This window comes from Lissotriton vulgaris, chromosome 11, assembly GCF_964263255.1.
Source record: "Lissotriton vulgaris chromosome 11, aLisVul1.2, whole genome shotgun sequence".
Taxonomy (NCBI): Eukaryota; Metazoa; Chordata; class Amphibia; order Caudata; family Salamandridae; genus Lissotriton; species Lissotriton vulgaris.
Genome location: NC_141699.1, coordinates 632,872,269 through 633,016,447, shown reverse-complemented (window position 1 = coordinate 633,016,447; position 144,179 = coordinate 632,872,269).

The following is a 144,179-nucleotide window of genomic DNA, read 5'->3' as shown; positions in this document are numbered from 1 at the left end:
GAGATATCAGAAGTTATGAAGTAGCTTACTATCTGTATTCGTGACTTCCAGCCACGTAGGAGAGGGAATGGTAAAGGAATCTGAATCAGTCAAAGCACTGTGTCCTTCTTGAAAGTGGGATGGAGGTACATAGACTGACTATCCTTAACAACAATCCATCTGGAATATCAGAGTCAAACATATAGAGTGCAGGAGAAGAGGTTAGATGAGCTTCCTACCTTGAGAATTTAACACTACTTTTAATAAGTGAGATGGTGCATTTCAGCCTCAAAGACAGCAATTTCCTCGAATGGAACATTGCTAGCACCAGGATCTAAAGCAGGTTTTAGTAGAGTTCGAGTCAGTCAGTCTTTTATTAAATATCATGACCAACATAATGTGATCCATATTACTTCTTTCTTAACAGAAATTATATTCAGGCACAGGCTCCAACTATAAAGTAGTGAGGACATTCCGATGCTATGAACATCTTTTTAATGCCTAAAAGAATGATTGGGCGTTTTACTTACCACATAAATTGATAAAATGATGCAGTATGCCACAAGACTTCCTTTTTTTTTTTTGCTTCAGTCTTGGCAATTCAGAGAAACTCTGCTGTGAAACACTGCCACTGCTGGTCATTCAGTATAATCTGCAGATGGAAAAGTCCACTGTTAGTACATTTAATATAAGCAATACAAAAAGTTTAGATTTGTATAACGGGTAACCAGATCTATACTATGGAGTCAGTTTTATAGTGAAAATCAACAGCTGAATAAAAAAAATCAAATCTCAATTTGTGTTTATAACCTCCCATACTTCTCTGCATTCCCTTGCCTCATTTGCTAACACTCTCTAAACAATTGTAGCATGTACATTAGGACCTAGATCTTTTTGCCAGCCAAGAGGCAGCACACCCTTCTCACTTCCTTTGTTTTAGGATATGGTACACCAGTAGCAATGAAGCCAGCTGATAAGTTGAGAGATTAAGGGTTATGGTACAGTTAACGGGAATAATAGAAACTATGAATAGCATCATTTCCATCTTCTCTTTAGCCAAATCCTACCAGTTTAGCAACAGTGAATTTGAGTCTTTTATGCTCAAACTTCCGTTCATACAAATGTATAAGTCTAAATAAAGTCCTAATTTCTTTCATCTTACCACCTCATCTTTCAGTTGGGCAACCTGTCTATCCTGTAACTCATACAATTACCTAGATAAATGTATCCTACTCCTTGTTAGGCAACCGAGCGGCTCTCATGTCAGACAACATCTTGATTGACCTTAATGATGTCAGCTGCTACGCAACAGAGTGGCCCTCTAGTCAGAAAGCATCTTGCTTTAGCTTTAGGATGTCAGACTGCTAGGCAACAGAATGGCATCGCATGTCAGACAACTTCTTGCTTTAGCTTTATGATGTCAGACACCCCTGGACCAATTGTCCTTGTGAAAGCTTACCACACAGGAGGAAGAGATATCAGAAGTTATGAAGTAGCTTACTATCTGTATTCGTGACTTCCAGCCACGTAGGAGAGGGAATGGTAAAGGAATCTGAATCAGTCAAAGCACTGTGTCCTTCTTGAAAGTGGGATGGAGGTACATAGACTGACTATCCTTAACAACAATCCATCTGGAATATCAGAGTCAAACATATAGAGTGCAGGAGAAGAGGTTAGATGAGCTTCCTACCTTGAGAATTTAACACTACTTTTAATAAGTGAGATGGTGCATTTCAGCCTCAAAGACAGCAATTTCCTCGAATGGAACATTGCTAGCACCAGGATCTAAAGCAGGTTTTAGTAGAGTTCGAGTCAGTCAGTCTTTTATTAAATATCATGACCAACATAATGTGATCCATATTACTTCTTTCTTAACAGAAATTATATTCAGGCACAGGCTCCAACTATAAAGTAGTGAGGACATTCCGATGCTATGAACATCTTTTTAATGCCTAAAAGAATGATTGGGCATTTTACTTACCACATAAATTGATAAAATGATGCAGTATGCCACAAGACTTCCTTTTTTTTTTTTTGCTTCAGTCTTGGCAATTCAGAGAAACTCTGCTGTGAAACACTGCCACTGCTGGTCATTCAGTATAATCTGCAGATGGAAAAGTCCACTGTTAGTACATTTAATATAAGCAATACAAAAAGTTTAGATTTGTATAACGGGTAACCAGATCTATACTATGGAGTCAGTTTTATAGTGAAAATCAACAGCTGAATAAAAAAAATCAAATCTCAATTTGTGTTTATAACCTCCCATACTTCTCTGCATTCCCTTGCCTCATTTGCTAACACTCTCTAAACAATTGTAGCATGTACATTAGGACCTAGATCTTTTTGCCAGCCAAGAGGCAGCACACCCTTCTCACTTCCTTTGTTTTAGGATATGGTACACCAGTAGCAATGAAGCCAGCTGATAAGTTGAGAGATTAAGGGTTATGCTACAGTTAACGGGAATAATAGAAACTATGAATAGCATCATTTCCATCTTCTCTTTAGCCAAATCCTACCAGTTCAGCAACAGTGAAGTTGAGTCTTTTATGCTCAAACTTTCGTTCATACAAATGTATAAGTCTAAATAAAGTCCTAATTTCTTTCATCTTACCACCTCATCTTTCAGTCGGGCAACCTGTCTATCCTGCAACTCATACAATTACCTAGATAAATGTATCCTACTCCTTGTTAGGCAACCGAGCGGCTCTCATGTCAGACAACATCTTGATTAACCTTAATGATGTCAGCTGCTACGCAACAGAGTGGCCCTCTAGTCAGAAAGCATCTTGCTTTAGCTTTATGATGTCAGACTGCTAGGCAACAGAATGGCATCTCATGTCAGACAACTTCTTGCTTTAGCTTTATGATGTCAGACACCTCTGGACCAATTGTCCTTGTGGAAGCTGACCACACAGGAGGATGAGATATCAGAAGTTATGCAGTAGCTTACTATCTGTATTCATGACTTCCAGCCACGTAGGAGAGGGAATGGTAAAGGAATCTGAACCAGTCAAAGCACTGTGTCCTTCTTGAAAGTGGGATGGAGGTACATAGACGGACTATCCTTAACAACAATCCATCTTGAGTATCAGAGTCAAACATATAGAGTGCAGGAGAAGAGGTTAGATGAGCTTCCTACCGTGAGAATTTAACACTACTTTTCATAAGTGAGATGGTGCATTTCAGCCTCAAAGACAGCAATTTACTCGAATGGAACATTGCTAGCACCAGGATCTAAAGCAGGTTTTAGTAGAGTTCGAGTCAGTCAGTCTTTTAATAAATATCATGACCAACATAATGTGATCCATATTACTTCTTTCTTAACAGAAATTATATTCAGGCACAGGCTCCCACTATAAAGTAGTGAGGACATTCCGAAGCTATGAACATCTTTTTAATGCCTAAAAGAATGATTGGGCGTTTTACTTACCACATAAATTGATAAAATGATGCAGTATGCCACAAGACTTCCTTTTTTTTTTGTTTGCTTCAGTCTTGGCAATTCAGAGAAACTCTGCTGTGAAACACTGCCACTGCTGGTCATTCAGTATAATCTGCAGATGGAAAAGTCCACTGTTAGTACATTTAATATAAGCAATACAAAAAGTTTAGATTTGTATAACGGGTAACCAGATCTATACTATGGAGTCAGTTTTATAGTGAAAATCAACAGCTGAATAAAAAAAATCAAATCTCAATTTGTGTTTATAACCTCCCATACTTCTCTGCATTCCCTTGCCTCATTTGCTAACACTCTCTAAACAATTGTAGCATGTACATTAGGACCTAGATCTTTTTGCCAGCCAAGAGGCAGCACACCCTTCTCACTTCCTTTGTTTTAGGATATGGTACACCAGTAGCAATGAAGCCAGCTGATAAGTTGAGAGATTAAGGGTTATGGTACAGTTAACGGGAATAATAGAAACTATGAATAGCATCATTTCCATCTTCTCTTTAGCCAAATCCTACCAGTTTAGCAACAGTGAATTTGAGTCTTTTATGCTCAAACTTCCGTTCATACAAATGTATAAGTCTAAATAAAGTCCTAATTTCTTTCATCTTACCACCTCATCTTTCAGTTGGGCAACCTGTCTATCCTGTAACTCATACAATTACCTAGATAAATGTATCCTACTCCTTGTTAGGCAACCGAGCGGCTCTCATGTCAGACAACATCTTGATTGACCTTAATGATGTCAGCTGCTACGCAACAGAGTGGCCCTCTAGTCAGAAAGCATCTTGCTTTAGCTTTAGGATGTCAGACTGCTAGGCAACAGAATGGCATCGCATGTCAGACAACTTCTTGCTTTAGCTTTATGATGTCAGACACCCCTGGACCAATTGTCCTTGTGAAAGCTTACCACACAGGAGGAAGAGATATCAGAAGTTATGAAGTAGCTTACTATCTGTATTCGTGACTTCCAGCCACGTAGGAGAGGGAATGGTAAAGGAATCTGAATCAGTCAAAGCACTGTGTCCTTCTTGAAAGTGGGATGGAGGTACATAGACTGACTATCCTTAACAACAATCCATCTGGAATATCAGAGTCAAACATATAGAGTGCAGGAGAAGAGGTTAGATGAGCTTCCTACCTTGAGAATTTAACACTACTTTTAATAAGTGAGATGGTGCATTTCAGCCTCAAAGACAGCAATTTCCTCGAATGGAACATTGCTAGCACCAGGATCTAAAGCAGGTTTTAGTAGAGTTCGAGTCAGTCAGTCTTTTATTAAATATCATGACCAACATAATGTGATCCATATTACTTCTTTCTTAACAGAAATTATATTCAGGCACAGGCTCCAACTATAAAGTAGTGAGGACATTCCGATGCTATGAACATCTTTTTAATGCCTAAAAGAATGATTGGGCGTTTTACTTACCACATAAATTGATAAAATGATGCAGTATGCCACAAGACTTCCTTTTTTTTTTTTTTGCTTCAGTCTTGGCAATTCAGAGAAACTCTGCTGTGAAACACTGCCACTGCTGGTCATTCAGTATAATCTGCAGATGGAAAAGTCCACTGTTAGTACATTTAATATAAGCAATACAAAAAGTTTAGATTTGTATAACGGGTAACCAGATCTATACTATGGAGTCAGTTTAATAGTGAAAATCAACAGCTGAATAAAAAAAATCAAATCTCAATTTGTGTTTATAACCTCCCATACTTCTCTGCATTCCCTTGCCTCATTTGCTAACACTCTCTAAACAATTGTAGCATGTACATTAGGACCTAGATCTTTTTGCCAGCCAAGAGGCAGCACACCCTTCTCACTTCCTTTGTTTTAGGATATGGTACACCAGTAGCAATGAAGCCAGCTGATAAGTTGAGAGATTAAGGGTTATGGTACAGTTAACGGGAATAATAGAAACTATGAATAGCATCATTTCCATCTTCTCTTTAGCCAAATCCTACCAGTTTAGCAACAGTGAATTTGAGTCTTTTATGCTCAAACTTCCGTTCATACAAATGTATAAGTCTAAATAAAGTCCTAATTTCTTTCATCTTACCACCTCATCTTTCAGTTGGGCAACCTGTCTATCCTGTAACTCATACAATTACCTAGATAAATGTATCCTACTCCTTGTTAGGCAACCGAGCGGCTCTCATGTCAGACAACATCTTGATTGACCTTAATGATGTCAGCTGCTACGCAACAGAGTGGCCCTCTAGTCAGAAAGCATCTTGCTTTAGCTTTAGGATGTCAGACTGCTAGGCAACAGAATGGCATCGCATGTCAGACAACTTCTTGCTTTAGCTTTATGATGTCAGACACCCCTGGACCAATTGTCCTTGTGAAAGCTTACCACACAGGAGGAAGAGATATCAGAAGTTATGAAGTAGCTTACTATCTGTATTCGTGACTTCCAGCCACGTAGGAGAGGGAATGGTAAAGGAATCTGAATCAGTCAAAGCACTGTGTCCTTCTTGAAAGTGGGATGGAGGTACATAGACTGACTATCCTTAACAACAATCCATCTGGAATATCAGAGTCAAACATATAGAGTGCAGGAGAAGAGGTTAGATGAGCTTCCTACCTTGAGAATTTAACACTACTTTTAATAAGTGAGATGGTGCATTTCAGCCTCAAAGACAGCAATTTCCTCGAATGGAACATTGCTAGCACCAGGATCTAAAGCAGGTTTTAGTAGAGTTCGAGTCAGTCAGTCTTTTATTAAATATCATGACCAACATAATGTGATCCATATTACTTCTTTCTTAACAGAAATTATATTCAGGCACAGGCTCCAACTATAAAGTAGTGAGGACATTCCGATGCTATGAACATCTTTTTAATGCCTAAAAGAATGATTGGGCGTTTTACTTACCACATAAATTGATAAAATGATGCAGTATGCCACAAGACTTCCTTTTTTTTTTTTTTGCTTCAGTCTTGGCAATTCAGAGAAACTCTGCTGTGAAACACTGCCACTGCTGGTCATTCAGTATAATCTGCAGATGGAAAAGTCCACTGTTAGTACATTTAATATAAGCAATACAAAAAGTTTAGATTTGTATAACTGGTAACCAGATCTATACTATGGAGTCAGTTTAATAGTGAAAATCAACAGCTGAATAAAAAAAATCAAATCTCAATTTGTGTTTATAACCTCCCATACTTCTCTGCATTCCCTTGCCTCATTTGCTAACACTCTCTAAACAATTGTAGCATGTACATTAGGACCTAGATCTTTTTGCCAGCCAAGAGGCAGCACACCCTTCTCACTTCCTTTGTTTTAGGATATGGTACACCAGTAGCAATGAAGCCAGCTGATAAGTTGAGAGATTAAGGGTTATGGTACAGTTAATGGGAATAATAGAAACTATGAATAGCATCATTTCCATCTTCTCTTTAGCCAAATCCTACCAGTTTAGCAACAGTGAATTTGAGTCTTTTATGCTCAAACTTCCGTTCATACAAATGTATAAGTCTAAATAAAGTCCTAATTTCTTTCATCTTACCACCTCATCTTTCAGTTGGGCAACCTGTCTATCCTGTAACTCATACAATTACCTAGATAAATGTATCCTACTCCTTGTTAGGCAACCGAGCGGCTCTCATGTCAGACAACATCTTGATTGACCTTAATGATGTCAGCTGCTACGCAACAGAGTGGCCCTCTAGTCAGAAAGCATCTTGCTTTAGCTTTATGATGTCAGACTGCTAGGCAACAGAATGGCATCTCATGTCAGACAACTTCTTGCTTTAGCTTAATGATGTCAGACACCTCTGACCAATTGTCCTTGTGGAAGCTGACCACACAGGAGGATGAGATATCAGAAGTTATGCAGTAGCTTACTATCTGTATTCATGACTTCCAGCCACGTAGGAGAGGGAATGGTAAAGGAATCTGAACCAGTCAAAGCACTGTGTCCTTCTTGAAAGTGGGATGGAGGTACATAGACGGACTATCCTTAACAACAATCCATCTTGAGTATCAGAGTCAAACATATAGAGTGCAGGAGAAGAGGTTAGATGAGCTTCCTACCGTGAGAATTTAACACTACTTTTCATAAGTGAGATGGTGCATTTCAGCCTCAAAGACAGCAATTTCCTCAAATGGAACATTGCTAGCACCAGGATCTAAAGCAGGTTTTAGTAGAGTTCGAGTCAGTCAGTCTTTTAATAAATATCATGACCAACATAATGTGATCCATATTACTTCTTTCTTAACAGAAATTATATTCAGGCACAGGCTCCCACTATAAAGTAGTGAGGACATTCCGATGCTATGAACATCTTTTTAATGCCTAAAAGAATGATTGGGCGTTTTACTTACCACATAAATTGATAAAATGATGCAGTATGCCACAAGACTTCCTTTTTTTTTGTTTGCTTCAGTCTTGGCAATTCAGAGAAACTCTGCTGTGAAACACTGCCACTGCTGGTCATTCAGTATAATCTGCAGATGGAAAAGTCCACTGTTAGTACATTTAATATAAGCAATACAAAAAGTTTAGATTTGTATAACGGGTAACCAGATCTATACTATGGAGTCAGTTTTATAGTGAAAATCAACAGCTGAATAAAAAAAATCAAATCTCAATTTGTGTTTATAACCTCCCATACTTCTCTGCATTCCCTTGCCTCATTTGCTAACACTCTCTAAACAATTGTAGCATGTACATTAGGACCTAGATCTTTTTGCCAGCCAAGAGGCAGCACACCCTTCTCACTTCCTTTGTTTTAGGATATGGTACACCAGTAGCAATGAAGCCAGCTGATAAGTTGAGAGATTAAGGGTTATGCTACAGTTAACGGGAATAATAGAAACTATGAATAGCATCAATTCCATCTTCTCTTTAGCCAAATCCTACCAGTTCAGCAACAGTGAAGTTGAGTCTTTTATGCTCAAACGTCCGTTCATACAAATGTATAAGTCTAAATAAAGTCCTAATTTCTTTCATCTTACCACCTCATCTTTCAGTCGGGCAACCTGTCTATCCTGCAACTCATACAATTACCTAGATAAATGTATCCTACTCCTTGTTAGGCAACCGAGCGGCTCTCATGTCAGACAACATCTTGATTAACCTTAATGATGTCAGCTGCTACGCAACAGAGTGGCCCTCTAGTCAGAAAGCATCTTGCTTTAGCTTTATGATGTCAGACTGCTAGGCAACAGAATGGCATCTCATGTCAGACAACTTCTTACTTTAGCTTTATGATGTCAGACACCCCTGGACCAATTGTCCTTGTGGAAGCTGACCACACAGGAGGATGAGATATCAGAAGTTATGCAGTAGCTTACTATTTGTATTCATGACTTCCAGCCACGTAGGAGAGGGAATGGTAAAGGAATCTGAACCAGTCAAAGCACTGTGTCCTTCTTGAAAGTGGGATGGAGGTACATAGACGGACTATCCTTAACAACAATCCATCTTGAGTATCAGAGTCAAACATATAGAGTGCAGGAGAAGAGGTTAGATGAGCTTCCTACCGTGAGAATTTAACACTACTTTTCATAAGTGAGATGGTGCATTTCAGCCTCAAAGACAGCAATTTCCTCGAATGGAACATTGCTAGCACCAGGATCTAAAGCAGGTTTTAGTAGAGTTCGAGTCAGTCAGTCTTTTAATAAATATCATGACCAACATAATGTGATCCATATTACTTCTTTCTTAACAGAAATTATATTCAGGCACAGGCTCCCACTATAAAGTAGTGAGGACATTCCGATGCTATGAACATCTTTTTAATGCCTAAAAGAATGATTGGGCGTTTTACTTACCACATAAATTGATAAAATGATGCAGTATGCCACAAGACTTCCTTTTTTTTTGTTTGCTTCAGTCTTGGCAATTCAGAGAAACTCTGCTGTGAAACACTGCCACTGCTGGTCATTCAGTATAATCTGCAGATGGAAAAGTCCACTGTTAGTACATTTAATATAAGCAATACAAAAAGTTTAGATTTTTATAAAGGGTAACCAGATTTATACTATGGAGTCAGTTTTATAGTGAAAATCAACAGCTCAATAAAAAAATCAAATCTCAATTTGTGTTTATAACCTCCCATACTTCTCTGCATTCCCTTGCCTCATTTGCTAACACTCTCTAAACAATTGTAGCATGTACATTAGGACCTAGATCTTTTTGCCAGCCAAGAGGCAGCACACCCTTCTCACTTCCTTTGTTTTAGGATATGGTACACCAGTAGCAATGAAGCCAGCTGATAAGTTGAGAGATTAAGGGTTATGCTACAGTTAACGGGAATAATAGAAACTATGAATAGCATCATTTCCATCTTCTCTTTAGCCAAATCCTACCAGTTCAGCAACAGTGAAGTTGAGTCTTTTATGCTCAAACTTCCGTTCATACAAATGTATAAGTCTAAATAAAGTCCTAATTTCTTTCATCTTACCACCTCATCTTTCAGTCGGGCAACCTGTCTATCCTGCAACTCATACAATTACCTAGATAAATGTATCCTACTCCTTGTTAGGCAACCGAGCGGCTCTCATGTCAGACAACATCTTGATTAACCTTAATGATGTCAGCTGCTACGCAACAGAGTGGCCCTCTAGTCAGAAAGCATCTTGCTTTAGCTTTATGATGTCAGACTGCTAGGCAACAGAATGGCATCTCATGTCAGACAACTTCTTGCTTTAGCTTTATGATGTCAGACACCTCTGGACCAATTGTCCTTGTGGAAGCTGACCACACAGGAGGATGAGATATCAGAAGTTATGCAGTAGCTTACTATCTGTATTCATGACTTCCAGCCACGTAGGAGAGGGAATGGTAAAGGAATCTGAACCAGTCAAAGCACTGTGTCCTTCTTGAAAGTGGGATGGAGGTACATAGACGGACTATCCTTAACAACAATCCATCTTGAGTATCAGAGTCAAACATATAGAGTGCAGGAGAAGAGGTTAGATGAGCTTCCTACCGTGAGAATTTAACACTGCTTTTCATAAGTGAGATGGTGCATTTCAGCCTCAAACACAGCAATTTCCTCAAATGGAACATTGCTAGCACCAGGATCTAAAGCAGGTTTTAGTAGAGTTCGAGTCAGTCAGTCTTTTAATAAATATCATGACCAACATAATGTGATCCATATTACTTCTTTCTTAACAGAAATTATATTCAGGCACAGGCTCCCACTATAAAGTAGTGAGGACATTCCGATGCTATGAACATCTTTTTAATGCCTAAAAGAATGATTGGGCGTTTTACTTACCACATAAATTGATAAAATGATGCAGTATGCCACAAGACTTCCTTTTTTTTTTTGTTTGCTTCAGTCTTGGCAATTCGGAGAAACTCTGCTGTGAAACACTGCCACTGCTGGTCATTCAGTATAATCTGCAGATGGAAAAGTCCACTGTTAGTACATTTAATATAAGCAATACAAAAAGTTTAGATTTGTATAACGGGTAACCAGATCTATACTATGGAGTCAGTTTTATAGTGAAAATCAACAGCTGAATAAAAAAAATCAAATCTCAATTTGTGTTTATAACCTCCCATACTTCTCTGCATTCCCTTGCCTCATTTGCTAACACTCTCTAAACAATTGTAGCATGTACATTAGGACCTAGATCTTTTTGCCAGCCAAGAGGCAGCACACCCTTCTCACTTCCTTTGTTTTAGGATATGGTACACCAGTAGCAATGAAGCCAGCTGATAAGTTGAGAGATTAAGGGTTATGCTACAGTTAACGGGAATAATAGAAACTATGAATAGCATCATTTCCATCTTCTCTTTAGCCAAATCCTACCAGTTCAGCAACAGTGAAGTTGAGTCTTTTATGCTCAAACTTCCGTTCATACAAATGTATAAGTCTAAATAAAGTCCTAATTTCTTTCATCTTACCACCTCATCTTTCAGTCGGGCAACCTGTCTATCCTGCAACTCATACAATTACCTAGATAAATGTATCCTACTCCTTGTTAGGCAACCGAGCGGCTCTCATGTCAGACAACATCTTGATTAACCTTAATGATGTCAGCTGCTAGGCAACAGAGTGGCCCTCTAGTCAGAAAGCATCTTGCTTTAGCTTTATGATGTCAGACTGCTAGGCAACAGAATGGCATCTCATGTCAGACAACTTCTTGCTTTAGCTTTATGATGTCAGACACCTCTGGACCAATTGTCCTTGTGGAAGCTGACCACACAGGAGGATGAGATATCAGAAGTTATGCAGTAGCTTACTATCTGTATTCATGACTTCCAGCCACGTAGGAGAGGGAATGGTAAAGGAATCTGAACCAGTCAAAGCACTGTGTCCTTCTTGAAAGTGGGATGGAGGTACATAGACAGACTATCCTTAACAACAATCCATCTTGAGTATCAGAGTCAAACATATAGAGTGCAGGAGAAGAGGTTAGATGAGCTTCCTACCGTGAGAATTTAACACTACTTTTCATAAGTGAGATGGTGCATTTCAGCCTCAAAGACAGCAATTTCCTCGAATGGAACATTGCTAGCACCAGGATCTAAAGCAGGTTTTAGTAGAGTTCGAGTCAGTCAGTCTTTTAATAAATATCATGACCAACATAATGTGATCCATATTACTTCTTTCTTAACAGAAATTATATTCAGGCACAGGCTCCCACTATAAAGTAGTGAGGACATTCCGATGCTATGAACATCTTTTTAATGCCTAAAAGAATGATTGGGCGTTTTACTTACCACATAAATTGATAAAATGATGCAGTATGCCACAAGACTTCCTTTTTTTTTGTTTGCTTCAGTCTTGGCAATTCAGAGAAACTCTGCTGTGAAACACTGCCACTGCTGGTCATTCAGTATAATCTGCAGATGGAAAAGTCCACTGTTAGTACATTTAATATAAGCAATACAAAAAGTTTAGATTTGTATAACGGGTAACCAGATCTATACTATGGAGTCAGTTTTATAGTGAAAATCAACAGCTGAATAAAAAAAATCAAATCTCAATTTGTGTTTATAACCTCCCATACTTCTCTGCATTCCCTTGCCTCATTTGCTAACACTCTCTAAACAATTGTAGCATGTACATTAGGACCTAGATCTTTTTGCCAGCCAAGAGGCAGCACACCCTTCTCACTTCCTTTGTTTTAGGATATGGTACACCAGTAGCAATGAAGCCAGCTGATAAGTTGAGAGATTAAGGGTTATGCTACAGTTAACGGGAATAATAGAAACTATGAATAGCATCATTTCCATCTTCTCTTTAGCCAAATCCTACCAGTTCAGCAACAGTGAAGTTGAGTCTTTTATGCTCAAACTTCCGTTCATACAAATGTATAAGTCTAAATAAAGTCCTAATTTCTTTCATCTTACCACCTCATCTTTCAGTCGGGCAACCTGTCTATCCTGCAACTCATACAATTACCTAGATAAATGTATCCTACTCCTTGTTAGGCAACCGAGCGGCTCTCATGTCAGACAACATCTTGATTAACCTTAATGATGTCAGCTGCTAGGCAACAGAGTGGCCCTCTAGTCAGAAAGCATCTTGCTTTAGCTTTATGATGTCAGACTGCTAGGCAACAGAATGGCATCTCATGTCAGACAACTTCTTGCTTTAGCTTTATGATGTCAGACACCTCTGGACCAATTGTCCTTGTGGAAGCTGACCACACAGGAGGATGAGATATCAGAAGTTATGCAGTAGCTTACTATCTGTATTCATGACTTCCAGCCACGTAGGAGAGGGAATGGTAAAGGAATCTGAACCAGTCAAAGCACTGTGTCCTTCTTGAAAGTGGGATGGAGGTACATAGACAGACTATCCTTAACAACAATCCATCTTGAGTATCAGAGTCAAACATATAGAGTGCAGGAGAAGAGGTTAGATGAGCTTCCTACCGTGAGAATTTAACACTACTTTTCATAAGTGAGATGGTGCATTTCAGCCTCAAAGACAGCAATTTCCTCGAATGGAACATTGCTAGCACCAGGATCTAAAGCAGGTTTTAGTAGAGTTCGAGTCAGTCAGTCTTTTAATAAATATCATGACCAACATAATGTGATCCATATTACTTCTTTCTTAACAGAAATTATATTCAGGCACAGGCTCCCACTATAAAGTAGTGAGGACATTCCGATGCTATGAACATCTTTTTAATGCCTAAAAGAATGATTGGGCGTTTTACTTACCACATAAATTGATAAAATGATGCAGTATGCCACAAGACTTCCTTTTTTTTTGTTTGCTTCAGTCTTGGCAATTCAGAGAAACTCTGCTGTGAAACACTGCCACTGCTGGTCATTCAGTATAATCTGCAGATGGAAAAGTCCACTGTTAGTACATTTAATATAAGCAATACAAAAAGTTTAGATTTGTATAACGGGTAACCAGATCTATACTATGGAGTCAGTTTTATAGTGAAAATCAACAGCTGAATAAAAAAAATCAAATCTCAATTTGTGTTTATAACCTCCCATACTTCTCTGCATTCCCTTGCCTCATTTGCTAACACTCTCTAAACAATTGTAGCATGTACATTAGGACCTAGATCTTTTTGCCAGCCAAGAGGCAGCACACCCTTCTCACTTCCTTTGTTTTAGGATATGGTACACCAGTAGCAATGAAGCCAGCTGATAAGTTGAGAGATTAAGGGTTATGCTACAGTTAACGGGAATAATAGAAACTATGAATAGCATCAATTCCATCTTCTCTTTAGCCAAATCCTACCAGTTCAGCAACAGTGAAGTTGAGTCTTTTATGCTCAAACGTCCGTTCATACAAATGTATAAGTCTAAATAAAGTCCTAATTTCTTTCATCCTACTCCTTGTTAGGCAACCGAGCGGCTCTCATGTCAGACAACATCTTGATTAACCTTAATGATGTCAGCTGCTACGCAACAGAGTGGCCCTCTAGTCAGAAAGCATCTTGCTTTAGCTTTATGATGTCAGACTGCTAGGCAACAGAATGGCATCTCATGTCAGACAACTTCTTACTTTAGCTTTATGATGTCAGACACCCCTGGACCAATTGTCCTTGTGGAAGCTGACCACACAGGAGGATGAGATATCAGAAGTTATGCAGTAGCTTACTATTTGTATTCATGACTTCCAGCCACGTAGGAGAGGGAATGGTAAAGGAATCTGAACCAGTCAAAGCACTGTGTCCTTCTTGAAAGTGGGATGGAGGTACATAGACGGACTATCCTTAACAACAATCCATCTTGAGTGTCAGAGTCAAACATATAGAGTGCAGGAGAAGAGGTTAGATGAGCTTCCTACCGTGAGAATTTAACACTACTTTTCATAAGTGAGATGGTGCATTTCAGCCTCAAAGACAGCAATTTCCTCGAATGGAACATTGCTAGCACCAGGATCTAAAGCAGGTTTTAGTAGAGTTCGAGTCAGTCAGTCTTTTAATAAATATCATGACCAACATAATGTGATCCATATTACTTCTTTCTTAACAGAAATTATATTCAGGCACAGGCTCCCACTATAAAGTAGTGAGGACATTCAGATGCTATGAACATCTTTTTAATGCCTAAAAGAATGATTGGGCGTTTTACTTACCACATAAATTGATAAAATGATGCAGTATGCCACAAGACTTCCTTTTTTTTTGTTTGCTTCAGTCTTGGCAATTCAGAGAAACTCTGCTGTGAAACACTGCCACTGCTGGTCATTCAGTATAATCTGCAGATGGAAAAGTCCACTGTTAGTACATTTAATATAAGCAATACAAAAAGTTTAGATTTTTATAACTGGTAACCAGATCTATACTATGGAGTCAGTTTTATAGTGAAAATCAACAGCTGAATAAAAAAAATCAAATCTCAATTTGTGTTTATAACCTCCCATACTTCTCTGCATTCCCTTGCCTCATTTGCTAACACTCTCTAAACAATTGTAGCATGTACATTAGGACCTAGATCTTTTTGCCAGCCAAGAGGCAGCACACCCTTCTCACTTCCTTTGTTTTAGGATATGGTACACCAGTAGCAATGAAGCCAGCTGATAAGTTGAGAGATTAAGGGTTATGCTACAGTTAACGGGAATAATAGAAACTATGAATAGCATCATTTCCATCTTCTCTTTAGCCAAATCCTACCAGTTCAGCAACAGTGAAGTTGAGTCTTTTATGCTCAAACTTCCGTTCATACAAATGTATAAGTCTAAATAAAGTCCTAATTTCTTTCATCTTACCACCTCATCTTTCAGTCGGGCAACCTGTCTATCCTGCAACTCATACAATTACCTAGATAAATGTATCCTACTCCTTGTTAGGCAACCAAGCGGCTCTCATGTCAGACAACATCTTGATTAACCTTAATGATGTCAGCTGCTACGCAACAGAGTGGCCCTCTAGTCAGAAAGCATCTTGCTTTAGCTTTATGATGTCAGACTGCTAGGCAACAGAATGGCATCTCATGTCAGACAACTTCTTGCTTTAGCTTAATGATGTCAGACACCTCTGACCAATTGTCCTTGTGGAAGCTGACCACACAGGAGGATGAGATATCAGAAGTTATGCAGTAGCTTACTATCTGTATTCATGACTTCCAGCCACGTAGGAGAGGGAATGGTAAAGGAATCTGAACCAGTCAAAGCACTGTGTCCTTCTTGAAAGTGGGATGGAGGTACATAGACGGACTATCCTTAACAACAATCCATCTTGAGTATCAGAGTCAAACATATAGAGTGCAGGAGAAGAGGTTAGATGAGCTTCCTACCGTGAGAATTTAACACTACTTTTCATAAGTGAGATGGTGCATTTCAGCCTCAAAGACAGCAATTTCCTCAAATGGAACATTGCTAGCACCAGGATCTAAAGCAGGTTTTAGTAGAGTTCGAGTCAGTCAGTCTTTTAATAAATATCATGACCAACATAATGTGATCCATATTACTTCTTTCTTAACAGAAATTATATTCAGGCACAGGCTCCCACTATAAAGTAGTGAGGACATTCCGATGCTATGAACATCTTTTTAATGCCTAAAAGAATGATTGGGCGTTTTACTTACCACATAAATTGATAAAATGATGCAGTATGCCACAAGACTTCATTTTTTTTTGTTTGCTTCAGTCTTGGCAATTCAGAGAAACTCTGCTGTGAAACACTGCCACTGCTGGTCATTCAGTATAATCTGCAGATGGAAAAGTCCACTGTTAGTACATTTAATATAAGCAATACAAAAAGTTTAGATTTGTATAACGGGTAACCAGATCTATACTATGGAGTCAGTTTTATAGTGAAAATCAACAGCTGAATAAAAAAAATCAAATCTCAATTTGTGTTTATAACCTCCCATACTTCTCTGCATTCCCTTGCCTCATTTGCTAACACTCTCTAAACAATTGTAGCATGTACATTAGGACCTAGATCTTTTTGCCAGCCAAGAGGCAGCACACCCTTCTCACTTCCTTTGTTTTAGGATATGGTACACCAGTAGCAATGAAGCCAGCTGATAAGTTGAGAGATTAAGGGTTATGCTACAGTTAACGGGAATAATAGAAACTATGAATAGCATCAATTCCATCTTCTCTTTAGCCAAATCCTACCAGTTCAGCAACAGTGAAGTTGAGTCTTTTATGCTCAAACGTCCGTTCATACAAATGTATAAGTCTAAATAAAGTCCTAATTTCTTTCATCTTACCACCTCATCTTTCAGTCGGGCAACCTGTCTATCCTGCAACTCATACAATTACCTAGATAAATGTATCCTACTCCTTGTTAGGCAACCGAGCGGCTCTCATGTCAGACAACATCTTGATTAACCTTAATGATGTCAGCTGCTACGCAACAGAGTGGCCCTCTAGTCAGAAAGCATCTTGCTTTAGCTTTATGATGTCAGACTGCTAGGCAACAGAATGGCATCTCATGTCAGACAACTTCTTACTTTAGCTTTATGATGTCAGACACCCCTGGACCAATTGTCCTTGTGGAAGCTGACCACACAGGAGGATGAGATATCAGAAGTTATGCAGTAGCTTACTATTTGTATTCATGACTTCCAGCCACATAGGAGAGGGAATGGTAAAGGAATCTGAACCAGTCAAAGCACTGTGTCCTTCTTGAAAGTGGGATGGAGGTACATAGACGGACTATCCTTAACAACAATCCATCTTGAGTATCAGAGTCAAACATATAGAGTGCAGGAGAAGAGGTTAGATGAGCTTCCTACCGTGAGAATTTAACACTACTTTTCATAAGTGAGATGGTGCATTTCAGCCTCAAAGACAGCAATTTCCTCAAATGGAACATTGCTAGCACCAGGATCTAAAGCAGGTTTTAGTAGAGTTCGAGTCAGTCAGTCTTTTAATAAATATCATGACCAACATAATGTGATCCATATTACTTCTTTCTTAACAGAAATTATATTCAGGCACAGGCTCCCACTATAAAGTAGTGAGGACATTCCGATGCTATGAACATCTTTTTAATGCCTAAAAGAATGATTGGGCGTTTTACTTACCACATAAATTGATAAAATGATGCAGTATGCCACAAGACTTCCTTTTTTTTTTTGTTTGCTTCAGTCTTGGCAATTCGGAGAAACTCTGCTGTGAAACACTGCCACTGCTGGTCATTCAGTATAATCTGCAGATGGAAAAGTCCACTGTTAGTACATTTAATATAAGCAATACAAAAAGTTTAGATTTGTATAACGGGTAACCAGATCTATACTATGGAGTCAGTTTTATAGTGAAAATCAACAGCTGAATAAAAAAAATCAAATCTCAATTTGTGTTTATAACCTCCCATACTTCTCTGCATTCCCTTGCCTCATTTGCTAACACTCTCTAAACAATTGTAGCATGTACATTAGGACCTAGATCTTTTTGCCAGCCAAGAGGCAGCACACCCTTCTCACTTCCTTTGTTTTAGGATATGGTACACCAGTAGCAATGAAGCCAGCTGATAAGTTGAGAGATTAAGGGTTATGCTACAGTTAACGGGAATAATAGAAACTATGAATAGCATCATTTCCATCTTCTCTTTAGCCAAATCCTACCAGTTCAGCAACAGTGAAGTTGAGTCTTTTATGCTCAAACTTCCGTTCATACAAATGTATAAGTCTAAATAAAGTCCTAATTTCTTTCATCTTACCACCTCATCTTTCAGTCGGGCAACCTGTCTATCCTGCAACTCATACAATTACCTAGATAAATGTATCCTACTCCTTGTTAGGCAACCGAGCGGCTCTCATGTCAGACAACATCTTGATTAACCTTAATGATGTCAGCTGCTAGGCAACAGAGTGGCCCTCTAGTCAGAAAGCATCTTGCTTTAGCTTTATGATGTCAGACTGCTAGGCAACAGAATGGCATCTCATGTCAGACAACTTCTTGCTTTAGCTTTATGATGTCAGACACCTCTGGACCAATTGTCCTTGTGGAAGCTGACCACACAGGAGGATGAGATATCAGAAGTTATGCAGTAGCTTACTATCTGTATTCATGACTTCCAGCCACGTAGGAGAGGGAATGGTAAAGGAATCTGAACCAGTCAAAGCACTGTGTCCTTCTTGAAAGTGGGATGGAGGTACATAGACAGACTATCCTTAACAACAATCCATCTTGAGTATCAGAGTCAAACATATAGAGTGCAGGAGAAGAGGTTAGATGAGCTTCCTACCGTGAGAATTTAACACTACTTTTCATAAGTGAGATGGTGCATTTCAGCCTCAAAGACAGCAATTTCCTCGAATGGAACATTGCTAGCACCAGGATCTAAAGCAGGTTTTAGTAGAGTTCGAGTCAGTCAGTCTTTTAATAAATATCATGACCAACATAATGTGATCCATATTACTTCTTTCTTAACAGAAATTATATTCAGGCACAGGCTCCCACTATAAAGTAGTGAGGACATTCCGATGCTATGAACATCTTTTTAATGCCTAAAAGAATGATTGGGCGTTTTACTTACCACATAAATTGATAAAATGATGCAGTATGCCACAAGACTTCCTTTTTTTTTGTTTGCTTCAGTCTTGGCAATTCAGAGAAACTCTGCTGTGAAACACTGCCACTGCTGGTCATTCAGTATAATCTGCAGATGGAAAAGTCCACTGTTAGTACATTTAATATAAGCAATACAAAAAGTTTAGATTTGTATAACGGGTAACCAGATCTATACTATGGAGTCAGTTTTATAGTGAAAATCAACAGCTGAATAAAAAAAATCAAATCTCAATTTGTGTTTATAACCTCCCATACTTCTCTGCATTCCCTTGCCTCATTTGCTAACACTCTCTAAACAATTGTAGCATGTACATTAGGACCTAGATCTTTTTGCCAGCCAAGAGGCAGCACACCCTTCTCACTTCCTTTGTTTTAGGATATGGTACACCAGTAGCAATGAAGCCAGCTGATAAGTTGAGAGATTAAGGGTTATGCTACAGTTAACGGGAATAATAGAAACTATGAATAGCATCATTTCCATCTTCTCTTTAGCCAAATCCTACCAGTTCAGCAACAGTGAAGTTGAGTCTTTTATGCTCAAACTTCCGTTCATACAAATGTATAAGTCTAAATAAAGTCCTAATTTCTTTCATCTTACCACCTCATCTTTCAGTCGGGCAACCTGTCTATCCTGCAACTCATACAATTACCTAGATAAATGTATCCTACTCCTTGTTAGGCAACCGAGCGGCTCTCATGTCAGACAACATCTTGATTAACCTTAATGATGTCAGCTGCTAGGCAACAGAGTGGCCCTCTAGTCAGAAAGCATCTTGCTTTAGCTTTATGATGTCAGACTGCTAGGCAACAGAATGGCATCTCATGTCAGACAACTTCTTGCTTTAGCTTTATGATGTCAGACACCTCTGGACCAATTGTCCTTGTGGAAGCTGACCACACAGGAGGATGAGATATCAGAAGTTATGCAGTAGCTTACTATCTGTATTCATGACTTCCAGCCACGTAGGAGAGGGAATGGTAAAGGAATCTGAACCAGTCAAAGCACTGTGTCCTTCTTGAAAGTGGGATGGAGGTACATAGACAGACTATCCTTAACAACAATCCATCTTGAGTATCAGAGTCAAACATATAGAGTGCAGGAGAAGAGGTTAGATGAGCTTCCTACCGTGAGAATTTAACACTACTTTTCATAAGTGAGATGGTGCATTTCAGCCTCAAAGACAGCAATTTCCTCGAATGGAACATTGCTAGCACCAGGATCTAAAGCAGGTTTTAGTAGAGTTCGAGTCAGTCAGTCTTTTAATAAATATCATGACCAACATAATGTGATCCATATTACTTCTTTCTTAACAGAAATTATATTCAGGCACAGGCTCCCACTATAAAGTAGTGAGGACATTCCGATGCTATGAACATCTTTTTAATGCCTAAAAGAATGATTGGGCGTTTTACTTACCACATAAATTGATAAAATGATGCAGTATGCCACAAGACTTCCTTTTTTTTTGTTTGCTTCAGTCTTGGCAATTCAGAGAAACTCTGCTGTGAAACACTGCCACTGCTGGTCATTCAGTATAATCTGCAGATGGAAAAGTCCACTGTTAGTACATTTAATATAAGCAATACAAAAAGTTTAGATTTGTATAACGGGTAACCAGATCTATACTATGGAGTCAGTTTTATAGTGAAAATCAACAGCTGAATAAAAAAAATCAAATCTCAATTTGTGTTTATAACCTCCCATACTTCTCTGCATTCCCTTGCCTCATTTGCTAACACTCTCTAAACAATTGTAGCATGTACATTAGGACCTAGATCTTTTTGCCAGCCAAGAGGCAGCACACCCTTCTCACTTCCTTTGTTTTAGGATATGGTACACCAGTAGCAATGAAGCCAGCTGATAAGTTGAGAGATTAAGGGTTATGCTACAGTTAACGGGAATAATAGAAACTATGAATAGCATCAATTCCATCTTCTCTTTAGCCAAATCCTACCAGTTCAGCAACAGTGAAGTTGAGTCTTTTATGCTCAAACGTCCGTTCATACAAATGTATAAGTCTAAATAAAGTCCTAATTTCTTTCATCCTACTCCTTGTTAGGCAACCGAGCGGCTCTCATGTCAGACAACATCTTGATTAACCTTAATGATGTCAGCTGCTACGCAACAGAGTGGCCCTCTAGTCAGAAAGCATCTTGCTTTAGCTTTATGATGTCAGACTGCTAGGCAACAGAATGGCATCTCATGTCAGACAACTTCTTACTTTAGCTTTATGATGTCAGACACCCCTGGACCAATTGTCCTTGTGGAAGCTGACCACACAGGAGGATGAGATATCAGAAGTTATGCAGTAGCTTACTATTTGTATTCATGACTTCCAGCCACGTAGGAGAGGGAATGGTAAAGGAATCTGAACCAGTCAAAGCACTGTGTCCTTCTTGAAAGTGGGATGGAGGTACATAGACGGACTATCCTTAACAACAATCCATCTTGAGTATCAGAGTCAAACATATAGAGTGCAGGAGAAGAGGTTAGATGAGCTTCCTACCGTGAGAATTTAACACTACTTTTCATAAGTGAGATGGTGCATTTCAGCCTCAAAGACAGCAATTTCCTCGAATGGAACATTGCTAGCACCAGGATCTAAAGCAGGTTTTAGTAGAGTTCGAGTCAGTCAGTCTTTTAATAAATATCATGACCAACATAATGTGATCCATATTACTTCTTTCTTAACAGAAATTATATTCAGGCACAGGCTCCCACTATAAAGTAGTGAGGACATTCAGATGCTATGAACATCTTTTTAATGCCTAAAAGAATGATTGGGCGTTTTACTTACCACATAAATTGATAAAATGATGCAGTATGCCACAAGACTTCCTTTTTTTTTGTTTGCTTCAGTCTTGGCAATTCAGAGAAACTCTGCTGTGAAACACTGCCACTGCTGGTCATTCAGTATAATCTGCAGATGGAAAAGTCCACTGTTAGTACATTTAATATAAGCAATACAAAAAGTTTAGATTTTTATAACTGGTAACCAGATCTATACTATGGAGTCAGTTTTATAGTGAAAATCAACAGCTGAATAAAAAAAATCAAATCTCAATTTGTGTTTATAACCTCCCATACTTCTCTGCATTCCCTTGCCTCATTTGCTAACACTCTCTAAACAATTGTAGCATGTACATTAGGACCTAGATCTTTTTGCCAGCCAAGAGGCAGCACACCCTTCTCACTTCCTTTGTTTTAGGATATGGTACACCAGTAGCAATGAAGCCAGCTGATAAGTTGAGAGATTAAGGGTTATGCTACAGTTAACGGGAATAATAGAAACTATGAATAGCATCATTTCCATCTTCTCTTTAGCCAAATCCTACCAGTTCAGCAACAGTGAAGTTGAGTCTTTTATGCTCAAACTTCCGTTCATACAAATGTATAAGTCTAAATAAAGTCCTAATTTCTTTCATCTTACCACCTCATCTTTCAGTCGGGCAACCTGTCTATCCTGCAACTCATACAATTACCTAGATAAATGTATCCTACTCCTTGTTAGGCAACCGAGCGGCTCTCATGTCAGACAACATCTTGATTAACCTTAATGATGTCAGCTGCTACGCAACAGAGTGGCCCTCTAGTCAGAAAGCATCTTGCTTTAGCTTTATGATGTCAGACTGCTAGGCAACAGAATGGCATCTCATGTCAGACAACTTCTTGCTTTAGCTTAATGATGTCAGACACCTCTGACCAATTGTCCTTGTGGAAGCTGACCACACAGGAGGATGAGATATCAGAAGTTATGCAGTAGCTTACTATCTGTATTCATGACTTCCAGCCACGTAGGAGAGGGAATGGTAAAGGAATCTGAACCAGTCAAAGCACTGTGTCCTTCTTGAAAGTGGGATGGAGGTACATAGACGGACTATCCTTAACAACAATCCATCTTGAGTATCAGAGTCAAACATATAGAGTGCAGGAGAAGAGGTTAGATGAGCTTCCTACCGTGAGAATTTAACACTACTTTTCATAAGTGAGATGGTGCATTTCAGCCTCAAAGACAGCAATTTCCTCAAATGGAACATTGCTAGCACCAGGATCTAAAGCAGGTTTTAGTAGAGTTCGAGTCAGTCAGTCTTTTAATAAATATCATGACCAACATAATGTGATCCATATTACTTCTTTCTTAACAGAAATTATATTCAGGCACAGGCTCCCACTATAAAGTAGTGAGGACATTCCGATGCTATGAACATCTTTTTAATGCCTAAAAGAATGATTGGGCGTTTTACTTACCACATAAATTGATAAAATGATGCAGTATGCCACAAGACTTCCTTTTTTTTTGTTTGCTTCAGTCTTGGCAATTCAGAGAAACTCTGCTGTGAAACACTGCCACTGCTGGTCATTCAGTATAATCTGCAGATGGAAAAGTCCACTGTTAGTACATTTAATATAAGCAATACAAAAAGTTTAGATTTGTATAACGGGTAACCAGATCTATACTATGGAGTCAGTTTTATAGTGAAAATCAACAGCTGAATAAAAAAAATCAAATCTCAATTTGTGTTTATAACCTCCCATACTTCTCTGCATTCCCTTGCCTCATTTGCTAACACTCTCTAAACAATTGTAGCATGTACATTAGGACCTAGATCTTTTTGCCAGCCAAGAGGCAGCACACCCTTCTCACTTCCTTTGTTTTAGGATATGGTACACCAGTAGCAATGAAGCCAGCTGATAAGTTGAGAGATTAAGGGTTATGCTACAGTTAACGGGAATAATAGAAACTATGAATAGCATCAATTCCATCTTCTCTTTAGCCAAATCCTACCAGTTCAGCAACAGTGAAGTTGAGTCTTTTATGCTCAAACGTCCGTTCATACAAATGTATAAGTCTAAATAAAGTCCTAATTTCTTTCATCTTACCACCTCATCTTTCAGTCGGGCAACCTGTCTATCCTGCAACTCATACAATTACCTAGATAAATGTATCCTACTCCTTGTTAGGCAACCGAGCGGCTCTCATGTCAGACAACATCTTGATTAACCTTAATGATGTCAGCTGCTACGCAACAGAGTGGCCCTCTAGTCAGAAAGCATCTTGCTTTAGCTTTATGATGTCAGACTGCTAGGCAACAGAATGGCATCTCATGTCAGACAACTTCTTACTTTAGCTTTATGATGTCAGACACCCCTGGACCAATTGTCCTTGTGGAAGCTGACCACACAGGAGGATGAGATATCAGAAGTTATGCAGTAGCTTACTATTTGTATTCATGACTTCCAGCCACGTAGGAGAGGGAATGGTAAAGGAATCTGAACCAGTCAAAGCACTGTGTCCTTCTTGAAAGTGGGATGGAGGTACATAGACGGACTATCCTTAACAACAATCCATCTTGAGTATCAGAGTCAAACATATAGAGTGCAGGAGAAGAGGTTAGATGAGCTTCCTACCGTGAGAATTTAACACTACTTTTCATAAGTGAGATGGTGCATTTCAGCCTCAAAGACAGCAATTTCCTCGAATGGAACATTGCTAGCACCAGGATCTAAAGCAGGTTTTAGTAGAGTTCGAGTCAGTCAGTCTTTTAATAAATATCATGACCAACATAATGTGATCCATATTACTTCTTTCTTAACAGAAATTATATTCAGGCACAGGCTCCCACTATAAAGTAGTGAGGACATTCCGATGCTATGAACATCTTTTTAATGCCTAAAAGAATGATTGGGCGTTTTACTTACCACATAAATTGATAAAATGATGCAGTATGCCACAAGACTTCCTTTTTTTTTGTTTGCTTCAGTCTTGGCAATTCAGAGAAACTCTGCTGTGAAACACTGCCACTGCTGGTCATTCAGTATAATCTGCAGATGGAAAAGTCCACTGTTAGTACATTTAATATAAGCAATACAAAAAGTTTAGATTTTTATAAAGGGTAACCAGATTTATACTATGGAGTCAGTTTTATAGTGAAAATCAACAGCTCAATAAAAAAATCAAATCTCAATTTGTGTTTATAACCTCCCATACTTCTCTGCATTCCCTTGCCTCATTTGCTAACACTCTCTAAACAATTGTAGCATGTACATTAGGACCTAGATCTTTTTGCCAGCCAAGAGGCAGCACACCCTTCTCACTTCCTTTGTTTTAGGATATGGTACACCAGTAGCAATGAAGCCAGCTGATAAGTTGAGAGATTAAGGGTTATGCTACAGTTAACGGGAATAATAGAAACTATGAATAGCATCATTTCCATCTTCTCTTTAGCCAAATCCTACCAGTTCAGCAACAGTGAAGTTGAGTCTTTTATGCTCAAACTTCCGTTCATACAAATGTATAAGTCTAAATAAAGTCCTAATTTCTTTCATCTTACCACCTCATCTTTCAGTCGGGCAACCTGTCTATCCTGCAACTCATACAATTACCTAGATAAATGTATCCTACTCCTTGTTAGGCAACCGAGCGGCTCTCATGTCAGACAACATCTTGATTAACCTTAATGATGTCAGCTGCTACGCAACAGAGTGGCCCTCTAGTCAGAAAGCATCTTGCTTTAGCTTTATGATGTCAGACTGCTAGGCAACAGAATGGCATCTCATGTCAGACAACTTCTTGCTTTAGCTTTATGATGTCAGACACCTCTGGACCAATTGTCCTTGTGGAAGCGGACCACACAGGAGGATGAGATATCAGAAGTTATGCAGTAGCTTACTATCTGTATTCATGACTTCCAGCCACGTAGGAGAGGGAATGGTAAAGGAATCTGAACCAGTCAAAGCACTGTGTCCTTCTTGAAAGTGGGATGGAGGTACATAGACGGACTATCCTTAACAACAATCCATCTTGAGTATCAGAGTCAAACATATAGAGTGCAGGAGAAGAGGTTAGATGAGCTTCCTACCGTGAGAATTTAACACTGCTTTTCATAAGTGAGATGGTGCATTTCAGCCTCAAACACAGCAATTTCCTCAAATGGAACATTGCTAGCACCAGGATCTAAAGCAGGTTTTAGTAGAGTTCGAGTCAGTCAGTCTTTTAATAAATATCATGACCAACATAATGTGATCCATATTACTTCTTTCTTAACAGAAATTATATTCAGGCACAGGCTCCCACTATAAAGTAGTGAGGACATTCCGATGCTATGAACATCTTTTTAATGCCTAAAAGAATGATTGGGCGTTTTACTTACCACATAAATTGATAAAATGATGCAGTATGCCACAAGACTTCCTTTTTTTTTTTGTTTGCTTCAGTCTTGGCAATTCGGAGAAACTCTGCTGTGAAACACTGCCACTGCTGGTCATTCAGTATAATCTGCAGATGGAAAAGTCCACTGTTAGTACATTTAATATAAGCAATACAAAAAGTTTAGATTTGTATAACGGGTAACCAGATCTATACTATGGAGTCAGTTTTATAGTGAAAATCAACAGCTGAATAAAAAAAATCAAATCTCAATTTGTGTTTATAACCTCCCATACTTCTCTGCATTCCCTTGCCTCATTTGCTAACACTCTCTAAACAATTGTAGCATGTACATTAGGACCTAGATCTTTTTGCCAGCCAAGAGGCAGCACACCCTTCTCACTTCCTTTGTTTTAGGATATGGTACACCAGTAGCAATGAAGCCAGCTGATAAGTTGAGAGATTAAGGGTTATGCTACAGTTAACGGGAATAATAGAAACTATGAATAGCATCAATTCCATCTTCTCTTTAGCCAAATCCTACCAGTTCAGCAACAGTGAAGTTGAGTCTTTTATGCTCAAACGTCCGTTCATACAAATGTATAAGTCTAAATAAAGTCCTAATTTCTTTCATCTTACCACCTCATCTTTCAGTCGGGCAACCTGTCTATCCTGCAACTCATACAATTACCTAGATAAATGTATCCTACTCCTTGTTAGGCAACCGAGCGGCTCTCATGTCAGACAACATCTTGATTAACCTTAATGATGTCAGCTGCTACGCAACAGAGTGGCCCTCTAGTCAGAAAGCATCTTGCTTTAGCTTTATGATGTCAGACTGCTAGGCAACAGAATGGCATCTCATGTCAGACAACTTCTTACTTTAGCTTTATGATGTCAGACACCCCTGGACCAATTGTCCTTGTGGAAGCTGACCACACAGGAGGATGAGATATCAGAAGTTATGCAGTAGCTTACTATTTGTATTCATGACTTCCAGCCACGTAGGAGAGGGAATGGTAAAGGAATCTGAACCAGTCAAAGCACTGTGTCCTTCTTGAAAGTGGGATGGAGGTACATAGACGGACTATCCTTAACAACAATCCATCTTGAGTATCAGAGTCAAACATATAGAGTGCAGGAGAAGAGGTTAGATGAGCTTCCTACCGTGAGAATTTAACACTACTTTTCATAAGTGAGATGGTGCATTTCAGCCTCAAAGACAGCAATTTCCTCGAATGGAACATTGCTAGCACCAGGATCTAAAGCAGGTTTTAGTAGAGTTCGAGTCAGTCAGTCTTTTAATAAATATCATGACCAACATAATGTGATCCATATTACTTCTTTCTTAACAGAAATTATATTCAGGCACAGGCTCCCACTATAAAGTAGTGAGGACATTCCGATGCTATGAACATCTTTTTAATGCCTAAAAGAATGATTGGGCGTTTTACTTACCACATAAATTGATAAAATGATGCAGTATGCCACAAGACTTCCTTTTTTTTTGTTTGCTTCAGTCTTGGCAATTCAGAGAAACTCTGCTGTGAAACACTGCCACTGCTGGTCATTCAGTATAATCTGCAGATGGAAAAGTCCACTGTTAGTACATTTAATATAAGCAATACAAAAAGTTTAGATTTTTATAAAGGGTAACCAGATTTATACTATGGAGTCAGTTTTATAGTGAAAATCAACAGCTCAATAAAAAAATCAAATCTCAATTTGTGTTTATAACCTCCCATACTTCTCTGCATTCCCTTGCCTCATTTGCTAACACTCTCTAAACAATTGTAGCATGTACATTAGGACCTAGATCTTTTTGCCAGCCAAGAGGCAGCACACCCTTCTCACTTCCTTTGTTTTAGGATATGGTACACCAGTAGCAATGAAGCCAGCTGATAAGTTGAGAGATTAAGGGTTATGCTACAGTTAACGGGAATAATAGAAACTATGAATAGCATCATTTCCATCTTCTCTTTAGCCAAATCCTACCAGTTCAGCAACAGTGAAGTTGAGTCTTTTATGCTCAAACTTCCGTTCATACAAATGTATAAGTCTAAATAAAGTCCTAATTTCTTTCATCTTACCACCTCATCTTTCAGTCGGGCAACCTGTCTATCCTGCAACTCATACAATTACCTAGATAAATGTATCCTACTCCTTGTTAGGCAACCGAGCGGCTCTCATGTCAGACAACATCTTGATTAACCTTAATGATGTCAGCTGCTACGCAACAGAGTGGCCCTCTAGTCAGAAAGCATCTTGCTTTAGCTTTATGATGTCAGACTGCTAGGCAACAGAATGGCATCTCATGTCAGACAACTTCTTGCTTTAGCTTTATGATGTCAGACACCTCTGGACCAATTGTCCTTGTGGAAGCGGACCACACAGGAGGATGAGATATCAGAAGTTATGCAGTAGCTTACTATCTGTATTCATGACTTCCAGCCACGTAGGAGAGGGAATGGTAAAGGAATCTGAACCAGTCAAAGCACTGTGTCCTTCTTGAAAGTGGGATGGAGGTACATAGACGGACTATCCTTAACAACAATCCATCTTGAGTATCAGAGTCAAACATATAGAGTGCAGGAGAAGAGGTTAGATGAGCTTCCTACCGTGAGAATTTAACACTGCTTTTCATAAGTGAGATGGTGCATTTCAGCCTCAAACACAGCAATTTCCTCAAATGGAACATTGCTAGCACCAGGATCTAAAGCAGGTTTTAGTAGAGTTCGAGTCAGTCAGTCTTTTAATAAATATCATGACCAACATAATGTGATCCATATTACTTCTTTCTTAACAGAAATTATATTCAGGCACAGGCTCCCACTATAAAGTAGTGAGGACATTCCGATGCTATGAACATCTTTTTAATGCCTAAAAGAATGATTGGGCGTTTTACTTACCACATAAATTGATAAAATGATGCAGTATGCCACAAGACTTCCTTTTTTTTTTTGTTTGCTTCAGTCTTGGCAATTCGGAGAAACTCTGCTGTGAAACACTGCCACTGCTGGTCATTCAGTATAATCTGCAGATGGAAAAGTCCACTGTTAGTACATTTAATATAAGCAATACAAAAAGTTTAGATTTGTATAACGGGTAACCAGATCTATACTATGGAGTCAGTTTTATAGTGAAAATCAACAGCTGAATAAAAAAAATCAAATCTCAATTTGTGTTTATAACCTCCCATACTTCTCTGCATTCCCTTGCCTCATTTGCTAACACTCTCTAAACAATTGTAGCATGTACATTAGGACCTAGATCTTTTTGCCAGCCAAGAGGCAGCACACCCTTCTCACTTCCTTTGTTTTAGGATATGGTACACCAGTAGCAATGAAGCCAGCTGATAAGTTGAGAGATTAAGGGTTATGCTACAGTTAACGGGAATAATAGAAACTATGAATAGCATCATTTCCATCTTCTCTTTAGCCAAATCCTACCAGTTCAGCAACAGTGAAGTTGAGTCTTTTATGCTCAAACTTCCGTTCATACAAATGTATAAGTCTAAATAAAGTCCTAATTTCTTTCATCTTACCACCTCATCTTTCAGTCGGGCAACCTGTCTATCCTGCAACTCATACAATTACCTAGATAAATGTATCCTACTCCTTGTTAGGCAACCGAGCGGCTCTCATGTCAGACAACATCTTGATTAACCTTAATGATGTCAGCTGCTACGCAACAGAGTGGCCCTCTAGTCAGAAAGCATCTTGCTTTAGCTTTATGATGTCAGACTGCTAGGCAACAGAATGGCATCTCATGTCAGACAACTTCTTGCTTTAGCTTTATGATGTCAGACACCTCTGGACCAATTGTCCTTGTGGAAGCTGACCACACAGGAGGATGAGATATCAGAAGTTATGCAGTAGCTTACTATCTGTATTCATGACTTCCAGCCACGTAGGAGAGGGAATGGTAAAGGAATCTGAACCAGTCAAAGCACTGTGTCCTTCTTGAAAGTGGGATGGAGGTACATAGACGGACTATCCTTAACAACAATCCATCTTGAGTATCAGAGTCAAACATATAGAGTGCAGGAGAAGAGGTTAGATGAGCTTCCTACCGTGAGAATTTAAGACTGCTTTTCATAAGTGAGATGGTGCATTTCAGCCTCAAACACAGCAATTTCCTCAAATGGAACATTGCTAGCACCAGGATCTAAAGCAGGTTTTAGTAGAGTTCGAGTCAGTCAGTCTTTTAATAAATATCATGACCAACATAATGTGATCCATATTACTTCTTTCTTAACAGAAATTATATTCAGGCACAGGCTCCCACTATAAAGTAGTGAGGACATTCCGATGCTATGAACATCTTTTTAATGCCTAAAAGAATGATTGGGCGTTTTACTTACCACATAAATTGATAAAATGATGCAGTATGCCACAAGACTTCCTTTTTTTTTTTGTTTGCTTCAGTCTTGGCAATTCGGAGAAACTCTGCTGTGAAACACTGCCACTGCTGGTCATTCAGTATAATCTGCAGATGGAAAAGTCCACTGTTAGTACATTTAATATAAGCAATACAAAAAGTTTAGATTTGTATAACGGGTAACCAGATCTATACTATGGAGTCAGTTTTATAGTGAAAATCAACAGCTGAATAAAAAAAATCAAATCTCAATTTGTGTTTATAACCTCCCATACTTCTCTGCATTCCCTTGCCTCATTTGCTAACACTCTCTAAACAATTGTAGCATGTACATTAGGACCTAGATCTTTTTGCCAGCCAAGAGGCAGCACACCCTTCTCACTTCCTTTGTTTTAGGATATGGTACACCAGTAGCAATGAAGCCAGCTGATAAGTTGAGAGATTAAGGGTTATGCTACAGTTAACGGGAATAATAGAAACTATGAATAGCATAATTTCCATCTTCTCTTTAGCCAAATCCTACCAGTTCAGCAACAGTGAAGTTGAGTCTTTTATGCTCAAACTTCCGTTCATACAAATGTATAAGTCTAAATAAAGTCCTAATTTCTTTCATCTTACCACCTCATCTTTCAGTCGGGCAACCTGTCTATCCTGCAACTCATACAATTACCTAGATAAATGTATCCTACTCCTTGTTAGGCAACCGAGCGGCTCTCATGTCAGACAACATCTTGATTAACCTTAATGATGTCAGCTGCTAGGCAACAGAGTGGCCCTCTAGTCAGAAAGCATCTTGCTTTAGCTTTATGATGTCAGACTGCTAGGCAACAGAATGGCATCTCATGTCAGACAACTTCTTGCTTTAGCTTTATGATGTCAGACACCTCTGGACCAATTGTCCTTGTGGAAGCTGACCACACAGGAGGATGAGATATCAGAAGTTATGCAGTAGCTTACTATCTGTATTCATGACTTCCAGCCACGTAGGAGAGGGAATGGTAAAGGAATCTGAACCAGTCAAAGCACTGTGTCCTTCTTGAAAGTGGGATGGAGGTACATAGACAGACTATCCTTAACAACAATCCATCTTGAGTATCAGAGTCAAACATATAGAGTGCAGGAGAAGAGGTTAGATGAGCTTCCTACCGTGAGAATTTAACACTACTTTTCATAAGTGAGATGGTGCATTTCAGCCTCAAAGACAGCAATTTCCTCGAATGGAACATTGCTAGCACCAGGATCTAAAGCAGGTTTTAGTAGAGTTCGAGTCAGTCAGTCTTTTAATAAATATCATGACCAACATAATGTGATCCATATTACTTCTTTCTTAACAGAAATTATATTCAGGCACAGGCTCCCACTATAAAGTAGTGAGGACATTCCGATGCTATGAACATCTTTTTAATGCCTAAAAGAATGATTGGGCGTTTTACTTACCACATAAATTGATAAAATGATGCAGTATGCCACAAGACTTCCTTTTTTTTTGTTTGCTTCAGTCTTGGCAATTCAGAGAAACTCTGCTGTGAAACACTGCCACTGCTGGTCATTCAGTATAATCTGCAGATGGAAAAGTCCACTGTTAGTACATTTAATATAAGCAATACAAAAAGTTTAGATTTGTATAACGGGTAACCAGATCTATACTATGGAGTCAGTTTTATAGTGAAAATCAACAGCTGAATAAAAAAAATCAAATCTCAATTTGTGTTTATAACCTCCCATACTTCTCTGCATTCCCTTGCCTCATTTGCTAACACTCTCTAAACAATTGTAGCATGTACATTAGGACCTAGATCTTTTTGCCAGCCAAGAGGCAGCACACCCTTCTCACTTCCTTTGTTTTAGGATATGGTACACCAGTAGCAATGAAGCCAGCTGATAAGTTGAGAGATTAAGGGTTATGCTACAGTTAACGGGAATAATAGAAACTATGAATAGCATCATTTCCATCTTCTCTTTAGCCAAATCCTACCAGTTCAGCAACAGTGAAGTTGAGTCTTTTATGCTCAAACTTCCGTTCATACAAATGTATAAGTCTAAATAAAGTCCTAATTTCTTTCATCTTACCACCTCATCTTTCAGTCGGGCAACCTGTCTATCCTGCAACTCATACAATTACCTAGATAAATGTATCCTACTCCTTGTTAGGCAACCGAGCGGCTCTCATGTCAGACAACATCTTGATTAACCTTAATGATGTCAGCTGCTAGGCAACAGAGTGGCCCTCTAGTCAGAAAGCATCTTGCTTTAGCTTTATGATGTCAGACTGCTAGGCAACAGAATGGCATCTCATGTCAGACAACTTCTTGCTTTAGCTTTATGATGTCAGACACCTCTGGACCAATTGTCCTTGTGGAAGCTGACCACACAGGAGGATGAGATATCAGAAGTTATGCAGTAGCTTACTATCTGTATTCATGATTTCCAGCCACGTAGGAGAGGGAATGGTAAAGGAATCTGAACCAGTCAAAGCACTGTGTCCTTCTTGAAAGTGGGATGGAGGTACATAGACAGACTATCCTTAACAACAATCCATCTTGAGTATCAGAGTCAAACATATAGAGTGCAGGAGAAGAGGTTAGATGAGCTTCCTACCGTGAGAATTTAACACTACTTTTCATAAGTGAGATGGTGCATTTCAGCCTCAAAGACAGCAATTTCCTCAAATGGAACATTGCTAGCACCAGGATCTAAAGCAGGTTTTAGTAGAGTTCGAGTCAGTCAGTCTTTTAATAAATATCATGACCAACATAATGTGATCCATATTACTTCTTTCTTAACAGAAATTATATTCAGGCACAGGCTCCCACTATAAAGTAGTGAGGACATTCCGATGCTATGAACATCTTTTTAATGCCTAAAAGAATGATTGGGCGTTTTACTTACCACATAAATTGATAAAATGATGCAGTATGCCACAAGACTTCCTTTTTTTTTGTTTGCTTCAGTCTTGGCAATTCAGAGAAACTCTGCTGTGAAACACTGCCACTGCTGGTCATTCAGTATAATCTGCAGATGGAAAAGTCCACTGTTAGTACATTTAATATAAGCAATACAAAAAGTTTAGATTTGTATAACGGGTAACCAGATCTATACTATGGAGTCAGTTTTATAGTGAAAATCAACAGCTGAATAAAAAAAATCAAATCTCAATTTGTGTTTATAACCTCCCATACTTCTCTGCATTCCCTTGCCTCATTTGCTAACACTCTCTAAACAATTGTAGCATGTACATTAGGACCTAGATCTTTTTGCCAGCCAAGAGGCAGCACACCCTTCTCACTTCCTTTGTTTTAGGATATGGTACACCAGTAGCAATGAAGCCAGCTGATAAGTTGAGAGATTAAGGGTTATGCTACAGTTAACGGGAATAATAGAAACTATGAATAGCATCAATTCCATCTTCTCTTTAGCCAAATCCTACCAGTTCAGCAACAGTGAAGTTGAGTCTTTTATGCTCAAACGTCCGTTCATACAAATGTATAAGTCTAAATAAAGTCCTAATTTCTTTCATCTTACCACCTCATCTTTCAGTCGGGCAACCTGTCTATCCTGCAACTCATACAATTACCTAGATAAATGTATCCTACTCCTTGTTAGGCAACCGAGCGGCTCTCATGTCAGACAACATCTTGATTAACCTTAATGATGTCAGCTGCTACGCAACAGAGTGGCCCTCTAGTCAGAAAGCATCTTGCTTTAGCTTTATGATGTCAGACTGCTAGGCAACAGAATGGCATCTCATGTCAGACAACTTCTTGCTTTAGCTTTATGATGTCAGACACCTCTGGACCAATTGTCCTTGTGGAAGCTGACCACACAGGAGGATGAGATATCAGAAGTTATGCAGTAGCTTACTATCTGTATTCATGACTTCCAGCCACGTAGGAGAGGGAATGGTAAAGGAATCTGAACCAGTCAAAGCACTGTGTCCTTCTTGAAAGTGGGATGGAGGTACATAGACGGACTATCCTTAACAACAATCCATCTTGAGTATCAGAGTCAAACATATAGAGTGCAGGAGAAGAGGTTAGATGAGCTTCCTACCGTGAGAATTTAACACTGCTTTTCATAAGTGAGATGGTGCATTTCAGCCTCAAACACAGCAATTTCCTCAAATGGAACATTGCTAGCACCAGGATCTAAAGCAGGTTTTAGTAGAGTTCGAGTCAGTCAGTCTTTTAATAAATATCATGACCAACATAATGTGATCCATATTACTTCTTTCTTAACAGAAATTATATTCAGGCACAGGCTCCCACTATAAAGTAGTGAGGACATTCCGATGCTATGAACATCTTTTTAATGCCTAAAAGAATGATTGGGCGTTTTACTTACCACATAAATTGATAAAATGATGCAGTATGCCACAAGACTTCCTTTTTTTTTTTGTTTGCTTCAGTCTTGGCAATTCGGAGAAACTCTGCTGTGAAACACTGCCACTGCTGGTCATTCAGTATAATCTGCAGATGGAAAAGTCCACTGTTAGTACATTTAATATAAGCAATACAAAAAGTTTAGATTTGTATAACGGGTAACCAGATCTATACTATGGAGTCAGTTTTATAGTGAAAATCAACAGCTGAATAAAAAAAATCAAATCTCAATTTGTGTTTATAACCTCCCATACTTCTCTGCATTCCCTTGCCTCATTTGCTAACACTCTCTAAACAATTGTAGCATGTACATTAGGACCTAGATCTTTTTGCCAGCCAAGAGGCAGCACACCCTTCTCACTTCCTTTGTTTTAGGATATGGTACACCAGTAGCAATGAAGCCAGCTGATAAGTTGAGAGATTAAGGGTTATGCTACAGTTAACGGGAATAATAGAAACTATGAATAGCATCAATTCCATCTTCTCTTTAGCCAAATCCTACCAGTTCAGCAACAGTGAAGTTGAGTCTTTTATGCTCAAACGTCCGTTCATACAAATGTATAAGTCTAAATAAAGTCCTAATTTCTTTCATCCTACTCCTTGTTAGGCAACCGAGCGGCTCTCATGTCAGACAACATCTTGATTAACCTTAATGATGTCAGCTGCTACGCAACAGAGTGGCCCTCTAGTCAGAAAGCATCTTGCTTTAGCTTTATGATGTCAGACTGCTAGGCAACAGAATGGCATCTCATGTCAGACAACTTCTTACTTTAGCTTTATGATGTCAGACACCCCTGGACCAATTGTCCTTGTGGAAGCTGACCACACAGGAGGATGAGATATCAGAAGTTATGCAGTAGCTTACTATTTGTATTCATGACTTCCAGCCACGTAGGAGAGGGAATGGTAAAGGAATCTGAACCAGTCAAAGCACTGTGTCCTTCTTGAAAGTGGGATGGAGGTACATAGACGGACTATCCTTAACAACAATCCATCTTGAGTATCAGAGTCAAACATATAGAGTGCAGGAGAAGAGGTTAGATGAGCTTCCTACCGTGAGAATTTAACACTACTTTTCATAAGTGAGATGGTGCATTTCAGCCTCAAAGACAGCAATTTCCTCGAATGGAACATTGCTAGCACCAGGATCTAAAGCAGGTTTTAGTAGAGTTCGAGTCAGTCAGTCTTTTAATAAATATCATGACCAACATAATGTGATCCATATTACTTCTTTCTTAACAGAAATTATATTCAGGCACAGGCTCCCACTATAAAGTAGTGAGGACATTCAGATGCTATGAACATCTTTTTAATGCCTAAAAGAATGATTGGGCGTTTTACTTACCACATAAATTGATAAAATGATGCAGTATGCCACAAGACTTCCTTTTTTTTTGTTTGCTTCAGTCTTGGCAATTCAGAGAAACTCTGCTGTGAAACACTGCCACTGCTGGTCATTCAGTATAATCTGCAGATGGAAAAGTCCACTGTTAGTACATTTAATATAAGCAATACAAAAAGTTTAGATTTTTATAACTGGTAACCAGATCTATACTATGGAGTCAGTTTTATAGTGAAAATCAACAGCTGAATAAAAAAAATCAAATCTCAATTTGTGTTTATAACCTCCCATACTTCTCTGCATTCCCTTGCCTCATTTGCTAACACTCTCTAAACAATTGTAGCATGTACATTAGGACCTAGATCTTTTTGCCAGCCAAGAGGCAGCACACCCTTCTCACTTCCTTTGTTTTAGGATATGGTACACCAGTAGCAATGAAGCCAGCTGATAAGTTGAGAGATTAAGGGTTATGCTACAGTTAACGGGAATAATAGAAACTATGAATAGCATCATTTCCATCTTCTCTTTAGCCAAATCCTACCAGTTCAGCAACAGTGAAGTTGAGTCTTTTATGCTCAAACTTCCGTTCATACAAATGTATAAGTCTAAATAAAGTCCTAATTTCTTTCATCTTACCACCTCATCTTTCAGTCGGGCAACCTGTCTATCCTGCAACTCATACAATTACCTAGATAAATGTATCCTACTCCTTGTTAGGCAACCGAGCGGCTCTCATGTCAGACAACATCTTGATTAACCTTAATGATGTCAGCTGCTACGCAACAGAGTGGCCCTCTAGTCAGAAAGCATCTTGCTTTAGCTTTATGATGTCAGACTGCTAGGCAACAGAATGGCATCTCATGTCAGACAACTTCTTGCTTTAGCTTAATGATGTCAGACACCTCTGACCAATTGTCCTTGTGGAAGCTGACCACACAGGAGGATGAGATATCAGAAGTTATGCAGTAGCTTACTATCTGTATTCATGACTTCCAGCCACGTAGGAGAGGGAATGGTAAAGGAATCTGAACCAGTCAAAGCACTGTGTCCTTCTTGAAAGTGGGATGGAGGTACATAGACGGACTATCCTTAACAACAATCCATCTTGAGTATCAGAGTCAAACATATAGAGTGCAGGAGAAGAGGTTAGATGAGCTTCCTACCGTGAGAATTTAACACTACTTTTCATAAGTGAGATGGTGCATTTCAGCCTCAAAGACAGCAATTTACTCAAATGGAACATTGCTAGCACCAGGATCTAAAGCAGGTTTTAGTAGAGTTCGAGTCAGTCAGTCTTTTAATAAATATCATGACCAACATAATGTGATCCATATTACTTCTTTCTTAACAGAAATTATATTCAGGCACAGGCTCCCACTATAAAGTAGTGAGGACATTCCGATGCTATGAACATCTTTTTAATGCCTAAAAGAATGATTGGGCGTTTTACTTACCACATAAATTGATAAAATGATGCAGTATGCCACAAGACTTCCTTTTTTTTTGTTTGCTTCAGTCTTGGCAATTCAGAGAAACTCTGCTGTGAAACACTGCCACTGCTGGTCATTCAGTATAATCTGCAGATGGAAAAGTCCACTGTTAGTACATTTAATATAAGCAATACAAAAAGTTTAGATTTGTATAACGGGTAACCAGATCTATACTATGGAGTCAGTTTTATAGTGAAAATCAACAGCTGAATAAAAAAAATCAAATCTCAATTTGTGTTTATAACCTCCCATACTTCTCTGCATTCCCTTGCCTCATTTGCTAACACTCTCTAAACAATTGTAGCATGTACATTAGGACCTAGATCTTTTTGCCAGCCAAGAGGCAGCACACCCTTCTCACTTCCTTTGTTTTAGGATATGGTACACCAGTAGCAATGAAGCCAGCTGATAAGTTGAGAGATTAAGGGTTATGCTACAGTTAACGGGAATAATAGAAACTATGAATAGCATCAATTCCATCTTCTCTTTAGCCAAATCCTACCAGTTCAGCAACAGTGAAGTTGAGTCTTTTATGCTCAAACGTCCGTTCATACAAATGTATAAGTCTAAATAAAGTCCTAATTTCTTTCATCTTACCACCTCATCTTTCAGTCGGGCAACCTGTCTATCCTGCAACTCATACAATTACCTAGATAAATGTATCCTACTCCTTGTTAGGCAACCGAGCGGCTCTCATGTCAGACAACATCTTGATTAACCTTAATGATGTCAGCTGCTACGCAACAGAGTGGCCCTCTAGTCAGAAAGCATCTTGCTTTAGCTTTATGATGTCAGACTGCTAGGCAACAGAATGGCATCTCATGTCAGACAACTTCTTACTTTAGCTTTATGATGTCAGACACCCCTGGACCAATTGTCCTTGTGGAAGCTGACCACACAGGAGGATGAGATATCAGAAGTTATGCAGTAGCTTACTATCTGTATTCATGACTTCCAGCCACGTAGGAGAGGGAATGGTAAAGGAATCTGAACCAGTCAAAGCACTGTGTCCTTCTTGAAAGTGGGATGGAGGTACATAGACAGACTATCCTTAACAACAATCCATCTTGAGTATCAGAGTCAAACATATAGAGTGCAGGAGAAGAGGTTAGATGAGCTTCCTACCGTGAGAATTTAACACTACTTTTCATAAGTGAGATGGTGCATTTCAGCCTCAAAGACAGCAATTTCCTCAAATGGAACATTGCTAGCACCAGGATCTAAAGCAGGTTTTAGTAGAGTTCGAGTCAGTCAGTCTTTTAATAAATATCATGACCAACATAATGTGATCCATATTACTTCTTTCTTAACAGAAATTATATTCAGGCACAGGCTCCCACTATAAAGTAGTGAGGACATTCCGATGCTATGAACATCTTTTTAATGCCTAAAAGAATGATTGGGCGTTTTACTTACCACATAAATTGATAAAATGATGCAGTATGCCACAAGACTTCCTTTTTTTTTGTTTGCTTCAGTCTTGGCAATTCAGAGAAACTCTGCTGTGAAACACTGCCACTGCTGGTCATTCAGTATAATCTGCAGATGGAAAAGTCCACTGTTAGTACATTTAATATAAGCAATACAAAAAGTTTAGATTTGTATAACGGGTAACCAGATCTATACTATGGAGTCAGTTTTATAGTGAAAATCAACAGCTGAATAAAAAAAATCAAATCTCAATTTGTGTTTATAACCTCCCATACTTCTCTGCATTCCCTTGCCTCATTTGCTAACACTCTCTAAACAATTGTAGCATGTACATTAGGACCTAGATCTTTTTGCCAGCCAAGAGGCAGCACACCCTTCTCACTTCCTTTGTTTTAGGATATGGTACACCAGTAGCAATGAAGCCAGCTGATAAGTTGAGAGATTAAGGGTTATGCTACAGTTAACGGGAATAATAGAAACTATGAATAGCATCAATTCCATCTTCTCTTTAGCCAAATCCTACCAGTTCAGCAACAGTGAAGTTGAGTCTTTTATGCTCAAACGTCCGTTCATACAAATGTATAAGTCTAAATAAAGTCCTAATTTCTTTCATCTTACCACCTCATCTTTCAGTCGGGCAACCTGTCTATCCTGCAACTCATACAATTACCTAGATAAATGTATCCTACTCCTTGTTAGGCAACCGAGCGGCTCTCATGTCAGACAACATCTTGATTAACCTTAATGATGTCAGCTGCTACGCAACAGAGTGGCCCTCTAGTCAGAAAGCATCTTGCTTTAGCTTTATGATGTCAGACTGCTAGGCAACAGAATGGCATCTCATGTCAGACAACTTCTTGCTTTAGCTTTATGATGTCAGACACCTCTGGACCAATTGTCCTTGTGGAAGCTGACCACACAGGAGGATGAGATATCAGAAGTTATGCAGTAGCTTACTATCTGTATTCATGACTTCCAGCCACGTAGGAGAGGGAATGGTAAAGGAATCTGAACCAGTCAAAGCACTGTGTCCTTCTTGAAAGTGGGATGGAGGTACATAGACGGACTATCCTTAACAACAATCCATCTTGAGTATCAGAGTCAAACATATAGAGTGCAGGAGAAGAGGTTAGATGAGCTTCCTACCGTGAGAATTTAACACTGCTTTTCATAAGTGAGATGGTGCATTTCAGCCTCAAACACAGCAATTTCCTCAAATGGAACATTGCTAGCACCAGGATCTAAAGCAGGTTTTAGTAGAGTTCGAGTCAGTCAGTCTTTTAATAAATATCATGACCAACATAATGTGATCCATATTACTTCTTTCTTAACAGAAATTATATTCAGGCACAGGCTCCCACTATAAAGTAGTGAGGACATTCCGATGCTATGAACATCTTTTTAATGCCTAAAAGAATGATTGGGCGTTTTACTTACCACATAAATTGATAAAATGATGCAGTATGCCACAAGACTTCCTTTTTTTTTTTGTTTGCTTCAGTCTTGGCAATTCGGAGAAACTCTGCTGTGAAACACTGCCACTGCTGGTCATTCAGTATAATCTGCAGATGGAAAAGTCCACTGTTAGTACATTTAATATAAGCAATACAAAAAGTTTAGATTTGTATAACGGGTAACCAGATCTATACTATGGAGTCAGTTTTATAGTGAAAATCAACAGCTGAATAAAAAAAATCAAATCTCAATTTGTGTTTATAACCTCCCATACTTCTCTGCATTCCCTTGCCTCATTTGCTAACACTCTCTAAACAATTGTAGCATGTACATTAGGACCTAGATCTTTTTGCCAGCCAAGAGGCAGCACACCCTTCTCACTTCCTTTGTTTTAGGATATGGTACACCAGTAGCAATGAAGCCAGCTGATAAGTTGAGAGATTAAGGGTTATGCTACAGTTAACGGGAATAATAGAAACTATGAATAGCATCAATTCCATCTTCTCTTTAGCCAAATCCTACCAGTTCAGCAACAGTGAAGTTGAGTCTTTTATGCTCAAACGTCCGTTCATACAAATGTATAAGTCTAAATAAAGTCCTAATTTCTTTCATCCTACTCCTTGTTAGGCAACCGAGCGGCTCTCATGTCAGACAACATCTTGATTAACCTTAATGATGTCAGCTGCTACGCAACAGAGTGGCCCTCTAGTCAGAAAGCATCTTGCTTTAGCTTTATGATGTCAGACTGCTAGGCAACAGAATGGCATCTCATGTCAGACAACTTCTTACTTTAGCTTTATGATGTCAGACACCCCTGGACCAATTGTCCTTGTGGAAGCTGACCACACAGGAGGATGAGATATCAGAAGTTATGCAGTAGCTTACTATTTGTATTCATGACTTCCAGCCACGTAGGAGAGGGAATGGTAAAGGAATCTGAACCAGTCAAAGCACTGTGTCCTTCTTGAAAGTGGGATGGAGGTACATAGACGGACTATCCTTAACAACAATCCATCTTGAGTATCAGAGTCAAACATATAGAGTGCAGGAGAAGAGGTTAGATGAGCTTCCTACCGTGAGAATTTAACACTACTTTTCATAAGTGAGATGGTGCATTTCAGCCTCAAAGACAGCAATTTCCTCGAATGGAACATTGCTAGCACCAGGATCTAAAGCAGGTTTTAGTAGAGTTCGAGTCAGTCAGTCTTTTAATAAATATCATGACCAACATAATGTGATCCATATTACTTCTTTCTTAACAGAAATTATATTCAGGCACAGGCTCCCACTATAAAGTAGTGAGGACATTCAGATGCTATGAACATCTTTTTAATGCCTAAAAGAATGATTGGGCGTTTTACTTACCACATAAATTGATAAAATGATGCAGTATGCCACAAGACTTCCTTTTTTTTTGTTTGCTTCAGTCTTGGCAATTCAGAGAAACTCTGCTGTGAAACACTGCCACTGCTGGTCATTCAGTATAATCTGCAGATGGAAAAGTCCACTGTTAGTACATTTAATATAAGCAATACAAAAAGTTTAGATTTTTATAACTGGTAACCAGATCTATACTATGGAGTCAGTTTTATAGTGAAAATCAACAGCTGAATAAAAAAAATCAAATCTCAATTTGTGTTTATAACCTCCCATACTTCTCTGCATTCCCTTGCCTCATTTGCTAACACTCTCTAAACAATTGTAGCATGTACATTAGGACCTAGATCTTTTTGCCAGCCAAGAGGCAGCACACCCTTCTCACTTCCTTTGTTTTAGGATATGGTACACCAGTAGCAATGAAGCCAGCTGATAAGTTGAGAGATTAAGGGTTATGCTACAGTTAACGGGAATAATAGAAACTATGAATAGCATCATTTCCATCTTCTCTTTAGCCAAATCCTACCAGTTCAGCAACAGTGAAGTTGAGTCTTTTATGCTCAAACTTCCGTTCATACAAATGTATAAGTCTAAATAAAGTCCTAATTTCTTTCATCTTACCACCTCATCTTTCAGTCGGGCAACCTGTCTATCCTGCAACTCATACAATTACCTAGATAAATGTATCCTACTCCTTGTTAGGCAACCGAGCGGCTCTCATGTCAGACAACATCTTGATTAACCTTAATGATGTCAGCTGCTACGCAACAGAGTGGCCCTCTAGTCAGAAAGCATCTTGCTTTAGCTTTATGATGTCAGACTGCTAGGCAACAGAATGGCATCTCATGTCAGACAACTTCTTGCTTTAGCTTAATGATGTCAGACACCTCTGACCAATTGTCCTTGTGGAAGCTGACCACACAGGAGGATGAGATATCAGAAGTTATGCAGTAGCTTACTATCTGTATTCATGACTTCCAGCCACGTAGGAGAGGGAATGGTAAAGGAATCTGAACCAGTCAAAGCACTGTGTCCTTCTTGAAAGTGGGATGGAGGTACATAGACGGACTATCCTTAACAACAATCCATCTTGAGTATCAGAGTCAAACATATAGAGTGCAGGAGAAGAGGTTAGATGAGCTTCCTACCGTGAGAATTTAACACTACTTTTCATAAGTGAGATGGTGCATTTCAGCCTCAAAGACAGCAATTTCCTCAAATGGAACATTGCTAGCACCAGGATCTAAAGCAGGTTTTAGTAGAGTTCGAGTCAGTCAGTCTTTTAATAAATATCATGACCAACATAATGTGATCCATATTACTTCTTTCTTAACAGAAATTATATTCAGGCACAGGCTCCCACTATAAAGTAGTGAGGACATTCCGATGCTATGAACATCTTTTTAATGCCTAAAAGAATGATTGGGCGTTTTACTTACCACATAAATTGATAAAATGATGCAGTATGCCACAAGACTTCCTTTTTTTTTGTTTGCTTCAGTCTTGGCAATTCAGAGAAACTCTGCTGTGAAACACTGCCACTGCTGGTCATTCAGTATAATCTGCAGATGGAAAAGTCCACTGTTAGTACATTTAATATAAGCAATACAAAAAGTTTAGATTTGTATAACGGGTAACCAGATCTATACTATGGAGTCAGTTTTATAGTGAAAATCAACAGCTGAATAAAAAAAATCAAATCTCAATTTGTGTTTATAACCTCCCATACTTCTCTGCATTCCCTTGCCTCATTTGCTAACACTCTCTAAACAATTGTAGCATGTACATTAGGACCTAGATCTTTTTGCCAGCCAAGAGGCAGCACACCCTTCTCACTTCCTTTGTTTTAGGATATGGTACACCAGTAGCAATGAAGCCAGCTGATAAGTTGAGAGATTAAGGGTTATGCTACAGTTAACGGGAATAATAGAAACTATGAATAGCATCAATTCCATCTTCTCTTTAGCCAAATCCTACCAGTTCAGCAACAGTGAAGTTGAGTCTTTTATGCTCAAACGTCCGTTCATACAAATGTATAAGTCTAAATAAAGTCCTAATTTCTTTCATCTTACCACCTCATCTTTCAGTCGGGCAACCTGTCTATCCTGCAACTCATACAATTACCTAGATAAATGTATCCTACTCCTTGTTAGGCAACCGAGCGGCTCTCATGTCAGACAACATCTTGATTAACCTTAATGATGTCAGCTGCTACGCAACAGAGTGGCCCTCTAGTCAGAAAGCATCTTGCTTTAGCTTTATGATGTCAGACTGCTAGGCAACAGAATGGCATCTCATGTCAGACAACTTCTTACTTTAGCTTTATGATGTCAGACACCCCTGGACCAATTGTCCTTGTGGAAGCTGACCACACAGGAGGATGAGATATCAGAAGTTATGCAGTAGCTTACTATTTGTATTCATGACTTCCAGCCACGTAGGAGAGGGAATGGTAAAGGAATCTGAACCAGTCAAAGCACTGTGTCCTTCTTGAAAGTGGGATGGAGGTACATAGACGGACTATCCTTAACAACAATCCATCTTGAGTATCAGAGTCAAACATATAGAGTGCAGGAGAAGAGGTTAGATGAGCTTCCTACCGTGAGAATTTAACACTACTTTTCATAAGTGAGATGGTGCATTTCAGCCTCAAAGACAGCAATTTCCTCGAATGGAACATTGCTAGCACCAGGATCTAAAGCAGGTTTTAGTAGAGTTCGAGTCAGTCAGTCTTTTAATAAATATCATGACCAACATAATGTGATCCATATTACTTCTTTCTTAACAGAAATTATATTCAGGCACAGGCTCCCACTATAAAGTAGTGAGGACATTCCGATGCTATGAACATCTTTTTAATGCCTAAAAGAATGATTGGGCGTTTTACTTACCACATAAATTGATAAAATGATGCAGTATGCCACAAGACTTCCTTTTTTTTTGTTTGCTTCAGTCTTGGCAATTCAGAGAAACTCTGCTGTGAAACACTGCCACTGCTGGTCATTCAGTATAATCTGCAGATGGAAAAGTCCACTGTTAGTACATTTAATATAAGCAATACAAAAAGTTTAGATTTTTATAAAGGGTAACCAGATTTATACTATGGAGTCAGTTTTATAGTGAAAATCAACAGCTCAATAAAAAAATCAAATCTCAATTTGTGTTTATAACCTCCCATACTTCTCTGCATTCCCTTGCCTCATTTGCTAACACTCTCTAAACAATTGTAGCATGTACATTAGGACCTAGATCTTTTTGCCAGCCAAGAGGCAGCACACCCTTCTCACTTCCTTTGTTTTAGGATATGGTACACCAGTAGCAATGAAGCCAGCTGATAAGTTGAGAGATTAAGGGTTATGCTACAGTTAACGGGAATAATAGAAACTATGAATAGCATCATTTCCATCTTCTCTTTAGCCAAATCCTACCAGTTCAGCAACAGTGAAGTTGAGTCTTTTATGCTCAAACTTCCGTTCATACAAATGTATAAGTCTAAATAAAGTCCTAATTTCTTTCATCTTACCACCTCATCTTTCAGTCGGGCAACCTGTCTATCCTGCAACTCATACAATTACCTAGATAAATGTATCCTACTCCTTGTTAGGCAACCGAGCGGCTCTCATGTCAGACAACATCTTGATTAACCTTAATGATGTCAGCTGCTACGCAACAGAGTGGCCCTCTAGTCAGAAAGCATCTTGCTTTAGCTTTATGATGTCAGACTGCTAGGCAACAGAATGGCATCTCATGTCAGACAACTTCTTGCTTTAGCTTTATGATGTCAGACACCTCTGGACCAATTGTCCTTGTGGAAGCTGACCACACAGGAGGATGAGATATCAGAAGTTATGCAGTAGCTTACTATCTGTATTCATGACTTCCAGCCACGTAGGAGAGGGAATGGTAAAGGAATCTGAACCAGTCAAAGCACTGTGTCCTTCTTGAAAGTGGGATGGAGGTACATAGACAGACTATCCTTAACAACAATCCATCTTGAGTATCAGAGTCAAACATATAGAGTGCAGGAGAAGAGGTTAGATGAGCTTCCTACCGTGAGAATTTAACACTACTTTTCATAAGTGAGATGGTGCATTTCAGCCTCAAAGACAGCAATTTCCTCGAATGGAACATTGCTAGCACCAGGATCTAAAGCAGGTTTTAGTAGAGTTCGAGTCAGTCAGTCTTTTAATAAATATCATGACCAACATAATGTGATCCATATTACTTCTTTCTTAACAGAAATTATATTCAGGCACAGGCTCCCACTATAAAGTAGTGAGGACATTCCGATGCTATGAACATCTTTTTAATGCCTAAAAGAATGATTGGGCGTTTTACTTACCACATAAATTGATAAAATGATGCAGTATGCCACAAGACTTCCTTTTTTTTTGTTTGCTTCAGTCTTGGCAATTCAGAGAAACTCTGCTGTGAAACACTGCCACTGCTGGTCATTCAGTATAATCTGCAGATGGAAAAGTCCACTGTTAGTACATTTAATATAAGCAATACAAAAAGTTTAGATTTGTATAACGGGTAACCAGATCTATACTATGGAGTCAGTTTTATAGTGAAAATCAACAGCTGAATAAAAAAAATCAAATCTCAATTTGTGTTTATAACCTCCCATACTTCTCTGCATTCCCTTGCCTCATTTGCTAACACTCTCTAAACAATTGTAGCATGTACATTAGGACCTAGATCTTTTTGCCAGCCAAGAGGCAGCACACCCTTCTCACTTCCTTTGTTTTAGGATATGGTACACCAGTAGCAATGAAGCCAGCTGATAAGTTGAGAGATTAAGGGTTATGCTACAGTTAACGGGAATAATAGAAACTATGAATAGCATCAATTCCATCTTCTCTTTAGCCAAATCCTACCAGTTCAGCAACAGTGAAGTTGAGTCTTTTATGCTCAAACGTCCGTTCATACAAATGTATAAGTCTAAATAAAGTCCTAATTTCTTTCATCCTACTCCTTGTTAGGCAACCGAGCGGCTCTCATGTCAGACAACATCTTGATTAACCTTAATGATGTCAGCTGCTACGCAACAGAGTGGCCCTCTAGTCAGAAAGCATCTTGCTTTAGCTTTATGATGTCAGACTGCTAGGCAACAGAATGGCATCTCATGTCAGACAACTTCTTACTTTAGCTTTATGATGTCAGACACCCCTGGACCAATTGTCCTTGTGGAAGCTGACCACACAGGAGGATGAGATATCAGAAGTTATGCAGTAGCTTACTATTTGTATTCATGACTTCCAGCCACGTAGGAGAGGGAATGGTAAAGGAATCTGAACCAGTCAAAGCACTGTGTCCTTCTTGAAAGTGGGATGGAGGTACATAGACGGACTATCCTTAACAACAATCCATCTTGAGTATCAGAGTCAAACATATAGAGTGCAGGAGAAGAGGTTAGATGAGCTTCCTACCGTGAGAATTTAACACTACTTTTCATAAGTGAGATGGTGCATTTCAGCCTCAAAGACAGCAATTTCCTCGAATGGAACATTGCTAGCACCAGGATCTAAAGCAGGTTTTAGTAGAGTTCGAGTCAGTCAGTCTTTTAATAAATATCATGACCAACATAATGTGATCCATATTACTTCTTTCTTAACAGAAATTATATTCAGGCACAGGCTCCCACTATAAAGTAGTGAGGACATTCCGATGCTATGAACATCTTTTTAATGCCTAAAAGAATGATTGGGCGTTTTACTTACCACATAAATTGATAAAATGATGCAGTATGCCACAAGACTTCCTTTTTTTTTGTTTGCTTCAGTCTTGGCAATTCAGAGAAACTCTGCTGTGAAACACTGCCACTGCTGGTCATTCAGTATAATCTGCAGATGGAAAAGTCCACTGTTAGTACATTTAATATAAGCAATACAAAAAGTTTAGATTTTTATAAAGGGTAACCAGATTTATACTATGGAGTCAGTTTTATAGTGAAAATCAACAGCTCAATAAAAAAATCAAATCTCAATTTGTGTTTATAACCTCCCATACTTCTCTGCATTCCCTTGCCTCATTTGCTAACACTCTCTAAACAATTGTAGCATGTACATTAGGACCTAGATCTTTTTGCCAGCCAAGAGGCAGCACACCCTTCTCACTTCCTTTGTTTTAGGATATGGTACACCAGTAGCAATGAAGCCAGCTGATAAGTTGAGAGATTAAGGGTTATGCTACAGTTAACGGGAATAATAGAAACTATGAATAGCATCATTTCCATCTTCTCTTTAGCCAAATCCTACCAGTTCAGCAACAGTGAAGTTGAGTCTTTTATGCTCAAACTTCCGTTCATACAAATGTATAAGTCTAAATAAAGTCCTAATTTCTTTCATCTTACCACCTCATCTTTCAGTCGGGCAACCTGTCTATCCTGCAACTCATACAATTACCTAGATAAATGTATCCTACTCCTTGTTAGGCAACCGAGCGGCTCTCATGTCAGACAACATCTTGATTAACCTTAATGATGTCAGCTGCTACGCAACAGAGTGGCCCTCTAGTCAGAAAGCATCTTGCTTTAGCTTTATGATGTCAGACTGCTAGGCAACAGAATGGCATCTCATGTCAGACAACTTCTTGCTTTAGCTTTATGATGTCAGACACCTCTGGACCAATTGTCCTTGTGGAAGCTGACCACACAGGAGGATGAGATATCAGAAGTTATGCAGTAGCTTACTATCTGTATTCATGACTTCCAGCCACGTAGGAGAGGGAATGGTAAAGGAATCTGAACCAGTCAAAGCACTGTGTCCTTCTTGAAAGTGGGATGGAGGTACATAGACGGACTATCCTTAACAACAATCCATCTTGAGTATCAGAGTCAAACATATAGAGTGCAGGAGAAGAGGTTAGATGAGCTTCCTACCGTGAGAATTTAACACTGCTTTTCATAAGTGAGATGGTGCATTTCAGCCTCAAACACAGCAATTTCCTCAAATGGAACATTGCTAGCACCAGGATCTAAAGCAGGTTTTAGTAGAGTTCGAGTCAGTCAGTCTTTTAATAAATATCATGACCAACATAATGTGATCCATATTACTTCTTTCTTAACAGAAATTATATTCAGGCACAGGCTCCCACTATAAAGTAGTGAGGACATTCCGATGCTATGAACATCTTTTTAATGCCTAAAAGAATGATTGGGCGTTTTACTTACCACATAAATTGATAAAATGATGCAGTATGCCACAAGACTTCCTTTTTTTTTTTGTTTGCTTCAGTCTTGGCAATTCGGAGAAACTCTGCTGTGAAACACTGCCACTGCTGGTCATTCAGTATAATCTGCAGATGGAAAAGTCCACTGTTAGTACATTTAATATAAGCAATACAAAAAGTTTAGATTTGTATAACGGGTAACCAGATCTATACTATGGAGTCAGTTTTATAGTGAAAATCAACAGCTGAATAAAAAAAATCAAATCTCAATTTGTGTTTATAACCTCCCATACTTCTCTGCATTCCCTTGCCTCATTTGCTAACACTCTCTAAACAATTGTAGCATGTACATTAGGACCTAGATCTTTTTGCCAGCCAAGAGGCAGCACACCCTTCTCACTTCCTTTGTTTTAGGATATGGTACACCAGTAGCAATGAAGCCAGCTGATAAGTTGAGAGATTAAGGGTTATGCTACAGTTAACGGGAATAATAGAAACTATGAATAGCATCATTTCCATCTTCTCTTTAGCCAAATCCTACCAGTTCAGCAACAGTGAAGTTGAGTCTTTTATGCTCAAACTTCCGTTCATACAAATGTATAAGTCTAAATAAAGTCCTAATTTCTTTCATCTTACCACCTCATCTTTCAGTCGGGCAACCTGTCTATCCTGCAACTCATACAATTACCTAGATAAATGTATCCTACTCCTTGTTAGGCAACCGAGCGGCTCTCATGTCAGACAACATCTTGATTAACCTTAATGATGTCAGCTGCTAGGCAACAGAGTGGCCCTCTAGTCAGAAAGCATCTTGCTTTAGCTTTATGATGTCAGACTGCTAGGCAACAGAATGGCATCTCATGTCAGACAACTTCTTGCTTTAGCTTTATGATGTCAGACACCTCTGGACCAATTGTCCTTGTGGAAGCTGACCACACAGGAGGATGAGATATCAGAAGTTATGCAGTAGCTTACTATCTGTATTCATGACTTCCAGCCACGTAGGAGAGGGAATGGTAAAGGAATCTGAACCAGTCAAAGCACTGTGTCCTTCTTGAAAGTGGGATGGAGGTACATAGACAGACTATCCTTAACAACAATCCATCTTGAGTATCAGAGTCAAACATATAGAGTGCAGGAGAAGAGGTTAGATGAGCTTCCTACCGTGAGAATTTAACACTACTTTTCATAAGTGAGATGGTGCATTTCAGCCTCAAAGACAGCAATTTCCTCGAATGGAACATTGCTAGCACCAGGATCTAAAGCAGGTTTTAGTAGAGTTCGAGTCAGTCAGTCTTTTAATAAATATCATGACCAACATAATGTGATCCATATTACTTCTTTCTTAACAGAAATTATATTCAGGCACAGGCTCCCACTATAAAGTAGTGAGGACATTCCGATGCTATGAACATCTTTTTAATGCCTAAAAGAATGATTGGGCGTTTTACTTACCACATAAATTGATAAAATGATGCAGTATGCCACAAGACTTCCTTTTTTTTTGTTTGCTTCAGTCTTGGCAATTCAGAGAAACTCTGCTGTGAAACACTGCCACTGCTGGTCATTCAGTATAATCTGCAGATGGAAAAGTCCACTGTTAGTACATTTAATATAAGCAATACAAAAAGTTTAGATTTGTATAACGGGTAACCAGATCTATACTATGGAGTCAGTTTTATAGTGAAAATCAACAGCTGAATAAAAAAAATCAAATCTCAATTTGTGTTTATAACCTCCCATACTTCTCTGCATTCCCTTGCCTCATTTGCTAACACTCTCTAAACAATTGTAGCATGTACATTAGGACCTAGATCTTTTTGCCAGCCAAGAGGCAGCACACCCTTCTCACTTCCTTTGTTTTAGGATATGGTACACCAGTAGCAATGAAGCCAGCTGATAAGTTGAGAGATTAAGGGTTATGCTACAGTTAACGGGAATAATAGAAACTATGAATAGCATCATTTCCATCTTCTCTTTAGCCAAATCCTACCAGTTCAGCAACAGTGAAGTTGAGTCTTTTATGCTCAAACTTCCGTTCATACAAATGTATAAGTCTAAATAAAGTCCTAATTTCTTTCATCTTACCACCTCATCTTTCAGTCGGGCAACCTGTCTATCCTGCAACTCATACAATTACCTAGATAAATGTATCCTACTCCTTGTTAGGCAACCGAGCGGCTCTCATGTCAGACAACATCTTGATTAACCTTAATGATGTCAGCTGCTACGCAACAGAGTGGCCCTCTAGTCAGAAAGCATCTTGCTTTAGCTTTATGATGTCAGACTGCTAGGCAACAGAATGGCATCTCATGTCAGACAACTTCTTGCTTTAGCTTTATGATGTCAGACACCTCTGGACCAATTGTCCTTGTGGAAGCTGACCACACAGGAGGATGAGATATCAGAAGTTATGCAGTAGCTTACTATCTGTATTCATGACTTCCAGCCACGTAGGAGAGGGAATGGTAAAGGAATCTGAACCAGTCAAAGCACTGTGTCCTTCTTGAAAGTGGGATGGAGGTACATAGACGGACTATCCTTAACAACAATCCATCTTGAGTATCAGAGTCAAACATATAGAGTGCAGGAGAAGAGGTTAGATGAGCTTCCTACCGTGAGAATTTAACACTGCTTTTCATAAGTGAGATGGTGCATTTCAGCCTCAAACACAGCAATTTCCTCAAATGGAACATTGCTAGCACCAGGATCTAAAGCAGGTTTTAGTAGAGTTCGAGTCAGTCAGTCTTTTAATAAATATCATGACCAACATAATGTGATCCATATTACTTCTTTCTTAACAGAAATTATATTCAGGCACAGGCTCCCACTATAAAGTAGTGAGGACATTCCGATGCTATGAACATCTTTTTAATGCCTAAAAGAATGATTGGGCGTTTTACTTACCACATAAATTGATAAAATGATGCAGTATGCCACAAGACTTCCTTTTTTTTTTGTTTGCTTCAGTCTTGGCAATTCGGAGAAACTCTGCTGTGAAACACTGCCACTGCTGGTCATTCAGTATAATCTGCAGATGGAAAAGTCCACTGTTAGTACATTTAATATAAGCAATACAAAAAGTTTAGATTTGTATAACGGGTAACCAGATCTATACTATGGAGTCAGTTTTATAGTGAAAATCAACAGCTGAATAAAAAAAATCAAATCTCAATTTGTGTTTATAACCTCCCATACTTCTCTGCATTCCCTTGCCTCATTTGCTAACACTCTCTAAACAATTGTAGCATGTACATTAGGACCTAGATCTTTTTGCCAGCCAAGAGGCAGCACACCCTTCTCACTTCCTTTGTTTTAGGATATGGTACACCAGTAGCAATGAAGCCAGCTGATAAGTTGAGAGATTAAGGGTTATGCTACAGTTAACGGGAATAATAGAAACTATGAATAGCATCATTTCCATCTTCTCTTTAGCCAAATCCTACCAGTTCAGCAACAGTGAAGTTGAGTCTTTTATGCTCAAACTTCCGTTCATACAAATGTATAAGTCTAAATAAAGTCCTAATTTCTTTCATCTTACCACCTCATCTTTCAGTCGGGCAACCTGTCTATCCTGCAACTCATACAATTACCTAGATAAATGTATCCTACTCCTTGTTAGGCAACCGAGCGGCTCTCATGTCAGACAACATCTTGATTAACCTTAATGATGTCAGCTGCTAGGCAACAGAGTGGCCCTCTAGTCAGAAAGCATCTTGCTTTAGCTTTATGATGTCAGACTGCTAGGCAACAGAATGGCATCTCATGTCAGACAACTTCTTGCTTTAGCTTTATGATGTCAGACACCTCTGGACCAATTGTCCTTGTGGAAGCTGACCACACAGGAGGATGAGATATCAGAAGTTATGCAGTAGCTTACTATCTGTATTCATGACTTCCAGCCACGTAGGAGAGGGAATGGTAAAGGAATCTGAACCAGTCAAAGCACTGTGTCCTTCTTGAAAGTGGGATGGAGGTACATAGACAGACTATCCTTAACAACAATCCATCTTGAGTATCAGAGTCAAACATATAGAGTGCAGGAGAAGAGGTTAGATGAGCTTCCTACCGTGAGAATTTAACACTACTTTTCATAAGTGAGATGGTGCATTTCAGCCTCAAAGACAGCAATTTCCTCGAATGGAACATTGCTAGCACCAGGATCTAAAGCAGGTTTTAGTAGAGTTCGAGTCAGTCAGTCTTTTAATAAATATCATGACCAACATAATGTGATCCATATTACTTCTTTCTTAACAGAAATTATATTCAGGCACAGGCTCCCACTATAAAGTAGTGAGGACATTCCGATGCTATGAACATCTTTTTAATGCCTAAAAGAATGATTGGGCGTTTTACTTACCACATAAATTAATAAAATGATGCAGTATTCCACAAGACTTCCTTTTTTTTTTTGTTTGCTTCAGTCTTGGCAATTCAGAGAAACTCTGCTGTGAAACACTGCCACTGCTGGTCATTCAGTATAATCTGCAGATGGAAAAGTCCACTGTTAGTACATTTAATATAAGCAATACAAAAAGTTTAGATTTGTATAACGGGTAACCAGATCTATACTATGGAGTCAGTTTTATAGTGAAAATCAACAGCTGAATAAAAAAAATCAAATCTCAATTTGTGTTTATAACCTCCCATACTTCTCTGCATTCCCTTGCCTCATTTGCTAACACTCTCTAAACAATTGTAGCATGTACATTAGGACCTAGATCTTTTTGCCAGCCAAGAGGCAGCACACCCTTCTCACTTCCTTTGTTTTAGGATATGGTACACCAGTAGCAATGAAGCCAGCTGATAAGTTGAGAGATTAAGGGTTATGCTACAGTTAACGGGAATAATAGAAACTATGAATAGCATCAATTCCATCTTCTCTTTAGCCAAATCCTACCAGTTCAGCAACAGTGAAGTTGAGTCTTTTATGCTCAAACGTCCGTTCATACAAATGTATAAGTCTAAATAAAGTCCTAATTTCTTTCATCCTACTCCTTGTTAGGCAACCGAGCGGCTCTCATGTCAGACAACATCTTGATTAACCTTAATGATGTCAGCTGCTACGCAACAGAGTGGCCCTCTAGTCAGAAAGCATCTTGCTTTAGCTTTATGATGTCAGACTGCTAGGCAACAGAATGGCATCTCATGTCAGACAACTTCTTACTTTAGCTTTATGATGTCAGACACCCCTGGACCAATTGTCCTTGTGGAAGCTGACCACACAGGAGGATGAGATATCAGAAGTTATGCAGTAGCTTACTATTTGTATTCATGACTTCCAGCCACGTAGGAGAGGGAATGGTAAAGGAATCTGAACCAGTCAAAGCACTGTGTCCTTCTTGAAAGTGGGATGGAGGTACATAGACGGACTATCCTTAACAACAATCCATCTTGAGTATCAGAGTCAAACATATAGAGTGCAGGAGAAGAGGTTAGATGAGCATCCTACCGTGAGAATTTAACACTACTTTTCATAAGTGAGATGGTGCATTTCAGCCTCAAAGACAGCAATTTCCTCGAATGGAACATTGCTAGCACCAGGATCTAAAGCAGGTTTTAGTAGAGTTCGAGTCAGTCAGTCTTTTAATAAATATCATGACCAACATAATGTGATCCATATTACTTCTTTCTTAACAGAAATTATATTCAGGCACAGGCTCCCACTATAAAGTAGTGAGGACATTCAGATGCTATGAACATCTTTTTAATGCCTAAAAGAATGATTGGGCGTTTTACTTACCACATAAATTGATAAAATGATGCAGTATGCCACAAGACTTCCTTTTTTTTTGTTTGCTTCAGTCTTGGCAATTCAGAGAAACTCTGCTGTGAAACACTGCCACTGCTGGTCATTCAGTATAATCTGCAGATGGAAAAGTCCACTGTTAGTACATTTAATATAAGCAATACAAAAAGTTTAGATTTTTATAAAGGGTAACCAGATTTATACTATGGAGTCAGTTTTATAGTGAAAATCAACAGCTCAATAAAAAAAATCAAATCTCAATTTGTGTTTATAACCTCCCATACTTCTCTGCATTCCCTTGCCTCATTTGCTAACACTCTCTAAACAATTGTAGCATGTACATTAGGACCTAGATCTTTTTGCCAGCCAAGAGGCAGCACACCCTTCTCACTTCCTTTGTTTTAGGATATGGTACACCAGTAGCAATGAAGCCAGCTGATAAGTTGAGAGATTAAGGGTTATGCTACAGTTAACGGGAATAATAGAAACTATGAATAGCATCATTTCCATCTTCTCTTTAGCCAAATCCTACCAGTTCAGCAACAGTGAAGTTGAGTCTTTTATGCTCAAACTTCCGTTCATACAAATGTATAAGTCTAAATAAAGTCCTAATTTCTTTCATCTTACCACCTCATCTTTCAGTCGGGCAACCTGTCTATCCTGCAACTCATACAATTACCTAGATAAATGTATCCTACTCCTTGTTAGGCAACCGAGCGGCTCTCATGTCAGACAACATCTTGATTAACCTTAATGATGTCAGCTGCTACGCAACAGAGTGGCCCTCTAGTCAGAAAGCATCTTGCTTTAGCTTTATGATGTCAGACTGCTAGGCAACAGAATGGCATCTCATGTCAGACAACTTCTTGCTTTAGCCTTATGATGTCAGACACCTCTGGACCAATTGTCCTTGTGGAAGCTGACCACACAGGAGGATGAGATATCAGAAGTTATGCAGTAGCTTACTATCTGTATTCATGACTTCCAGCCACGTAGGAGAGGGAATGGTAAAGGAATCTGAACCAGTCAAAGCACTGTGTCCTTCTTGAAAGTGGGATGGAGGTACATAGACGGACTATCCTTAACAACAATCCATCTTGAGTATCAGAGTCAAACATATAGAGTGCAGGAGAAGAGGTTAGATGAGCTTCCTACCGTGAGAATTTAACACTACTTTTCATAAGTGAGATGGTGCATTTCAGCCTCAAAGACAGCAATTTCCTCGAATGGAACATTGCTAGCACCAGGATCTAAAGCAGGTTTTAGTAGAGTTCGAGTCAGTCAGTCTTTTAATAAATATCATGACCAACATAATGTGATCCATATTACTTCTTTCTTAACAGAAATTATATTCAGGCACAGGCTCCCACTATAAAGTAGTGAGGACATTCCGATGCTATGAACATCTTTTTAATGCCTAAAAGAATGATTGGGCGTTTTACTTACCACATAAATTAATAAAATGATGCAGTATTCCACAAGACTTCCTTTTTTTTTTTGTTTGCTTCAGTCTTGGCAATTCAGAGAAACTCTGCTGTGAAACACTGCCACTGCTGGTCATTCAGTATAATCTGCAGATGGAAAAGTCCACTGTTAGTACATTTAATATAAGCAATACAAAAAGTTTAGATTTTTATAAAGGGTAACCAGATTTATACTATGGAGTCAGTTTTATAGTGAAAATCAACAGCTCAATAAAAAAAATCAAATCTCAATTTGTGTTTATAACCTCCCATACTTCTCTGCATTCCCTTGCCTCATTTGCTAACACTCTCTAAACAATTGTAGCATGTACATTAGGACCTAGATCTTTTTGCCAGCCAAGAGGCAGCACACCCTTCTCACTTCCTTTGTTTTAGGATATGGTACACCAGTAGCAATGAAGCCAGCTGATAAGTTGAGAGATTAAGGGTTATGCTACAGTTAACGGGAATAATAGAAACTATGAATAGCATCATTTCCATCTTCTCTTTAGCCAAATCCTACCAGTTCAGCAACAGTGAAGTTGAGTCTTTTATGCTCAAACTTCCGTTCATACAAATGTATAAGTCTAAATAAAGTCCTAATTTCTTTCATCTTACCACCTCATCTTTCAGTCGGGCAACCTGTCTATCCTGCAACTCATACAATTACCTAGATAAATGTATCCTACTCCTTGTTAGGCAACCGAGCGGCTCTCATGTCAGACAACATCTTGATTAACCTTAATGATGTCAGCTGCTACGCAACAGAGTGGCCCTCTAGTCAGAAAGCATCTTGCTTTAGCTTTATGATGTCAGACTGCTAGGCAACAGAATGGCATCTCATGTCAGACAACTTCTTGCTTTAGCTTTATGATGTCAGACACCTCTGGACCAATTGTCCTTGTGGAAGCTGACCACACAGGAGGATGAGATATCAGAAGTTATGCAGTAGCTTACTATCTGTATTCATGACTTCCAGCCACGTAGGAGAGGGAATGGTAAAGGAATCTGAACCAGTCAAAGCACTGTGTCCTTCTTGAAAGTGGGATGGAGGTACATAGACGGACTATCCTTAACAACAATCCATCTTGAGTATCAGAGTCAAACATATAGAGTGCAGGAGAAGAGGTTAGATGAGCTTCCTACCGTGAGAATTTAACACTGCTTTTCATAAGTGAGATGGTGCATTTCAGCCTCAAACACAGCAATTTCCTCAAATGGAACATTGCTAGCACCAGGATCTAAAGCAGGTTTTAGTAGAGTTCGAGTCAGTCAGTCTTTTAATAAATATCATGACCAACATAATGTGATCCATATTACTTCTTTCTTAACAGAAATTATATTCAGGCACAGGCTCCCACTATAAAGTAGTGAGGACATTCCGATGCTATGAACATCTTTTTAATGCCTAAAAGAATGATTGGGCGTTTTACTTACCACATAAATTGATAAAATGATGCAGTATGCCACAAGACTTCCTTTTTTTTTTTGTTTGCTTCAGTCTTGGCAATTCGGAGAAACTCTGCTGTGAAACACTGCCACTGCTGGTCATTCAGTATAATCTGCAGATGGAAAAGTCCACTGTTAGTACATTTAATATAAGCAATACAAAAAGTTTAGATTTGTATAACGGGTAACCAGATCTATACTATGGAGTCAGTTTTATAGTGAAAATCAACAGCTGAATAAAAAAAATCAAATCTCAATTTGTGTTTATAACCTCCCATACTTCTCTGCATTCCCTTGCCTCATTTGCTAACACTCTCTAAACAATTGTAGCATGTACATTAGGACCTAGATCTTTTTGCCAGCCAAGAGGCAGCACACCCTTCTCACTTCCTTTGTTTTAGGATATGGTACACCAGTAGCAATGAAGCCAGCTGATAAGTTGAGAGATTAAGGGTTATGCTACAGTTAACGGGAATAATAGAAACTATGAATAGCATCATTTCCATCTTCTCTTTAGCCAAATCCTACCAGTTCAGCAACAGTGAAGTTGAGTCTTTTATGCTCAAACTTCCGTTCATACAAATGTATAAGTCTAAATAAAGTCCTAATTTCTTTCATCTTACCACCTCATCTTTCAGTCGGGCAACCTGTCTATCCTGCAACTCATACAATTACCTAGATAAATGTATCCTACTCCTTGTTAGGCAACCGAGCGGCTCTCATGTCAGACAACATCTTGATTAACCTTAATGATGTCAGCTGCTAGGCAACAGAGTGGCCCTCTAGTCAGAAAGCATCTTGCTTTAGCTTTATGATGTCAGACTGCTAGGCAACAGAATGGCATCTCATGTCAGACAACTTCTTGCTTTAGCTTTATGATGTCAGACACCTCTGGACCAATTGTCCTTGTGGAAGCTGACCACACAGGAGGATGAGATATCAGAAGTTATGCAGTAGCTTACTATCTGTATTCATGACTTCCAGCCACGTAGGAGAGGGAATGGTAAAGGAATCTGAACCAGTCAAAGCACTGTGTCCTTCTTGAAAGTGGGATGGAGGTACATAGACAGACTATCCTTAACAACAATCCATCTTGAGTATCAGAGTCAAACATATAGAGTGCAGGAGAAGAGGTTAGATGAGCTTCCTACCGTGAGAATTTAACACTACTTTTCATAAGTGAGATGGTGCATTTCAGCCTCAAAGACAGCAATTTCCTCGAATGGAACATTGCTAGCACCAGGATCTAAAGCAGGTTTTAGTAGAGTTCGAGTCAGTCAGTCTTTTAATAAATATCATGACCAACATAATGTGATCCATATTACTTCTTTCTTAACAGAAATTATATTCAGGCACAGGCTCCCACTATAAAGTAGTGAGGACATTCCGATGCTATGAACATCTTTTTAATGCCTAAAAGAATGATTGGGCGTTTTACTTACCACATAAATTGATAAAATGATGCAGTATGCCACAAGACTTCCTTTTTTTTTGTTTGCTTCAGTCTTGGCAATTCAGAGAAACTCTGCTGTGAAACACTGCCACTGCTGGTCATTCAGTATAATCTGCAGATGGAAAAGTCCACTGTTAGTACATTTAATATAAGCAATACAAAAAGTTTAGATTTGTATAACGGGTAACCAGATCTATACTATGGAGTCAGTTTTATAGTGAAAATCAACAGCTGAATAAAAAAAATCAAATCTCAATTTGTGTTTATAACCTCCCATACTTCTCTGCATTCCCTTGCCTCATTTGCTAACACTCTCTAAACAATTGTAGCATGTACATTAGGACCTAGATCTTTTTGCCAGCCAAGAGGCAGCACACCCTTCTCACTTCCTTTGTTTTAGGATATGGTACACCAGTAGCAATGAAGCCAGCTGATAAGTTGAGAGATTAAGGGTTATGCTACAGTTAACGGGAATAATAGAAACTATGAATAGCATCAATTCCATCTTCTCTTTAGCCAAATCCTACCAGTTCAGCAACAGTGAAGTTGAGTCTTTTATGCTCAAACGTCCGTTCATACAAATGTATAAGTCTAAATAAAGTCCTAATTTCTTTCATCCTACTCCTTGTTAGGCAACCGAGCGGCTCTCATGTCAGACAACATCTTGATTAACCTTAATGATGTCAGCTGCTACGCAACAGAGTGGCCCTCTAGTCAGAAAGCATCTTGCTTTAGCTTTATGATGTCAGACTGCTAGGCAACAGAATGGCATCTCATGTCAGACAACTTCTTACTTTAGCTTTATGATGTCAGACACCCCTGGACCAATTGTCCTTGTGGAAGCTGACCACACAGGAGGATGAGATATCAGAAGTTATGCAGTAGCTTACTATTTGTATTCATGACTTCCAGCCACGTAGGAGAGGGAATGGTAAAGGAATCTGAACCAGTCAAAGCACTGTGTCCTTCTTGAAAGTGGGATGGAGGTACATAGACGGACTATCCTTAACAACAATCCATCTTGAGTATCAGAGTCAAACATATAGAGTGCAGGAGAAGAGGTTAGATGAGCTTCCTACCGTGAGAATTTAACACTACTTTTCATAAGTGAGATGGTGCATTTCAGCCTCAAAGACAGCAATTTCCTCGAATGGAACATTGCTAGCACCAGGATCTAAAGCAGGTTTTAGTAGAGTTCGAGTCAGTCAGTCTTTTAATAAATATCATGACCAACATAATGTGATCCATATTACTTCTTTCTTAACAGAAATTATATTCAGGCACAGGCTCCCACTATAAAGTAGTGAGGACATTCAGATGCTATGAACATCTTTTTAATGCCTAAAAGAATGATTGGGCGTTTTACTTACCACATAAATTGATAAAATGATGCAGTATGCCACAAGACTTCCTTTTTTTTTGTTTGCTTCAGTCTTGGCAATTCAGAGAAACTCTGCTGTGAAACACTGCCACTGCTGGTCATTCAGTATAATCTGCAGATGGAAAAGTCCACTGTTAGTACATTTAATATAAGCAATACAAAAAGTTTAGATTTTTATAAAGGGTAACCAGATTTATACTATGGAGTCAGTTTTATAGTGAAAATCAACAGCTCAATAAAAAAAATCAAATCTCAATTTGTGTTTATAACCTCCCATACTTCTCTGCATTCCCTTGCCTCATTTGCTAACACTCTCTAAACAATTGTAGCATGTACATTAGGACCTAGATCTTTTTGCCAGCCAAGAGGCAGCACACCCTTCTCACTTCCTTTGTTTTAGGATATGGTACACCAGTAGCAATGAAGCCAGCTGATAAGTTGAGAGATTAAGGGTTATGCTACAGTTAACGGGAATAATAGAAACTATGAATAGCATCATTTCCATCTTCTCTTTAGCCAAATCCTACCAGTTCAGCAACAGTGAAGTTGAGTCTTTTATGCTCAAACTTCCGTTCATACAAATGTATAAGTCTAAATAAAGTCCTAATTTCTTTCATCTTACCACCTCATCTTTCAGTCGGGCAACCTGTCTATCCTGCAACTCATACAATTACCTAGATAAATGTATCCTACTCCTTGTTAGGCAACCGAGCGGCTCTCATGTCAGACAACATCTTGATTAACCTTAATGATGTCAGCTGCTACGCAACAGAGTGGCCCTCTAGTCAGAAAGCATCTTGCTTTAGCTTTATGATGTCAGACTGCTAGGCAACAGAATGGCATCTCATGTCAGACAACTTCTTGCTTTAGCTTTATGATGTCAGACACCTCTGGACCAATTGTCCTTGTGGAAGCTGACCACACAGGAGGATGAGATATCAGAAGTTATGCAGTAGCTTACTATCTGTATTCATGACTTCCAGCCACGTAGGAGAGGGAATGGTAAAGGAATCTGAACCAGTCAAAGCACTGTGTCCTTCTTGAAAGTGGGATGGAGGTACATAGACGGACTATCCTTAACAACAATCCATCTTGAGTATCAGAGTCAAACATATAGAGTGCAGGAGAAGAGGTTAGATGAGCTTCCTACCGTGAGAATTTAACACTACTTTTCATAAGTGAGATGGTGCATTTCAGCCTCAAAGACAGCAATTTCCTCGAATGGAACATTGCTAGCACCAGGATCTAAAGCAGGTTTTAGTAGAGTTCGAGTCAGTCAGTCTTTTAATAAATATCATGACCAACATAATGTGATCCATATTACTTCTTTCTTAACAGAAATTATATTCAGGCACAGGCTCCCACTATAAAGTAGTGAGGACATTCCGATGCTATGAACATCTTTTTAATGCCTAAAAGAATGATTGGGCGTTTTACTTACCACATAAATTGATAAAATGATGCAGTATGCCACAAGACTTCCTTTTTTTTTGTTTGCTTCAGTCTTGGCAATTCAGAGAAACTCTGCTGTGAAACACTGCCACTGCTGGTCATTCAGTATAATCTGCAGATGGAAAAGTCCACTGTTAGTACATTTAATATAAGCAATACAAAAAGTTTAGATTTTTATAAAGGGTAACCAGATTTATACTATGGAGTCAGTTTTATAGTGAAAATCAACAGCTCAATAAAAAAAATCAAATCTCAATTTGTGTTTATAACCTCCCATACTTCTCTGCATTCCCTTGCCTCATTTGCTAACACTCTCTAAACAATTGTAGCATGTACATTAGGACCTAGATCTTTTTGCCAGCCAAGAGGCAGCACACCCTTCTCACTTCCTTTGTTTTAGGATATGGTACACCAGTAGCAATGAAGCCAGCTGATAAGTTGAGAGATTAAGGGTTATGCTACAGTTAACGGGAATAATAGAAACTATGAATAGCATCATTTCCATCTTCTCTTTAGCCAAATCCTACCAGTTCAGCAACAGTGAAGTTGAGTCTTTTATGCTCAAACTTCCGTTCATACAAATGTATAAGTCTAAATAAAGTCCTAATTTCTTTCATCTTACCACCTCATCTTTCAGTCGGGCAACCTGTCTATCCTGCAACTCATACAATTACCTAGATAAATGTATCCTACTCCTTGTTAGGCAACCGAGCGGCTCTCATGTCAGACAACATCTTGATTAACCTTAATGATGTCAGCTGCTACGCAACAGAGTGGCCCTCTAGTCAGAAAGCATCTTGCTTTAGCTTTATGATGTCAGACTGCTAGGCAACAGAATGGCATCTCATGTCAGACAACTTCTTGCTTTAGCTTTATGATGTCAGACACCTCTGGACCAATTGTCCTTGTGGAAGCTGACCACACAGGAGGATGAGATATCAGAAGTTATGCAGTAGCTTACTATCTGTATTCATGACTTCCAGCCACGTAGGAGAGGGAATGGTAAAGGAATCTGAACCAGTCAAAGCACTGTGTCCTTCTTGAAAGTGGGATGGAGGTACATAGACGGACTATCCTTAACAACAATCCATCTTGAGTATCAGAGTCAAACATATAGAGTGCAGGAGAAGAGGTTAGATGAGCTTCCTACCGTGAGAATTTAACACTACTTTTCATAAGTGAGATGGTGCATTTCAGCCTCAAAGACAGCAATTTCCTCGAATGGAACATTGCTAGCACCAGGATCTAAAGCAGGTTTTAGTAGAGTTCGAGTCAGTCAGTCTTTTAATAAATATCATGACCAACATAATGTGATCCATATTACTTCTTTCTTAACAGAAATTATATTCAGGCACAGGCTCCCACTATAAAGTAGTGAGGACATTCCGATGCTATGAACATCTTTTTAATGCCTAAAAGAATGATTGGGCGTTTTACTTACCACATAAATTAATAAAATGATGCAGTATTCCACAAGACTTCCTTTTTTTTTTTGTTTGCTTCAGTCTTGGCAATTCAGAGAAACTCTGCTGTGAAACACTGCCACTGCTGGTCATTCAGTATAATCTGCAGATGGAAAAGTCCACTGTTAGTACATTTAATATAAGCAATACAAAAAGTTTAGATTTGTATAACGGGTAACCAGATCTATACTATGGAGTCAGTTTTATAGTGAAAATCAACAGCTGAATAAAAAAAATCAAATCTCAATTTGTGTTTATAACCTCCCATACTTCTCTGCATTCCCTTGCCTCATTTGCTAACACTCTCTAAACAATTGTAGCATGTACATTAGGACCTAGATCTTTTTGCCAGCCAAGAGGCAGCACACCCTTCTCACTTCCTTTGTTTTAGGATATGGTACACCAGTAGCAATGAAGCCAGCTGATAAGTTGAGAGATTAAGGGTTATGCTACAGTTAACGGGAATAATAGAAACTATGAATAGCATCAATTCCATCTTCTCTTTAGCCAAATCCTACCAGTTCAGCAACAGTGAAGTTGAGTCTTTTATGCTCAAACGTCCGTTCATACAAATGTATAAGTCTAAATAAAGTCCTAATTTCTTTCATCCTACTCCTTGTTAGGCAACCGAGCGGCTCTCATGTCAGACAACATCTTGATTAACCTTAATGATGTCAGCTGCTACGCAACAGAGTGGCCCTCTAGTCAGAAAGCATCTTGCTTTAGCTTTATGATGTCAGACTGCTAGGCAACAGAATGGCATCTCATGTCAGACAACTTCTTACTTTAGCTTTATGATGTCAGACACCCCTGGACCAATTGTCCTTGTGGAAGCTGACCACACAGGAGGATGAGATATCAGAAGTTATGCAGTAGCTTACTATTTGTATTCATGACTTCCAGCCACGTAGGAGAGGGAATGGTAAAGGAATCTGAACCAGTCAAAGCACTGTGTCCTTCTTGAAAGTGGGATGGAGGTACATAGACGGACTATCCTTAACAACAATCCATCTTGAGTATCAGAGTCAAACATATAGAGTGCAGGAGAAGAGGTTAGATGAGCATCCTACCGTGAGAATTTAACACTACTTTTCATAAGTGAGATGGTGCATTTCAGCCTCAAAGACAGCAATTTCCTCGAATGGAACATTGCTAGCACCAGGATCTAAAGCAGGTTTTAGTAGAGTTCGAGTCAGTCAGTCTTTTAATAAATATCATGACCAACATAATGTGATCCATATTACTTCTTTCTTAACAGAAATTATATTCAGGCACAGGCTCCCACTATAAAGTAGTGAGGACATTCAGATGCTATGAACATCTTTTTAATGCCTAAAAGAATGATTGGGCGTTTTACTTACCACATAAATTGATAAAATGATGCAGTATGCCACAAGACTTCCTTTTTTTTTGTTTGCTTCAGTCTTGGCAATTCAGAGAAACTCTGCTGTGAAACACTGCCACTGCTGGTCATTCAGTATAATCTGCAGATGGAAAAGTCCACTGTTAGTACATTTAATATAAGCAATACAAAAAGTTTAGATTTTTATAAAGGGTAACCAGATTTATACTATGGAGTCAGTTTTATAGTGAAAATCAACAGCTCAATAAAAAAAATCAAATCTCAATTTGTGTTTATAACCTCCCATACTTCTCTGCATTCCCTTGCCTCATTTGCTAACACTCTCTAAACAATTGTAGCATGTACATTAGGACCTAGATCTTTTTGCCAGCCAAGAGGCAGCACACCCTTCTCACTTCCTTTGTTTTAGGATATGGTACACCAGTAGCAATGAAGCCAGCTGATAAGTTGAGAGATTAAGGGTTATGCTACAGTTAACGGGAATAATAGAAACTATGAATAGCATCATTTCCATCTTCTCTTTAGCCAAATCCTACCAGTTCAGCAACAGTGAAGTTGAGTCTTTTATGCTCAAACTTCCGTTCATACAAATGTATAAGTCTAAATAAAGTCCTAATTTCTTTCATCTTACCACCTCATCTTTCAGTCGGGCAACCTGTCTATCCTGCAACTCATACAATTACCTAGATAAATGTATCCTACTCCTTGTTAGGCAACCGAGCGGCTCTCATGTCAGACAACATCTTGATTAACCTTAATGATGTCAGCTGCTACGCAACAGAGTGGCCCTCTAGTCAGAAAGCATCTTGCTTTAGCTTTATGATGTCAGACTGCTAGGCAACAGAATGGCATCTCATGTCAGACAACTTCTTGCTTTAGCCTTATGATGTCAGACACCTCTGGACCAATTGTCCTTGTGGAAGCTGACCACACAGGAGGATGAGATATCAGAAGTTATGCAGTAGCTTACTATCTGTATTCATGACTTCCAGCCACGTAGGAGAGGGAATGGTAAAGGAATCTGAACCAGTCAAAGCACTGTGTCCTTCTTGAAAGTGGGATGGAGGTACATAGACGGACTATCCTTAACAACAATCCATCTTGAGTATCAGAGTCAAACATATAGAGTGCAGGAGAAGAGGTTAGATGAGCTTCCTACCGTGAGAATTTAACACTACTTTTCATAAGTGAGATGGTGCATTTCAGCCTCAAAGACAGCAATTTCCTCGAATGGAACATTGCTAGCACCAGGATCTAAAGCAGGTTTTAGTAGAGTTCGAGTCAGTCAGTCTTTTAATAAATATCATGACCAACATAATGTGATCCATATTACTTCTTTCTTAACAGAAATTATATTCAGGCACAGGCTCCCACTATAAAGTAGTGAGGACATTCCGATGCTATGAACATCTTTTTAATGCCTAAAAGAATGATTGGGCGTTTTACTTACCACATAAATTAATAAAATGATGCAGTATTCCACAAGACTTCCTTTTTTTTTTTGTTTGCTTCAGTCTTGGCAATTCAGAGAAACTCTGCTGTGAAACACTGCCACTGCTGGTCATTCAGTATAATCTGCAGATGGAAAAGTCCACTGTTAGTACATTTAATATAAGCAATACAAAAAGTTTAGATTTTTATAAAGGGTAACCAGATTTATACTATGGAGTCAGTTTTATAGTGAAAATCAACAGCTCAATAAAAAAAATCAAATCTCAATTTGTGTTTATAACCTCCCATACTTCTCTGCATTCCCTTGCCTCATTTGCTAACACTCTCTAAACAATTGTAGCATGTACATTAGGACCTAGATCTTTTTGCCAGCCAAGAGGCAGCACACCCTTCTCACTTCCTTTGTTTTAGGATATGGTACACCAGTAGCAATGAATCCAGCTGATAAGTTGAGAGATTAAGGGTTATGCTACAGTTAACGGGAATAATAGAAACTATGAATAGCATCATTTCCATCTTCTCTTTAGCCAAATCCTACCAGTTCAGCAACAGTGAAGTTGAGTCTTTTATGCTCAAACTTCCGTTCATACAAATGTATAAGTCTAAATAAAGTCCTAATTTCTTTCATCTTACCACCTCATCTTTCAGTCGGGCAACCTGTCTATCCTGCAACTCATACAATTACCTAGATAAATGTATCCTACTCCTTGTTAGGCAACCGAGCGGCTCTCATGTCAGACAACATCTTGATTAACCTTAATGATGTCAGCTGCTACGCAACAGAGTGGCCCTCTAGTCAGAAAGCATCTTGCTTTAGCTTTATGATGTCAGACTGGTAGGCAACAGAATGGCATCTCATGTCAGACAACTTCTTGCTTTAGCTTTATGATGTCAGACACCTCTGGACCAATTGTCCTTGTGGAAGCTGACCACACAGGAGGATGAGATATCAGAAGTTATGCAGTAGCTTACTATCTGTATTCATGACTTCCAGCCACGTAGGAGAGGGAATGGTAAAGGAATCTGAACCAGTCAAAGCACTGTGTCCTTCTTGAAAGTGGGATGGAGGTACATAGACGGACTATCCTTAACAACAATCCATCTTGAGTATCAGAGTCAAACATATAGAGTGCAGGAGAAGAGGTTAGATGAGCTTCCTACCGTGAGAATTTAACACTACTTTTCATAAGTGAGATGGTGCATTTCAGCCTCAAAGACAGCAATTTACTCAAATGGAACATTGCTAGCACCAGGATCTAAAGCAGGTTTTAGTAGAGTTCGAGTCAGTCAGTCTTTTAATAAATATCATGACCAACATAATGTGATCCATATTACTTCTTTCTTAACAGAAATTATATTCAGGCACAGGCTCCCACTATAAAGTAGTGAGGACATTCAGATGCTATGAACATCTTTTTAATGCCTAAAAGAATGATTGGGCGTTTTACTTACCACATAAATTGATAAAATGATGCAGTATGCCACAAGACTTCCTTTTTTTTTGTTTGCTTCAGTCTTGGCAATTCAGAGAAACTCTGCTGTGAAACACTGCCACTGCTGGTCATTCAGTATAATCTGCAGATGGAAAAGTCCACTGTTAGTACATTTAATATAAGCAATACAAAAAGTTTAGATTTTTATAAAGGGTAACCAGATTTATACTATGGAGTCAGTTTTATAGTGAAAATCAACAGCTCAATAAAAAAAATCAAATCTCAATTTGTGTTTATAACCTCCCATACTTCTCTGCATTCCCTTGCCTCATTTGCTAACACTCTCTAAACAATTGTAGCATGTACATTAGGACCTAGATCTTTTTGCCAGCCAAGAGGCAGCACACCCTTCTCACTTCCTTTGTTTTAGGATATGGTACACCAGTAGCAATGAAGCCAGCTGATAAGTTGAGAGATTAAGGGTTATGCTACAGTTAACGGGAATAATAGAAACTATGAATAGCATCAATTCCATCTTCTCTTTAGCCAAATCCTACCAGTTCAGCAACAGTGAAGTTGAGTCTTTTATGCTCAAACGTCCGTTCATACAAATGTATAAGTCTAAATAAAGTCCTAATTTCTTTCATCTTACCACCTCATCTTTCAGTCGGGCAACCTGTCTATCCTGCAACTCATACAATTACCTAGATAAATGTATCCTACTCCTTGTTAGGCAACCGAGCGGCTCTCATGTCAGACAACATCTTGATTAACCTTAATGATGTCAGCTGCTACGCAACAGAGTGGCCCTCTAGTCAGAAAGCATCTTGCTTTAGCTTTATGATGTCAGACTGCTAGGCAACAGAATGGCATCTCATGTCAGACAACTTCTTACTTTAGCTTTATGATGTCAGACACCCCTGGACCAATTGTCCTTGTGGAAGCTGACCACACAGGAGGATGAGATATCAGAAGTTATGCAGTAGCTTACTATTTGTATTCATGACTTCCAGCCACGTAGGAGAGGGAATGGTAAAGGAGTCTGAACCAGTCAAAGCACTGTGTCCTTCTTGAAAGTGGGATGGAGGTACATAGACGGACTATCCTTAACAACCATCCATCTTGAGTATCAGAGTCAAACATATAGAGTGCAGGAGAAGAGGTTAGATGAGCTTCCTACCGTGAGAATTTAACACTACTTTTCATAAGTGAGATGGTGCATTTCAGCCTCAAAGACAGCAATTTCCTCGAATGGAACATTGCTAGCACCAGGATCTAAAGCAGGTTTTAGTAGAGTTCGAGTCAGTCAGTCTTTTAATAAATATCATGACCAACATAATGTGATCCATATTACTTCTTTCTTAACAGAAATTATATTCAGGCACAGGCTCCCACTATAAAGTAGTGAGGACATTCAGATGCTATGAACATCTTTTTAATGCCTAAAAGAATGATTGGGCGTTTTACTTACCACATAAATTGATAAAATGATGCAGTATGCCACAAGACTTCCTTTTTTTTTGTTTGCTTCAGTCTTGGCAATTCAGAGAAACTCTGCTGTGAAACACTGCCACTGCTGGTCATTCAGTATAATCTGCAGATGGAAAAGTCCACTGTTAGTACATTTAATATAAGCAATACAAAAAGTTTAGATTTTTATAAAGGGTAACCAGATTTATACTATGGAGTCAGTTTTATAGTGAAAATCAACAGCTCAATAAAAAAAATCAAATCTCAATTTGTGTTTATAACCTCCCATACTTCTCTGCATTCCCTTGCCTCATTTGCTAACACTCTCTAAACAATTGTAGCATGTACATTAGGACCTAGATCTTTTTGCCAGCCAAGAGGCAGCACACCCTTCTCACTTCCTTTGTTTTAGGATATGGTACACCAGTAGCAATGAAGCCAGCTGATAAGTTGAGAGATTAAGGGTTATGCTACAGTTAACGGGAATAATAGAAACTATGAATAGCATCATTTCCATCTTCTCTTTAGCCAAATCCTACCAGTTCAGCAACAGTGAAGTTGAGTCTTTTATGCTCAAACTTCCGTTCATACAAATGTATAAGTCTAAATAAAGTCCTAATTTCTTTCATCTTACCACCTCATCTTTCAGTCGGGCAACCTGTCTATCCTGCAACTCATACAATTACCTAGATAAATGTATCCTACTCCTTGTTAGGCAACCGAGCGGCTCTCATGTCAGACAACATCTTGATTAACCTTAATGATGTCAGCTGCTACGCAACAGAGTGGCCCTCTAGTCAGAAAGCATCTTGCTTTAGCTTTATGATGTCAGACTGCTAGGCAACAGAATGGCATCTCATGTCAGACAACTTCTTGCTTTAGCTTTATGATGTCAGACACCTCTGGACCAATTGTCCTTGTGGAAGCTGACCACACAGGAGGATGAGATATCAGAAGTTATGCAGTAGCTTACTATCTGTATTCATGACTTCCAGCCACGTAGGAGAGGGAATGGTAAAGGAATCTGAACCAGTCAAAGCACTGTGTCCTTCTTGAAAGTGGGATGGAGGTACATAGACGGACTATCCTTAACAACAATCCATCTTGAGTATCAGAGTCAAACATATAGAGTGCAGGAGAAGAGGTTAGATGAGCTTCCTACCGTGAGAATTTAACACTGCTTTTCATAAGTGAGATGGTGCATTTCAGCCTCAAACACAGCAATTTCCTCAAATGGAACATTGCTAGCACCAGGATCTAAAGCAGGTTTTAGTAGAGTTCGAGTCAGTCAGTCTTTTAATAAATATCATGACCAACATAATGTGATCCATATTACTTCTTTCTTAACAGAAATTATATTCAGGCACAGGCTCCCACTATAAAGTAGTGAGGACATTCCGATGCTATGAACATCTTTTTAATGCCTAAAAGAATGATTGGGCGTTTTACTTACCACATAAATTGATAAAATGATGCAGTATGCCACAAGACTTCCTTTTTTTTTTTGTTTGCTTCAGTCTTGGCAATTCGGAGAAACTCTGCTGTGAAACACTGCCACTGCTGGTCATTCAGTATAATCTGCAGATGGAAAAGTCCACTGTTAGTACATTTAATATAAGCAATACAAAAAGTTTAGATTTGTATAACGGGTAACCAGATCTATACTATGGAGTCAGTTTTATAGTGAAAATCAACAGCTGAATAAAAAAAATCAAATCTCAATTTGTGTTTATAACCTCCCATACTTCTCTGCATTCCCTTGCCTCATTTGCTAACACTCTCTAAACAATTGTAGCATGTACATTAGGACCTAGATCTTTTTGCCAGCAAAGAGGCAGCACACCCTTCTCACTTCCTTTGTTTTAGGATATGGTACACCAGTAGCAATGAAGCCAGCTGATAAGTTGAGAGATTAAGGGTTATGCTACAGTTAACGGGAATAATAGAAACTATGAATAGCATCAATTCCATCTTCTCTTTAGCCAAATCCTACCAGTTCAGCAACAGTGAAGTTGAGTCTTTTATGCTCAAACGTCCGTTCATACAAATGTATAAGTCTAAATAAAGTCCTAATTTCTTTCATCTTACCACCTCATCTTTCAGTCGGGCAACCTGTCTATCCTGCAACTCATACAATTACCTAGATAAATGTATCCTACTCCTTGTTAGGCAACCGAGCGGCTCTCATGTCAGACAACATCTTGATTAACCTTAATGATGTCAGCTGCTACGCAACAGAGTGGCCCTCTAGTCAGAAAGCATCTTGCTTTAGCTTTATGATGTCAGACTGCTAGGCAACAGAATGGCATCTCATGTCAGACAACTTCTTACTTTAGCTTTATGATGTCAGACACCCCTGGACCAATTGTCCTTGTGGAAGCTGACCACACAGGAGGATGAGATATCAGAAGTTATGCAGTAGCTTACTATTTGTATTCATGACTTCCAGCCACGTAGGAGAGGGAATGGTAAAGGAATCTGAACCAGTCAAAGCACTGTGTCCTTCTTGAAAGTGGGATGGAGGTACATAGACGGACTATCCTTAACAACAATCCATCTTGAGTATCAGAGTCAAACATATAGAGTGCAGGAGAAGAGGTTAGATGAGCTTCCTACCGTGAGAATTTAACACTACTTTTCATAAGTGAGATGGTGCATTTCAGCCTCAAAGACAGCAATTTCCTCGAATGGAACATTGCTAGCACCAGGATCTAAAGCAGGTTTTAGTAGAGTTCGAGTCAGTCAGTCTTTTAATAAATATCATGACCAACATAATGTGATCCATATTACTTCTTTCTTAACAGAAATTATATTCAGGCACAGGCTCCCACTATAAAGTAGTGAGGACATTCAGATGCTATGAACATCTTTTTAATGCCTAAAAGAATGATTGGGCGTTTTACTTACCACATAAATTGATAAAATGATGCAGTATGCCACAAGACTTCCTTTTTTTTTGTTTGCTTCAGTCTTGGCAATTCAGAGAAACTCTGCTGTGAAACACTGCCACTGCTGGTCATTCAGTATAATCTGCAGATGGAAAAGTCCACTGTTAGTACATTTAATATAAGCAATACAAAAAGTTTAGATTTTTATAAAGGGTAACCAGATTTATACTATGGAGTCAGTTTTATAGTGAAAATCAACAGCTCAATAAAAAAAATCAAATCTCAATTTGTGTTTATAACCTCCCATACTTCTCTGCATTCCCTTGCCTCATTTGCTAACACTCTCTAAACAATTGTAGCATGTACATTAGGACCTAGATCTTTTTGCCAGCCAAGAGGCAGCACACCCTTCTCACTTCCTTTGTTTTAGGATATGGTACACCAGTAGCAATGAAGCCAGCTGATAAGTTGAGAGATTAAGGGTTATGCTACAGTTAACGGGAATAATAGAAACTATGAATAGCATCATTTCCATCTTCTCTTTAGCCAAATCCTACCAGTTCAGCAACAGTGAAGTTGAGTCTTTTATGCTCAAACTTCCGTTCATACAAATGTATAAGTCTAAATAAAGTCCTAATTTCTTTCATCTTACCACCTCATCTTTCAGTCGGGCAACCTGTCTATCCTGCAACTCATACAATTACCTAGATAAATGTATCCTACTCCTTGTTAGGCAACCGAGCGGCTCTCATGTCAGACAACATCTTGATTAACCTTAATGATGTCAGCTGCTACGCAACAGAGTGGCCCTCTAGTCAGAAAGCATCTTGCTTTAGCTTTATGATGTCAGACTGCTAGGCAACAGAATGGCATCTCATGTCAGACAACTTCTTGCTTTAGCTTTATGATGTCAGACACCTCTGGACCAATTGTCCTTGTGGAAGCTGACCACACAGGAGGATGAGATATCAGAAGTTATGCAGTAGCTTACTATCTGTATTCATGACTTCCAGCCACGTAGGAGAGGGAATGGTAAAGGAATCTGAACCAGTCAAAGCACTGTGTCCTTCTTGAAAGTGGGATGGAGGTACATAGACGGACTATCCTTAACAACAATCCATCTTGAGTATCAGAGTCAAACATATAGAGTGCAGGAGAAGAGGTTAGATGAGCTTCCTACCGTGAGAATTTAACACTACTTTTCATAAGTGAGATGGTGCATTTCAGCCTCAAAGACAGCAATTTCCTCGAATGGAACATTGCTAGCACCAGGATCTAAAGCAGGTTTTAGTAGAGTTCGAGTCAGTCAGTCTTTTAATAAATATCATGACCAACATAATGTGATCCATATTACTTCTTTCTTAACAGAAATTATATTCAGGCACAGGCTCCCACTATAAAGTAGTGAGGACATTCCGATGCTATGAACATCTTTTTAATGCCTAAAAGAATGATTGGGCGTTTTACTTACCACATAAATTGATAAAATGATGCAGTATGTCACAAGACTTCCTTTTTTTTTTTGTTTGCTTCAGTCTTGGCAATTCGGAGAAACTCTGCTGTGAAACACTGCCACTGCTGGTCATTCAGTATAATCTGCAGATGGAAAAGTCCACTGTTAGTACATTTAATATAAGCAATACAAAAAGTTTAGATTTGTATAACGGGTAACCAGATCTATACTATGGAGTCAGTTTTATAGTGAAAATCAACAGCTGAATAAAAAAAATCAAATCTCAATTTGTGTTTATAACCTCCCATACTTCTCTGCATTCCCTTGCCTCATTTGCTAACACTCTCTAAACAATTGTAGCATGTACATTAGGACCTAGATCTTTTTGCCAGCAAAGAGGCAGCACACCCTTCTCACTTCCTTTGTTTTAGGATATGGTACACCAGTAGCAATGAAGCCAGCTGATAAGTTGAGAGATTAAGGGTTATGCTACAGTTAACGGGAATAATAGAAACTATGAATAGCATCAATTCCATCTTCTCTTTAGCCAAATCCTACCAGTTCAGCAACAGTGAAGTTGAGTCTTTTATGCTCAAACGTCCGTTCATACAAATGTATAAGTCTAAATAAAGTCCTAATTTCTTTCATCTTACCACCTCATCTTTCAGTCGGGCAACCTGTCTATCCTGCAACTCATACAATTACCTAGATAAATGTATCCTACTCCTTGTTAGGCAACCGAGCGGCTCTCATGTCAGACAACATCTTGATTAACCTTAATGATGTCAGCTGCTACGCAACAGAGTGGCCCTCTAGTCAGAAAGCATCTTGCTTTAGCTTTATGATGTCAGACTGCTAGGCAACAGAATGGCATCTCATGTCAGACAACTTCTTACTTTAGCTTTATGATGTCAGACACCCCTGGACCAATTGTCCTTGTGGAAGCTGACCACACAGGAGGATGAGATATCAGAAGTTATGCAGTAGCTTACTATTTGTATTCATGACTTCCAGCCACGTAGGAGAGGGAATGGTAAAGGAATCTGAACCAGTCAAAGCACTGTGTCCTTCTTGAAAGTGGGATGGAGGTACATAGACGGACTATCCTTAACAACAATCCATCTTGAGTATCAGAGTCAAACATATAGAGTGCAGGAGAAGAGGTTAGATGAGCTTCCTACCGTGAGAATTTAACACTACTTTTCATAAGTGAGATGGTGCATTTCAGCCTCAAAGACAGCAATTTCCTCGAATGGAACATTGCTAGCACCAGGATCTAAAGCAGGTTTTAGTAGAGTTCGAGTCAGTCAGTCTTTTAATAAATATCATGACCAACATAATGTGATCCATATTACTTCTTTCTTAACAGAAATTATATTCAGGCACAGGCTCCCACTATAAAGTAGTGAGGACATTCAGATGCTATGAACATCTTTTTAATGCCTAAAAGAATGATTGGGCGTTTTACTTACCACATAAATTGATAAAATGATGCAGTATGCCACAAGACTTCCTTTTTTTTTGTTTGCTTCAGTCTTGGCAATTCAGAGAAAGTCTGCTGTGAAACACTGCCACTGCTGGTCATTCAGTATAATCTGCAGATGGAAAAGTCCACTGTTAGTACATTTAATATAAGCAATACAAAAAGTTTAGATTTTTATAAAGGGTAACCAGATTTATACTATGGAGTCAGTTTTATAGTGAAAATCAACAGCTCAATAAAAAAAATCAAATCTCAATTTGTGTTTATAACCTCCCATACTTCTCTGCATTCCCTTGCCTCATTTGCTAACACTCTCTAAACAATTGTAGCATGTACATTAGGACCTAGATCTTTTTGCCAGCCAAGAGGCAGCACACCCTTCTCACTTCCTTTGTTTTAGGATATGGTACACCAGTAGCAATGAAGCCAGCTGATAAGTTGAGAGATTAAGGGTTATGCTACAGTTAACGGGAATAATAGAAACTATGAATAGCATCAATTCCATCTTCTCTTTAGCCAAATCCTACCAGTTCAGCAACAGTGAAGTTGAGTCTTTTATGCTCAAACGTCCGTTCATACAAATGTATAAGTCTAAATAAAGTCCTAATTTCTTTCATCTTACCACCTCATCTTTCAGTCGGGCAACCTGTCTATCCTGCAACTCATACAATTACCTAGATAAATGTATCCTACTCCTTGTTAGGCAACCGAGCGGCTCTCATGTCAGACAACATCTTGATTAACCTTAATGATGTCAGCTGCTACGCAACAGAGTGGCCCTCTAGTCAGAAAGCATCTTGCTTTAGCTTTATGATGTCAGACTGCTAGGCAACAGAATGGCATCTCATGTCAGACAACTTCTTACTTTAGCTTTATGATGTCAGACACCCCTGGACCAATTGTCCTTGTGGAAGCTGACCACACAGGAGGATGAGATATCAGAAGTTATGCAGTAGCTTACTATTTGTATTCATGACTTCCAGCCACGTAGGAGAGGGAATGGTAAAGGAGTCTGAACCAGTCAAAGCACTGTGTCCTTCTTGAAAGTGGGATGGAGGTACATAGACGGACTATCCTTAACAACCATCCATCTTGAGTATCAGAGTCAAACATATAGAGTGCAGGAGAAGAGGTTAGATGAGCTTCCTACCGTGAGAATTTAACACTACTTTTCATAAGTGAGATGGTGCATTTCAGCCTCAAAGACAGCAATTTCCTCGAATGGAACATTGCTAGCACCAGGATCTAAAGCAGGTTTTAGTAGAGTTCGAGTCAGTCAGTCTTTTAATAAATATCATGACCAACATAATGTGATCCATATTACTTCTTTCTTAACAGAAATTATATTCAGGCACAGGCTCCCACTATAAAGTAGTGAGGACATTCAGATGCTATGAACATCTTTTTAATGCCTAAAAGAATGATTGGGCGTTTTACTTACCACATAAATTGATAAAATGATGCAGTATGCCACAAGACTTCCTTTTTTTTTGTTTGCTTCAGTCTTGGCAATTCAGAGAAACTCTGCTGTGAAACACTGCCACTGCTGGTCATTCAGTATAATCTGCAGATGGAAAAGTCCACTGTTAGTACATTTAATATAAGCAATACAAAAAGTTTAGATTTTTATAAAGGGTAACCAGATTTATACTATGGAGTCAGTTTTATAGTGAAAATCAACAGCTCAATAAAAAAAATCAAATCTCAATTTGTGTTTATAACCTCCCATACTTCTCTGCATTCCCTTGCCTCATTTGCTAACACTCTCTAAACAATTGTAGCATGTACATTAGGACCTAGATCTTTTTGCCAGCCAAGAGGCAGCACACCCTTCTCACTTCCTTTGTTTTAGGATATGGTACACCAGTAGCAATGAAGCCAGCTGATAAGTTGAGAGATTAAGGGTTATGCTACAGTTAACGGGAATAATAGAAACTATGAATAGCATCATTTCCATCTTCTCTTTAGCCAAATCCTACCAGTTCAGCAACAGTGAAGTTGAGTCTTTTATGCTCAAACTTCCGTTCATACAAATGTATAAGTCTAAATAAAGTCCTAATTTCTTTCATCTTACCACCTCATCTTTCAGTCGGGCAACCTGTCTATCCTGCAACTCATACAATTACCTAGATAAATGTATCCTACTCCTTGTTAGGCAACCGAGCGGCTCTCATGTCAGACAACATCTTGATTAACCTTAATGATGTCAGCTGCTACGCAACAGAGTGGCCCTCTAGTCAGAAAGCATCTTGCTTTAGCTTTATGATGTCAGACTGCTAGGCAACAGAATGGCATCTCATGTCAGACAACTTCTTGCTTTAGCTTTATGATGTCAGACACCTCTGGACCAATTGTCCTTGTGGAAGCTGACCACACAGGAGGATGAGATATCAGAAGTTATGCAGTAGCTTACTATCTGTATTCATGACTTCCAGCCACGTAGGAGAGGGAATGGTAAAGGAATCTGAACCAGTCAAAGCACTGTGTCCTTCTTGAAAGTGGGATGGAGGTACATAGACGGACTATCCTTAACAACAATCCATCTTGAGTATCAGAGTCAAACATATAGAGTGCAGGAGAAGAGGTTAGATGAGCTTCCTACCGTGAGAATTTAACACTGCTTTTCATAAGTGAGATGGTGCATTTCAGCCTCAAACACAGCAATTTCCTCAAATGGAACATTGCTAGCACCAGGATCTAAAGCAGGTTTTAGTAGAGTTCGAGTCAGTCAGTCTTTTAATAAATATCATGACCAACATAATGTGATCCATATTACTTCTTTCTTAACAGAAATTATATTCAGGCACAGGCTCCCACTATAAAGTAGTGAGGACATTCCGATGCTATGAACATCTTTTTAATGCCTAAAAGAATGATTGGGCGTTTTACTTACCACATAAATTGATAAAATGATGCAGTATGCCACAAGACTTCCTTTTTTTTTTTGTTTGCTTCAGTCTTGGCAATTCGGAGAAACTCTGCTGTGAAACACTGCCACTGCTGGTCATTCAGTATAATCTGCAGATGGAAAAGTCCACTGTTAGTACATTTAATATAAGCAATACAAAAAGTTTAGATTTGTATAACGGGTAACCAGATCTATACTATGGAGTCAGTTTTATAGTGAAAATCAACAGCTGAATAAAAAAAATCAAATCTCAATTTGTGTTTATAACCTCCCATACTTCTCTGCATTCCCTTGCCTCATTTGCTAACACTCTCTAAACAATTGTAGCATGTACATTAGGACCTAGATCTTTTTGCCAGCAAAGAGGCAGCACACCCTTCTCACTTCCTTTGTTTTAGGATATGGTACACCAGTAGCAATGAAGCCAGCTGATAAGTTGAGAGATTAAGGGTTATGCTACAGTTAACGGGAATAATAGAAACTATGAATAGCATCAATTCCATCTTCTCTTTAGCCAAATCCTACCAGTTCAGCAACAGTGAAGTTGAGTCTTTTATGCTCAAACGTCCGTTCATACAAATGTATAAGTCTAAATAAAGTCCTAATTTCTTTCATCTTACCACCTCATCTTTCAGTCGGGCAACCTGTCTATCCTGCAACTCATACAATTACCTAGATAAATGTATCCTACTCCTTGTTAGGCAACCGAGCGGCTCTCATGTCAGACAACATCTTGATTAACCTTAATGATGTCAGCTGCTACGCAACAGAGTGGCCCTCTAGTCAGAAAGCATCTTGCTTTAGCTTTATGATGTCAGACTGCTAGGCAACAGAATGGCATCTCATGTCAGACAACTTCTTACTTTAGCTTTATGATGTCAGACACCCCTGGACCAATTGTCCTTGTGGAAGCTGACCACACAGGAGGATGAGATATCAGAAGTTATGCAGTAGCTTACTATTTGTATTCATGACTTCCAGCCACGTAGGAGAGGGAATGGTAAAGGAATCTGAACCAGTCAAAGCACTGTGTCCTTCTTGAAAGTGGGATGGAGGTACATAGACGGACTATCCTTAACAACAATCCATCTTGAGTATCAGAGTCAAACATATAGAGTGCAGGAGAAGAGGTTAGATGAGCTTCCTACCGTGAGAATTTAACACTACTTTTCATAAGTGAGATGGTGCATTTCAGCCTCAAAGACAGCAATTTCCTCGAATGGAACATTGCTAGCACCAGGATCTAAAGCAGGTTTTAGTAGAGTTCGAGTCAGTCAGTCTTTTAATAAATATCATGACCAACATAATGTGATCCATATTACTTCTTTCTTAACAGAAATTATATTCAGGCACAGGCTCCCACTATAAAGTAGTGAGGACATTCAGATGCTATGAACATCTTTTTAATGCCTAAAAGAATGATTGGGCGTTTTACTTACCACATAAATTGATAAAATGATGCAGTATGCCACAAGACTTCCTTTTTTTTTGTTTGCTTCAGTCTTGGCAATTCAGAGAAACTCTGCTGTGAAACACTGCCACTGCTGGTCATTCAGTATAATCTGCAGATGGAAAAGTCCACTGTTAGTACATTTAATATAAGCAATACAAAAAGTTTAGATTTTTATAAAGGGTAACCAGATTTATACTATGGAGTCAGTTTTATAGTGAAAATCAACAGCTCAATAAAAAAAATCAAATCTCAATTTGTGTTTATAACCTCCCATACTTCTCTGCATTCCCTTGCCTCATTTGCTAACACTCTCTAAACAATTGTAGCATGTACATTAGGACCTAGATCTTTTTGCCAGCCAAGAGGCAGCACACCCTTCTCACTTCCTTTGTTTTAGGATATGGTACACCAGTAGCAATGAAGCCAGCTGATAAGTTGAGAGATTAAGGGTTATGCTACAGTTAACGGGAATAATAGAAACTATGAATAGCATCATTTCCATCTTCTCTTTAGCCAAATCCTACCAGTTCAGCAACAGTGAAGTTGAGTCTTTTATGCTCAAACTTCCGTTCATACAAATGTATAAGTCTAAATAAAGTCCTAATTTCTTTCATCTTACCACCTCATCTTTCAGTCGGGCAACCTGTCTATCCTGCAACTCATACAATTACCTAGATAAATGTATCCTACTCCTTGTTAGGCAACCGAGCGGCTCTCATGTCAGACAACATCTTGATTAACCTTAATGATGTCAGCTGCTACGCAACAGAGTGGCCCTCTAGTCAGAAAGCATCTTGCTTTAGCTTTATGATGTCAGACTGCTAGGCAACAGAATGGCATCTCATGTCAGACAACTTCTTGCTTTAGCTTTATGATGTCAGACACCTCTGGACCAATTGTCCTTGTGGAAGCTGACCACACAGGAGGATGAGATATCAGAAGTTATGCAGTAGCTTACTATCTGTATTCATGACTTCCAGCCACGTAGGAGAGGGAATGGTAAAGGAATCTGAACCAGTCAAAGCACTGTGTCCTTCTTGAAAGTGGGATGGAGGTACATAGACGGACTATCCTTAACAACAATCCATCTTGAGTATCAGAGTCAAACATATAGAGTGCAGGAGAAGAGGTTAGATGAGCTTCCTACCGTGAGAATTTAACACTACTTTTCATAAGTGAGATGGTGCATTTCAGCCTCAAAGACAGCAATTTCCTCGAATGGAACATTGCTAGCACCAGGATCTAAAGCAGGTTTTAGTAGAGTTCGAGTCAGTCAGTCTTTTAATAAATATCATGACCAACATAATGTGATCCATATTACTTCTTTCTTAACAGAAATTATATTCAGGCACAGGCTCCCACTATAAAGTAGTGAGGACATTCCGATGCTATGAACATCTTTTTAATGCCTAAAAGAATGATTGGGCGTTTTACTTACCACATAAATTGATAAAATGATGCAGTATGTCACAAGACTTCCTTTTTTTTTTTGTTTGCTTCAGTCTTGGCAATTCGGAGAAACTCTGCTGTGAAACACTGCCACTGCTGGTCATTCAGTATAATCTGCAGATGGAAAAGTCCACTGTTAGTACATTTAATATAAGCAATACAAAAAGTTTAGATTTGTATAACGGGTAACCAGATCTATACTATGGAGTCAGTTTTATAGTGAAAATCAACAGCTGAATAAAAAAAATCAAATCTCAATTTGTGTTTATAACCTCCCATACTTCTCTGCATTCCCTTGCCTCATTTGCTAACACTCTCTAAACAATTGTAGCATGTACATTAGGACCTAGATCTTTTTGCCAGCAAAGAGGCAGCACACCCTTCTCACTTCCTTTGTTTTAGGATATGGTACACCAGTAGCAATGAAGCCAGCTGATAAGTTGAGAGATTAAGGGTTATGCTACAGTTAACGGGAATAATAGAAACTATGAATAGCATCAATTCCATCTTCTCTTTAGCCAAATCCTACCAGTTCAGCAACAGTGAAGTTGAGTCTTTTATGCTCAAACGTCCGTTCATACAAATGTATAAGTCTAAATAAAGTCCTAATTTCTTTCATCTTACCACCTCATCTTTCAGTCGGGCAACCTGTCTATCCTGCAACTCATACAATTACCTAGATAAATGTATCCTACTCCTTGTTAGGCAACCGAGCGGCTCTCATGTCAGACAACATCTTGATTAACCTTAATGATGTCAGCTGCTACGCAACAGAGTGGCCCTCTAGTCAGAAAGCATCTTGCTTTAGCTTTATGATGTCAGACTGCTAGGCAACAGAATGGCATCTCATGTCAGACAACTTCTTACTTTAGCTTTATGATGTCAGACACCCCTGGACCAATTGTCCTTGTGGAAGCTGACCACACAGGAGGATGAGATATCAGAAGTTATGCAGTAGCTTACTATTTGTATTCATGACTTCCAGCCACGTAGGAGAGGGAATGGTAAAGGAATCTGAACCAGTCAAAGCACTGTGTCCTTCTTGAAAGTGGGATGGAGGTACATAGACGGACTATCCTTAACAACAATCCATCTTGAGTATCAGAGTCAAACATATAGAGTGCAGGAGAAGAGGTTAGATGAGCTTCCTACCGTGAGAATTTAACACTACTTTTCATAAGTGAGATGGTGCATTTCAGCCTCAAAGACAGCAATTTCCTCGAATGGAACATTGCTAGCACCAGGATCTAAAGCAGGTTTTAGTAGAGTTCGAGTCAGTCAGTCTTTTAATAAATATCATGACCAACATAATGTGATCCATATTACTTCTTTCTTAACAGAAATTATATTCAGGCACAGGCTCCCACTATAAAGTAGTGAGGACATTCAGATGCTATGAACATCTTTTTAATGCCTAAAAGAATGATTGGGCGTTTTACTTACCACATAAATTGATAAAATGATGCAGTATGCCACAAGACTTCCTTTTTTTTTGTTTGCTTCAGTCTTGGCAATTCAGAGAAAGTCTGCTGTGAAACACTGCCACTGCTGGTCATTCAGTATAATCTGCAGATGGAAAAGTCCACTGTTAGTACATTTAATATAAGCAATACAAAAAGTTTAGATTTTTATAAAGGGTAACCAGATTTATACTATGGAGTCAGTTTTATAGTGAAAATCAACAGCTCAATAAAAAAAATCAAATCTCAATTTGTGTTTATAACCTCCCATACTTCTCTGCATTCCCTTGCCTCATTTGCTAACACTCTCTAAACAATTGTAGCATGTACATTAGGACCTAGATCTTTTTGCCAGCCAAGAGGCAGCACACCCTTCTCACTTCCTTTGTTTTAGGATATGGTACACCAGTAGCAATGAAGCCAGCTGATAAGTTGAGAGATTAAGGGTTATGCTACAGTTAACGGGAATAATAGAAACTATGAATAGCATCATTTCCATCTTCTCTTTAGCCAAATCCTACCAGTTCAGCAACAGTGAAGTTGAGTCTTTTATGCTCAAACTTCCGTTCATACAAATGTATAAGTCTAAATAAAGTCCTAATTTCTTTCATCTTACCACCTCATCTTTCAGTCGGGCAACCTGTCTATCCTGCAACTCATACAATTACCTAGATAAATGTATCCTACTCCTTGTTAGGCAACCGAGCGGCTCTCATGTCAGACAACATCTTGATTAACCTTAATGATGTCAGCTGCTACGCAACAGAGTGGCCCTCTAGTCAGAAAGCATCTTGCTTTAGCTTTATGATGTCAGACTGCTAGGCAACAGAATGGCATCTCATGTCAGACAACTTCTTGCTTTAGCTTTATGATGTCAGACACCTCTGGACCAATTGTCCTTGTGGAAGCTGACCACACAGGAGGATGAGATATCAGAAGTTATGCAGTAGCTTACTATCTGTATTCATGACTTCCAGCCACGTAGGAGAGGGAATGGTAAAGGAATCTGAACCAGTCAAAGCACTGTGTCCTTCTTGAAAGTGGGATGGAGGTACATAGACGGACTATCCTTAACAACAATCCATCTTGAGTATCAGAGTCAAACATATAGAGTGCAGGAGAAGAGGTTAGATGAGCTTCCTACCGTGAGAATTTAACACTACTTTTCATAAGTGAGATGGTGCATTTCAGCCTCAAAGACAGCAATTTCCTCGAATGGAACATTGCTAGCACCAGGATCTAAAGCAGGTTTTAGTAGAGTTCGAGTCAGTCAGTCTTTTAATAAATATCATGACCAACATAATGTGATCCATATTACTTCTTTCTTAACAGAAATTATATTCAGGCACAGGCTCCCACTATAAAGTAGTGAGGACATTCCGATGCTATGAACATCTTTTTAATGCCTAAAAGAATGATTGGGCGTTTTACTTACCACATAAATTGATAAAATGATGCAGTATGTCACAAGACTTCCTTTTTTTTTTTGTTTGCTTCAGTCTTGGCAATTCGGAGAAACTCTGCTGTGAAACACTGCCACTGCTGGTCATTCAGTATAATCTGCAGATGGAAAAGTCCACTGTTAGTACATTTAATATAAGCAATACAAAAAGTTTAGATTTGTATAACGGGTAACCAGATCTATACTATGGAGTCAGTTTTATAGTGAAAATCAACAGCTGAATAAAAAAAATCAAATCTCAATTTGTGTTTATAACCTCCCATACTTCTCTGCATTCCCTTGCCTCATTTGCTAACACTCTCTAAACAATTGTAGCATGTACATTAGGACCTAGATCTTTTTGCCAGCCAAGAGGCAGCACACCCTTCTCACTTCCTTTGTTTTAGGATATGGTACACCAGTAGCAATGAAGCCAGCTGATAAGTTGAGAGATTAAGGGTTATGCTACAGTTAACGGGAATAATAGAAACTATGAATAGCATCATTTCCATCTTCTCTTTAGCCAAATCCTACCAGTTCAGCAACAGTGAAGTTGAGTCTTTTATGCTCAAACTTCCGTTCATATAAATGTATAAGTCTAAATAAAGTCCTAATTTCTTTCATCTTACCACCTCATCTTTCAGTCGGGCAACCTGTCTATCCTGCAACTCATACAATTACCTAGATAAATGTATCCTACTCCTTGTTAGGCAACCGAGCGGCTCTCATGTCAGACAACATCTTGATTAACCTTAATGATGTCAGCTGCTACGCAACAGAGTGGCCCTCTAGTCAGAAAGCATCTTGCTTTAGCTTTATGATGTCAGACTGGTAGGCAACAGAATGGCATCTCATGTCAGACAACTTCTTGCTTTAGCTTTATGATGTCAGACACCTCTGGACCAATTGTCCTTGTGGAAGCTGACCACACAGGAGGATGAGATATCAGAAGTTATGCAGTAGCTTACTATCTGTAATCATGACTTCCAGCCACGTAGGAGAGGGAATGGTAAAGGAATCTGAACCAGTCAAAGCACTGTGTCCTTCTTGAAAGTGGGATGGAGGTACATAGACGGACTATCCTTAACAACAATCCATCTTGAGTATCAGAGTCAAACATATAGAGTGCAGGAGAAGAGGTTAGATGAGCTTCCTACCGTGAGAATTTAACACTACTTTTCATAAGTGAGATGGTGCATTTCAGCCTCAAAGACAGCAATTTACTCAAATGGAACATTGCTAGCACCAGGATCTAAAGCAGGTTTTAGTAGAGTTCGAGTCAGTCAGTCTTTTAATAAATATCATGACCAACATAATGTGATCCATATTACTTCTTTCTTAACAGAAATTATATTCAGGCACAGGCTCCCACTATAAAGTAGTGAGGACATTCCGATGCTATGAACATCTTTTTAATGCCTAAAAGAATGATTGGGCGTTTTACTTACCACATAAATTGATAAAATGATGCAGTATGCCACAAGACTTCCTTTTTTTTTGTTTGCTTCAGTCTTGGCAATTCAGAGAAACTCTGCTGTGAAACACTGCCACTGCTGGTCATTCAGTATAATCTGCAGATGGAAAAGTCCACTGTTAGTACATTTAATATAAGCAATACAAAAAGTTTAGATTTTTATAAAGGGTAACCAGATTTATACTATGGAGTCAGTTTTATAGTGAAAATCAACAGCTCAATAAAAAAATCAAATCTCAATTTGTGTTTATAACCTCCCATACTTCTCTGCATTCCCTTGCCTCATTTGCTAACACTCTCTAAACAATTGTAGCATGTACATTAGGACCTAGATCTTTTTGCCAGCCAAGAGGCAGCACACCCTTCTCACTTCCTTTGTTTTAGGATATGGTACACCAGTAGCAATGAAGCCAGCTGATAAGTTGAGAGATTAAGGGTTATGCTACAGTTAACGGGAATAATAGAAACTATGAATAGCATCATTTCCATCTTCTCTTTAGCCAAATCCTACCAGTTCAGCAACAGTGAAGTTGAGTCTTTTATGCTCAAACTTCCGTTCATACAAATGTATAAGTCTAAATAAAGTCCTAATTTCTTTCATCTTACCACCTCATCTTTCAGTCGGGCAACCTGTCTATCCTGCAACTCATACAATTACCTAGATAAATGTATCCTACTCCTTGTTAGGCAACCGAGCGGCTCTCATGTCAGACAACATCTTGATTAACCTTAATGATGTCAGCTGCTACGCAACAGAGTGGCCCTCTAGTCAGAAAGCATCTTGCTTTAGCTTTATGATGTCAGACTGCTAGGCAACAGAATGGCATCTCATGTCAGACAACTTCTTGCTTTAGCTTTATGATGTCAGACACCTCTGGACCAATTGTCCTTGTGGAAGCTGACCACACAGGAGGATGAGATATCAGAAGTTATGCAGTAGCTTACTATCTGTATTCATGACTTCCAGCCACGTAGGAGAGGGAATGGTAAAGGAATCTGAACCAGTCAAAGCACTGTGTCCTTCTTGAAAGTGGGATGGAGGTACATAGACGGACTATCCTTAACAACAATCCATCTTGAGTATCAGAGTCAAACATATAGAGTGCAGGAGAAGAGGTTAGATGAGCTTCCTACCGTGAGAATTTAACACTGCTTTTCATAAGTGAGATGGTGCATTTCAGCCTCAAAGACAGCAATTTCCTCAAATGGAACATTGCTAGCACCAGGATCTAAAGCAGGTTTTAGTAGAGTTCGAGTCAGTCAGTCTTTTAATAAATATCATGACCAACATAATGTGATCCATATTACTTCTTTCTTAACAGAAATTATATTCAGGCACAGGCTCCCACTATAAAGTAGTGAGGACATTCCGATGCTATGAACATCTTTTTAATGCCTAAAAGAATGATTGGGCGTTTTACTTACCACATAAATTGATAAAATGATGCAGTATGCCACAAGACTTCCTTTTTTTTGTTTGCTTCAGTCTTGGCAATTCAGAGAAACTCTGCTGTGAAACACTGCCACTGCTGGTCATTCAGTATAATCTGCAGATGGAAAAGTCCACTGTTAGTACATTTAATATAAGCAATACAAAAAGTTTAGATTTTTATAAAGGGTAACCAGATTTATACTATGGAGTCAGTTTTATAGTGAAAATCAACAGCTCAATAAAAAAATCAAATCTCAATTTGTGTTTATAACCTCCCATACTTCTCTGCATTCCCTTGCCTCATTTGCTAACACTCTCTAAACAATTGTAGCATGTACATTAGGACCTAGATCTTTTTGCCAGCCAAGAGGCAGCACACCCTTCTCACTTCCTTTGTTTTAGGATATGGTACACCAGTAGCAATGAAGCCAGCTGATAAGTTGAGAGATTAAGGGTTATGCTACAGTTAACGGGAATAATAGAAACTATGAATAGCATCATTTCCATCTTCTCTTTAGCCAAATCCTACCAGTTCAGCAACAGTGAAGTTGAGTCTTTTATGCTCAAACTTCCGTTCATACAAATGTATAAGTCTAAATAAAGTCCTAATTTCTTTCATCTTACCACCTCATCTTTCAGTCGGGCAACCTGTCTATCCTGCAACTCATACAATTACCTAGATAAATGTATCCTACTCCTTGTTAGGCAACCGAGCGGCTCTCATGTCAGACAACATCTTGATTAACCTTAATGATGTCAGCTGCTAGGCAACAGAGTGGCCCTCTAGTCAGAAAGCATCTTGCTTTAGCTTTATGATGTCAGACTGCTAGGCAACAGAATGGCATCTCATGTCAGACAACTTCTTGCTTTAGCTTTATGATGTCAGACACCTCTGGACCAATTGTCCTTGTGGAAGCTGACCACACAGGAGGATGAGATATCAGAAGTTATGCAGTAGCTTACTATCTGTATTCATGACTTCCAGCCACGTAGGAGAGGGAATGGTAAAGGAATCTGAACCAGTCAAAGCACTGTGTCCTTCTTGAAAGTGGGATGGAGGTACATAGACAGACTATCCTTAACAACAATCCATCTTGAGTATCAGAGTCAAACATATAGAGTGCAGGAGAAGAGGTTAGATGAGCTTCCTACCGTGAGAATTTAACACTACTTTTCATAAGTGAGATGGTGCATTTCAGCCTCAAAGACAGCAATTTCCTCGAATGGAACATTGCTAGCACCAGGATCTAAAGCAGGTTTTAGTAGAGTTCGAGTCAGTCAGTCTTTTAATAAATATCATGACCAACATAATGTGATCCATATTACTTCTTTCTTAACAGAAATTATATTCAGGCACAGGCTCCCACTATAAAGTAGTGAGGACATTCCGATGCTATGAACATCTTTTTAATGCCTAAAAGAATGATTGGGCGTTTTACTTACCACATAAATTGATAAAATGATGCAGTATGCCACAAGACTTCCTTTTTTTTGTTTGCTTCAGTCTTGGCAATTCAGAGAAACTCTGCTGTGAAACACTGCCACTGCTGGTCATTCAGTATAATCTGCAGATGGAAAAGTCCACTGTTAGTACATTTAATATAAGCAATACAAAAAGTTTAGATTTGTATAACGGGTAACCAGATCTATACTATGGAGTCAGTTTTATAGTGAAAATCAACAGCTGAATAAAAAAAATCAAATCTCAATTTGTGTTTATAACCTCCCATACTTCTCTGCATTCCCTTGCCTCATTTGCTAACACTCTCTAAACAATTGTAGCATGTACATTAGGACCTAGATCTTTTTGCCAGCCAAGAGGCAGCACACCCTTCTCACTTCCTTTGTTTTAGGTTATGGTACACCAGTAGCAATGAAGCCAGCTGATAAGTTGAGAGATTAAGGGTTATGCTACAGTTAACGGGAATAATAGAAACTATGAATAGCATCATTTCCATCTTCTCTTTAGCCAAATCCTACCAGTTCAGCAACAGTGAAGTTGAGTCTTTTATGCTCAAACTTCCGTTCATACAAATGTATAAGTCTAAATAAAGTCCTAATTTCTTTCATCTTACCACCTCATCTTTCAGTCGGGCAACCTGTCTATCCTGCAACTCACACAATTACCTAGATAAATGTATCCTACTCCTTGTTAGGCAACCGAGCGGCTCTCATGTCAGACAACATCTTGATTAACCTTAATGATGTCAGCTGCTACGCAACAGAGTGGCCCTCTAGTCAGAAAGCATCTTGCTTTAGCTTTATGATGTCAGACTGCTAGGCAACAGAATGGCATCTCATGTCAGACAACTTCTTGCTTTAGCTTTATGATGTCAGACACCTCTGGACCAATTGTCCTTGTGGAAGCTGACCACACAGGAGGATGAGATATCAGAAGTTATGCAGTAGCTTACTATCTGTATTCATGACTTCCAGCCACGTAGGAGAGGGAATGGTAAAGGAATCTGAACCAGTCAAAGCACTGTGTCCTTCTTGAAAGTGGGATGGAGGTACATAGACGGACTATCCTTAACAACAATCCATCTTGAGTATCAGAGTCAAACATATAGAGTGCAGGAGAAGAGGTTAGATGAGCTTCCTACCGTGAGAATTTAACACTACTTTTCATAAGTGAGATGGTGCATTTCAGCCTCAAAGACAGCAATTTCCTCGAATGGAACATTGCTAGCACCAGGATCTAAAGCAGGTTTTAGTAGAGTTCGAGTCAGTCAGTCTTTTAATAAATATCATGACCAACATAATGTGATCCATATTACTTCTTTCTTAACAGAAATTATATTCAGGCACAGGCTCCCACTATAAAGTAGTGAGGACATTCCGATGCTATGAACATCTTTTTAATGCCTAAAAGAATGATTGGGCGTTTTACTTACCACATAAATTGATAAAATGATGCAGTATGTCACAAGACTTCCTTTTTTTTTTTGTTTGCTTCAGTCTTGGCAATTCGGAGAAACTCTGCTGTGAAACACTGCCACTGCTGGTCATTCAGTATAATCTGCAGATGGAAAAGTCCACTGTTAGTACATTTAATATAAGCAATACAAAAAGTTTAGATTTGTATAACGGGTAACCAGATCTATACTATGGAGTCAGTTTTATAGTGAAAATCAACAGCTGAATAAAAAAAATCAAATCTCAATTTGTGTTTATAACCTCCCATACTTCTCTGCATTCCCTTGCCTCATTTGCTAACACTCTCTAAACAATTGTAGCATGTACATTAGGACCTAGATCTTTTTGCCAGCAAAGAGGCAGCACACCCTTCTCACTTCCTTTGTTTTAGGATATGGTACACCAGTAGCAATGAAGCCAGCTGATAAGTTGAGAGATTAAGGGTTATGCTACAGTTAACGGGAATAATAGAAACTATGAATAGCATCAATTCCATCTTCTCTTTAGCCAAATCCTACCAGTTCAGCAACAGTGAAGTTGAGTCTTTTATGCTCAAACGTCCGTTCATACAAATGTATAAGTCTAAATAAAGTCCTAATTTCTTTCATCTTACCACCTCATCTTTCAGTCGGGCAACCTGTCTATCCTGCAACTCATACAATTACCTAGATAAATGTATCCTACTCCTTGTTAGGCAACCGAGCGGCTCTCATGTCAGACAACATCTTGATTAACCTTAATGATGTCAGCTGCTACGCAACAGAGTGGCCCTCTAGTCAGAAAGCATCTTGCTTTAGCTTTATGATGTCAGACTGCTAGGCAACAGAATGGCATCTCATGTCAGACAACTTCTTACTTTAGCTTTATGATGTCAGACACCCCTGGACCAATTGTCCTTGTGGAAGCTGACCACACAGGAGGATGAGATATCAGAAGTTATGCAGTAGCTTACTATTTGTATTCATGACTTCCAGCCACGTAGGAGAGGGAATGGTAAAGGAATCTGAACCAGTCAAAGCACTGTGTCCTTCTTGAAAGTGGGATGGAGGTACATAGACGGACTATCCTTAACAACAATCCATCTTGAGTATCAGAGTCAAACATATAGAGTGCAGGAGAAGAGGTTAGATGAGCTTCCTACCGTGAGAATTTAACACTACTTTTCATAAGTGAGATGGTGCATTTCAGCCTCAAAGACAGCAATTTCCTCGAATGGAACATTGCTAGCACCAGGATCTAAAGCAGGTTTTAGTAGAGTTCGAGTCAGTCAGTCTTTTAATAAATATCATGACCAACATAATGTGATCCATATTACTTCTTTCTTAACAGAAATTATATTCAGGCACAGGCTCCCACTATAAAGTAGTGAGGACATTCAGATGCTATGAACATCTTTTTAATGCCTAAAAGAATGATTGGGCGTTTTACTTACCACATAAATTGATAAAATGATGCAGTATGCCACAAGACTTCCTTTTTTTTTGTTTGCTTCAGTCTTGGCAATTCAGAGAAAGTCTGCTGTGAAACACTGCCACTGCTGGTCATTCAGTATAATCTGCAGATGGAAAAGTCCACTGTTAGTACATTTAATATAAGCAATACAAAAAGTTTAGATTTTTATAAAGGGTAACCAGATTTATACTATGGAGTCAGTTTTATAGTGAAAATCAACAGCTCAATAAAAAAAATCAAATCTCAATTTGTGTTTATAACCTCCCATACTTCTCTGCATTCCCTTGCCTCATTTGCTAACACTCTCTAAACAATTGTAGCATGTACATTAGGACCTAGATCTTTTTGCCAGCCAAGAGGCAGCACACCCTTCTCACTTCCTTTGTTTTAGGATATGGTACACCAGTAGCAATGAAGCCAGCTGATAAGTTGAGAGATTAAGGGTTATGCTACAGTTAACGGGAATAATAGAAACTATGAATAGCATCATTTCCATCTTCTCTTTAGCCAAATCCTACCAGTTCAGCAACAGTGAAGTTGAGTCTTTTATGCTCAAACTTCCGTTCATACAAATGTATAAGTCTAAATAAAGTCCTAATTTCTTTCATCTTACCACCTCATCTTTCAGTCGGGCAACCTGTCTATCCTGCAACTCATACAATTACCTAGATAAATGTATCCTACTCCTTGTTAGGCAACCGAGCGGCTCTCATGTCAGACAACATCTTGATTAACCTTAATGATGTCAGCTGCTACGCAACAGAGTGGCCCTCTAGTCAGAAAGCATCTTGCTTTAGCTTTATGATGTCAGACTGCTAGGCAACAGAATGGCATCTCATGTCAGACAACTTCTTGCTTTAGCTTTATGATGTCAGACACCTCTGGACCAATTGTCCTTGTGGAAGCTGACCACACAGGAGGATGAGATATCAGAAGTTATGCAGTAGCTTACTATCTGTATTCATGACTTCCAGCCACGTAGGAGAGGGAATGGTAAAGGAATCTGAACCAGTCAAAGCACTGTGTCCTTCTTGAAAGTGGGATGGAGGTACATAGACGGACTATCCTTAACAACAATCCATCTTGAGTATCAGAGTCAAACATATAGAGTGCAGGAGAAGAGGTTAGATGAGCTTCCTACCGTGAGAATTTAACACTACTTTTCATAAGTGAGATGGTGCATTTCAGCCTCAAAGACAGCAATTTCCTCGAATGGAACATTGCTAGCACCAGGATCTAAAGCAGGTTTTAGTAGAGTTCGAGTCAGTCAGTCTTTTAATAAATATCATGACCAACATAATGTGATCCATATTACTTCTTTCTTAACAGAAATTATATTCAGGCACAGGCTCCCACTATAAAGTAGTGAGGACATTCCGATGCTATGAACATCTTTTTAATGCCTAAAAGAATGATTGGGCGTTTTACTTACCACATAAATTGATAAAATGATGCAGTATGTCACAAGACTTCCTTTTTTTTTTTGTTTGCTTCAGTCTTGGCAATTCGGAGAAACTCTGCTGTGAAACACTGCCACTGCTGGTCATTCAGTATAATCTGCAGATGGAAAAGTCCACTGTTAGTACATTTAATATAAGCAATACAAAAAGTTTAGATTTGTATAACGGGTAACCAGATCTATACTATGGAGTCAGTTTTATAGTGAAAATCAACAGCTGAATAAAAAAAATCAAATCTCAATTTGTGTTTATAACCTCCCATACTTCTCTGCATTCCCTTGCCTCATTTGCTAACACTCTCTAAACAATTGTAGCATGTACATTAGGACCTAGATCTTTTTGCCAGCCAAGAGGCAGCACACCCTTCTCACTTCCTTTGTTTTAGGATATGGTACACCAGTAGCAATGAAGCCAGCTGATAAGTTGAGAGATTAAGGGTTATGCTACAGTTAACGGGAATAATAGAAACTATGAATAGCATCATTTCCATCTTCTCTTTAGCCAAATCCTACCAGTTCAGCAACAGTGAAGTTGAGTCTTTTATGCTCAAACTTCCGTTCATATAAATGTATAAGTCTAAATAAAGTCCTAATTTCTTTCATCTTACCACCTCATCTTTCAGTCGGGCAACCTGTCTATCCTGCAACTCATACAATTACCTAGATAAATGTATCCTACTCCTTGTTAGGCAACCGAGCGGCTCTCATGTCAGACAACATCTTGATTAACCTTAATGATGTCAGCTGCTACGCAACAGAGTGGCCCTCTAGTCAGAAAGCATCTTGCTTTAGCTTTATGATGTCAGACTGGTAGGCAACAGAATGGCATCTCATGTCAGACAACTTCTTGCTTTAGCTTTATGATGTCAGACACCTCTGGACCAATTGTCCTTGTGGAAGCTGACCACACAGGAGGATGAGATATCAGAAGTTATGCAGTAGCTTACTATCTGTAATCATGACTTCCAGCCACGTAGGAGAGGGAATGGTAAAGGAATCTGAACCAGTCAAAGCACTGTGTCCTTCTTGAAAGTGGGATGGAGGTACATAGACGGACTATCCTTAACAACAATCCATCTTGAGTATCAGAGTCAAACATATAGAGTGCAGGAGAAGAGGTTAGATGAGCTTCCTACCGTGAGAATTTAACACTACTTTTCATAAGTGAGATGGTGCATTTCAGCCTCAAAGACAGCAATTTACTCAAATGGAACATTGCTAGCACCAGGATCTAAAGCAGGTTTTAGTAGAGTTCGAGTCAGTCAGTCTTTTAATAAATATCATGACCAACATAATGTGATCCATATTACTTCTTTCTTAACAGAAATTATATTCAGGCACAGGCTCCCACTATAAAGTAGTGAGGACATTCCGATGCTATGAACATCTTTTTAATGCCTAAAAGAATGATTGGGCGTTTTACTTACCACATAAATTGATAAAATGATGCAGTATGCCACAAGACTTCCTTTTTTTTTGTTTGCTTCAGTCTTGGCAATTCAGAGAAACTCTGCTGTGAAACACTGCCACTGCTGGTCATTCAGTATAATCTGCAGATGGAAAAGTCCACTGTTAGTACATTTAATATAAGCAATACAAAAAGTTTAGATTTTTATAAAGGGTAACCAGATTTATACTATGGAGTCAGTTTTATAGTGAAAATCAACAGCTCAATAAAAAAATCAAATCTCAATTTGTGTTTATAACCTCCCATACTTCTCTGCATTCCCTTGCCTCATTTGCTAACACTCTCTAAACAATTGTAGCATGTACATTAGGACCTAGATCTTTTTGCCAGCCAAGAGGCAGCACACCCTTCTCACTTCCTTTGTTTTAGGATATGGTACACCAGTAGCAATGAAGCCAGCTGATAAGTTGAGAGATTAAGGGTTATGCTACAGTTAACGGGAATAATAGAAACTATGAATAGCATCATTTCCATCTTCTCTTTAGCCAAATCCTACCAGTTCAGCAACAGTGAAGTTGAGTCTTTTATGCTCAAACTTCCGTTCATACAAATGTATAAGTCTAAATAAAGTCCTAATTTCTTTCATCTTACCACCTCATCTTTCAGTCGGGCAACCTGTCTATCCTGCAACTCATACAATTACCTAGATAAATGTATCCTACTCCTTGTTAGGCAACCGAGCGGCTCTCATGTCAGACAACATCTTGATTAACCTTAATGATGTCAGCTGCTACGCAACAGAGTGGCCCTCTAGTCAGAAAGCATCTTGCTTTAGCTTTATGATGTCAGACTGCTAGGCAACAGAATGGCATCTCATGTCAGACAACTTCTTGCTTTAGCTTTATGATGTCAGACACCTCTGGACCAATTGTCCTTGTGGAAGCTGACCACACAGGAGGATGAGATATCAGAAGTTATGCAGTAGCTTACTATCTGTATTCATGACTTCCAGCCACGTAGGAGAGGGAATGGTAAAGGAATCTGAACCAGTCAAAGCACTGTGTCCTTCTTGAAAGTGGGATGGAGGTACATAGACGGACTATCCTTAACAACAATCCATCTTGAGTATCAGAGTCAAACATATAGAGTGCAGGAGAAGAGGTTAGATGAGCTTCCTACCGTGAGAATTTAACACTGCTTTTCATAAGTGAGATGGTGCATTTCAGCCTCAAAGACAGCAATTTCCTCAAATGGAACATTGCTAGCACCAGGATCTAAAGCAGGTTTTAGTAGAGTTCGAGTCAGTCAGTCTTTTAATAAATATCATGACCAACATAATGTGATCCATATTACTTCTTTCTTAACAGAAATTATATTCAGGCACAGGCTCCCACTATAAAGTAGTGAGGACATTCCGATGCTATGAACATCTTTTTAATGCCTAAAAGAATGATTGGGCGTTTTACTTACCACATAAATTGATAAAATGATGCAGTATGCCACAAGACTTCCTTTTTTTTGTTTGCTTCAGTCTTGGCAATTCAGAGAAACTCTGCTGTGAAACACTGCCACTGCTGGTCATTCAGTATAATCTGCAGATGGAAAAGTCCACTGTTAGTACATTTAATATAAGCAATACAAAAAGTTTAGATTTTTATAAAGGGTAACCAGATTTATACTATGGAGTCAGTTTTATAGTGAAAATCAACAGCTCAATAAAAAAATCAAATCTCAATTTGTGTTTATAACCTCCCATACTTCTCTGCATTCCCTTGCCTCATTTGCTAACACTCTCTAAACAATTGTAGCATGTACATTAGGACCTAGATCTTTTTGCCAGCCAAGAGGCAGCACACCCTTCTCACTTCCTTTGTTTTAGGATATGGTACACCAGTAGCAATGAAGCCAGCTGATAAGTTGAGAGATTAAGGGTTATGCTACAGTTAACGGGAATAATAGAAACTATGAATAGCATCATTTCCATCTTCTCTTTAGCCAAATCCTACCAGTTCAGCAACAGTGAAGTTGAGTCTTTTATGCTCAAACTTCCGTTCATACAAATGTATAAGTCTAAATAAAGTCCTAATTTCTTTCATCTTACCACCTCATCTTTCAGTCGGGCAACCTGTCTATCCTGCAACTCATACAATTACCTAGATAAATGTATCCTACTCCTTGTTAGGCAACCGAGCGGCTCTCATGTCAGACAACATCTTGATTAACCTTAATGATGTCAGCTGCTAGGCAACAGAGTGGCCCTCTAGTCAGAAAGCATCTTGCTTTAGCTTTATGATGTCAGACTGCTAGGCAACAGAATGGCATCTCATGTCAGACAACTTCTTGCTTTAGCTTTATGATGTCAGACACCTCTGGACCAATTGTCCTTGTGGAAGCTGACCACACAGGAGGATGAGATATCAGAAGTTATGCAGTAGCTTACTATCTGTATTCATGACTTCCAGCCACGTAGGAGAGGGAATGGTAAAGGAATCTGAACCAGTCAAAGCACTGTGTCCTTCTTGAAAGTGGGATGGAGGTACATAGACAGACTATCCTTAACAACAATCCATCTTGAGTATCAGAGTCAAACATATAGAGTGCAGGAGAAGAGGTTAGATGAGCTTCCTACCGTGAGAATTTAACACTACTTTTCATAAGTGAGATGGTGCATTTCAGCCTCAAAGACAGCAATTTCCTCGAATGGAACATTGCTAGCACCAGGATCTAAAGCAGGTTTTAGTAGAGTTCGAGTCAGTCAGTCTTTTAATAAATATCATGACCAACATAATGTGATCCATATTACTTCTTTCTTAACAGAAATTATATTCAGGCACAGGCTCCCACTATAAAGTAGTGAGGACATTCCGATGCTATGAACATCTTTTTAATGCCTAAAAGAATGATTGGGCGTTTTACTTACCACATAAATTGATAAAATGATGCAGTATGCCACAAGACTTCCTTTTTTTTTGTTTGCTTCAGTCTTGGCAATTCAGAGAAACTCTGCTGTGAAACACTGCCACTGCTGGTCATTCAGTATAATCTGCAGATGGAAAAGTCCACTGTTAGTACATTTAATATAAGCAATACAAAAAGTTTAGATTTGTATAACGGGTAACCAGATCTATACTATGGAGTCAGTTTTATAGTGAAAATCAACAGCTGAATAAAAAAAATCAAATCTCAATTTGTGTTTATAACCTCCCATACTTCTCTGCATTCCCTTGCCTCATTTGCTAACACTCTCTAAACAATTGTAGCATGTACATTAGGACCTAGATCTTTTTGCCAGCCAAGAGGCAGCACACCCTTCTCACTTCCTTTGTTTTAGGTTATGGTACACCAGTAGCAATGAAGCCAGCTGATAAGTTGAGAGATTAAGGGTTATGCTACAGTTAACGGGAATAATAGAAACTATGAATAGCATCATTTCCATCTTCTCTTTAGCCAAATCCTACCAGTTCAGCAACAGTGAAGTTGAGTCTTTAATGCTCAAACTTCCGTTCATATAAATGTATAAGTCTAAATAAAGTCCTAATTTCTTTCATCTTACCACCTCATCTTTCAGTCGGGCAACCTGTCTATCCTGCAACTCATACAATTACCTAGATAAATGTATCCTACTCCTTGTTAGGCAACCGAGCGGCTCTCATGTCAGACAACATCTTGATTAACCTTAATGATGTCAGCTGCTACGCAACAGAGTGGCCCTCTAGTCAGAAAGCATCTTGCTTTAGCTTTATGATGTCAGACTGGTAGGCAACAGAATGGCATCTCATGTCAGACAACTTCTTGCTTTAGCTTTATGATGTCAGACACCTCTGGACCAATTGTCCTTGTGGAAGCTGACCACACAGGAGGATGAGATATCAGAAGTTATGCAGTAGCTTACTATCTGTAATCATGACTTCCAGCCACGTAGGAGAGGGAATGGTAAAGGAATCTGAACCAGTCAAAGCACTGTGTCCTTCTTGAAAGTGGGATGGAGGTACATAGACGGACTATCCTTAACAACAATCCATCTTGAGTATCAGAGTCAAACATATAGAGTGCAGGAGAAGAGGTTAGATGAGCTTCCTACCGTGAGAATTTAACACTACTTTTCATAAGTGAGATGGTGCATTTCAGCCTCAAAGACAGCAATTTACTCAAATGGAACATTGCTAGCACCAGGATCTAAAGCAGGTTTTAGTAGAGTTCGAGTCAGTCAGTCTTTTAATAAATATCATGACCAACATATTGTGATCCATATTACTTCTTTCTTAACAGAAATTATATTCAGGCACAGGCTCCCACTATAAAGTAGTGAGGACATTCCGATGCTATGAACATCTTTTTAATGCCTAAAAGAATGATTGGGCGTTTTACTTACCACATAAATTGATAAAATGATGCAGTATGCCACAAGACTTCCTTTTTTTTTTGTTTGCTTCAGTCTTGGCAATTCAGAGAAACTCTGCTGTGAAACACTGCCACTGCTGGTCATTCAGTATAATCTGCAGATGGAAAAGTCCACTGTTAGTACATTTAATATAAGCAATACAAAAAGTTTAGATTTGTATAACGGGTAACCAGATCTATACTATGGAGTCAGTTTTATAGTGAAAATCAACAGCTGAATAAAAAAAATCAAATCTCAATTTGTGTTTATAACCTCCCATACTTCTCTGCATTCCCTTGCCTCATTTGCTAACACTCTCTAAACAATTGTAGCATGTACATTAGGACCTAGATCTTTTTGCCAGCCAAGAGGCAGCACACCCTTCTCACTTCCTTTGTTTTAGGTTATGGTACACCAGTAGCAATGAAGCCAGCTGATAAGTTGAGAGATTAAGGGTTATGCTACAGTTAACGGGAATAATAGAAACTATGAATAGCATCATTTCCATCTTCTCTTTAGCCAAATCCTACCAGTTCAGCAACAGTGAAGTTGAGTCTTTAATGCTCAAACTTCCGTTCATATAAATGTATAAGTCTAAATAAAGTCCTAATTTCTTTCATCTTACCACCTCATCTTTCAGTCGGGCAACCTGTCTATCCTGCAACTCATACAATTACCTAGATAAATGTATCCTACTCCTTGTTAGGCAACCGAGCGGCTCTCATGTCAGACAACATCTTGATTAACCTTAATGATGTCAGCTGCTACGCAACAGAGTGGCCCTCTAGTCAGAAAGCATCTTGCTTTAGCTTTATGATGTCAGACTGGTAGGCAACAGAATGGCATCTCATGTCAGACAACTTCTTGCTTTAGCTTTATGATGTCAGACACCTCTGGACCAATTGTCCTTGTGGAAGCTGACCACACAGGAGGATGAGATATCAGAAGTTATGCAGTAGCTTACTATCTGTAATCATGACTTCCAGCCACGTAGGAGAGGGAATGGTAAAGGAATCTGAACCAGTCAAAGCACTGTGTCCTTCTTGAAAGTGGGATGGAGGTACATAGACGGACTATCCTTAACAACAATCCATCTTGAGTATCAGAGTCAAACATATAGAGTGCAGGAGAAGAGGTTAGATGAGCTTCCTACCGTGAGAATTTAACACTACTTTTCATAAGTGAGATGGTGCATTTCAGCCTCAAAGACAGCAATTTACTCAAATGGAACATTGCTAGCACCAGGATCTAAAGCAGGTTTTAGTAGAGTTCGAGTCAGTCAGTCTTTTAATAAATATCATGACCAACATAATGTGATCCATATTACTTCTTTCTTAACAGAAATTATATTCAGGCACAGGCTCCCACTATAAAGTAGTGAGGACATTCCGATGCTATGAACATCTTTTTAATGCCTAAAAGAATGATTGGGCGTTTTACTTACCACATAAATTGATAAAATGATGCAGTATGCCACAAGACTTCCTTTTTTTTTGTTTGCTTCAGTCTTGGCAATTCAGAGAAACTCTGCTGTGAAACACTGCCACTGCTGGTCATTCAGTATAATCTGCAGATGGAAAAGTCCACTGTTAGTACATTTAATATAAGCAATACAAAAAGTTTAGATTTTTATAAAGGGTAACCAGATTTATACTATGGAGTCAGTTTTATAGTGAAAATCAACAGCTCAATAAAAAAATCAAATCTCAATTTGTGTTTATAACCTCCCATACTTCTCTGCATTCCCTTGCCTCATTTGCTAACACTCTCTAAACAATTGTAGCATGTACATTAGGACCTAGATCTTTTTGCCAGCCAAGAGGCAGCACACCCTTCTCACTTCCTTTGTTTTAGGATATGGTACACCAGTAGCAATGAAGCCAGCTGATAAGTTGAGAGATTAAGGGTTATGCTACAGTTAACGGGAATAATAGAAACTATGAATAGCATCATTTCCATCTTCTCTTTAGCCAAATCCTACCAGTTCAGCAACAGTGAAGTTGAGTCTTTTATGCTCAAACTTCCGTTCATACAAATGTATAAGTCTAAATAAAGTCCTAATTTCTTTCATCTTACCACCTCATCTTTCAGTCGGGCAACCTGTCTATCCTGCAACTCATACAATTACCTAGATAAATGTATCCTACTCCTTGTTAGGCAACCGAGCGGCTCTCATGTCAGACAACATCTTGATTAACCTTAATGATGTCAGCTGCTACGCAACAGAGTGGCCCTCTAGTCAGAAAGCATCTTGCTTTAGCTTTATGATGTCAGACTGGTAGGCAACAGAATGGCATCTCATGTCAGACAACTTCTTGCTTTAGCTTTATGATGTCAGACACCTCTGGACCAATTGTCCTTGTGGAAGCTGACCACACAGGAGGATGAGATATCAGAAGTTATGCAGTAGCTTACTATCTGTATTCATGACTTCCAGCCACGTAGGAGAGGGAATGGTAAAGGAATCTGAACCAGTCAAAGCACTGTGTCCTTCTTGAAAGTGGGATGGAGGTACATAGACAGACTATCCTTAACAACAATCCATCTTGAGTATCAGAGTCAAACATATAGAGTGCAGGAGAAGAGGTTAGATGAGCTTCCTACCGTGAGAATTTAACACTACTTTTCATAAGTGAGATGGTGCATTTCAGCCTCAAAGACAGCAATTTCCTCGAATGGAACATTGCTAGCACCAGGATCTAAAGCAGGTTTTAGTAGAGTTCGAGTCAGTCAGTCTTTTAATAAATATCATGACCAACATAATGTGATCCATATTACTTCTTTCTTAACAGAAATTATATTCAGGCACAGGCTCCCACTATAAAGTAGTGAGGACATTCCGATGCTATGAACATCTTTTTAATGCCTAAAAGAATGATTGGGCGTTTTACTTACCACATAAATTGATAAAATGATGCAGTATGCCACAAGACTTCCTTTTTTTTTGTTTGCTTCAGTCTTGGCAATTCAGAGAAACTCTGCTGTGAAACACTGCCACTGCTGGTCATTCAGTATAATCTGCAGATGGAAAAGTCCACTGTTAGTACATTTAATATAAGCAATACAAAAAGTTTAGATTTGTATAACGGGTAACCAGATCTATACTATGGAGTCAGTTTTATAGTGAAAATCAACAGCTGAATAAAAAAAAATCAAATCTCAATTTGTGTTTATAACCTCCCATACTTCTCTGCATTCCCTTGCCTCATTTGCTAACACTCTCTAAACAATTGTAGCATGTACATTAGGACCTAGATCTTTTTGCCAGCCAAGAGGCAGCACACCCTTCTCACTTCCTTTGTTTTAGGTTATGGTACACCAGTAGCAATGAAGCCAGCTGATAAGTTGAGAGATTAAGGGTTATGCTACAGTTAACGGGAATAATAGAAACTATGAATAGCATCATTTCCATCTTCTCTTTAGCCAAATCCTACCAGTTCAGCAACAGTGAAGTTGAGTCTTTAATGCTCAAACTTCCGTTCATATAAATGTATAAGTCTAAATAAAGTCCTAATTTCTTTCATCTTACCACCTCATCTTTCAGTCGGGCAACCTGTCTATCCTGCAACTCATACAATTACCTAGATAAATGTATCCTACTCCTTGTTAGGCAACCGAGCGGCTCTCATGTCAGACAACATCTTGATTAACCTTAATGATGTCAGCTGCTACGCAACAGAGTGGCCCTCTAGTCAGAAAGCATCTTGCTTTAGCTTTATGATGTCAGACTGGTAGGCAACAGAATGGCATCTCATGTCAGACAACTTCTTGCTTTAGCTTTATGATGTCAGACACCTCTGGACCAATTGTCCTTGTGGAAGCTGACCACACAGGAGGATGAGATATCAGAAGTTATGCAGTAGCTTACTATCTGTAATCATGACTTCCAGCCACGTAGGAGAGGGAATGGTAAAGGAATCTGAACCAGTCAAAGCACTGTGTCCTTCTTGAAAGTGGGATGGAGGTACATAGACGGACTATCCTTAACAACAATCCATCTTGAGTATCAGAGTCAAACATATAGAGTGCAGGAGAAGAGGTTAGATGAGCTTCCTACCGTGAGAATTTAACACTACTTTTCATAAGTGAGATGGTGCATTTCAGCCTCAAAGACAGCAATTTACTCAAATGGAACATTGCTAGCACCAGGATCTAAAGCAGGTTTTAGTAGAGTTCGAGTCAGTCAGTCTTTTAATAAATATCATGACCAACATAATGTGATCCATATTACTTCTTTCTTAACAGAAATTATATTCAGGCACAGGCTCCCACTATAAAGTAGTGAGGACATTCCGATGCTATGAACATCTTTTTAATGCCTAAAAGAATGATTGGGCGTTTTACTTACCACATAAATTGATAAAATGATGCAGTATGCCACAAGACTTCCTTTTTTTTTGTTTGCTTCAGTCTTGGCAATTCAGAGAAACTCTGCTGTGAAACACTGCCACTGCTGGTCATTCAGTATAATCTGCAGATGGAAAAGTCCACTGTTAGTACATTTAATATAAGCAATACAAAAAGTTTAGATTTTTATAAAGGGTAACCAGATTTATACTATGGAGTCAGTTTTATAGTGAAAATCAACAGCTCAATAAAAAAATCAAATCTCAATTTGTGTTTATAACCTCCCATACTTCTCTGCATTCCCTTGCCTCATTTGCTAACACTCTCTAAACAATTGTAGCATGTACATTAGGACCTAGATCTTTTTGCCAGCCAAGAGGCAGCACACCCTTCTCACTTCCTTTGTTTTAGGATATGGTACACCAGTAGCAATGAAGCCAGCTGATAAGTTGAGAGATTAAGGGTTATGCTACAGTTAACGGGAATAATAGAAACTATGAATAGCATCATTTCCATCTTCTCTTTAGCCAAATCCTACCAGTTCAGCAACAGTGAAGTTGAGTCTTTTATGCTCAAACTTCCGTTCATACAAATGTATAAGTCTAAATAAAGTCCTAATTTCTTTCATCTTACCACCTCATCTTTCAGTCGGGCAACCTGTCTATCCTGCAACTCATACAATTACCTAGATAAATGTATCCTACTCCTTGTTAGGCAACCGAGCGGCTCTCATGTCAGACAACATCTTGATTAACCTTAATGATGTCAGCTGCTACGCAACAGAGTGGCCCTCTAGTCAGAAAGCATCTTGCTTTAGCTTTATGATGTCAGACTGGTAGGCAACAGAATGGCATCTCATGTCAGACAACTTCTTGCTTTAGCTTTATGATGTCAGACACCTCTGGACCAATTGTCCTTGTGGAAGCTGACCACACAGGAGGATGAGATATCAGAAGTTATGCAGTAGCTTACTATCTGTATTCATGACTTCCAGCCACGTAGGAGAGGGAATGGTAAAGGAATCTGAACCAGTCAAAGCACTGTGTCCTTCTTGAAAGTGGGATGGAGGTACATAGACAGACTATCCTTAACAACAATCCATCTTGAGTATCAGAGTCAAACATATAGAGTGCAGGAGAAGAGGTTAGATGAGCTTCCTACCGTGAGAATTTAACACTACTTTTCATAAGTGAGATGGTGCATTTCAGCCTCAAAGACAGCAATTTCCTCGAATGGAACATTGCTAGCACCAGGATCTAAAGCAGGTTTTAGTAGAGTTCGAGTCAGTCAGTCTTTTAATAAATATCATGACCAACATAATGTGATCCATATTACTTCTTTCTTAACAGAAATTATATTCAGGCACAGGCTCCCACTATAAAGTAGTGAGGACATTCCGATGCTATGAACATCTTTTTAATGCCTAAAAGAATGATTGGGCGTTTTACTTACCACATAAATTGATAAAATGATGCAGTATGCCACAAGACTTCCTTTTTTTTTGTTTGCTTCAGTCTTGGCAATTCAGAGAAACTCTGCTGTGAAACACTGCCACTGCTGGTCATTCAGTATAATCTGCAGATGGAAAAGTCCACTGTTAGTACATTTAATATAAGCAATACAAAAAGTTTAGATTTGTATAACGGGTAACCAGATCTATACTATGGAGTCAGTTTTATAGTGAAAATCAACAGCTGAATAAAAAAAATCAAATCTCAATTTGTGTTTATAACCTCCCATACTTCTCTGCATTCCCTTGCCTCATTTGCTAACACTCTCTAAACAATTGTAGCATGTACATTAGGACCTAGATCTTTTTGCCAGCCAAGAGGCAGCACACCCTTCTCACTTCCTTTGTTTTAGGTTATGGTACACCAGTAGCAATGAAGCCAGCTGATAAGTTGAGAGATTAAGGGTTATGCTACAGTTAACGGGAATAATAGAAACTATGAATAGCATCATTTCCATCTTCTCTTTAGCCAAATCCTACCAGTTCAGCAACAGTGAAGTTGAGTCTTTAATGCTCAAACTTCCGTTCATATAAATGTATAAGTCTAAATAAAGTCCTAATTTCTTTCATCTTACCACCTCATCTTTCAGTCGGGCAACCTGTCTATCCTGCAACTCATACAATTACCTAGATAAATGTATCCTACTCCTTGTTAGGCAACCGAGCGGCTCTCATGTCAGACAACATCTTGATTAACCTTAATGATGTCAGCTGCTACGCAACAGAGTGGCCCTCTAGTCAGAAAGCATCTTGCTTTAGCTTTATGATGTCAGACTGGTAGGCAACAGAATGGCATCTCATGTCAGACAACTTCTTGCTTTAGCTTTATGATGTCAGACACCTCTGGACCAATTGTCCTTGTGGAAGCTGACCACACAGGAGGATGAGATATCAGAAGTTATGCAGTAGCTTACTATCTGTAATCATGACTTCCAGCCACGTAGGAGAGGGAATGGTAAAGGAATCTGAACCAGTCAAAGCACTGTGTCCTTCTTGAAAGTGGGATGGAGGTACATAGACGGACTATCCTTAACAACAATCCATCTTGAGTATCAGAGTCAAACATATAGAGTGCAGGAGAAGAGGTTAGATGAGCTTCCTACCGTGAGAATTTAACACTACTTTTCATAAGTGAGATGGTGCATTTCAGCCTCAAAGACAGCAATTTACTCAAATGGAACATTGCTAGCACCAGGATCTAAAGCAGGTTTTAGTAGAGTTCGAGTCAGTCAGTCTTTTAATAAATATCATGACCAACATAATGTGATCCATATTACTTCTTTCTTAACAGAAATTATATTCAGGCACAGGCTCCCACTATAAAGTAGTGAGGACATTCCGATGCTATGAACATCTTTTTAATGCCTAAAAGAATGATTGGGCGTTTTACTTACCACATAAATTGATAAAATGATGCAGTATGCCACAAGACTTCCTTTTTTTTTGTTTGCTTCAGTCTTGGCAATTCAGAGAAACTCTGCTGTGAAACACTGCCACTGCTGGTCATTCAGTATAATCTGCAGATGGAAAAGTCCACTGTTAGTACATTTAATATAAGCAATACAAAAAGTTTAGATTTTTATAAAGGGTAACCAGATTTATACTATGGAGTCAGTTTTATAGTGAAAATCAACAGCTCAATAAAAAAATCAAATCTCAATTTGTGTTTATAACCTCCCATACTTCTCTGCATTCCCTTGCCTCATTTGCTAACACTCTCTAAACAATTGTAGCATGTACATTAGGACCTAGATCTTTTTGCCAGCCAAGAGGCAGCACACCCTTCTCACTTCCTTTGTTTTAGGTTATGGTACACCAGTAGCAATGAAGCCAGCTGATAAGTTGAGAGATTAAGGGTTATGCTACAGTTAACGGGAATAATAGAAACTATGAATAGCATCATTTCCATCTTCTCTTTAGCCAAATCCTACCAGTTCAGCAACAGTGAAGTTGAGTCTTTAATGCTCAAACTTCCGTTCATATAAATGTATAAGTCTAAATAAAGTCCTAATTTCTTTCATCTTACCACCTCATCTTTCAGTCGGGCAACCTGTCTATCCTGCAACTCATACAATTACCTAGATAAATGTATCCTACTCCTTGTTAGGCAACCGAGCGGCTCTCATGTCAGACAACATCTTGATTAACCTTAATGATGTCAGCTGCTACGCAACAGAGTGGCCCTCTAGTCAGAAAGCATCTTGCTTTAGCTTTATGATGTCAGACTGGTAGGCAACAGAATGGCATCTCATGTCAGACAACTTCTTGCTTTAGCTTTATGATGTCAGACACCTCTGGACCAATTGTCCTTGTGGAAGCTGACCACACAGGAGGATGAGATATCAGAAGTTATGCAGTAGCTTACTATCTGTAATCATGACTTCCAGCCACGTAGGAGAGGGAATGGTAAAGGAATCTGAACCAGTCAAAGCACTGTGTCCTTCTTGAAAGTGGGATGGAGGTACATAGACGGACTATCCTTAACAACAATCCATCTTGAGTATCAGAGTCAAACATATAGAGTGCAGGAGAAGAGGTTAGATGAGCTTCCTACCGTGAGAATTTAACACTACTTTTCATAAGTGAGATGGTGCATTTCAGCCTCAAAGACAGCAATTTACTCAAATGGAACATTGCTAGCACCAGGATCTAAAGCAGGTTTTAGTAGAGTTCGAGTCAGTCAGTCTTTTAATAAATATCATGACCAACATAATGTGATCCATATTACTTCTTTCTTAACAGAAATTATATTCAGGCACAGGCTCCCACTATAAAGTAGTGAGGACATTCCGATGCTATGAACATCTTTTTAATGCCTAAAAGAATGATTGGGCGTTTTACTTACCACATAAATTGATAAAATGATGCAGTATGCCACAAGACTTCCTTTTTTTTTGTTTGCTTCAGTCTTGGCAATTCAGAGAAACTCTGCTGTGAAACACTGCCACTGCTGGTCATTCAGTATAATCTGCAGATGTAAAAGTCCACTGTTAGTACATTTAATATAAGCAATACAAAAAGTTTAGATTTTTATAAAGGGTAACCAGATTTATACTATGGAGTCAGTTTTATAGTGAAAATCAACAGCTCAATAAAAAAATCAAATCTCAATTTGTGTTTATAACCTCCCATACTTCTCTGCATTCCCTTGCCTCATTTGCTAACACTCTCTAAACAATTGTAGCATGTACATTAGGACCTAGATCTTTTTGCCAGCCAAGAGGCAGCACACCCTTCTCACTTCCTTTGTTTTAGGATATGGTACACCAGTAGCAATGAAGCCAGCTGATAAGTTGAGAGATTAAGGGTTATGCTACAGTTAACGGGAATAATAGAAACTATGAATAGCATCATTTCCATCTTCTCTTTAGCCAAATCCTACCAGTTCAGCAACAGTGAAGTTGAGTCTTTTATGCTCAAACTTCCGTTCATACAAATGTATAAGTCTAAATAAAGTCCTAATTTCTTTCATCTTACCACCTCATCTTTCAGTCGGGCAACCTGTCTATCCTGCAACTCATACAATTACCTAGATAAATGTATCCTACTCCTTGTTAGGCAACCGAGCGGCTCTCATGTCAGACAACATCTTGATTAACCTTAATGATGTCAGCTGCTACGCAACAGAGTGGCCCTCTAGTCAGAAAGCATCTTGCTTTAGCTTTATGATGTCAGACTGCTAGGCAACAGAATGGCATCTCATGTCAGACAACTTCTTGCTTTAGCTTTATGATGTCAGACACCTCTGGACCAATTGTCCTTGTGGAAGCTGACCACACAGGAGGATGAGATATCAGAAGTTATGCAGTAGCTTACTTTCTGTATTCATGACTTCCAGCCACGTAGGAGAGGGAATGGTAAAGGAATCTGAACCAGTCAAAGCACTGTGTCCTTCTTGAAAGTGGGATGGAGGTACATAGACGGACTATCCTTAACAACAATCCATCTTGAGTATCAGAGTCAAACATATAGAGTGCAGGAGAAGAGGTTAGATGAGCTTCCTACCGTGAGAATTTAACACTGCTTTTCATAAGTGAGATGGTGCATTTCAGCCTCAAAGACAGCAATTTCCTCAAATGGAACATTGCTAGCACCAGGATCTAAAGCAGGTTTTAGTAGAGTTCGAGTCAGTCAGTCTTTTAATAAATATCATGACCAACATAATGTGATCCATATTACTTCTTTCTTAACAGAAATTATATTCAGGCACAGGCTCCCACTATAAAGTAGTGAGGACATTCCGATGCTATGAACATCTTTTTAATGCCTAAAAGAATGATTGGGCGTTTTACTTACCACATAAATTGATAAAATGATGCAGTATGCCACAAGACTTCCTTTTTTTTGTTTGCTTCAGTCTTGGCAATTCAGAGAAACTCTGCTGTGAAACACTGCCACTGCTGGTCATTCAGTATAATCTGCAGATGGAAAAGTCCACTGTTAGTACATTTAATATAAGCAATACAAAAAGTTTAGATTTTTATAAAGGGTAACCAGATTTATACTATGGAGTCAGTTTTATAGTGAAAATCAACAGCTCAATAAAAAAATCAAATCTCAATTTGTGTTTATAACCTCCCATACTTCTCTGCATTCCCTTGCCTCATTTGCTAACACTCTCTAAACAATTGTAGCATGTACATTAGGACCTAGATCTTTTTGCCAGCCAAGAGGCAGCACACCCTTCTCACTTCCTTTGTTTTAGGATATGGTACACCAGTAGCAATGAAGCCAGCTGATAAGTTGAGAGATTAAGGGTTATGCTACAGTTAACGGGAATAATAGAAACTATGAATAGCATCATTTCCATCTTCTCTTTAGCCAAATCCTACCAGTTCAGCAACAGTGAAGTTGAGTCTTTTATGCTCAAACTTCCGTTCATACAAATGTATAAGTCTAAATAAAGTCCTAATTTCTTTCATCTTACCACCTCATCTTTCAGTCGGGCAACCTGTCTATCCTGCAACTCATACAATTACCTAGATAAATGTATCCTACTCCTTGTTAGGCAACCGAGCGGCTCTCATGTCAGACAACATCTTGATTAACCTTAATGATGTCAGCTGCTAGGCAACAGAGTGGCCCTCTAGTCAGAAAGCATCTTGCTTTAGCTTTATGATGTCAGACTGCTAGGCAACAGAATGGCATCTCATGTCAGACAACTTCTTGCTTTAGCTTTATGATGTCAGACACCTCTGGACCAATTGTCCTTGTGGAAGCTGACCACACAGGAGGATGAGATATCAGAAGTTATGCAGTAGCTTACTATCTGTATTCATGACTTCCAGCCACGTAGGAGAGGGAATGGTAAAGGAATCTGAACCAGTCAAAGCACTGTGTCCTTCTTGAAAGTGGGATGGAGGTACATAGACAGACTATCCTTAACAACAATCCATCTTGAGTATCAGAGTCAAACATATAGAGTGCAGGAGAAGAGGTTAGATGAGCTTCCTACCGTGAGAATTTAACACTACTTTTCATAAGTGAGATGGTGCATTTCAGCCTCAAAGACAGCAATTTCCTCGAATGGAACATTGCTAGCACCAGGATCTAAAGCAGGTTTTAGTAGAGTTCGAGTCAGTCAGTCTTTTAATAAATATCATGACCAACATAATGTGATCCATATTACTTCTTTCTTAACAGAAATTATATTCAGGCACAGGCTCCCACTATAAAGTAGTGAGGACATTCCGATGCTATGAACATCTTTTTAATGCCTAAAAGAATGATTGGGCGTTTTACTTACCACATAAATTGATAAAATGATGCAGTATGCCACAAGACTTCCTTTTTTTTTGTTTGCTTCAGTCTTGGCAATTCAGAGAAACTCTGCTGTGAAACACTGCCACTGCTGGTCATTCAGTATAATCTGCAGATGGAAAAGTCCACTGTTAGTACATTTAATATAAGCAATACAAAAAGTTTAGATTTGTATAACGGGTAACCAGATCTATACTATGGAGTCAGTTTTATAGTGAAAATCAACAGCTGAATAAAAAAAATCAAATCTCAATTTGTGTTTATAACCTCCCATACTTCTCTGCATTCCCTTGCCTCATTTGCTAACACTCTCTAAACAATTGTAGCATGTACATTAGGACCTAGATCTTTTTGCCAGCCAAGAGGCAGCACACCCTTCTCACTTCCTTTGTTTTAGGTTATGGTACACCAGTAGCAATGAAGCCAGCTGATAAGTTGAGAGATTAAGGGTTATGCTACAGTTAACGGGAATAATAGAAACTATGAATAGCATCATTTCCATCTTCTCTTTAGCCAAATCCTACCAGTTCAGCAACAGTGAAGTTGAGTCTTTAATGCTCAAACTTCCGTTCATATAAATGTATAAGTCTAAATAAAGTCCTAATTTCTTTCATCTTACCACCTCATCTTTCAGTCGGGCAACCTGTCTATCCTGCAACTCATACAATTACCTAGATAAATGTATCCTACTCCTTGTTAGGCAACCGAGCGGCTCTCATGTCAGACAACATCTTGATTAACCTTAATGATGTCAGCTGCTACGCAACAGAGTGGCCCTCTAGTCAGAAAGCATCTTGCTTTAGCTTTATGATGTCAGACTGGTAGGCAACAGAATGGCATCTCATGTCAGACAACTTCTTGCTTTAGCTTTATGATGTCAGACACCTCTGGACCAATTGTCCTTGTGGAAGCTGACCACACAGGAGGATGAGATATCAGAAGTTATGCAGTAGCTTACTATCTGTAATCATGACTTCCAGCCACGTAGGAGAGGGAATGGTAAAGGAATCTGAACCAGTCAAAGCACTGTGTCCTTCTTGAAAGTGGGATGGAGGTACATAGACGGACTATCCTTAACAACAATCCATCTTGAGTATCAGAGTCAAACATATAGAGTGCAGGAGAAGAGGTTAGATGAGCTTCCTACCGTGAGAATTTAACACTACTTTTCATAAGTGAGATGGTGCATTTCAGCCTCAAAGACAGCAATTTACTCAAATGGAACATTGCTAGCACCAGGATCTAAAGCAGGTTTTAGTAGAGTTCGAGTCAGTCAGTCTTTTAATAAATATCATGACCAACATAATGTGATCCATATTACTTCTTTCTTAACAGAAATTATATTCAGGCACAGGCTCCCACTATAAAGTAGTGAGGACATTCCGATGCTATGAACATCTTTTTAATGCCTAAAAGAATGATTGGGCGTTTTACTTACCACATAAATTGATAAAATGATGCAGTATGCCACAAGACTTCCTTTTTTTTTTGTTTGCTTCAGTCTTGGCAATTCAGAGAAACTCTGCTGTGAAACACTGCCACTGCTGGTCATTCAGTATAATCTGCAGATGGAAAAGTCCACTGTTAGTACATTTAATATAAGCAATACAAAAAGTTTAGATTTTTATAAAGGGTAACCAGATTTATACTATGGAGTCAGTTTTATAGTGAAAATCAACAGCTCAATAAAAAAATCAAATCTCAATTTGTGTTTATAACCTCCCATACTTCTCTGCATTCCCTTGCCTCATTTGCTAACACTCTCTAAACAATTGTAGCATGTACATTAGGACCTAGATCTTTTTGCCAGCCAAGAGGCAGCACACCCTTCTCACTTCCTTTGTTTTAGGATATGGTACACCAGTAGCAATGAAGCCAGCTGATAAGTTGAGAGATTAAGGGTTATGCTACAGTTAACGGGAATAATAGAAACTATGAATAGCATCATTTCCATCTTCTCTTTAGCCAAATCCTACCAGTTCAGCAACAGTGAAGTTGAGTCTTTTATGCTCAAACTTCCGTTCATACAAATGTATAAGTCTAAATAAAGTCCTAATTTCTTTCATCTTACCACCTCATCTTTCAGTCGGGCAACCTGTCTATCCTGCAACTCATACAATTACCTAGATAAATGTATCCTACTCCTTGTTAGGCAACCGAGCGGCTCTCATGTCAGACAACATCTTGATTAACCTTAATGATGTCAGCTGCTACGCAACAGAGTGGCCCTCTAGTCAGAAAGCATCTTGCTTTAGCTTTATGATGTCAGACTGCTAGGCAACAGAATGGCATCTCATGTCAGACAACTTCTTGCTTTAGCTTTATGATGTCAGACACCTCTGGACCAATTGTCCTTGTGGAAGCTGACCACACAGGAGGATGAGATATCAGAAGTTATGCAGTAGCTTACTATCTGTATTCATGACTTCCAGCCACGTAGGAGAGGGAATGGTAAAGGAATCTGAACCAGTCAAAGCACTGTGTCCTTCTTGAAAGTGGGATGGAGGTACATAGACGGACTATCCTTAACAACAATCCATCTTGAGTATCAGAGTCAAACATATAGAGTGCAGGAGAAGAGGTTAGATGAGCTTCCTACCGTGAGAATTTAACACTGCTTTTCATAAGTGAGATGGTGCATTTCAGCCTCAAAGACAGCAATTTCCTCAAATGGAACATTGCTAGCACCAGGATCTAAAGCAGGTTTTAGTAGAGTTCGAGTCAGTCAGTCTTTTAATAAATATCATGACCAACATAATGTGATCCATATTACTTCTTTCTTAACAGAAATTATATTCAGGCACAGGCTCCCACTATAAAGTAGTGAGGACATTCCGATGCTATGAACATCTTTTTAATGCCTAAAAGAATGATTGGGCGTTTTACTTACCACATAAATTGATAAAATGATGCAGTATGCCACAAGACTTCCTTTTTTTTTTTGTTTGCTTCAGTCTTGGCAATTCGGAGAAACTCTGCTGTGAAACACTGCCACTGCTGGTCATTCAGTATAATCTGCAGATGGAAAAGTCCACTGTTAGTACATTTAATATAAGCAATACAAAAAGTTTAGATTTTTATAAAGGGTAACCAGATTTATACTATGGAGTCAGTTTTATAGTGAAAATCAACAGCTCAATAAAAAAATCAAATCTCAATTTGTGTTTATAACCTCCCATACTTCTCTGCATTCCCTTGCCTCATTTGCTAACACTCTCTAAACAATTGTAGCATGTACATTAGGACCTAGATCTTTTTGCCAGCCAAGAGGCAGCACACCCTTCTCACTTCCTTTGTTTTAGGATATGGTACACCAGTAGCAATGAAGCCAGCTGATAAGTTGAGAGATTAAGGGTTATGCTACAGTTAACGGGAATAATAGAAACTATGAATAGCATCATTTCCATCTTCTCTTTAGCCAAATCCTACCAGTTCAGCAACAGTGAAGTTGAGTCTTTTATGCTCAAACTTCCGTTCATACAAATGTATAAGTCTAAATAAAGTCCTAATTTCTTTCATCTTACCACCTCATCTTTCAGTCGGGCAACCTGTCTATCCTGCAACTCATACAATTACCTAGATAAATGTATCCTACTCCTTGTTAGGCAACCGAGCGGCTCTCATGTCAGACAACATCTTGATTAACCTTAATGATGTCAGCTGCTACGCAACAGAGTGGCCCTCTAGTCAGAAAGCATCTTGCTTTAGCTTTATGATGTCAGACTGCTAGGCAACAGAATGGCATCTCATGTCAGACAACTTCTTGCTTTAGCTTTATGATGTCAGACACCTCTGGACCAATTGTCCTTGTGGAAGCTGACCACACAGGAGGATGAGATATCAGAAGTTATGCAGTAGCTTACTATCTGTATTCATGACTTCCAGCCACGTAGGAGAGGGAATGGTAAAGGAATCTGAACCAGTCAAAGCACTGTGTCCTTCTTGAAAGTGGGATGGAGGTACATAGACGGACTATCCTTAACAACAATCCATCTTGAGTATCAGAGTCAAACATATAGAGTGCAGGAGAAGAGGTTAGATGAGCTTCCTACCGTGAGAATTTAACACTGCTTTTCATAAGTGAGATGGTGCATTTCAGCCTCAAAGACAGCAATTTCCTCAAATGGAACATTGCTAGCACCAGGATCTAAAGCAGGTTTTAGTAGAGTTCGAGTCAGTCAGTCTTTTAATAAATATCATGACCAACATAATGTGATCCATATTACTTCTTTCTTAACAGAAATTATATTCAGGCACAGGCTCCCACTATAAAGTAGTGAGGACATTCCGATGCTATGAACATCTTTTTAATGCCTAAAAGAATGATTGGGCGTTTTACTTACCACATAAATTGATAAAATGATGCAGTATGCCACAAGACTTCCTTTTTTTTTTTGTTTGCTTCAGTCTTGGCAATTCGGAGAAACTCTGCTGTGAAACACTGCCACTGCTGGTCATTCAGTATAATCTGCAGATGGAAAAGTCCACTGTTAGTACATTTAATATAAGCAATACAAAAAGTTTAGATTTGTATAACGGGTAACCAGATCTATACTATGGAGTCAGTTTTATAGTGAAAATCAACAGCTGAATAAAAAAAATCAAATCTCAATTTGTGTTTATAACCTCCCATACTTCTCTGCATTCCCTTGCCTCATTTGCTAACACTCTCTAAACAATTGTAGCATGTACATTAGGACCTAGATCTTTTTGCCAGCCAAGAGGCAGCACACCCTTCTCACTTCCTTTGTTTTAGGATATGGTACACCAGTAGCAATGAAGCCAGCTGATAAGTTGAGAGATTAAGGGTTATGCTACAGTTAACGGGAATAATAGAAACTATGAATAGCATCATTTCCATCTTCTCTTTAGCCAAATCCTACCAGTTCAGCAACAGTGAAGTTGAGTCTTTTATGCTCAAACTTCCGTTCATATAAATGTATAAGTCTAAATAAAGTCCTAATTTCTTTCATCTTACCACCTCATCTTTCAGTCGGGCAACCTGTCTATCCTGCAACTCATACAATTACCTAGATAAATGTATCCTACTCCTTGTTAGGCAACCGAGCGGCTCTCATGTCAGACAACATCTTGATTAACCTTAATGATGTCAGCTGCTACGCAACAGAGTGGCCCTCTAGTCAGAAAGCATCTTGCTTTAGCTTTATGATGTCAGACTGGTAGGCAACAGAATGGCATCTCATGTCAGACAACTTCTTGCTTTAGCTTTATGATGTCAGACACCTCTGGACCAATTGTCCTTGTGGAAGCTGACCACACAGGAGGATGAGATATCAGAAGTTATGCAGTAGCTTACTATCTGTAATCATGACTTCCAGCCACGTAGGAGAGGGAATGGTAAAGGAATCTGAACCAGTCAAAGCACTGTGTCCTTCTTGAAAGTGGGATGGAGGTACATAGACGGACTATCCTTAACAACAATCCATCTTGAGTATCAGAGTCAAACATATAGAGTGCAGGAGAAGAGGTTAGATGAGCTTCCTACCGTGAGAATTTAACACTACTTTTCATAAGTGAGATGGTGCATTTCAGCCTCAAAGACAGCAATTTACTCAAATGGAACATTGCTAGCACCAGGATCTAAAGCAGGTTTTAGTAGAGTTCGAGTCAGTCAGTCTTTTAATAAATATCATGACCAACATAATGTGATCCATATTACTTCTTTCTTAACAGAAATTATATTCAGGCACAGGCTCCCACTATAAAGTAGTGAGGACATTCCGATGCTATGAACATCTTTTTAATGCCTAAAAGAATGATTGGGCGTTTTACTTACCACATAAATTGATAAAATGATGCAGTATGCCACAAGACTTCCTTTTTTTTTGTTTGCTTCAGTCTTGGCAATTCAGAGAAACTCTGCTGTGAAACACTGCCACTGCTGGTCATTCAGTATAATCTGCAGATGGAAAAGTCCACTGTTAGTACATTTAATATAAGCAATACAAAAAGTTTAGATTTTTATAAAGGGTAACCAGATTTATACTATGGAGTCAGTTTTATAGTGAAAATCAACAGCTCAATAAAAAAATCTAATCTCAATTTGTGTTTATAACCTCCCATACTTCTCTGCATTCCCTTGCCTCATTTGCTAACACTCTCTAAACAATTGTAGCATGTACATTAGGACCTAGATCTTTTTGCCAGCCAAGAGGCAGCACACCCTTCTCACTTCCTTTGTTTTAGGATATGGTACACCAGTAGCAATGAAGCCAGCTGATAAGTTGAGAGATTAAGGGTTATGCTACAGTTAACGGGAATAATAGAAACTATGAATAGCATCATTTCCATCTTCTCTTTAGCCAAATCCTACCAGTTCAGCAACAGTGAAGTTGAGTCTTTTATGCTCAAACTTCCGTTCATACAAATGTATAAGTCTAAATAAAGTCCTAATTTCTTTCATCTTACCACCTCATCTTTCAGTCGGGCAACCTGTCTATCCTGCAACTCATACAATTACCTAGATAAATGTATCCTACTCCTTGTTAGGCAACCGAGCGGCTCTCATGTCAGACAACATCTTGATTAACCTTAATGATGTCAGCTGCTACGCAACAGAGTGGCCCTCTAGTCAGAAAGCATCTTGCTTTAGCTTTATGATGTCAGACTGCTAGGCAACAGAATGGCATCTCATGTCAGACAACTTCTTGCTTTAGCTTTATGATGTCAGACACCTCTGGACCAATTGTCCTTGTGGAAGCTGACCACACAGGAGGATGAGATATCAGAAGTTATGCAGTAGCTTACTATCTGTATTCATGACTTCCAGCCACGTAGGAGAGGGAATGGTAAAGGAATCTGAACCAGTCAAAGCACTGTGTCCTTCTTGAAAGTGGGATGGAGGTACATAGACGGACTATCCTTAACAACAATCCATCTTGAGTATCAGAGTCAAACATATAGAGTGCAGGAGAAGAGGTTAGATGAGCTTCCTACCGTGAGAATTTAACACTGCTTTTCATAAGTGAGATGGTGCATTTCAGCCTCAAAGACAGCAATTTACTCAAATGGAACATTGCTAGCACCAGGATCTAAAGCAGGTTTTAGTAGAGTTCGAGTCAGTCAGTCTTTTAATAAATATCATGACCAACATAATGTGATCCATATTACTTCTTTCTTAACAGAAATTATATTCAGGCACAGGCTCCCACTATAAAGTAGTGAGGACATTCCGATGCTATGAACATCTTTTTAATGCCTAAAAGAATGATTGGGCGTTTTACTTACCACATAAATTGATAAAATGATGCAGTATGCCACAAGACTTCCTTTTTTTTTTTGTTTGCTTCAGTCTTGGCAATTCGGAGAAACTCTGCTGTGAAACACTGCCACTGCTGGTCATTCAGTATAATCTGCAGATGGAAAAGTCCACTGTTAGTACATTTAATATAAGCAATACAAAAAGTTTAGATTTGTATAACGGGTAACCAGATCTATACTATGGAGTCAGTTTTATAGTGAAAATCAACAGCTGAATAAAAAAAATCAAATCTCAATTTGTGTTTATAACCTCCCATACTTCTCTGCATTCCCTTGCCTCATTTGCTAACACTCTCTAAACAATTGTAGCATGTACATTAGGACCTAGATCTTTTTGCCAGCCAAGAGGCAGCACACCCTTCTCACTTCCTTTGTTTTAGGATATGGTACACCAGTAGCAATGAAGCCAGCTGATAAGTTGAGAGATTAAGGGTTATGCTACAGTTAACGGGAATAATAGAAACTATGAATAGCATCATTTCCATCTTCTCTTTAGCCAAATCCTACCAGTTCAGCAACAGTGAAGTTGAGTCTTTTATGCTCAAACTTCCGTTCATATAAATGTATAAGTCTAAATAAAGTCCTAATTTCTTTCATCTTACCACCTCATCTTTCAGTCGGGCAACCTGTCTATCCTGCAACTCATACAATTACCTAGATAAATGTATCCTACTCCTTGTTAGGCAACCGAGCGGCTCTCATGTCAGACAACATCTTGATTAACCTTAATGATGTCAGCTGCTACGCAACAGAGTGGCCCTCTAGTCAGAAAGCATCTTGCTTTAGCTTTATGATGTCAGACTGGTAGGCAACAGAATGGCATCTCATGTCAGACAACTTCTTGCTTTAGCTTTATGATGTCAGACACCTCTGGACCAATTGTCCTTGTGGAAGCTGACCACACAGGAGGATGAGATATCAGAAGTTATGCAGTAGCTTACTATCTGTAATCATGACTTCCAGCCACGTAGGAGAGGGAATGGTAAAGGAATCTGAACCAGTCAAAGCACTGTGTCCTTCTTGAAAGTGGGATGGAGGTACATAGACGGACTATCCTTAACAACAATCCATCTTGAGTATCAGAGTCAAACATATAGAGTGCAGGAGAAGAGGTTAGATGAGCTTCCTACCGTGAGAATTTAACACTACTTTTCATAAGTGAGATGGTGCATTTCAGCCTCAAAGACAGCAATTTACTCAAATGGAACATTGCTAGCACCAGGATCTAAAGCAGGTTTTAGTAGAGTTCGAGTCAGTCAGTCTTTTAATAAATATCATGACCAACATAATGTGATCCATATTACTTCTTTCTTAACAGAAATTATATTCAGGCACAGGCTCCCACTATAAAGTAGTGAGGACATTCCGATGCTATGAACATCTTTTTAATGCCTAAAAGAATGATTGGGCGTTTTACTTACCACATAAATTGATAAAATGATGCAGTATGCCACAAGACTTCCTTTTTTTTTGTTTGCTTCAGTCTTGGCAATTCAGAGAAACTCTGCTGTGAAACACTGCCACTGCTGGTCATTCAGTATAATCTGCAGATGGAAAAGTCCACTGTTAGTACATTTAATATAAGCAATACAAAAAGTTTAGATTTTTATAAAGGGTAACCAGATTTATACTATGGAGTCAGTTTTATAGTGAAAATCAACAGCTCAATAAAAAAATCTAATCTCAATTTGTGTTTATAACCTCCCATACTTCTCTGCATTCCCTTGCCTCATTTGCTAACACTCTCTAAACAATTGTAGCATGTACATTAGGACCTAGATCTTTTTGCCAGCCAAGAGGCAGCACACCCTTCTCACTTCCTTTGTTTTAGGATATGGTACACCAGTAGCAATGAAGCCAGCTGATAAGTTGAGAGATTAAGGGTTATGCTACAGTTAACGGGAATAATAGAAACTATGAATAGCATCATTTCCATCTTCTCTTTAGCCAAATCCTACCAGTTCAGCAACAGTGAAGTTGAGTCTTTTATGCTCAAACTTCCGTTCATACAAATGTATAAGTCTAAATAAAGTCCTAATTTCTTTCATCTTACCACCTCATCTTTCAGTCGGGCAACCTGTCTATCCTGCAACTCATACAATTACCTAGATAAATGTATCCTACTCCTTGTTAGGCAACCGAGCGGCTCTCATGTCAGACAACATCTTGATTAACCTTAATGATGTCAGCTGCTACGCAACAGAGTGGCCCTCTAGTCAGAAAGCATCTTGCGTTAGCTTTATGATGTCAGACTGGTAGGCAACAGAATGGCATCTCATGTCAGACAACTTCTTGCTTTAGCTTTATGATGTCAGACACCTCTGGACCAATTGTCCTTGTGGAAGCTGACCACACAGGAGGATGAGATATCAGAAGTTATGCAGTAGCTTACTATCTGTATTCATGACTTCCAGCCACGTAGGAGAGGGAATGGTAAAGGAATCTGAACCAGTCAAAGCACTGTGTCCTTCTTGAAAGTGGGATGGAGGTACATAGACGGACTATCCTTAACAACAATCCATCTTGAGTATCAGAGTCAAACATATAGAGTGCAGGAGAAGAGGTTAGATGAGCTTCCTACCGTGAGAATGTAACACTACTTTTCATAAGTGAGATGGTGCATTTCAGCCTCAAAGACAGCAATTTACTCAAATGGAACATTGCTAGCACCAGGATCTAAAGCAGGTTTTAGTAGAGTTCGAGTCAGTCAGTCTTTTAATAAATATCATGACCAACATAATGTGATCCATATTACTTCTTTCTTAACAGAAATTATATTCAGGCACAGGCTCCCACTATAAAGTAGTGAGGACATTCCGATGCTATGAACATCTTTTTAATGCCTAAAAGAATGATTGGGCGTTTTACTTACCACATAAATTGATAAAATGATGCAGTATGCCACAAGACTTCCTTTTTTTTTTGTTTGCTTCAGTCTTGGCAATTCAGAGAAACTCTGCTGTGAAACACTGCCACTGCTGGTCATTCAGTATAATCTGCAGATGGAAAAGTCCACTGTTAGTACATTTAATATAAGCAATACAAAAAGTTTAGATTTTTATAAAGGGTAACCAGATTTATACTATGGAGTCAGTTTTATAGTGAAAATCAACAGCTCAATAAAAAAATCAAATCTCAATTTGTGTTTATAACCTCCCATACTTCTCTGCATTCCCTTGCCTCATTTGCTAACACTCTCTAAACAATTGTAGCATGTACATTAGGACCTAGATCTTTTTGCCAGCCAAGAGGCAGCACACCCTTCTCACTTCCTTTGTTTTAGGATATGGTACACCAGTAGCAATGAAGCCAGCTGATAAGTTGAGAGATTAAGGGTTATGCTACAGTTAACGGGAATAATAGAAACTATGAATAGCATCATTTCCATCTTCTCTTTAGCCAAATCCTACCAGTTCAGCAACAGTGAAGTTGAGTCTTTTATGCTCAAACTTCCGTTCATACAAATGTATAAGTCTAAATAAAGTCCTAATTTCTTTCATCTTACCACCTCATCTTTCAGTCGGGCAACCTGTCTATCCTGCAACTCATACAATTACCTAGATAAATGTATCCTACTCCTTGTTAGGCAACCGAGCGGCTCTCATGTCAGACAACATCTTGATTAACCTTAATGATGTCAGCTGCTACGCAACAGAGTGGCCCTCTAGTCAGAAAGCATCTTGCTTTAGCTTTATGATGTCAGACTGGTAGGCAACAGAATGGCATCTCATGTCAGACAACTTCTTGCTTTAGCTTTATGATGTCAGACACCTCTGGACCAATTGTCCTTGTGGAAGCTGACCACACAGGAGGATGAGATATCAGAAGTTATGCAGTAGCTTACTATCTGTAATCATGACTTCCAGCCACGTAGGAGAGGGAATGGTAAAGGAATCTGAACCAGTCAAAGCACTGTGTCCTTCTTGAAAGTGGGATGGAGGTACATAGACGGACTATCCTTAACAACAATCCATCTTGAGTATCAGAGTCAAACATATAGAGTGCAGGAGAGGAGGTTAGATGAGCTTCCTACCGTGAGAATTTAACACTACTTTTCATAAGTGAGATGGTGCATTTCAGCCTCAAAGACAGCAATTTACTCAAATGGAACATTGCTAGCACCAGGATCTAAAGCAGGTTTTAGTAGAGTTCGAGTCAGTCAGTCTTTTAATAAATATCATGACCAACATAATGTGATCCATATTACTTCTTTCTTAACAGAAATTATATTCAGGCACAGGCTCCCACTATAAAGTAGTGAGGACATTCCGATGCTATGAACATCTTTTTAATGCCTAAAAGAATGATTGGGCGTTTTACTTACCACATAAATTGATAAAATGATGCAGTATGCCACAAGACTTCCTTTTTTTTTGTTTGCTTCAGTCTTGGCAATTCAGAGAAACTCTGCTGTGAAACACTGCCACTGCTGGTCATTCAGTATAATCTGCAGATGGAAAAGTCCACTGTTAGTACATTTAATATAAGCAATACAAAAAGTTTAGATTTTTATAAAGGGTAACCAGATTTATACTATGGAGTCAGTTTTATAGTGAAAATCAACAGCTCAATAAAAAAATCTAATCTCAATTTGTGTTTATAACCTCCCATACTTCTCTGCATTCCCTTGCCTCATTTGCTAACACTCTCTAAACAATTGTAGCATGTACATTAGGACCTAGATCTTTTTGCCAGCCAAGAGGCAGCACACCCTTCTCACTTCCTTTGTTTTAGGATATGGTACACCAGTAGCAATGAAGCCAGCTGATAAATTGAGAGATTAAGGGTTATGCTACAGTTAACGGGAATAATAGAAACTATGAATAGCATCATTTCCATCTTCTCTTTAGCCAAATCCTACCAGTTCAGCAACAGTGAAGTTGAGTCTTTTATGCTCAAACTTCCGTTCATACAAATGTATAAGTCTAAATAAAGTCCTAATTTCTTTCATCTTACCACCTCATCTTTCAGTCGGGCAACCTGTCTATCCTGCAACTCATACAATTACCTAGATAAATGTATCCTACTCCTTGTTAGGCAACCGAGCGGCTCTCATGTCAGACAACATCTTGATTAACCTTAATGATGTCAGCTGCTACGCAACAGAGTGGCCCTCTAGTCAGAAAGCATCTTGCTTTAGCTTTATGATGTCAGACTGCTAGGCAACAGAATGGCATCTCATGTCAGACAACTTCTTGCTTTAGCTTTATGATGTCAGACACCTCTGGACCAATTGTCCTTGTGGAAGCTGACCACACAGGAGGATGAGATATCAGAAGTTATGCAGTAGCTTACTATCTGTATTCATGACTTCCAGCCACGTAGGAGAGGGAATGGTAAAGGAATCTGAACCAGTCAAAGCACTGTGTCCTTCTTGAAAGTGGGATGGAGGTACATAGACGGACTATCCTTAACAACAATCCATCTTGAGTATCAGAGTCAAACATATAGAGTGCAGGAGAAGAGGTTAGATGAGCTTCCTACCGTGAGAATTTAACACTGCTTTTCATAAGTGAGATGGTGCATTTCAGCCTCAAAGACAGCAATTTCCTCAAATGGAACATTGCTAGCACCAGGATCTAAAGCAGGTTTTAGTAGAGTTCGAGTCAGTCAGTCTTTTAATAAATATCATGACCAACATAATGTGATCCATATTACTTCTTTCTTAACAGAAATTATATTCAGGCACAGGCTCCCACTATAAAGTAGTGAGGACATTCCGATGCTATGAACATCTTTTTAATGCCTAAAAGAATGATTGGGCGTTTTACTTACCACATAAATTGATAAAATGATGCAGTATGCCACAAGACTTCCTTTTTTTTTTTGTTTGCTTCAGTCTTGGCAATTCAGAGAAACTCTGCTGTGAAACACTGCCACTGCTGGTCATTCAGTATAATCTGCAGATGGAAAAGTCCACTGTTAGTACATTTAATATAAGCAATACAAAAAGTTTAGATTTGTATAACGGGTAACCAGATCTATACTATGGAGTCAGTTTTATAGTGAAAATCAACAGCTGAATAAAAAAAATCAAATCTCAATTTGTGTTTATAACCTCCCATACTTCTCTGCATTCCCTTGCCTCATTTGCTAACACTCTCTAAACAATTGTAGCATGTACATTAGGACCTAGATCTTTTTGCCAGCCAAGAGGCAGCACACCCTTCTCACTTCCTTTGTTTTAGGATATGGTACACCAGTAGCAATGAAGCCAGCTGATAAGTTGAGAGATTAAGGGTTATGCTACAGTTAACGGGAATAATAGAAACTATGAATAGCATCATTTCCATCTTCTCTTTAGCCAAATCCTACCAGTTCAGCAACAGTGAAGTTGAGTCTTTTATGCTCAAACTTCCGTTCATACAAATGTATAAGTCTAAATAAAGTCCTAATTTCTTTCATCTTACCACCTCATCTTTCAGTCGGGCAACCTGTCTATCCTGCAACTCATACAATTACCTAGATAAATGTATCCTACTCCTTGTTAGGCAACCGAGCGGCTCTCATGTCAGACAACATCTTGATTAACCTTAATGATGTCAGCTGCTAGGCAACAGAGTGGCCCTCTAGTCAGAAAGCATCTTGCTTTAGCTTTATGATGTCAGACTGCTAGGCAACAGAATGGCATCTCATGTCAGACAACTTCTTGCTTTAGCTTTATGATGTCAGACACCTCTGGACCAATTGTCCTTGTGGAAGCTGACCACACAGGAGGATGAGATATCAGAAGTTATGCAGTAGCTTACTATCTGTATTCATGACTTCCAGCCACGTAGGAGAGGGAATGGTAAAGGAATCTGAACCAGTCAAAGCACTGTGTCCTTCTTGAAAGTGGGATGGAGGTACATAGACGGACTATCCTTAACAACAATCCATCTTGAGTATCAGAGTCAAACATATAGAGTGCAGGAGAAGAGGTTAGATGAGCTTCCTACCGTGAGAATTTAACACTACTTTTCATAAGTGAGATGGTGCATTTCAGCCTCAAAGACAGCAATTTCCTCGAATGGAACATTGCTAGCACCAGGATCTAAAGCAGGTTTTAGTAGAGTTCGAGTCAGTCAGTCTTTTAATAAATATCATGACCAACATAATGTGATCCATATTACTTCTTTCTTAACAGAAATTATATTCAGGCACAGGCTCCCACTATAAAGTAGTGAGGACATTCCGATGCTATGAACATCTTTTTAATGCCTAAAAGAATGATTGGGCGTTTTACTTACCACATAAATTGATAAAATGATGCAGTATGCCACAAGACTTCCTTTTTTTTTGTTTGCTTCAGTCTTGGCAATTCAGAGAAACTCTGCTGTGAAACACTGCCACTGCTGGTCATTCAGTATAATCTGCAGATGGAAAAGTCCACTGTTAGTACATTTAATATAAGCAATACAAAAAGTTTAGATTTGTATAACGGGTAACCAGATCTATACTATGGAGTCAGTTTTATAGTGAAAATCAACAGCTGAATAAAAAAAATCAAATCTCAATTTGTGTTTATAACCTCCCATACTTCTCTGCATTCCCTTGCCTCATTTGCTAACACTCTCTAAACAATTGTAGCATGTACATTAGGACCTAGATCTTTTTGCCAGCCAAGAGGCAGCACACCCTTCTCACTTCCTTTGTTTTAGGATATGGTACACCAGTAGCAATGAAGCCAGCTGATAAGTTGAGAGATTAAGGGTTATGCTACAGTTAACGGGAATAATAGAAACTATGAATAGCATCATTTCCATCTTCTCTTTAGCCAAATCCTACCAGTTCAGCAACAGTGAAGTTGAGTCTTTTATGCTCAAACTTCCGTTCATACAAATGTATAAGTCTAAATAAAGTCCTAATTTCTTTCATCTTACCACCTCATCTTTCAGTCGGGCAACCTGTCTATCCTGCAACTCATACAATTACCTAGATAAATGTATCCTACTCCTTGTTAGGCAACCGAGCGGCTCTCATGTCAGACAACATCTTGATTAACCTTAATGATGTCAGCTGCTACGCAACAGAGTGGCCCTCTAGTCAGAAAGCATCTTGCTTTAGCTTTATGATGTCAGACTGCTAGGCAACAGAATGGCATCTCATGTCAGACAACTTCTTGCTTTAGCTTTATGATGTCAGACACCTCTGGACCAATTGTCCTTGTGGAAGCTGACCACACAGGAGGATGAGATATCAGAAGTTATGCAGTAGCTTACTATCTGTATTCATGACTTCCAGCCACGTAGGAGAGGGAATGGTAAAGGAATCTGAACCAGTCAAAGCACTGTGTCCTTCTTGAAAGTGGGATGGAGGTACATAGACGGACTATCCTTAACAACAATCCATCTTGAGTATCAGAGTCAAACATATAGAGTGTAGGAGAAGAGGTTAGATGAGCTTCCTACCGTGAGAATTTAACACTACTTTTCATAAGTGAGATGGTGCATTTCAGCCTCAAAGACAGCAATTTCCTCGAATGGAACATTGCTAGCACCAGGATCTAAAGCAGGTTTTAGTAGAGTTCGAGTCAGTCAGTCTTTTAATAAATATCATGACCAACATAATGTGATCCATATTACTTCTTTCTTAACAGAAATTATATTCAGGCACAGGCTCCCACTATAAAGTAGTGAGGACATTCCGATGCTATGAACATCTTTTTAATGCCTAAAAGAATGATTGGGCGTTTTACTTACCACATAAATTGATAAAATGATGCAGTATGCCACAAGACTTCCTTTTTTTTTGTTTGCTTCAGTCTTGGCAATTCAGAGAAACTCTGCTGTGAAACACTGCCACTGCTGGTCATTCAGTATAATCTGCAGATGGAAAAGTCCACTGTTAGTACATTTAATATAAGCAATACAAAAAGTTTAGATTTGTATAACGGGTAACCAGATCTATACTATGGAGTCAGTTTTATAGTGAAAATCAACAGCTGAATAAAAAAAATCAAATCTCAATTTGTGTTTATAACCTCCCATACTTCTCTGCATTCCCTTGCCTCATTTGCTAACACTCTCTAAACAATTGTAGCATGTACATTAGGACCTAGATCTTTTTGCCAGCCAAGAGGCAGCACACCCTTCTCACTTCCTTTGTTTTAGGATATGGTACACCAGTAGCAATGAAGCCAGCTGATAAGTTGAGAGATTAAGGGTTATGCTACAGTTAACGGGAATAATAGAAACTATGAATAGCATCATTTCCATCTTCTCTTTAGCCAAATCCTACCAGTTCAGCAACAGTGAAGTTGAGTCTTTTATGCTCAAACTTCCGTTCATACAAATGTATAAGTCTAAATAAAGTCCTAATTTCTTTCATCTTACCACCTCATCTTTCAGTCGGGCAACCTGTCTATCCTGCAACTCATACAATTACCTAGATAAATGTATCCTACTCCTTGTTAGGCAACCGAGCGGCTCTCATGTCAGACAACATCTTGATTAACCTTAATGATGTCAGCTGCTACGCAACAGAGTGGCCCTCTAGTCAGAAAGCATCTTGCTTTAGCTTTATGATGTCAGACTGCTAGGCAACAGAATGGCATCTCATGTCAGACAACTTCTTGCTTTAGCTTTATGATGTCAGACACCTCTGGACCAATTGTCCTTGTGGAAGCTGACCACACAGGAGGATGAGATATCAGAAGTTATGCAGTAGCTTACTATCTGTAATCATGACTTCCAGCCACGTAGGAGAGGGAATGGTAAAGGAATCTGAACCAGTCAAAGCACTGTGTCCTTCTTGAAAGTGGGATGGAGGTACATAGACGGACTATCCTTAACAACAATCCATCTTGAGTATCAGAGTCAAACATATAGAGTGCAGGAGAAGAGGTTAGATGAGCTTCCTACCGTGAGAATTTAACACTACTTTTCATAAGTGAGATGGTGCATTTCAGCCTCAAAGACAGCAATTTACTCAAATGGAACATTGCTAGCACCAGGATCTAAAGCAGGTTTTAGTAGAGTTCGAGTCAGTCAGTCTTTTAATAAATATCATGACCAACATAATGTGATCCATATTACTTCTTTCTTAACAGAAATTATATTCAGGCACAGGCTCCCACTATAAAGTAGTGAGGACATTCCGATGCTATGAACATCTTTTTAATGCCTAAAAGAATGATTGGGCGTTTTACTTACCACATAAATTGATAAAATGATGCAGTATGCCACAAGACTTCCTTTTTTTTTGTTTGCTTCAGTCTTGGCAATTCAGAGAAACTCTGCTGTGAAACACTGCCACTGCTGGTCATTCAGTATAATCTGCAGATGGAAAAGTCCACTGTTAGGACATTTAATATAAGCAATACAAAAAGTTTAGATTTGTATAACGGGTAACCAGATCTATACTATGGAGTCAGTTTTATAGTGAAAATCAACAGCTGAATAAAAAAAATCAAATCTCAATTTGTGTTTATAACCTCCCATACTTCTCTGCATTCCCTTGCCTCATTTGCTAACACTCTCTAAACAATTGTAGCATGTACATTAGGACCTAGATCTTTTTGCCAGCCAAGAGGCAGCACACCCTTCTCACTTCCTTTGTTTTAGGATATGGTACACCAGTAGCAATGAAGCCAGCTGATAAGTTGAGAGATTAAGGGTTATGCTACAGTTAACGGGAATAATAGAAACTATGAATAGCATCATTTCCATCTTCTCTTTAGCCAAATCCTACCAGTTCAGCAACAGTGAAGTTGAGTCTTTTATGCTCAAACTTCCGTTCATACAAATGTATAAGTCTAAATAAAGTCCTAATTTCTTTCATCTTACCACCTCATCTTTCAGTCGGGCAACCTGTCTATCCTGCAACTCATACAATTACCTAGATAAATGTATCCTACTCCTTGTTAGGCAACCGAGCGGCTCTCATGTCAGACAACATCTTGATTAACCTTAATGATGTCAGCTGCTACGCAACAGAGTGGCCCTCTAGTCAGAAAGCATCTTGCTTTAGCTTTATGATGTCAGACTGCTAGGCAACAGAATGGCATCTCATGTCAGACAACTTCTTGCTTTAGCTTTATGATGTCAGACACCTCTGGACCAATTGTCCTTGTGGAAGCTGACCACACAGGAGGATGAGATATCAGAAGTTATGCAGTAGCTTACTATCTGTATTCATGACTTCCAGCCACGTAGGAGAGGGAATGGTAAAGGAATCTGAACCAGTCAAAGCACTGTGTCCTTCTTGAAAGTGGGATGGAGGTACATAGACGGACTATCCTTAACAACAATCCATCTTGAGTATCAGAGTCAAACATATAGAGTGTAGGAGAAGAGGTTAGATGAGCTTCCTACCGTGAGAATTTAACACTACTTTTCATAAGTGAGATGGTGCATTTCAGCCTCAAAGACAGCAATTTCCTCGAATGGAACATTGCTAGCACCAGGATCTAAAGCAGGTTTTAGTAGAGTTCGAGTCAGTCAGTCTTTTAATAAATATCATGACCAACATAATGTGATCCATATTACTTCTTTCTTAACAGAAATTATATTCAGGCACAGGCTCCCACTATAAAGTAGTGAGGACATTCCGATGCTATGAACATCTTTTTAATGCCTAAAAGAATGATTGGGCGTTTTACTTACCACATAAATTGATAAAATGATGCAGTATGCCACAAGACTTCCTTTTTTTTTGTTTGCTTCAGTCTTGGCAATTCAGAGAAACTCTGCTGTGAAACACTGCCACTGCTGGTCATTCAGTATAATCTGCAGATGGAAAAGTCCACTGTTAGTACATTTAATATAAGCAATACAAAAAGTTTAGATTTGTATAACGGGTAACCAGATCTATACTATGGAGTCAGTTTTATAGTGAAAATCAACAGCTGAATAAAAAAAATCAAATCTCAATTTGTGTTTATAACCTCCCATACTTCTCTGCATTCCCTTGCCTCATTTGCTAACACTCTCTAAACAATTGTAGCATGTACATTAGGACCTAGATCTTTTTGCCAGCCAAGAGGCAGCACACCCTTCTCACTTCCTTTGTTTTAGGATATGGTACACCAGTAGCAATGAAGCCAGCTGATAAGTTGAGAGATTAAGGGTTATGCTACAGTTAACGGGAATAATAGAAACTATGAATAGCATCATTTCCATCTTCTCTTTAGCCAAATCCTACCAGTTCAGCAACAGTGAAGTTGAGTCTTTTATGCTCAAACTTCCGTTCATACAAATGTATAAGTCTAAATAAAGTCCTAATTTCTTTCATCTTACCACCTCATCTTTCAGTCGGGCAACCTGTCTATCCTGCAACTCATACAATTACCTAGATAAATGTATCCTACTCCTTGTTAGGCAACCGAGCGGCTCTCATGTCAGACAACATCTTGATTAACCTTAATGATGTCAGCTGCTACGCAACAGAGTGGCCCTCTAGTCAGAAAGCATCTTGCTTTAGCTTTATGATGTCAGACTGCTAGGCAACAGAATGGCATCTCATGTCAGACAACTTCTTGCTTTAGCTTTATGATGTCAGACACCTCTGGACCAATTGTCCTTGTGGAAGCTGACCACACAGGAGGATGAGATATCAGAAGTTATGCAGTAGCTTACTATCTGTAATCATGACTTCCAGCCACGTAGGAGAGGGAATGGTAAAGGAATCTGAACCAGTCAAAGCACTGTGTCCTTCTTGAAAGTGGGATGGAGGTACATAGACGGACTATCCTTAACAACAATCCATCTTGAGTATCAGAGTCAAACATATAGAGTGCAGGAGAAGAGGTTAGATGAGCTTCCTACCGTGAGAATTTAACACTACTTTTCATAAGTGAGATGGTGCATTTCAGCCTCAAAGACAGCAATTTACTCAAATGGAACATTGCTAGCACCAGGATCTAAAGCAGGTTTTAGTAGAGTTCGAGTCAGTCAGTCTTTTAATAAATATCATGACCAACATAATGTGATCCATATTACTTCTTTCTTAACAGAAATTATATTCAGGCACAGGCTCCCACTATAAAGTAGTGAGGACATTCCGATGCTATGAACATCTTTTTAATGCCTAAAAGAATGATTGGGCGTTTTACTTACCACATAAATTGATAAAATGATGCAGTATGCCACAAGACTTCCTTTTTTTTTGTTTGCTTCAGTCTTGGCAATTCAGAGAAACTCTGCTGTGAAACACTGCCACTGCTGGTCATTCAGTATAATCTGCAGATGGAAAAGTCCACTGTTAGTACATTTAATATAAGCAATACAAAAAGTTTAGATTTTTATAAAGGGTAACCAGATTTATACTATGGAGTCAGTTTTATAGTGAAAATCAACAGCTCAATAAAAAAATCTAATCTCAATTTGTGTTTATAACCTCCCATACTTCTCTGCATTCCCTTGCCTCATTTGCTAACACTCTCTAAACAATTGTAGCATGTACATTAGGACCTAGATCTTTTTGCCAGCCAAGAGGCAGCACACCCTTCTCACTTCCTTTGTTTTAGGATATGGTACACCAGTAGCAATGAAGCCAGCTGATAAGTTGAGAGATTAAGGGTTATGCTACAGTTAACGGGAATAATAGAAACTATGAATAGCATCATTTCCATCTTCTCTTTAGCCAAATCCTACCAGTTCAGCAACAGTGAAGTTGAGTCTTTTATGCTCAAACTTCCGTTCATACAAATGTATAAGTCTAAATAAAGTCCTAATTTCTTTCATCTTACCACCTCATCTTTCAGTCGGGCAACCTGTCTATCCTGCAACTCATACAATTACCTAGATAAATGTATCCTACTCCTTGTTAGGCAACCGAGCGGCTCTCATGTCAGACAACATCTTGATTAACCTTAATGATGTCAGCTGCTACGCAACAGAGTGGCCCTCTAGTCAGAAAGCATCTTGCTTTAGCTTTATGATGTCAGACTGCTAGGCAACAGAATGGCATCTCATGTCAGACAACTTCTTGCTTTAGCTTTATGATGTCAGACACCTCTGGACCAATTGTCCTTGTGGAAGCTGACCACACAGGAGGATGAGATATCAGAAGTTATGCAGTAGCTTACTATCTGTATTCATGACTTCCAGCCACGTAGGAGAGGGAATGGTAAAGGAATCTGAACCAGTCAAAGCACTGTGTCCTTCTTGAAAGTGGGATGGAGGTACATAGACGGACTATCCTTAACAACAATCCATCTTGAGTATCAGAGTCAAACATATAGAGTGCAGGAGAAGAGGTTAGATGAGCTTCCTACCGTGAGAATTTAACACTGCTTTTCATAAGTGAGATGGTGCATTTCAGCCTCAAAGACAGCAATTTCCTCAAATGGAACATTGCTAGCACCAGGATCTAAAGCAGGTTTTAGTAGAGTTCGAGTCAGTCAGTCTTTTAATGAATATCATGACCAACATAATGTGATCCATATTACTTCTTTCTTAACAGAAATTATATTCAGGCACAGGCTCCCACTATAAAGTAGTGAGGACATTCCGATGCTATGAACATCTTTTTAATGCCTAAAAGAATGATTGGGCGTTTTACTTACCACATAAATTGATAAAATGATGCAGTATGCCACAAGACTTCCTTTTTTTTTGTTTGCTTCAGTCTTGGCAATTCAGAGAAACTCTGCTGTGAAACACTGCCACTGCTGGTCATTCAGTATAATCTGCAGATGGAAAAGTCCACTGTTAGTACATTTAATATAAGCAATACAAAAAGTTTAGATTTTTATAAAGGGTAACCAGATTTATACTATGGAGTCAGTTTTATAGTGAAAATCAACAGCTCAATAAAAAAATCAAATCTCAATTTGTGTTTATAACCTCCCATACTTCTCTGCATTCCCTTGCCTCATTTGCTAACACTCTCTAAACAATTGTAGCATGTACATTAGGACCTAGATCTTTTTGCCAGCCAAGAGGCAGCACACCCTTCTCACTTCCTTTGTTTTAGGATATGGTACACCAGTAGCAATGAAGCCAGCTGATAAGTTGAGAGATTAAGGGTTATGCTACAGTTAACGGGAATAATAGAAACTATGAATAGCATCATTTCCATCTTCTCTTTAGCCAAATCCTACCAGTTCAGCAACAGTGAAGTTGAGTCTTTTATGCTCAAACTTCCGTTCATACAAATGTATAAGTCTAAATAAAGTCCTAATTTCTTTCATCTTACCACCTCATCTTTCAGTCGGGCAACCTGTCTATCCTGCAACTCATACAATTACCTAGATAAATGTATCCTACTCCTTGTTAGGCAACCGAGCGGCTCTCATGTCAGACAACATCTTGATTAACCTTAATGATGTCAGCTGCTACGCAACAGAGTGGCCCTCTAGTCAGAAAGCATCTTGCTTTAGCTTTATGATGTCAGACTGCTAGGCAACAGAATGGCATCTCATGTCAGACAACTTCTTGCTTTAGCTTTATGATGTCAGACACCTCTGGACCAATTGTCCTTGTGGAAGCTGACCACACAGGAGGATGAGATATCAGAAGTTATGCAGTAGCTTACTATCTGTATTCATGACTTCCAGCCACGTAGGAGAGGGAATGGTAAAGGAATCTGAACCAGTCAAAGCACTGTGTCCTTCTTGAAAGTGGGATGGAGGTACATAGACGGACTATCCTTAACAACAATCCATCTTGAGTATCAGAGTCAAACATATAGAGTGCAGGAGAAGAGGTTAGATGAGCTTCCTACCGTGAGAATTTAACACTGCTTTTCATAAGTGAGATGGTGCATTTCAGCCTCAAAGACAGCAATTTCCTCAAATGGAACATTGCTAGCACCAGGATCTAAAGCAGGTTTTAGTAGAGTTCGAGTCAGTCAGTCTTTTAATAAATATCATGACCAACATAATGTGATCCATATTACTTCTTTCTTAACAGAAATTATATTCAGGCACAGGCTCCCACTATAAAGTAGTGAGGACATTCCGATGCTATGAACATCTTTTTAATGCCTAAAAGAATGATTGGGCGTTTTACTTACCACATAAATTGATAAAATGATGCAGTATGCCACAAGACTTCCTTTTTTTTTTTGTTTGCTTCAGTCTTGGCAATTCAGAGAAACTCTGCTGTGAAACACTGCCACTGCTGGTCATTCAGTATAATCTGCAGATGGAAAAGTCCACTGTTAGTACATTTAATATAAGCAATACAAAAAGTTTAGATTTGTATAACGGGTAACCAGATCTATACTATGGAGTCAGTTTTATAGTGAAAATCAACAGCTGAATAAAAAAAATCAAATCTCAATTTGTGTTTATAACCTCCCATACTTCTCTGCATTCCCTTGCCTCATTTGCTAACACTCTCTAAACAATTGTAGCATGTACATTAGGACCTAGATCTTTTTGCCAGCCAAGAGGCAGCACACCCTTCTCACTTCCTTTGTTTTAGGATATGGTACACCAGTAGCAATGAAGCCAGCTGATAAGTTGAGAGATTAAGGGTTATGCTACAGTTAACGGGAATAATAGAAACTATGAATAGCATCATTTCCATCTTCTCTTTAGCCAAATCCTACCAGTTCAGCAACAGTGAAGTTGAGTCTTTTATGCTCAAACTTCCGTTCATACAAATGTATAAGTCTAAATAAAGTCCTAATTTCTTTCATCTTACCACCTCATCTTTCAGTCGGGCAACCTGTCTATCCTGCAACTCATACAATTACCTAGATAAATGTATCCTACTCCTTGTTAGGCAACCGAGCGGCTCTCATGTCAGACAACATCTTGATTAACCTTAATGATGTCAGCTGCTAGGCAACAGAGTGGCCCTCTAGTCAGAAAGCATCTTGCTTTAGCTTTATGATGTCAGACTGCTAGGCAACAGAATGGCATCTCATGTCAGACAACTTCTTGCTTTAGCTTTATGATGTCAGACACCTCTGGACCAATTGTCCTTGTGGAAGCTGACCACACAGGAGGATGAGATATCAGAAGTTATGCAGTAGCTTACTATCTGTATTCATGACTTCCAGCCACGTAGGAGAGGGAATGGTAAAGGAATCTGAACCAGTCAAAGCACTGTGTCCTTCTTGAAAGTGGGATGGAGGTACATAGACGGACTATCCTTAACAACAATCCATCTTGAGTATCAGAGTCAAACATATAGAGTGCAGGAGAAGAGGTTAGATGAGCTTCCTACCGTGAGAATTTAACACTACTTTTCATAAGTGAGATGGTGCATTTCAGCCTCAAAGACAGCAATTTCCTCGAATGGAACATTGCTAGCACCAGGATCTAAAGCAGGTTTTAGTAGAGTTCGAGTCAGTCAGTCTTTTAATAAATATCATGACCAACATAATGTGATCCATATTACTTCTTTCTTAACAGAAATTATATTCAGGCACAGGCTCCCACTATAAAGTAGTGAGGACATTCCGATGCTATGAACATCTTTTTAATGCCTAAAAGAATGATTGGGCGTTTTACTTACCACATAAATTGATAAAATGATGCAGTATGCCACAAGACTTCCTTTTTTTTGTTTGCTTCAGTCTTGGCAATTCAGAGAAACTCTGCTGTGAAACACTGCCACTGCTGGTCATTCAGTATAATCTGCAGATGGAAAAGTCCACTGTTAGTACATTTAATATAAGCAATACAAAAAGTTTAGATTTGTATAACGGGTAACCAGATCTATACTATGGAGTCAGTTTTATAGTGAAAATCAACAGCTGAATAAAAAAAATCAAATCTCAATTTGTGTTTATAACCTCCCATACTTCTCTGCATTCCCTTGCCTCATTTGCTAACACTCTCTAAACAATTGTAGCATGTACATTAGGACCTAGATCTTTTTGCCAGCCAAGAGGCAGCACACCCTTCTCACTTCCTTTGTTTTAGGATATGGTACACCAGTAGCAATGAAGCCAGCTGATAAGTTGAGAGATTAAGGGTTATGCTACAGTTAACGGGAATAATAGAAACTATGAATAGCATCATTTCCATCTTCTCTTTAGCCAAATCCTACCAGTTCAGCAACAGTGAAGTTGAGTCTTTTATGCTCAAACTTCCGTTCATACAAATGTATAAGTCTAAATAAAGTCCTAATTTCTTTCATCTTACCACCTCATCTTTCAGTCGGGCAACCTGTCTATCCTGCAACTCATACAATTACCTAGATAAATGTATCCTACTCCTTGTTAGGCAACCGAGCGGCTCTCATGTCAGACAACATCTTGATTAACCTTAATGATGTCAGCTGCTACGCAACAGAGTGGCCCTCTAGTCAGAAAGCATCTTGCTTTAGCTTTATGATGTCAGACTGCTAGGCAACAGAATGGCATCTCATGTCAGACAACTTCTTGCTTTAGCTTTATGATGTCAGACACCTCTGGACCAATTGTCCTTGTGGAAGCTGACCACACAGGAGGATGAGATATCAGAAGTTATGCAGTAGCTTACTATCTGTATTCATGACTTCCAGCCACGTAGGAGAGGGAATGGTAAAGGAATCTGAACCAGTCAAAGCACTGTGTCCTTCTTGAAAGTGGGATGGAGGTACATAGACGGACTATCCTTAACAACAATCCATCTTGAGTATCAGAGTCAAACATATAGAGTGCAGGAGAAGAGGTTAGATGAGCTTCCTACCGTGAGAATTTAACACTGCTTTTCATAAGTGAGATGGTGCATTTCAGCCTCAAAGACAGCAATTTCCTCAAATGGAACATTGCTAGCACCAGGATCTAAAGCAGGTTTTAGTAGAGTTCGAGTCAGTCAGTCTTTTAATAAATATCATGACCAACATAATGTGATCCATATTACTTCTTTCTTAACAGAAATTATATTCAGGCACAGGCTCCCACTATAAAGTAGTGAGGACATTCCGATGCTATGAACATCTTTTTAATGCCTAAAAGAATGATTGGGCGTTTTACTTACCACATAAATTGATAAAATGATGCAGTATGCCACAAGACTTCCTTTTTTTTTTGTTTGCTTCAGTCTTGGCAATTCAGAGAAACTCTGCTGTGAAACACTGCCACTGCTGGTCATTCAGTATAATCTGCAGATGGAAAAGTCCACTGTTAGTACATTTAATATAAGCAATACAAAAAGTTTAGATTTGTATAACGGGTAACCAGATCTATACTATGGAGTCAGTTTTATAGTGAAAATCAACAGCTGAATAAAAAAAATCAAATCTCAATTTGTGTTTATAACCTCCCATACTTCTCTGCATTCCCTTGCCTCATTTGCTAACACTCTCTAAACAATTGTAGCATGTACATTAGGACCTAGATCTTTTTGCCAGCCAAGAGGCAGCACACCCTTCTCACTTCCTTTGTTTTAGGATATGGTACACCAGTAGCAATGAAGCCAGCTGATAAGTTGAGAGATTAAGGGTTATGCTACAGTTAACGGGAATAATAGAAACTATGAATAGCATCATTTCCATCTTCTCTTTAGCCAAATCCTACCAGTTCAGCAACAGTGAAGTTGAGTCTTTTATGCTCAAACTTCCGTTCATACAAATGTATAAGTCTAAATAAAGTCCTAATTTCTTTCATCTTACCACCTCATCTTTCAGTCGGGCAACCTGTCTATCCTGCAACTCATACAATTACCTAGATAAATGTATCCTACTCCTTGTTAGGCAACCGAGCGGCTCTCATGTCAGACAACATCTTGATTAACCTTAATGATGTCAGCTGCTACGCAACAGAGTGGCCCTCTAGTCAGAAAGCATCTTGCTTTAGCTTTATGATGTCAGACTGCTAGGCAACAGAATGGCATCTCATGTCAGACAACTTCTTGCTTTAGCTTTATGATGTCAGACACCTCTGGACCAATTGTCCTTGTGGAAGCTGACCACACAGGAGGATGAGATATCAGAAGTTATGCAGTAGCTTACTATCTGTATTCATGACTTCCAGCCACGTAGGAGAGGGAATGGTAAAGGAATCTGAACCAGTCAAAGCACTGTGTCCTTCTTGAAAGTGGGATGGAGGTACATAGACGGACTATCCTTAACAACAATCCATCTTGAGTATCAGAGTCAAACATATAGAGTGTAGGAGAAGAGGTTAGATGAGCTTCCTACCGTGAGAATTTAACACTACTTTTCATAAGTGAGATGGTGCATTTCAGCCTCAAAGACAGCAATTTCCTCGAATGGAACATTGCTAGCACCAGGATCTAAAGCAGGTTTTAGTAGAGTTCGAGTCAGTCAGTCTTTTAATAAATATCATGACCAACATAATGTGATCCATATTACTTCTTTCTTAACAGAAATTATATTCAGGCACAGGCTCCCACTATAAAGTAGTGAGGACATTCCGATGCTATGAACATCTTTTTAATGCCTAAAAGAATGATTGGGCGTTTTACTTACCACATAAATTGATAAAATGATGCAGTATGCCACAAGACTTCCTTTTTTTTTGTTTGCTTCAGTCTTGGCAATTCAGAGAAACTCTGCTGTGAAACACTGCCACTGCTGGTCATTCAGTATAATCTGCAGATGGAAAAGTCCACTGTTAGTACATTTAATATAAGCAATACAAAAAGTTTAGATTTGTATAACGGGTAACCAGATCTATACTATGGAGTCAGTTTTATAGTGAAAATCAACAGCTGAATAAAAAAAATCAAATCTCAATTTGTGTTTATAACCTCCCATACTTCTCTGCATTCCCTTGCCTCATTTGCTAACACTCTCTAAACAATTGTAGCATGTACATTAGGACCTAGATCTTTTTGCCAGCCAAGAGGCAGCACACCCTTCTCACTTCCTTTGTTTTAGGATATGGTACACCAGTAGCAATGAAGCCAGCTGATAAGTTGAGAGATTAAGGGTTATGCTACAGTTAACGGGAATAATAGAAACTATGAATAGCATCATTTCCATCTTCTCTTTAGCCAAATCCTACCAGTTCAGCAACAGTGAAGTTGAGTCTTTTATGCTCAAACTTCCGTTCATACAAATGTATAAGTCTAAATAAAGTCCTAATTTCTTTCATCTTACCACCTCATCTTTCAGTCGGGCAACCTGTCTATCCTGCAACTCATACAATTACCTAGATAAATGTATCCTACTCCTTGTTAGGCAACCGAGCGGCTCTCATGTCAGACAACATCTTGATTAACCTTAATGATGTCAGCTGCTACGCAACAGAGTGGCCCTCTAGTCAGAAAGCATCTTGCTTTAGCTTTATGATGTCAGACTGCTAGGCAACAGAATGGCATCTCATGTCAGACAACTTCTTGCTTTAGCTTTATGATGTCAGACACCTCTGGACCAATTGTCCTTGTGGAAGCTGACCACACAGGAGGATGAGATATCAGAAGTTATGCAGTAGCTTACTATCTGTATTCATGACTTCCAGCCACGTAGGAGAGGGAATGGTAAAGGAATCTGAACCAGTCAAAGCACTGTGTCCTTCTTGAAAGTGGGATGGAGGTACATAGACGGACTATCCTTAACAACAATCCATCTTGAGTATCAGAGTCAAACATATAGAGTGCAGGAGAAGAGGTTAGATGAGCTTCCTACCGTGAGAATTTAACACTACTTTTCATAAGTGAGATGGTGCATTTCAGCCTCAAAGACAGCAATTTCCTCGAATGGAACATTGCTAGCACCAGGATCTAAAGCAGGTTTTAGTAGAGTTCGAGTCAGTCAGTCTTTTAATAAATATCATGACCAACATAATGTGATCCATATTACTTCTTTCTTAACAGAAATTATATTCAGGCACAGGCTCCCACTATAAAGTAGTGAGGACATTCCGATGCTATGAACATCTTTTTAATGCCTAAAAGAATGATTGGGCGTTTTACTTACCACATAAATTGATAAAATGATGCAGTATGCCACAAGACTTCCTTTTTTTTTGTTTGCTTCAGTCTTGGCAATTCAGAGAAACTCTGCTGTGAAACACTGCCACTGCTGGTCATTCAGTATAATCTGCAGATGGAAAAGTCCACTGTTAGTACATTTAATATAAGCAATACAAAAAGTTTAGATTTGTATAACGGGTAACCAGATCTATACTATGGAGTCAGTTTTATAGTGAAAATCAACAGCTGAATAAAAAAAATCAAATCTCAATTTGTGTTTATAACCTCCCATACTTCTCTGCATTCCCTTGCCTCATTTGCTAACACTCTCTAAACAATTGTAGCATGTACATTAGGACCTAGATCTTTTTGCCAGCCAAGAGGCAGCACACCCTTCTCACTTCCTTTGTTTTAGGATATGGTACACCAGTAGCAATGAAGCCAGCTGATAAGTTGAGAGATTAAGGGTTATGCTACAGTTAACGGGAATAATAGAAACTATGAATAGCATCAATTCCATCTTCTCTTTAGCCAAATCCTACCAGTTTAGCAACAGTGAAGTTGAGTCTTTTATGCTCAAACTTCCGTTCATACAAATGTATAAGTCTAAATAAAGTCCTAATTTCTTTCATCTTACCACCTCATCTTTCAGTTGGGCAACCTGTCTATCCTGCAACTCATACAATTACCTAGATAAATGTATCCTACTCCTTGTTAGGCAACCGAGCGGCTCTCATGTCAGACAACATCTTGATTAACCTTAATGATGTCAGCTGCTACGCAACAGAGTGGCCCTCTAGTAAGAAAGCATCTTGCTTTAGCTTTATGATGTCAGACTGCTAGGCAACAGAATGGCATCTCATGTCAGACAACTTCTTGCTTTAGCTTTATGATGTCAGACACCTCTGGACCAATTGTCCTTGTGGAAGCTGACCACACAGGAGGATGAGATATCAGAAGTTATGCAGTAGCTTACTATCTGTATTCATGACTTCCAGCCACGTAGGAGAGGGAATGGTAAAGGAATCTGAACCAGTCAAAGCACTGTGTCCTTCTTGAAAGTGGGATGGAGGTACATAGACGGACTATCCTTAACCTCTTCGCCGCTAATGACAAGGGTAACTCGTCATGGACTTTCCATTGATTTCAATGGAAAATGAATGGAAAATGGCATCAGTGCCTTAGCAGTCAAGTGGTTAACAACAATCCATCTTGAGTATCAGAGTCAAACATATAGAGTGCAGGAGAAGAGGTTAGATGAGCTTCCTACCGTGAGAATTTAACACTACTTTTCATAAGTGAGATGGTGCATTTCAGCCTCAAAGACAGCAATTTCCTCAAATGGAACATTGCTAGCACCAGGATCTAAAGCAGGTTTTAGTAGAGTTCGAGTCAGTCAGTCTTTTAATAAATATCATGACCAACATAATGTGATCCATATTACTTCTTTCTTAACAGAAATTATATTCAGGCACAGGCTCCCACTATAAAGTAGTGAGGACATTCCGATGCTATGAACATCTTTTTAATGCCTAAAAGAATGATTGGGCGTTTTACTTACCACATAAATTGATAAAATGATGCAGTATGCCACAAGACTTCCTTTTTTTTTTGTTTGCTTCAGTCTTGGCAATTCAGAGAAACTCTGCTGTGAAACACTGCCACTGCTGGTCATTCAGTATAATCTGCAGATGGAAAAGTCCACTGTTAGTACATTTAATATAAGCAATACAAAAAGTTTAGATTTTTATAAAGGGTAACCAGATTTATACTATGGAGTCAGTTTTATAGTGAAAATCAACAGCTCAATAAAAAAATCAAATCTCAATTTGTGTTTATAACCTCCCATACTTCTCTGCATTCCCTTGCCTCATTTGCTAACACTCTCTAAACAATTGTAGCATGTACATTAGGACCTAGATCTTTTTGCCAGCCAAGAGGCAGCACACCCTTCTCACTTCCTTTGTTTTAGGATATGGTACACCAGTAGCAATGAAGCCAGCTGATAAGTTGAGAGATTAAGGGTTATGCTACAGTTAACGGGAATAATAGAAACTATGAATAGCATCATTTCCATCTTCTCTTTAGCCAAATCCTACCAGTTCAGCAACAGTGAAGTTGAGTCTTTTATGCTCAAACTTCCGTTCATACAAATGTATAAGTCTAAATAAAGTCCTAATTTCTTTCATCTTACCACCTCATCTTTCAGTCGGGCAACCTGTCTATCCTGCAACTCATACAATTACCTAGATAAATGTATCCTACTCCTTGTTAGGCAACCGAGCGGCTCTCATGTCAGACAACATCTTGATTAACCTTAATGATGTCAGCTGCTACGCAACAGAGTGGCCCTCTAGTCAGAAAGCATCTTGCTTTAGCTTTATGATGTCAGACTGCTAGGCAACAGAATGGCATCTCATGTCAGACAACTTCTTGCTTTAGCTTTATGATGTCAGACACCTCTGGACCAATTGTCCTTGTGGAAGCTGACCACACAGGAGGATGAGATATCAGAAGTTATGCAGTAGCTTACTATCTGTATTCATGACTTCCAGCCACGTAGGAGAGGGAATGGTAAAGGAATCTGAACCAGTCAAAGCACTGTGTCCTTCTTGAAAGTGGGATGGAGGTACATAGACGGACTATCCTTAACCTCTTCGCCGCTAATGACAAGGGTAACTCGTCATGGACTTTCCATTGATTTCAATGGAAAATGAATGGAAAATGGCATCAGTGCCTTAGCAGTCAAGTGGTTAACAACAATCCATCTTGAGTATCAGAGTCAAACATATAGAGTGCAGGAGAAGAGGTTAGATGAGCTTCCTACCGTGAGAATTTAACACTACTTTTCATAAGTGAGATGGTGCATTTCAGCCTCAAAGACAGCAATTTCCTCAAATGGAACATTGCTAGCACCAGGATCTAAAGCAGGTTTTAGTAGAGTTCGAGTCAGTCAGTCTTTTAATAAATATCATGACCAACATAATGTGATCCATATTACTTCTTTCTTAACAGAAATTATATTCAGGCACAGGCTCCCACTATAAAGTAGTGAGGACATTCCGATGCTATGAACATCTTTTTAATGCCTAAAAGAATGATTGGGCGTTTTACTTACCACATAAATTGATAAAATGATGCAGTATGCCACAAGACTTCCTTTTTTTTTTGTTTGCTTCAGTCTTGGCAATTCAGAGAAACTCTGCTGTGAAACACTGCCACTGCTGGTCATTCAGTATAATCTGCAGATGGAAAAGTCCACTGTTAGTACATTTAATATAAGCAATACAAAAAGTTTAGATTTTTATAAAGGGTAACCAGATTTATACTATGGAGTCAGTTTTATAGTGAAAATCAACAGCTCAATAAAAAAATCAAATCTCAATTTGTGTTTATAACCTCCCATACTTCTCTGCATTCCCTTGCCTCATTTGCTAACACTCTCTAAACAATTGTAGCATGTACATTAGGACCTAGATCTTTTTGCCAGCCAAGAGGCAGCACACCCTTCTCACTTCCTTTGTTTTAGGATATGGTACACCAGTAGCAATGAAGCCAGCTGATAAGTTGAGAGATTAAGGGTTATGCTACAGTTAACGGGAATAATAGAAACTATGAATAGCATCATTTCCATCTTCTCTTTAGCCAAATCCTACCAGTTCAGCAACAGTGAAGTTGAGTCTTTTATGCTCAAACTTCCGTTCATACAAATGTATAAGTCTAAATAAAGTCCTAATTTCTTTCATCTTACCACCTCATCTTTCAGTCGGGCAACCTGTCTATCCTGCAACTCATACAATTACCTAGATAAATGTATCCTACTCCTTGTTAGGCAACCGAGCGGCTCTCATGTCAGACAACATCTTGATTAACCTTAATGATGTCAGCTGCTACGCAACAGAGTGGCCCTCTAGTCAGAAAGCATCTTGCTTTAGCTTTATGATGTCAGACTGCTAGGCAACAGAATGGCATCTCATGTCAGACAACTTCTTGCTTTAGCTTTATGATGTCAGACACCTCTGGACCAATTGTCCTTGTGGAAGCTGACCACACAGGAGGATGAGATATCAGAAGTTATGCAGTAGCTTACTATCTGTATTCATGACTTCCAGCCACGTAGGAGAGGGAATGGTAAAGGAATCTGAACCAGTCAAAGCACTGTGTCCTTCTTGAAAGTGGGATGGAGGTACATAGACGGACTATCCTTAACAACAATCCATCTTGAGTATCAGAGTCAAACATATAGAGTGCAGGAGAAGAGGTTAGATGAGCTTCCTACCGTGAGAATTTAACACTGCTTTTCATAAGTGAGATGGTGCATTTCAGCCTCAAACACAGCAATTTCCTCAAATGGAACATTGCTAGCACCAGGATCTAAAGCAGGTTTTAGTAGAGTTCGAGTCAGTCAGTCTTTTAATAAATATCATGACCAACATAATGTGATCCATATTACTTCTTTCTTAACAGAAATTATATTCAGGCACAGGCTCCCACTATAAAGTAGTGAGGACATTCCGATGCTATGAACATCTTTTTAATGCCTAAAAGAATGATTGGGCGTTTTACTTACCACATAAATTGATAAAATGATGCAGTATGCCACAAGACTTCCTTTTTTTTTTTGTTTGCTTCAGTCTTGGCAATTCGGAGAAACTCTGCTGTGAAACACTGCCACTGCTGGTCATTCAGTATAATCTGCAGATGGAAAAGTCCACTGTTAGTACATTTAATATAAGCAATACAAAAAGTTTAGATTTGTATAACGGGTAACCAGATCTATACTATGGAGTCAGTTTTATAGTGAAAATCAACAGCTGAATAAAA